General features: G+C 41.9%; 3 protein-coding genes, 1 non-coding gene and 1 pseudogene across 4 annotated transcripts in view; 1 reads left to right on the top strand and 4 right to left on the bottom strand.

Annotated features, from left to right (window-relative positions):
- Positions 1-7,141: 7,141 nt before the first annotated feature.
- On the top strand, positions 7,142-19,080 carry Mocs2 (molybdenum cofactor synthesis 2). Its single transcript, XM_032898866.1, has 6 exons — positions 7,142-7,218; positions 9,850-9,994; positions 13,733-13,860; positions 14,759-14,909; positions 15,661-15,784; positions 18,297-19,080. The coding sequence occupies exons 2-6, from the start codon at positions 9,897-9,899 to the stop codon at positions 18,363-18,365; spliced, it is 570 nt and encodes a 189-aa protein (XP_032754757.1). The 5' UTR covers positions 7,142-7,218; positions 9,850-9,896; the 3' UTR covers positions 18,366-19,080.
- A 7,168-nt stretch (positions 19,081-26,248) lies between these two features.
- On the bottom strand, positions 26,249-113,361 carry Itga2 (integrin subunit alpha 2). The gene is made up of 30 exons (XM_032898865.1): positions 113,143-113,361; positions 85,829-85,946; positions 72,394-72,503; positions 70,278-70,369; positions 65,935-66,049; positions 65,643-65,770; positions 64,526-64,674; positions 62,454-62,604; positions 62,051-62,216; positions 60,228-60,304; positions 57,927-58,065; positions 56,508-56,653; positions 55,564-55,707; positions 53,511-53,714; positions 52,672-52,808; positions 49,905-50,044; positions 47,249-47,400; positions 45,208-45,318; positions 44,509-44,591; positions 43,959-44,100; positions 42,255-42,347; positions 41,735-41,811; positions 41,564-41,647; positions 38,017-38,119; positions 36,626-36,736; positions 34,572-34,676; positions 33,220-33,333; positions 30,067-30,156; positions 27,717-27,833; positions 26,249-26,796 (listed from the first exon to the last, which is right to left on the bottom strand). The coding sequence occupies exons 1-30, from the start codon at positions 113,198-113,200 to the stop codon at positions 26,716-26,718; spliced, it is 3,537 nt and encodes a 1,178-aa protein (XP_032754756.1). The 5' UTR covers positions 113,201-113,361; the 3' UTR covers positions 26,249-26,715.
- On the bottom strand, positions 108,763-108,867 carry LOC116897506. The gene has a single exon (XR_004387526.1). It is a non-coding gene; the product is annotated as a small nucleolar RNA SNORA44 (small nucleolar RNA).
- Positions 113,362-115,889: 2,528 nt separating the features above from the next.
- On the bottom strand, positions 115,890-116,299 carry LOC116896023 (annotated as a pseudogene).
- Positions 116,300-142,481: 26,182 nt separating this feature from the next.
- Itga1 (integrin subunit alpha 1) overlaps positions 142,482-144,179 on the bottom strand; it is a 144,735-nt gene continuing 143,037 nt past the window's right edge. Inside the window, exon 29 of the mRNA XM_032898864.1 lies at positions 142,482-142,546. Coding sequence (XP_032754755.1) covers positions 142,502-142,546 — 45 coding nt within the window. The 3' untranslated portion in view covers positions 142,482-142,501. The remainder of the gene's footprint in view (positions 142,547-144,179) is intronic.

Raw genomic sequence — 144,179 nt, 5'->3', positions numbered from 1 at the left:
AATTTACCCTAGCTTATTTTTTATTGGCTTTTTTAAATTTACATTTCAAATGTTATTCCCTTACCTGGTTTCCCATAAGCCCCCTATCCCATCCCCCTCCCCTTCTTCTTCTATAAGGGTGTTCCCCTCCCTATCCAACCCCTCCCCCAACATTCCCCTACAATGGGAGTCCAACCTTGGCAGGACCAAAGGCTTTTCCTTTCATTGGTGCCCAACAAGGCCATCCTCTGCTACATATCCAGTTGGAGCCATGGGTCAGTCCATGTATAGTCTTTGGGTAGTGGTTTAGTCCCTGGGAGCTCTGGTTGGTTGGCATTGTTTTCTTATGGGGTTGCAAGCCCCTTCAGCTCTTTTAATCCTTTCTCTAATTCCTCCAACAGGGTGAGTGAGGTAACCCAATCACAGAAAAACACACACTGATAAGTGGATATTAGCCCAAAAACTCTAATCACTCAAGATACAATACACAGACCACATGAAGCTCAAGAAGAAGGAAGACCAAAGTGTGGATGCTTCACTCACTCCTCCTTAAAAGAGGGGACAAAAATATTCATAGGAGAGGATATGGAGGCAGAGTTTGGAGCAGCAATTGAAGGAATGGCCATTCAGAGCCTGCCCCACATGTGCCCCATATATATATATACAGTCACCAAGACTAGATAAGATTGATGAAGATTGATGCACTTCTTAAAGTGCATGCTGACAGGAACCGGATATAGATGTCTGAGAGACACAGCCAGAGCATGTCAAATACAGAGGCAAATGCTAGCAGCAAACCACTGAACTTAGAATGGGACCCTCATTTATTTTGTAAGGTTCGAAGTGAGTCTTAACTACTGGAAGAACCCTCAAGTGAGACAGGAGAACAGAGTTCAATACAAACTACAAGAGGTTCATTTTTCTGGCACATCAGGGTCAACCTTCAATCAGCCCTTCATGGTGAGTGACTAGAAGGCGACCCTGCACGGCTATAACAAGCAGCTTTTATACTTTTTAGGGGTACAGGTTACATCAGCAAGGTTACAGTTTAAACTTACTGGCTAAGCATATTGACCTTTGAATCTATTGGCTGGCAAGCATATGGCATGCATTCGACCTCTATCTGGGACCAGAGGGTCAGGTGACTATCAGTCAGTTCATTTTGCAGTTTTTCAAGAATTTTTCTCCTCCCAAGAACTGAGGGTGGAGGATGGAACTTGGCCTAGCCTTGACCCGAGGCAGGAAGCTGGTACTTGGCCTAATCTTGACCTGAGGCAGTGGGTGTTAGGTTGGCCAAAGCCCCTAGGGTCCATCACATGAACCCCATAACCTACCTACTTTCTACGAGGCCAAGCTTCTTAATAGCTCTTACACTTCAGTAAGAACTAGGGTCCTTCAATTTCTTATAACTTCAATGTGTCTCTGTTCTTCCCAAGTAGCTCTTTTGTCTTTTGCCTCTTATTTCATGAGCTATACTCATACCAAAAATAGCATGCGGGACAATGAACTCATCTTCTGTCTGTAACTGTACTGAAAAAGTTATGCCTGTTCACTACTCTTAGCAGCACTGGCCGTTCTCCGGCTGTAACAGCAGAACAGGGGTTGAGGAGACAAGTCACATGACTTGGGAAGGTTCAATCCGTATGGTCTTATGATTTACAGAAATGTCTGCTGACCCCTAACGTACAGGGAAGAGACACGGCCACCTGTGGTCTGAGAGCACAGGCAGGGTGAGGGTAGGATTGGAGAACCTACTGCAGGTATACTGGCCTCACTCTGTGTGTCACAGTTTTTAAAGGGCTATTTCCTTCAGCTGTCATACAATGTGTAGTTGCCCTTAATATCCATGGGGGTGAGGAGCTGGTTCTAGAATCCTCCAAAGCTGCCCAAAGCTGTACAGGCTCAATCTCCTTAAACAAAATAGCACAGTATTTGCAATGATTTATACCAGCCTGTGTCCAAGGCTGACTGTAAAATAGAATGATTGGCTCATAAACAAAGGGATTTTATTGCTCATAGTTCTGGAGGCCAGAAGTCTGAGGTCTAGGTTCTATCAAGGGTCTTTTTCATGCTGTAGACTGACATCTTCTTGCTGTATCTTCACATTAAAGAAGGAGACATCTGGTTCTGTTGGGCTCCTGCTTACAAAGGCACCAACCCCTTTAACAGGTTCCACTCTTGCAGGATTTATCTTCCACACATCTACCTCAAATACCATCATCTTGCTGGGGGCGGGGGCAGGGTTTTAGTGGAACGTATCTTGGGAGGATGCAGGCATGCAGTGCACTGTGCTGTCCCAATGCTCTTTGAGTCCTGAGAGAAACCTGGGCTTCAGATGATATCCAAATGCTAGCCATATTTCAATCTTTGGAGGTTTTAAGGAGAGACATCCAGTGTGTGTTCTTGTCCTGTATTCCAGAATCAGACACTGCTAGACAGAGGCAGAGAGGTGTGCAAAAGGGGAGTTTGGCTTTTTTATGGATCTCTTGGAAGACTAGGACTTGACATGGGCTATTCACCAAGACCTGTACCCACCCCAGAAATGGCTCCCAATCTTCTATTCCTTATCTCCTAAGAGAGTTTGCCTTCTATTTTTGCCTCCTTGCTTTTGGGGTTTTTTTTCCTCAAGTGTCCCTCCCTACTGCTTCTGAAAAGTCAGTGTTAGGAGCTTTCTAGAATCCATACTATGGTCCTTAAAGGAGATTTGGTGTTCATTGGCTAACAACTCTTTGACCAACCTCCCCTCCCTCCCTCCCTCCTTCCTTCCTCCCTCCTCCCTCCCTCCTCCTCCCTCCTCCTCCCTCCCCTTCCTTCCCCTCCCTCCCCTCCCTCCCTCCCCTCCCTCCCCTCCCTCCTCCTCCCTCCTCCCTCCCTCCTCCTCCCTCCCTCCCTCCCTCCTTCCTTCCTCCTCCCTCCCTCCTCCCTCCCTCCCTCCCTCCCTCCTTCCTCCCTCCCTCCTCCTTCCCTCCCTCCCTCCCTCCCTGCCTCCCTCCCCCCCTCCCTCCCTCCCCCCCCCTCCCTCCCCTCCCCCCCCCCTCCCCCCCCTCCCTCCCCCTCCCTCCCTCCCCCCTCCCTCCCTCCCCCCTCCCCCCCTCCCTCCCTCCCTCCCTCCCCTCCCCCCTCCCCTCCCTCCCCCCTCCCCCCTCCCTCCCTTCCTCCCTCCCTCCCTCCCCCTCCCCCCCCCCCCCCCCCCCCCCCCCCCCCCCCCCCCCCCCCCCCCCCCCCCCCCCCCCCCCCCCCCCCCCCCCCCCCCCCCCCCCCCCCCCCCCCCCCCCCCCCCCCCCCCCCCCCCCCCCCCCCCCCCCCCCCCTCCCCCCTCCTCCCCCTCTCTCCCCCCCCCCTCCCTCCCCTCCCCCCCTCCCCCCCCCTTCCCTCCCCTCCTCCCCCCCTCCCCTCTCCCCTCCCCCCTCCCTCCCCCTCCCTTCCTTTCCTCTCCCCCACCCCCTTCTTTCCTTACTCGTGCCTCTTGCACATTTCTATGTGCACATCCTAGATTTCCACACAACATAAAAATTGAGATCTGTCTTTCTGTTCCCACCCTCAACAGGAAGATTGCTTATTGGTTTTCAAAAGTGTTTTTCTGAAAATGATCACAGTGTCTTTAAGGGCTAGCTCCCTACTTTTTGAGGTGAGAGATTTATAATAGATTAATGAGCCACAAAGGGAGTGCGTATCCTTCTTTTGACTTTACTCCTTGACTAAACTAACAAGGACGTGGAATTTATGTGGGGTTTATTCTTTACAAATTACTAAGGAATGAAACAAGAGGTATAGCATAATTTCAAACACTCTCACTTAATCACAAAACTGACTCAGTAATATTTGTATACCTACAGGGTGTGATGTGTAGGGCATTGTGAAGTGTTCATTAATAGCACGCCTTGTACTAGGCATGCTTTTATAACATGCCTTACTAATAAATCTGTCTTTATAAGTCATTTGTGTGAATTGGTGTTTGAAATTTTGGCTCACCCGCTAAAATGCATAATTCCAGGTAGGTTTATGTAAAGCTAGCATTTCAAAACATAATTTCCATGTTATCAGTTTTTTAAATGGCCTCTGAAATACATTAGTATCTAAAAGACATTAACCCAGTGTCTTCTAATCTTATACCAGCCCCTAAACATCTTCAGAAATATTTCCACTGAGTATAAATTCTGTTATACTCAAAAAATTGAATAGCAACTGAGATTTCAAGATTTATTTTCCATATTTTTAACATAGCACATGATAATAGGTCTCTACATTTTCCAATCTGTGAAGCCAAGTGACATTCCAGGAGGGGTCCTTGAAAATGAGCAATAGATACCTAGGGGCTCTTAGATTTAAATTAATAACAAAAAACAGGTCACAGGAAATGTTTGGACAGAAATAGAAATAGGCTGCTGTGCAGTGAGTATATAAGACATTCAAGGTGTTTGGTTTTTGTTTATTTTAAAACCCTGAAGTAGGTAGATAAGTTGCATTTGTTTTAGAAACAGAAAATAATTTTTTTCCACTTGAGGCTCAGTTCAAGTAGAGAGTAAGCTGTTACTCTTGTTTCCTTTCTGTTGTTGTGATAAAACGCCCTGACTGAAAACAACTTAAGGGAGAAAGGGTTTACTTGGCTTGTGGTTCCAGATTACAGAGTCACAGCAGCAGTTAAGCTGACAACTGGTCACTTAACATCCACAGTCAAGAGCAGAAAGAAATGGGTGCACCATGCCACCTGCTTGCTTGCTTCCTCCATACTTACAAAATTCAAGGCTCAGATCAGGGAACAGCACCATGACAAGGATGGGCCTGTTCCCAGTCAAGGCGTTCCCACGGATATGTCTACAGCCTGATCTATATTATTTCTAGGTTGGAGCTCCCTTTCAAGGTAATTCAAGGAGGTGGCAGGTGGACATTTAAACTAACCAGCACAGCAGTAAAGAGCAATAGCAATGGTGGCAAATATTTACACAGACATGAAATGATGTTACCTGTGCATTCAAAATTTGTTAGAAAATCTAATGAACACAGATCCCGACAGAAATTTTTTGGAAAATTTTTTCCAAAGGAAATGAACATTTTTGGAAATCCATTCCTAAGATAAAGTTACCTTTCTGAAATTAATAGATCCTTTAGTGAGGAACCAAAATAGTCTTATATTTCTAGTATCAGTTAAGATTTCTTTTTAAAAAAATCTAGAAATAAGATGGAAATGTCTTTACCTGAATTCATGTCTTTGTTTTTAACTAAATGGCAACTCATATAGTATAGACTGAGAAAATAGTGACAGGATTTTTTTTTATAATAAATTGTAACTTAAGCAAAATAATAATCTTGCTACTAAAGAGGTTAGGCTGATCCTAATGCAATTTCTTACGTTCTATTCTAATTACTCACTCATATAATTAGTGATTTTGTAACTAAAATAACATTAAAATCTTCAGCATAACATGAAAATATCCTGGTATTACTCTGGTTTGCAATTGGAACTTATAGATGGGGCTACATTATTCATTGGGTAATGAAGAAAAAATTGAATAGAAACTCAATGTGTTTGAGGCCAAAAACCTTGAAAGGACTCACTCACCCCATTCATAATTCAAAAAAACATCACGGTCCCTAACAAGATTTGGGAATAGACTGACAAAGATTCTTTTAAACTAAGTCATTAAGTTAAATCCATCAACAGAAAAAACGATGGCAAATGTATGGCATTTTAAAACATTGTTTATTTTAGCTCCTAGAAGAATTTTTAAAAATTCTACCGTTCAGTGCTGTGGATTGTGACTTTACACTAAACCTCAGCCCCAGCCCTAAGAACCTTGTAAAATAAGGAGGCATCATTATGAAAACTATGAAGAAACTTGGTGTTTTTTACTTCAATTCTGGGCAATTTTCAATAGTATTTTCGAAATGAGTGGCACCCTGATGTCATGGTCTCATAATTGGCTTTTTAAGATTTGAATGGAAAAAAAAAAAAGATTTGAATGGAATAAAACTCCATTGAGCTTTGTCTTTTGTCATTGTTAAGATTTTATTTTTTATGTGTGTGGGTGTTTTGCCTGTATGAGTGCCTGAGCACCGCCAACGTGGTTGCTGGGAATTGAACCTGGATCCTCTGGAAGAGCAGCCAGTGCTCTTAACCCTGCCTCATCTCTGAGTCCACTAAACGACGTTTTTAGGAAGAGTTCTTGGGCAATTTTTGAGGTCCCGCCTACTGATCAGGAGCCATAGGCTCTAGCCTCTATGTGCACTGGGTTAAAGACTGCATCACCACATTGAACTATGCATTATTTCTTAGCCTTTGGAAGATACTGCTCATTGCTGTCATTGGATGTGACACCAGAGTAACTGTCGGAGGAGCCCAGAGTAACTGTCACAGTTTCCTTGTTTACCCAACTGGATGTGGACATAAACCTTTACATTAATATTTATCAATCTTATCAAAATCTATGTTGGTGAAAATCATAATCGGGCTTATTACTCCCCTCAGCCCACCCTCCCCCTTCTGTATCTCTGTTTCTTCCTTGAACTGGGTACAGCCATCTTGCCAACTATTTGCCTTCTGGGAATTTATTACGCAACTTTGCGTTCCCATAGCTTGACACAGAACGAGAAATGCCCTTTCCTCCAGTATTTGTTACTACTTTGGCAAATGTATTTGGTACAAGAATCTCTTCTCCTCGGTGAGACTTCCTACAGGTGACTCAGCCCCCCCCTCCCCCGCCACTCTCAAATAAAAGGTATGTTTTTTTTACTAAGATTACAGTTGGAACACAGTTACGGTTAACCTTTGTGAGCCTTCTGCTCAGGACTGAGCACCCAGCGAGGACTACTTAAATCCACGTACCCATGGGACCGCTGAGGTAGAGACTTGTGGCTAGGAAGTCTGGATGGGGTCGCTGGCTCAGAAACTCCTGGGCGCCTAGAGCACTGAAGTGACAGATAAGGTCTCCACGCTGGGATAAGAACCCGAATCCCATACTGGATGGCCGGACCGCATAGGTTAACCCCGGTTAACTCAGCTACTCTGCTGAGTCACAAACGGGTTCGCTACACTGGGATCGAAACTGAGTGAACTTTTGTAGCTGCCGAAGGCGGGGCGGGGCGGAGCGAAATGTACACAAGCGCAGTGACCACACGCCCGGGATTGAGCACCGCCCGGAAGGTGGAGCATCCGGCTGCGCATGCGCCCTGAGTCACCGACTCCATCGGGGTTGGTGAACTGGCTCCCGGCAGTGTAGCGGGATGGTTCCTAGGTGTCAGGTAAGATCTGGTTACACGCGGACAAGCTAGCCTGTGTGCGGCGCTCCACCACAGCCCTGCGCTGCTGGGGCGTCCCTTCCTCTCCACTCCTCCCGGGCTCCGAGCCTTATGCCTGCTGCTCGCTGAATGTCAAGTCCTGTCCCCGGAACTCTGGTGTTCAGGTCATGGCCTGCACGAGCGATTCGCTTCTGGAGGCTCCTAGACATTTTCACCCCCTGCCATTCGGATGATTCGGTTTGACAGACACTTTTTAAAATTAAAACGCTCCTAATTAGGAATTATTGTGAGGAAATGTGCATCACCCATGGATTGACAGGCACTGGATAATTTGCAGCAGCTCTGATAATTGTGGCGAGACTAAGTTGTACTGAGTGACAGGTGAGCCCTTCTGCATGGTTCCCAGGCTGATTACACAGGTTTGGCCTAGAAACTACCTGTTTATCCTGTAATTCAAGCCCATTTGCTTTGCTGCATGGCAAATGTTCTGCGTTATGTAACTTAATCGTAATGTAGGACGGAATCAAAGGTCATTTGACCACCGAGAAATGAAAGCTAGGCTTTTGCTGACTGGGTCATTTAATTTACTTGTGTAATTCACTTCTTGACTCAGACTGCTTCGCAGCTTATAGAAGAATCGATTCTGGGGCAACTTAAGTCAGACTTACCATGTTTTCTAAGGAAATACATTAGGATTTTAATGCTGCCACACAAGCTTATGAGAGGTCAGAACTGAGTTTAAGGCTTTTGTCTCAAATAAAAGTCTGTGGATATACTAAGTGGTGTTTTTGTTGTTGTTGTTGTTTGTTTTGTTTTGTTTTGTTTTGCTTTTGTTATCAAGACAGGGTTTTCTGTGTAGTCCTGGCTATCCTGGACCACACTGAGTAGACCAGGCTGGTCTTGAACTTACAGAGATCTGCCGGCTTCTGCCTCCTGAGTGCTGGGATTAAAAGGCATGTGTCAGCACTACCAGGCAATACTGAAGTTTTATGAGCCATTACATTTGGGAAGGGAGGAGACTTCTCGGTTTGAGTTATTTAGAGTATCCTCTCTCCTTTCAGATCGAAGTGTTGTATTTTGCAAAAAGTGCTGAAATCGCTGGCGTTCGCTCCGAGACCATCTCTGTGCCACAGGAAATCAAGGCATCACAGCTGTGGCAGGAGCTAGAGACTCTCCATCCTGGGTAGTTAACGTTGTAGAATGCATACGATGACTCTCCATCCTGGGTAGTTAACGCTGTAGAATGCATACGATGAACTTGTAGGTGTTTAAAATGAGTAGACTGTGTGTGTGTGACTCTCCATCCTGGGTAGTTAACGTTGTAGAATGCATACGATGAACTTGTAGGTTTTTAAAATGAGTAGACTGTGTGTGTGTGTGTGTGTGTGTGTGTGTGTGTGTGTGTGTGTGTGTGTGTGTTAAAACACAAGAGTACTAGTTCTGATTTTCTGGAAAATTTAAAACTCTTGTATTTAGATATGTAATGTAATTATATTTAATTTACAATTGTTTTTATAATTTCTAAGACAGAAAAATTTAAGTCCTGTCTTTTATAGCCTAAGACGGAAAATTTAAAGATGCTGTTAAAAGTGTATACTGTAAACATTCCTGTCCTTTTCTTTTCTCTAGAATACTCAAAAGTTTCTGAGATTGAAAGACAAATTAAATACAACAAATCCTACATGTGTCTGAGCTTGGGTTTTATGATATTTGAAATTGTCTCACTGACCCTTGAAAACCTGGAATTAAACTTATTATTTCTACCTCGAGCCCTTCTGAGATGAAAAATAGAACAGCTAGAAAATGCCCCAGGAATACCGATAGTGCTGCTTCAGCCTGCAGAGAGAGGTTTCACCCAGAGCTCTGCTCTGTATAGAAGGTGCTACACCAGCAGCTCCCAACCTGTGGGTTGCGACCCCTTTGTGGGTCAAGTGAGCTTTACACAAGGGTCACACATCAGATAGCATAAGAGATGTTTACATTAGGATTCATAACAGCAGCAAAATTACAGTTACGAAGTAACAATGAAATAATTTTATGGCTGGGGGGTCACCATGTTGTATTAAAGGTTCGCAGTGTTAGGAAAGTGTCACATTGTATGCTCAGAAGGAAATACTTCTCCCTGGCTAGGAATCACTCAAGTCAGTGAAAAGTTGGCAAGACCTTTGTGCCACTTCACCTACCTCTAGGCCCACAGCTGGCTTCCTGTGAAAAAGCCATGCTCTGGTTGGAAAGCTTTTGTTTTGTTTTGTTTTGTTTTGTTTTTTTTTCTTCTAAGTTTTAGATATAGGCCTGCAAACTTTTCTGTCCCTTTCTCTTCTTTAGAATACTCAAAGATTTCTGAGGTTAAAAGAAAAGTAAAGTATAATGAACCCCACCCAGTGTGGAGCTTGGGTTTATGGTATCTGAAAAGTCCCCACTGGCCCTACTTTTGGGGCACCCACCCCCTAAACACATGACTCTTCAGCAAAGAGTGACCTAACCTATTTTTGTGATCTAGTATGTCCTTTGAGGGATATGTCCTCTACAGAGTGAGAGTTAGGTCAGTGTCTTTGTGAACGAAGTGTTACTTAATGCCCCTGAGGAGATGTGAGGCGTAGTTCACGGTGGCTAATCAGGCTGCTTCTCCTTCAGGTTGGCTGATGTTAGAAACCAGGTGATATTTGCTGTTCGTCAAGAGTATGTCGAGCTTGGAGATCAACAACTCCTGCTTCAGCCTGGAGACGAAGTCGCCATCATCCCACCAATCAGTGGAGGATAGTGCGTCTGAGCCATTGGGGTATGCGGCGAAGGACCATCCACAGGATACCTTGTGTGTGGTTTGCCGTTACTGTCTCTTTGTGAGTCTGGGTGCCCCGGGCCTTTACGGAGGCAGCAGCAATCGGGATGATTGTACTGATGGGAGGTAGCGATGAGTCTCCCGTCTCCCATGACTCCTAGAGTAAGCGGTTCGATCTGCTCGTGTTGTATTCATTTAACATCGCGTACTGAGATCTTATTATGCATGTGTTTTTGATGGTGGGAAAACAAAATTAGAGAAAGTTTAAACAACCTTGTCTTTGGAGACTGGGGAGGTGGCTCGGTTTGTGAAGTGCTTGCATGAGTAGGAGGGCTTATGTTAGAGACCTAGAACCCCTACAAAGACCAGATGTGGCCACATATTCTTTTAGCCCCAGCCCTGGAAGGCAGAGACGGATGGATCCCTTGGATGCACAGGCCAGTGAACTCCAGATTAGCTGAGAGACTCTGTTTCAAAACGTAAGATGGGGGGTTGGGGATTTAGCCCAGTGGTAGAGCGCTTGCCTAGGAAGCGCAAGGCCCTGGGTTCGGTCCCCAGCTCCGGAATCAAAACATAAGATGGGAAGCAACAGAGGAAGACATCAGGGTTGCCATTTGACCTCCACGAAGATGTGCACAGTGTTCAGGTCCATGAGCACACACACGTATATGCACACACAAACAGAATCTTGCTTTGGCCACATGTGATCACATACGGCCTTCCGTCACAGTGGCAGGACCCGAATTTGAATTCACCTTTGTAACATGATCTTGTTTACTTTTTAACAAGTGCGGTTTGGTTACTTATACCCGATAACAGCTTCCTTGGGTATAAATTGCACAAGCAGGAAGGTCAGCGTCCCGAAAAGACAGTCAGCCATTGTCCAGTACAAAGGAGCAGCTTATCAGCTGTGTTGCCGCGGGGCTCCAGGATCACTGGGTTCATGGAGGAGTGGGATGCACATAAACATTCTTCAGGGTAGTTTGGGAATACCCAGCTTAAAGGAGTCACAACAGCTTGTCTCATTGTCAACTGAAGAATTAATAAACTGCAAACTAAACCATTTTTGATTAAAAACTCCTTAAGCTAGAGATTAAAAAAAGATAGAAAAAAATTCCCTCCGAAGCAACAGTTTGGTCCCATTAAAAACAAGCCGGAGGTGTCTGTCCTCTGCCTCCCTTTCCTAGAAAGCCATGTAGCAGGTGTCAGCATGTTCACACTTAGGGGACTTTCTCAGGCCTGCTGTCTGGGCACACTAGGACTCCCCGTGGAAGACGTGTCTTAGTTTCATGTGGGCATTCCGATCCGCATAATCTCAGGGGTTTCTGAGATGCTAATGTTCAGAGTTAATTCAGAGAGCAGCACACTGCTGTTAAAAGCTCAGGTGCCTGACTGCAGCTGGTCAGAAAGGTGAGGACAATTGCTAAAAGGATCGGGCAGTGCTTGAGTGAGCTTGGCCTGATTACCTTAGCCGGCGTCAGAACCCGCAAGCGTGTTTGAGTATTTACAGTCAGAGGTGCGGGAACTCAGTGTGGTTGGCAGCATGGTTTGGGTTTGGTGTTATCAGAAAAAAGAATTATATGTAAAGCAGTGGTTCTCAACCTCTGGGTTTTGACCCCTTTGTGGGGGTGGGGTCAAACAATCCTTTCACAGGAGTCGCATATCAGATATCCTATTAGATATTTACAATTCATAACAGCAGTAAAATTACAGTTATGAAGTAGCAAAACAATAATTTTATGGTTGGGGGTCACCGCAACATGGGGAGCTGCATTGAAGAGTTAGGAAGGTTGAGAACCACTGGTGTGAAGGGCGTTAGCGTCTCAGGTGGCACGTAGAGCGGGGAGAAATCCTGGGAGCCAGGGAAACAAACACTGGATCACGACTTCATGAATTCTCAGAATTTTGCACGGGTCTCTGACAAGCTCTCTGAGGCTTCTTCCATTTTTTTCTGGTCAGATGAATTTCACAGGATTTCTAATTATACTTCCCATGGCGGTGTAGTGTAAGGTCCTCTTGCCTGGTCAGCCTCAGGCTAGCCTCTCCCCTTTACTCCTGTGCTTACAAGGGCATCATATTCTTTATTGTCCCATAATCTTGAAATTTGCGGCTCCCTTTCATCACCTGCACCCCGTCCCCATTTCTCCGTGTCACCTCTATCGCTCACGTCTCAACTTTGAACGTTACCTCTTTAGAAAGACCTTTGGGCTCTCTTTATCTGCAACAGTCCCCGAGACCTGTCTCAGAAATTTGTCTATTTCCTCAGTGTGGTAGGTTTGTGACTGCTCTTACATTTTTTTTGCATGTAGTGTGTGTGTGTGTGTGTGTGTGTGTGTGTGTGTGTGTGCGTGTGTGTAAGTGGATAAATGTACGTGCACCACAGGGTACATATGAAAGTCAGAGGACAGCTTGTGGGAGTTGATTCTCTCCTTCCACCATGAATGTGGATGAAACCGGGCATGAGACTTGGTCGTTAGCTTTGGTGACAAGGGCCTTTACCTGCTGAGCCATCTTCCTGGACCTGTGGCTCTTCAGTGGTTTACTTCTCCTGTTCAAATAGAAGCACTCTGCAGTCAGGAGCCTGTGTTTTTTCCCCTGCAGACCAGTGCCTAGGGTACTTCTGTCTCTTAGTCATTTGTCTTCCGTTTCTGTGATGAAACACCATGCCCAAAAGCGAGTTAGAAACTAAAGAGTTTATGTCTCTACTTACTAGCCTGGATCACACTCCATCACTGAGGGAATTCAAGGCTAGAACTGAACCAGAAACCATGTTGGACTACTGCTTGCCGGCTTAGTCCTCACGGCTTGTTCATTACGGTTTGCTTCATCTGCTTTCTTATAGCACCCAGGACACTACCATAGGGGTGGCACTCCCCACAGTGAGCTGGGTTCTCCCACCTCAAGCATCAATAAGGAAAACGCCCCAGAGGCTTACCTACAGACCAATCTGGTGGCAGCCTGAGAGTCCCTCTTCCCGGATAACTCTAGCTGTGTCAGATTGACATAAAACTGCCCACCACAGTATAAACAGATAGCATAGCGTAATACTGTTTACTGAATAAGTGAAAAACTCCGAAAGACTTTATACAGTACCCGGAGGAAAGCTGCAAAGTTGTTATCTTTTTGTCCTCCATAACTGACTTGGCTTGAGCTAGGTCGTGAAGGGCTCCTTGTTCCTGTGGAATCATCATCTCTTCTCTTTTCCCATCTCTTGCTTGAACAAAGGAAAGGGCCACTCTGTGTGTGCAGCTGGCTGATATAGTGACTAGTGATATTCTAGATGTGGGGCGGGGTCCCTTACCTAGTGATTAGTGGTGTTCTACATGTATGGCTTGCTTACATAACGATTAATGGTGTTCTAAGCATGGGGCTCCCTTACACAGTGGTTAGTGATGTTCTGGGTGTGGGGCTCAGTTAATGGTTAGGGGTACTCTGGGTGTAGGGCCTTGTTGAGCAGTCATTAGTGATGACATACACCTAGACATAAGTATTGATACCTCAGCTGTACTGTGCTGAGATGAACAGCAAGTACTTGGATATATTGGCAATTGCACGGACACATGCTAGTGAAGAGGCTTATGTGGAACTCCTGTAGATTCATGGGGAGCATAGTAATTATCATTCAAATAAAGTCCTTGTCTTCCCACCTAATACAGCAAAAGTGCACATGGAAACCACGCGTGTGGAGTGTCTCACTCCTGCCACTCTTGCTAAGGGTTGTTGACGTCTTATTCCTAGGAAAGATGTGGATGATGTGCAGGAGAAATCTAAGGACATAATACAGTTCACTGCCAAGAAGCTCTCAGTGGGGGAAGTGTCACAGCTGGTGGTGTCCCCTCTATGTGGTGCAGTGTCTCTCTTCGTAGGTGAGTTTGTGACTTTCCGTGCTTCTACATGTTGGCGCCAACAGTCAACGGATGGGCAATACTGAGTGACAAGCCGAAACTGCCCATGGAGTGGACAGAGACTTCGCAGTTCTGGTTTTAGCTTAGTTACTTTTTGATTAACAAGCCATATTAAATTACAGAGATAATAAAGCGTGATAAGAGTCAATGCTAAGAGAGAAATTTCATATGTTCCAAATGCCGAGATAAAATATGTGTTTATAGATTAAACTGGGGATGTACATGTTTCCCTTTCGGGTATGAGATGCTGCCAATATCAGAGGAATATGGCTGTCTGTCCTGTGATGCTTTTAGGGAGCTTCTAAGTTATTATTAGTTCTGATCATCTTGGAGATAATGCTTGTTTGTTCTTCTTCTTCTTCTTTTTTTTTTTTTTTTTTTTTTTTTTTTTTTTTTTTTTGGAGCTGGGGACCGAACCCAGGGCCTTGCGCTTCCTAGGTAAGCGCTCTACCACTGAGCTAAATCCCCAGCCCCTTGTTTGTTCTTCTAATCAAGTTTTGCTAATAGAAAATTTGTGGGCTGGAGAGATGGCTCAGTGGTTAAGAGCACTGTCTGCTCTTCCAGAGGTCCTGAGTTCAATTCCCAGCAACCACATAGTGGCTCACAACCATCTATAATCAGATCTGGTGCCCTCTTCTGGTCTGCAGGAATACATGCAGGCAGAAAGCTATATGATGTGTACATAATAAATAAATAAATGTTAAAAAAAAAGAAAATTTGTATGTTTTAGACAAATGTACACTACTTCTTTGTAAGTTAGAAATAATTCTTTTTAAAAGAATTATGTAAATTGAGTATTTCTGCTACAGGGAAAATGTTATTTTCATTGCGTGATTTTTTTGTTTGTTTTGTTTTTTAGGGACTACAAGAAATAACTTCGAAGGCAAGAAAGTCATTAGCTTAGAATATGAAGCATATCTACCCATGGCAGAAAATGAAATCAGAAAAATTTGCAATGACATTCGGCAGAAATGGCCAGTGAGGCACATAGCGGTGTTCCATCGGCTTGGGTAGGATCTCTTGATCCTTTGAATGGTGACTATGGTTTTTCTCTGGAGGATAGTGGAGAGGGCATCCAGTATTCACCTTGATTGCGGTTGTAGCTTTGGATGGCCTCGCCACCTCTTGTGCTCTAATGAAACATAACTGTGCCAAGATCTTCAGGTCCCGGCCTGCAGTGCCTGTGGGAATCTCTGCCCAAATCCTTGACCATTGACAGTTGTTCTAGGCCCTTAGCTCAGAGTATGTTGAAAGTTGGCTACAGATCTGAAGCCATTAAAAACAGTTGGTTTCTCAGACCACCAAAAAGTGGCCTTCCAGGATTTTAAAAGAAGCCATCAATTAAGACATCTCTCATTGTTATTAGCTATAATTTTATTACTAACCGCTAATGCTACTGGCTGTTGCCTATCCTGTTGCTTAAGATTCATTGGTATTTATTAGTTTTAATTGTATGTTAAGTGTATGTGGTCACTCTGTAGTCTTTAGAGACCATCCCATACTCTACCTTGTTTGAATCAGAGGTTTATTGAGTTAGAGACTTTTCTTCTTGGTCCCCATTGAAGAGTTTTTATGGAGAGATGCTAATTCCACTGAATATAACTGAGATAAATTATCATTTTCTAGTTAAACTGGATATTTAAGTGCAATACAATTACTATTTACATAGTAATTATAGGTTTTTTTCTAAAATAGTTTTAGTGGTTTCTTTAATGTGTGAGTTAGGAGATAATGGTAATTTTCTCCGCCATCTTGTTAAAGTCTGGTTCCAGTGTCAGAAGCAAGCACAGTTATTGCTGTGTCCTCAGCTCACAGAGCCGCGTCCCTTGAAGCCGTGAGCTACGCCATTGACTCTTTAAAAGCCAAGGTGCCCATATGGAAGAAGGTGAGTGAGGAAATACCTCATTTTGCCACATGGAGATGATTTTATTCTTAGAGAAAAATGGGACTTAAGAGCCTGTTCCGAATTTGACTTCATATGCCTTCCTTACCTATAGAATCTGGTTCTTCTCATCTGTGAAACAGCACATTTATGAAGTGACTGTTGTCCAAGTTTAACCATAGATATTTATATATAAGTATATAAATGTATAAATGTATAAATATATATCCCAGGGAATGCATGGTATAGAGTAGGCCTCCACAAAGGCTGGCAGGTAGAATGTCTAATCCACACTGTTTCTATTCATAAGGTAAGTATCCCTTCAGTTAGGATTCTATTCAACTAGAATCTTTCTTTGGAAAGTAAGAATAATGTTGGCTTCTTAGTCTTTGGAGCATTTGCCTAGTGGTTTTCTTTTCAAGATGGAGACTGCATCTGAGAAAATGCTTAATGGATGGATTAGAAAACAAATAGGTACTGGACAAGGTGTCCCACATCCACATTCCCAGCAATGTGGGAGAAGCACAAGTTTCAGTCTGCCTTAGGCTACGTAGGCCCTATCTCAAAAGTATATATGAAAAACATGGAGAACACATTCTGATGCGTTTTCTGCCTTTTAGTCAGGTCAAACAAGAACAAGTCACTCTGGTTAAATGGACATTTTGCACGGACAGCCTCCCCTCCCCATGGTAGTGCAGCAGCATTGGGCGGACAGTTCTGCACTTGGAAATGTGAACCTATGCATCTGAGTCCAGGATCCCTGAGTTGCCTCAGCAGTGTGGCTGTTCCCAAAGCCGAGAGACTAATGGTAGCTCAAAAGTCAGGAGAAGCACACAGGGCCAGGAAAAAAAAGCAGTGGCTGGCCTCAGTCAGTGGGAAAGATGAGCAACCAGGACCATGGTCTGTGAAATTTAGTGGGTATATTTTCTGAGTAAAACTCGATCCTCTCTGTGGGCTAAAGACTTTAGGAACTACTTTGGAATTGCACGATAGGGTATGTATGTGGAGCTCGTGATTCTGAGAGAATGTGAGGCAGGCCCAGACAAGGGACTTGAGAACACTCCAAACGAGGTTCCAGCCAGATAGCAAAGATTGTTCTCTTTACTGCAGAGGAGAGGACGACAGGAAAGACAGCAGAGGAGGACCAGCCCTGAAGTGAGAGCAGAAAGCCACTCTCACCTTATGCCTCAAGGAATCGTGGATTTTATATTTGCTGTTTTTTCTTTTTAGAGAGGTGGGGAAGTGCAGGTGCTCAGAGGCAGTCAAACAGAGCGGGGAACCAGGACCTTGTCTGGGGACAAAACAAGACACTGGTGACCTACTCTATGAGGTGCAGCACAGACCTTACATACCAAGGAATTAAAATAGCTGCCGTGAGGAAACCGAGAGAGAAATTCAGCAGCTTAGTAGAGAAGGGGCGGGGCAGGAGGAGGGAGAGGAAAGGAGCAGAGATGAGTGTTGGAGGTGGAAACCACAGGAACGCATTTTCGGGCAGTTGAACTCGGGTTTCTCTCACTGTGGGAATGAGATCTGGCCAGTGTGAAGGGGTGATGATTTTCTTCTTCCCGTTCATGGTTGTCTGAGTTCCAGTCTGATTCTTTACCTAACCCACACTTGAAGATCATCTGAAAAAGGACTGGAGGCACTGCACAGAGGTCAGAGAGACTGAGGTGCAGGCCTCTTTAAATACTGCCGTGTCCTCATGTAACTTCACGGCTGATGGAAATACAGTTGTCTTAGGGTTCCTATTCCTGCACAAACATCATAAGCAAGAAGCAAGTTGGGGAGGAAAGGGTTTATTCAGTGTAAACCTCCACATTGCTGTTCATCAAAGGAAGTCAGGACTAGAACTCAAGCAGGCCAACAAGCAGGAGCTGATGCAGAGGCCATGAGGGATGGCCTTGCTCTGCCTTGCTTCAAGCTTGTTCTCCTGTAGAACCCAGGACCATCAGCCCAAGGATGGCACCACCCTCAATGGGCTGAATCCTCCATCCCGGATCACTAGCTGAGAAAATGCCTTACAGCTGGGTCTCATAGGGCCATTTCCACAACTGAGGCTCCTTTCTCCGTGATAACTTCAGCTTGTGTCAAGTCGACACACAGAATCAGCCAGCACGCCAGTCCGCCTTTTCTTTTACTGATGTTCAAGTAGGTGTGTTTGCAAAGAAGAACAGTTTAAGCATTCCATTTTCTCACACACAATTTAATGCATGGTAAACAAAGTTTTATCAAAAGAGATAGATGTGTAGGGGTGGAGGTAGCCCACATGGGATTGCTCATTTTCTGTAGCCGCATCGTGTTGTGACGGCTTCTGCCTCTCATTTCCTAGTGGGCGTAGAGGAGCATGCAATAAGGACCATGCATTTGTGTTCCTGTTCTTGGTGCCGCGTGCAGTGTCCCTTACATTGTTAAGGAGGAGGTGGTACACGTAGATGCGCTATTTACTTATCTGATGTATTCCAAATACTTTCTCATTATCATGCATTTTAATCCCTGCTCTGGTTCTGTCTTTTAGGAAATATATGAAGAATCAACATCATCTTGGAAAAGAAACAAGGAATGCTTCTGGGCAGCTGATGACTAGTCAAGTTTTGGTGCACTGAATCTTAAATTTGGTAAATAATCGTTTAGGTTACACCAATGGAGAGCTAGGGAAGTGCCCGAGTGTGTGGGCTGAGGGGCCGCGTAGGACCTAAAGCTGGGAAGAAATGGCTTGAACCTTCTGTGACTAACTCCTAGTCGTAGCCAGCGCACAACGAGCTGCAGCCTTCCTTTCACCATCAGCTGTCCCAGGAAGACCTCGCTGTCCCAGAGGGTATTGACGCATCGTGATAGGGCATGTGTTAACAAAAAATTGACGGAATCAGAAAGTCATTCTCAGTTGTGACATTACATATTTTACATAACTTAGAAGTGAACCTAAATAAATCATGATTTTAATTAAAAATAGATTCTGTTTCTCTTTTAGTCAGTGATAATACCCAAGGGATTTTACATTACAGACACCTCTCTGACTTCAGAATCCATAATTATACACAGTAAGGCTTTTTTATATCTCATTGGTTGTCAATATTCTCATCACTGTACAGATTAGCATAAAACTGTTCTAAAACTAACTAGCAGCAAGGTGGTTTATGTTAAAATGATGTGTGATGCTTAAAAGTTGGCCCACAACTATTTGAGGACATTGTGTAATTATTTACTAAAGTAGTTTGGATAGTTTTCATAATGTTTATGTAACACTGGCCTGTGTGAAATTATTACTAAACAAATTAAATTTTCTGCAAGATTTTTATACCGAACATCCAGTTTTTGACTGGTGACTCTATCATGGCAGGTTTGGATGTACAAATCCCATGCACTTCGTTCTTCCAGCTTCGTTGACATACAGTTGACAAGTAAAATATCTTTAGGTTCTATGATGTGGTGTCGGGATGCTCACACTGTGGTGTGACCATCACAACTCAGATGACTAACATACCCACCACCTCATACAGGTTCGTTGGGGACACTTAAGATGCATTCTAGGCTCAGAAAGAATTAAAATACTAGCAGGGATGTGGAGATGGCTTAGCAGTTAAGAGCACCGGCTACTCTTCCAGAGGACCCAGGTTCAATTCCCAGCACCCACTTGGCAGCTAAGACTAGTCTATAACTCCAGTTCCAGGGTTTCTGACACCCTCACACAGATATACATGTAGTCAAAACACCAGTGAATATAAAAGAAAAATAAATTTTATATATTATACATAAATAAATCTGGGCAGTGGTGATACACACCTTTAATCCCAGCACTCAGAAGACAGAGGCAGGAGGATCTTTGTGAGTTCAAGGACACCCTGGTCTACAAAGTGAGTTCTAGGACAGCCAGAGCTACACAGAGAAATCTTGTCTCGGGGGGGGGATATATATTATATATATATATATATATATGTATATATATCATACATATATACACATACATACACATATATACACATATACACGTACACACACTCACACATATATACACACACACTCACACATATACATCCAGACATATATATCAGCACATTTGGGTAATTATCATCATAGAATTAGCATTGCTCACAATGAGAATAAAACCTACTTTAAAACACCTAGATTGAAAGGATTTTCCCTTGTTTTGAAAGGTTATTCCTGTTATGTCCAGGAAAAACGCATTTTACCTAATTAACTCCTATGTCCAAGGAACGTTTTCAGAATGCCTATCCTATGACAGAGTCTGAACCCCTCCTCCACCTTTACCCTCGTGGGAAGATTATCTGTCCCCAGTGGGTGTGAGTGACAGGACGATCGTGCACCTTCAGGTATCTCCTGGTTACTTGGCCTCTCTTCTTGCTTCATTCCTAGGGAAGAGGGGAAAAGCTCCATCCACCTTCCTTGGTGATTGGGGGTTGTCCATCTGTCACAGACTTCCTCTAGAACCTTCCTGTCCTCCCCCAGAGCTTTAGTCTCTGTGGGGGATGGGGAGCTGGTGTTGGAGTCACTTGCTCCATTCCTGAAAACACCTTAAGTTAGCAAGCCAGGCCACTGTGCATATCGTTAGGATTTTGCAGCCATGGCATTAGTATGTTGCTTTTCATGTTAACGTGAGGCACTTTCTAATTTTAGTCTATCTCTACTAGAGCTAGGAATGGTAGTGCATGCCTTTAATGCCAGCATTACAGATGATCTCAGAGTTTGAAGCCAGCCAGGGCAACCTGGCGAGTCCCAGAACAACAGGGCTACACAGAGAAACCCCATCTCAAAACAAAATCCAAACAACAAAAGGATTTTCCTATTCAAATGTTCTAAAAATAAAAAGGTCTTTATCGAAGGTAATTATGTTTTTAAAGAACGTAGAGCAGTTAAAAATGGTTTTAAAGAATTGTGCTGTCATTAGGTAGCCTTTATGCAGTGTAGGACCCAGACTACTGGGCTTTTAAGTCTCCAGCTTGAAGATGTAGGATTTGATTTGGGACACGCAGGAAGAAGCAGAATGGAACACCCTTGAAAGTTTGTAGTGCACGGCACTGGAATTCTACAGATAATCCGTTAATCCTTACCGCATCAGGATGGCCGAGTGAACTGGCTGCTGAGAGACTAAGGGGCTGATGTCATCCTGACATGTAGCCATTGCAGCTGGCCATTAAAGCAGGCAGAGGAATAGTTTTAAAAGCCAGCAGCCTCCTGACCAGATTGCTTGCTTCGGACCATGGCTGTGGTTATGAGGTGACTTCCCTCAAGAAACACGGTCATCGTGAGCTCATGTTTGTGCTTCAGTTGCTTTTGAGTGGGTAGAGAATGGTTGGGGTCTTCTCTTGAGGACAGTAGATGTCCAGTCCTTGATGTCACCTCTAGATTTTTACCTTTTGAGTATGATCTGCAGGGTCCCAGTGCGTCTTCAGAGTGTTTTGAGAGAAGTGATTAAGAAGCAGTCCTTTGGATCCTGGTTTTGACCTTTTGAGCATGAATGTCTTGGCTAATAGGATTTCTGGGTGAGTCTGGAATCTGGTTTCTTTACTCCCCCTTCGTGTTCCATGCCTCGTGGACTACAGACATCACCTAATGGCCATGCTGCTCCTACCACTTCCAGCCTCAGGCATCTTTCTAATAAGAACCTTCTCGCAGGTGCTGGGGCCTCAGGACCCATTGTTACCTCGAGATCCAACATAGTACCTTCCTCCACACCTCCATCTGCTCCAGGCTTGCTGCTTTGCAGTATCTGGTGTGGGCAGGCTAACCTGCCTTTTCTAGATTGGTCTTCTGAGATGTACGTACCCTCTTCTCTTTGTTCCAGTCTATGAACGTTATGTCTAAGGAGAGTCTTCACAGACTGCCCTGCATAAAAGTAGACTCCTGTCCATTTCCTCTGTCCCATATTTTGTTACGGTACCTGATTCTACCTGAAGTACTACATCCAGTAGTTTATCACCACCATTGGCCTCAACTGCGTGAGATCAAGGGCTATGTTATCAAACCGCCTAACCAGTGCATGCATTTATAGTATATACTCAAATATTTATCGCATGAGTACTTGTGCTGTAGGTTTCACAGTGTCTCAAATTAAACGCACCCAACATGTAAGTTGTACCACATACAGATGTGAAAATATAAAGTGGTTAAATGTAAGTGGGCAAGCACAGCTAATCTACTGTGTGTTGTAATTAGTTGAATCATCCAACAGAGGGCAGTAGATTCAGGGCTATAAGTGGGACTGACTTAAATCCCATATTGAGTTGAATCTAAAAGTGCAGTTTAGTGTGGCCATTCTTTGAGGCTGGAGTGCACTTTAAGTGTGATCTAATGTTTGATCTTTAATTGCTAGCTTATTTAAAAATTAAATGTTACAATAGGGTTAGGGACAGACTGTTAGAGAAGTGTTTATGGTTTTAAATACTAATATAGAATTAGTAAAAGGAATCATTTACCATTTACATGTGCATAAATATAAAATTATACAGTGACCTGTATGGGACAAGATGATGACTTTGATAAGGTTTTAAAGGCTCGGAGAAGTGGACATGAAGCCCCACCCGGATCAATTGGCCATTTGCAGTTGACACCTATTGGGAAATGGGAATTAACAGAGCCTCATTCAGTGTATCAGCCCCCCTCCGGGGCAGACCCATGCATGGATTCCCTGCTTTTTTCTGCTATTTTAATTGTTTTATTTCATCTATTTTTTTCTTTTCAGGAAGAAAAGCAAAGTTGGATCAGTAGGGAGGCAGGGAGGCTCTGGGAAGAATTGGGTGAGGGGAAAGAATATCTCGAAAATACTTTGTATGCAACTTTTTAAATTTAAAAATTGTATTTCTGTAAAGGAAAAATGAAAACAAACCCCAAAACCAGAAAACTAAAAACAAAACTTTTTTTTTCCATCCAGCATCTTATCTTAAACACAGTTCCAGTTTTTCATTTTGCTTCATTTGCTTTGTTTAGTTTGGGGAGAAGTCCTGGGTTGCTATTTAACACTGAGAGAGGTGCACCACACTCACAGTCTACCTGAACTGTGCCGCAGTCTGCCGTGCATACAGTGATGGCGGTCTGTAAGCATATGTAGCTTTGAATCTTCAGTGTGCTCATTTCAGCGTGTTTAGTTTTTCAAACATTTAGCCCCCCCATTTAATATTCAAGTGTTTTAGTTGTGCTTTGCAAGTTGCAGCCCATCAGATGCTTTAATTTTTTATGAGAATGGAAACTTATGTCTACTGATAGCCCGAGTTGTCTAGAATTGAATGTTGAATGTGTGCTCAAGCAAAAGGAGTCCCTAAGACATACTGAAATGTCTAACATTGCAGTAAAAACCCAAGGAGAGAGCTGTGTACTGTCAAAACAATTTTAATATTTAACAGGGTATGAAAAGGATGATTTACAGTTAAATAAAACGTTTCTGTCTGGTTCTTCTGCTTTTATTTACATCGATTACTACAATTTGATTGTTTTTAAGAAGTCAAATAAATTCACCAAGTTGGTGTACAAGCAAATACATTCATCTTATATACTTTTGGTGGAGAGAAAAAAAATGACAAAACACGTTTAATTAAAACCAGCAAACATTACATCTTACCAAGATTACTCATCACATGAGAAGGAAATAGGACAGTTCCCTCTTTAAAAAATAGACAGTTCTAATACAGTTGTGCAATATATACATTTATGTTTCAGCTTCGTTTGCCAAAACCAAGTACAAACAATACAATCTATATATTTACATGATGACTATGTCTTTATACTTTAAAATTCAAAGTCGTAAATATTGTACTCCCAACTTTCCCTCGTGTTTATCTTTCGCCTCTGGATGTTTACTCTTTCCTGCTGAGGACGATGATGCTGATGTACTTCCTGAAAGGTACATGAAGGGGGTGGCCTAGGAGACTGTGTGTGGAATTGTTCTTTGTGTGCAAGGAGATAAATGAGGGAGCTCAGCTGAGAATCCTGTCTTCTGTTTAGTGAAATCTTAATGAGATTTTCCCATGTCGGGTTCAGCTATGTGTCAGGATAGATACAAAATGACATCATCCTTTATAGTTTAGAATAATCACTTTTGTGTTTGTCATAAATTGACCTTAGATGTCTTTATTCTTCACAGTTAAAAAGGCAAGTTTCACTGTCATATAAAAATAACACTGCTAACGTCTAACGTCCAGTTAGACATCCATAGTTTGCTGCTGAAATGAGTGGTGTGTAATTTTAAGTGAGTTCAGTTTCTTTATTACACTAATTTGTCCTGCTGCTCTTTGTAGAGTTGTGTAGTGGCCATGCAAGAAGCAATTCAGGTTTTTAAGGTCATATTTTGTGATCTACCACTTATGAAATGTATGTTTTACCCTGCCATCTTTGAATCCTGTAGTTCAGTTAAAGCAAAAGTATGGTTGAATGGGCCACATATTTTCCTCTCCAACACCACTGGCCCCCAGTGATTCCTTAAGAACACTCATCTTTGCTTAAAATTCCTGAAAACTACAGGAGTCATTTGGTAAAACCTGGGGACATTTGTTATTGTCAAGATCATGGGAGGAGTCAATAGAAGCCAGGCATGGATCCTTAAAACCTTGTAAAGCACGAGGCAGCCCCTTCCCTCCTAAACTGTCTGTTCAAAATGACAATACTGCTAAGCTCTAAAGCCCAGTGGGTAGGGTGGGAAATGGGTTTCAGGACTGTGTCTAAGTCTTTGTTGTAACCCAGCACACACCGTGCACACATACACAAGTGTGCAATAAATTAACATGCTGTGTGAAATATTCTCTAGCAACCGCATGACTGGTTTCTGCACGCTTTAAAACTTCGTTAGAATGAGCTGTTGAAGGAATCTGGATCATGTAACTAAAAGTACCAATCTCTTTTTGCTGTACCTCCCTGACAGTTACAGCTAATATATTTTTTTTCCTTCTTTATTTGGCTTTACCAAGGCTGAAGTGAGCCACTAAGTGGTTCAAGGAGCTCTGGACTGCCACCCAGGGGCCTGGCACAAGGGCAGTCAAGGCCATCCATCCACACACATGAACAAGTTGGTTTTCCTCTGTCATCCCTAGGTCTTATTCTTAGAGGTTGTAGAGCAGGAAATCCTTAAGGGTGGCCTTTAGGATGGAGTCCGTGCCTAGCCCTAAGCCTGACTTCCTCTTTCCTAAGGAGAACAATGAAGCTCCTAGAGGTTAGGGTCCAGGCCAGAGCCTTTTGTATATAGTGTGTGACAAAGGGAGTTCCACAGCTGTGCCTGAACCCTGCTCTCCCACCCACTCTCTTCTAGAGACTGTATAGTCTCAGCAATAGGAGCAAATGGGAGGAAAAGACCTCCTCCCTGGAGTGCAGTGTTTACATCACAAGGACCAAGAACTTGTCAAAATGCAGGCTGTCTGGCCTTCTGTCACGACAGAGCTTCAGGAGTTAGGGCTGAACAGTTGTGCCCCCCCCCCCAATCAAGCACAGAGGATGCTCCTGCTAAGTTAGTGGTTTCTGCTGCTCTCAAATCCCGAGCCTTTCCAGTTACTTCTTTCTTTTAGTATCGGTAACAAATTCAGGCATGGTTTAATTACTTGTTTAGCAGCAAATGAAAATGGCCCCCTAAAGTTAAGGAGTGTAAAATCACACAGATGCGTGAACTAAACAGAGGACATTCTCATTCCAACACTTGGGGTAGTGTGTCGGGGTTGGTATTCATGCTGTAGGAGATGTGAATGGTGGGGAAAGGAAAGGAGGTAATGGCTGAAGAGAAAGGCAGGCCACGGGCTTTTGTCATAAAGGCAGCAGGAAAGGGGAGTGGCTAGGGAGGCAGCTTGCAAAAGATACACTAGGTCTCTCCTGGATATCTAATCAATTAAAAGAGAATTCTTGTGATTCCTAAAAAGAAAGAACACCCCCCCCCGCCCTTAGGCAAGGATGGCCCACAGCAGACAGTTATACTATAAATTTGCTATAGGTTACAAGTCAATTTTGGTGCCTTGGTTTTTAAACCTACCCCAGCTTAATGTTTGTAGAGGTTTCTTTAGTAGGTGGTATATTTATCTCTGTGTGTGTGTGTGTGTGTGTGTGTGTGTGTGTGTGTGTGTGTGTGTGTGTTTCTCTTGGTTATTCAAGCATTTCAAGCATGTTCATAGTAAGATAGGACTCAGAAGAGGCATAAAAGGGCTGAAAGAAAGCATATGTTCTACCTGCTTTTTAAAAAGAGGCTGCTCAGGGAGACCTCAGACTCTAAGTCCTGTCTCAGCTTCCTGAGTAGTAGCTGATATTACTGTCCTGCAATAGCAGGACTTTATTTTTTAACTTAGTTAATAAATAAGATTACCACTTAAAAATATCCTCTGTGGCATCCTTTGATGAGCAGCATAAATTGAAAAACAATCTATGCTGGTTTTCGCTCTTGTCAACAAACGTTCATATTCATTATAATATTAATATAGTTATGTCTGTAGAAAGTACTCATTTATACATACACATATATACATATAAACATATGATCTACTATATGATTTATGTCAATTGTATATGTATAATATATATGCTATATGGATAATATATAACATATATTATGTATAATATACACACCAGGTACTTTCCACTTTCACTGTTACTGTTAATCAAATTAAAAAGAGCATTCCCATGCACTTTCTCACTCCCAAATCTGAAAAACATTTCAATCTTTTTGAAGGTTTGTCATGCCTAGAAGCATCCCGTCTTCCTGATGAAAGGTAAACACTGGAGTAGCCAGTCTAAAGATAACCTTTTTCCTTCCTATGTGATGCCTTTGGCCTTTCTAACCCTAACCACCACCCACAATTTTGTCATCTCCAACTGACCAGCAGATACTTTAAAATGATCGGGCTAGTTTACCTATTAAATTATTTAAAAGTGGATTTAAAAGAAATCCATTCATTACACCAGCGAACTCTCTCCAGGATGCCGATAGCCCCCACACAGTGGTGCCTGCCGATGGTTTAGCTGTTGAGTTCTGTGGTCTCATCCGTCTCATCTGGATTTTGGCCCATTTTTTTATATTGTCTTTTGAAGAAGCCGAGCTGTAAGATGATGACATAACCTGTTACCAACCTATAACTACAGTTATCTCAATCTGATCATTACATGACAGACCTGTAACTACAGTTACCTCAATCTGATCGCTACATGACAGATGTGTGTATCCACAGGACACTGTGTCCGAGAAATACCAACAATTAAAGGAATGGCATTTCCACCATGACTTGTTCAGCAGGTGCCTTTGACCTGATTTGCTGCCCACTCCCCTGCAGCCCAGCTGAAGTACCTGCAGATTTGGGGGACATGCACAGGTCCTGACAAATGTCTTCACACCCACGTGTTGGTGAACATTATGTCCAAAGAGTTAGGTTTCATTTTGTGTGAAATTGAGTTTCTGTCATTCTGTTTATTTGCAGCTGAACAAGATGTTCAGGGTGCTGGAAAAAACCTTACTGGTTTTCAAAGACTTGAGTAAGAAAGTACATGTGATCTTGTGTCTCTTTTCTCAATGGTAAGACGAACTGTGATGGTGTGTATATGCTTGGCCAAGGGAATGGCACTATTAGAAGGTGTGGCCTTGTTGGAGTAGGTGTGACCTTGAGTAGGTAAGTCACTGTGGGCGTGGGCTTTAAGACCCTCATCCTAGCTCCCTGGAAGTCAGCCTTCCACTCACTAGCAGCCTTCAGATGAAGATGTAGAACTCTCAGCATCTCCTGCACCATGCCTGCCCGGATGCTGCCGTGTTCCCACCTTGATGATAACAGACTGAACCTCTGAACCTGTAAGCCAGCCCCAAATATATGTTGTCCTTTATAAGGACATGCTTTGGTCATGGTATCTGCTCACAGCAGTAAAACCCTAACTAAGACAGATACTATGCCATATTTGGGTTGATATTTTGTAAGGAATTCAGAACAGGAGCTTTTGGGGATGTCACACATTAGTCATGAAGTTTACTTACCTTCCACAAGCCTGCAACCATAGCCAACAGCAAAAGGATTCCAGCAATTATGCTTCCTATGATAACTCCTGTGGGTACTTCTGCTTTCTCGGTGGGTTTCATTATCATGAGGGGAATCTACAAATGAACACATGCTCCAAACTGAGTTGTCCATTCATCAGAGAAGCAAAGTGGCCCAGTGCAACTCAGTAATTTATGAATACGATCCACAACTGTCGGGTGGTAATTGTCCTGATGGCATTCACTCCTCAAGCACCACACAGCACACATTGAGAGACCACCTGAAAACTCAGGTAAGCACATTAGTGTCTTAGGGCTATGCTGAGCTGAACAGATGCTTTGTTTAAAGTAGCCCCCCACGCCCCCAGTTTCTGGTACACATTTCTGTGACCAAAGAAAGCACCCTAGGAATGGGGCAAAGCACAGACCCTTCCAACCCTTCCTCCTCTCACTCGATCACATTGCATCAGCTTTTAAAATACTGATTCCAGTCTCATTCAAGTTTGATATAAGACTCTGGAAAAGTAGAGTGGACATCTCGGGGTTGGCCTTTGTAGTGGCCTCCTTGTCCCTGAGCATACTTATGACTCTATGCCCATGTCCCTTGGTGATCTTTGTGGCAGTGGCATACAGTGGCAGCCCCAGGGACTTGAACAGTGATATTTCACATTCTTTTCCTTAGTTGAGAAAAGGATCTTCACAATATAGTCTTGAGGGATTACAGAGCAAAAGGGGACATTAGTTAATCTATTTACTTGATAGTATGTTAAACTTCAATGACAAAAGAACTGCTTTTTAATGAGCCGTGGAGAAAATAAAGAGCCACCCTCAGGGACTGTGTTTCTCCTTGCTTGTATTTGCAAAGCTTAAATGTTCTGAATGAAATTACTATAAATTCATACAGTTCACTGCTCTGTAGTAGCATGGTCCCAAGGCCATATTTCTGAGCTCACGAATCTAGCTCTTGGTTTTCCCTGTACCCTTGAGCACAATACTTCATGTATCAGATTTCGAAGGAGGCCTGGATATCTTCATATAAGGACGTGCCAATGTATGATTTGGATTCCAAGTATTCCTCAGAAGGTTATCCAAATTATTGTTTGGATTACAGAATAATTTCACAGACACACGTAGAGATCAGCCTCTGGTACTAATTAGCATTGCCCATAGAAAAACCAAGAAAAGAAAAATCTGATTCATCAAAATAAAACTTTGGATTTTCAATGAGTATGTTCAAGGGCTGCTTTTCACGAAAGAAAGGCTTTAGCAGAGTTCACCTATCACTTGAATGCTGCATTTTCCTAAACGGGGCTTTGAAGCAGGTATATTGCTTTTTCTCATCGCTGGGTTCACAGCAGTTCCAGCTTAGAGTCTGCACTTTCTTTGTCTCCATTTCTGGCTTTCCATGCCCAGCCTCTGCAGAGAGGGTGTAGGCTTTTGCCAAGGTTCCCAAACCAGAGGCAGAAAAGCAGCCGCTATTGTGTGGATCATTTTTCCTGGGGCAAGAGTTGGACAGCAGTGTTGTGAACTTAGAGTTCATGGGGCCCTTGGCTTTCTAACCATTCTGTAGGATGGAGAACTGGACAGAGGCCAACTGTCCAGCTGGCCTTGGGGGCAGATTCATGAACTGGCTTCCAGTTCTTAAACAAAAGCCTTGGGAGGAAAATGCTCAGGGCTCTGCCAGCAGATTAGCTGGGTATGGAAATCCTGTTGTATCTAAAAATGGCTCATGCTAACCCGAGGCTCACTGCTAAGGAAGGCTGCCTGTGCCAGCCTATGGAACAGAGGGCCTTTGTCTTCTGTAAAGGGACACTTCTCCATAGTGCCCCCCTTTAAATGAAGGGTACATTTGTAGTCCTCTAGAATGCAAGGCAGCGAATGGACATGTTGCTGTCTGGCTAATGAGGGATACTTTTTGAAAAGTTTTAAACATGCCTTATTTACATATAGTTTACAGTGTTTGGGATCCAATTCAGGATTTTAGTCAAGATAACATAGGGCTTATGATTGAGGTTCTGATGGTTTCTCACAGTATGGGAAGAGGGGGTAATTCTGCTTTAGGCATGAAATATCACCATGGTATCCAAATACAAGAGAGGCCCTCTGATTGTTCCTTTTTGTGGGGATCCTTACTTAGAGAAAGCCACCTTTGCAACATGAGAGGCTGGGAGGAAGGCAAGTGTGTCTGGACTTTCTGAGTGTCAGACACCATTGCCAGATCTCAACCTAAGAAAGCCCAGACCTTGAGCATTGTGTTAAGCGCTTTCTACATGCACGCAGATGAGAAGAATGACTGTCCATGATTCGTATAATAGAATGTCTGTCACAGGGAGGGACGCAGCACACTCACCGTGACAGTATTTTCCTCAATCACGAAGATCTGAGGGTTATGCGTATCGATCTCGGCTGCTGCTGTCAGCTGCACAGTCTGGAAAGTTGACTGGAATACAGAATAACATCATTGTACCCTCGCAGCAATAAGCACAGAAACCTGGCCTGTTTAAGATTATTTAGTTCCTGATGGAAAATCACAAGAAGAAAACCCAGGCCTGAAGACTTAGCCTCCTGCATGCTCGAACTCGCTGCACGGACCCATCAGAAGTTGCTGGGCAGCCTTTGAAATATGCAGCGATTGGAGACTGTCTCTGTGAATTCAACCACCTCTAGGGTGACACCACACCTCCTTACAGTTTCCAAATTTGAAAAGGATTCAAACTGAAGGCTTAAAAGACCTGTTTTTAAATGGAAAAGCTGGTCACCAAGACTTTTTTCTTAAATTAATGAAGCTTCTACATCAAAGAAAACTGCACATAACACTCTTCTATCTAGATCTGATCAAGACACATAAAAAATGGAGAAGCAGCCTTTGAGTTTCCTCTTGGGTGCACATGCATAAACTATCACTCTATCTAAGACCATCCCTGAACTTGACAATACATGTTGGCAGCAGAAACCTTGAACCTTCTGACGTGTTATATCACATTAGGAATGATTCCACATGTCCTAATCTGTGTCTTTATCAGATGGTACTGTCTGTGTGGAAAATGTAGAAGAAGGACATATATGTTTGCTGGTACTATGAGTAAGAATATAAAGTAAGTTTACATGTCACCATCAATGTCTCTACAGACAATGAGTCTGCTCAATGTGAACATGGTTCGTGCAAATGCCTTGCTGTTGGCATTTGCTATACAACACAAATTGTGGGCATCATAATTATGTGAAACAGAATCCAGCACTCGGATTTTAGAGCCACCCATATGCTCTGGCTATTAGGACTCCGTCGTTCTGGTTACTAGGGTACAACATCTTCATGAAGTAATTTGCAGACTATGCACAGGAGCCAGCTAGAGAGAATATATTTCCAAAGAGTGAGCGATTTGTTTCCCTTCTGCTGGCCCAGGCTCTGGTTCTTCTTAATTTTCTCAAGAAGGAAGATTGGGTCATCCGTTACTCTAAGCGCTGATCTTTTAAACATTATTAGAGGTGAGACATTAAGAATATTTACACAAGCTGTGTGTTTGGAGAGATGGCTCAGCGGGGTAGAGTTCTTAGGGCTCTTGCAGAGGACCTCAGCCACATTCCCACCTGCACCTCAAATTCTAGAAAACCCAGTTCTCTTTCCTGACCGCCAAAGGTACCTATATGCATGTATTACCTACATAGAAATTCATGCAAGCAGCACACATAAATTAATATATTTTTGTAAAAGTTTTTATGATGGTAGAGATTTAAATGGAAAGTGGTGGCAGTCATGTTATTGTGCTAGGCTGTATCCCCAGTAGACTGTGTGATGAAATAATTGTACTTCCAAAGCTAATAAGGCTGCCCACACAGAGCTGGCTGGCCTTACACATACCCAATGTCCGACAATGCTAACTAGTAGAAGGCATATTTCGCAGAGTCAGGAGAACAAAGTAGCACACTTGCTAGCATCCACCGAGGTTTTCCATGCTAAAGGCAGCCGGTGCTACTGGGAAGCCTGAGCAGTCAGTATGTGATCAGCGCTAGGCTGACGCGCACTGCATCACAGAAAGGAGTAACAGAAGGTGCCCCGTAGCGAGGCCCACGCTGCAAACGAGACCCGCATCTCAGACGGGATTATCGCCGTCTACTCTGCTGTTAAAATAGACAAAAGTAATGCTTCTCAGAGAGTGGGGAGATGTTCTGGGCTTGACACCCAGTAACTTGGAGCAGTGCTTTCTTTGTTTACCAACTATAACTATTGTGGGAAGGATGAGTTCTCCACTGCTTAAGAACTCGGCTCTGAGGGCGCTTCCACAAAGCCCGATGGTGAAAGTGGAGGTAGCTTCAAGAAAACTCCAGAAAGCCCAAATACTTTTCGCAGAGCTGGAGTGATGAGATTTTGATGTGCAAAAGTCAGTTTTCCTTCCCACTTGGCAAAGTTCGTAATGAAAGTGCTTGTTCTTCAGATCTAAGGAGCCAGGAACCAATTGGTAAGGCTGAGCACTGAGCTGCAGCGGCTGAGGGGGCCGGGTCCAACACCATGTGTCACATCTTAGGACACAGAACTGTCCCAGAGGCTTCAGAGCCAATGCAATTGACAAGCAAACAAAAGAAGAGAAGATTTCCAAAAGGAACCCCAATGCCCCCATCTCCCCAACTCCCCAGTTCTGTAATCTTTCCCTAAACTGTCTATTTTCATATTATATCTTTCCTCAATCTCACTGTGTTATGACTCCAGGACGCAGTTAGGAGGGCACTCTCTAATCAACACAGAGAATGGGGAACATTACTGCTTGTAAAATAGTGAAAATCAAAGGAAGAGAATACTTTAAAAAAGATCCACCAAGAGCCACACAGAGCCCGGGAGATTCAGACTAAGAAATTTGTCAGCAATCGGAGCCGGCATCTGAGGAAGGAGTAGCTAGTCATTCAGGCAGCCAGGATCCGGAGGCTGAGGCCCGCCCCTTCTTATGTTGCCTGTATTTACATTATTCCTGCCAGACTAAACTCCCCAATCTCAAACCCTACTCAATAGTGCTATGGTAGACTCATGCCTGCTGTCCAGAGAAACAACACTAATCGTTTTGGTACTTTCTTTTTTCAATGAGATTGAAGCAGCCTAAGAGCTGCACAGTCTCTAGACTTACTCATCAAATTCAAGCTAAACCAGGAAAGCAGAGTGCCTGCCTGTCTTCACAGAGGGAGAAAGACCTTCCTGCTGGAGTTGTCTTCTGCATGGTTGAAGATCAATAACGCACTTAGCTGAGAACCCAAGGACAGAGACAGGGGCATGCCCATCTTGATTCAACTGTGACTGCAAATATAGAACTGCGGGGATATTGGGAGGGAGACCAAGAAGATGTTGTTTGTGGCAGGGACAGCAAAGGCATCTTCGGCACTATTCATGGAGATGACATGAGTGGAGTGCCAGCTAAGAGACAGACCTCTGGATGAGCTCTCCAGATGATTCTGAGCCAAAGCCAGGAAGGGTGAGCATTAGAAAGGTGTGTGAGCTTACTAGCTGGCTTGTACTTACTGCAGCAAAGGTCCTGTTCCAAACCCTGGTAGTCACATTGATAAAGTACTCCGCTTTCATGTGAAGGTCTTTCAGCCAGCAGGAGACGTTACTGCAGGAAGTGGTTTTGCAGTCCTTTCAGGTGTGAGTCAACAGGAGAGAGGTGAGGGGGGAAGGAGAGAGGGGAGGGGGACGGAGAGAGGGAAGGAAGAGAACAGGTGTTACGAATGCTAAGACTTCAGAAAAAGATAAGCTAAATTACAGTGCTAGGAAGGAGCCCTGGAAACAGACTGTCAGGCTCTGTTACAGGGGTTTGCACACTTCCTAAGGCTTCGACCCTTTAACTCAGTTCCTCATGTTGTGCTGACCCCAAACCATAAAATCATTTTATAACTACTTTGTAACTAACTTGCTTCTACTTGAATCATAATGGAAATATCTGTGTTCTGCAATGGTCTTAGGTTATTCCCATGAAAGGGTCATTCAGGCTCAAAGGGGTCACGACTTACAGGTTGGGAACCACTATTGTATTAGTACTTATAACTCTTTTTAAAGAGGTTTTGGTATTGTGTTTCAGAATGTAAAGAGAATTGACAGGTCACCCTCCACACACACACACACACACACACACACACACACACACACTTCACACCACATATAGGGATGGGGAGAACTTCCTTAGACTTTATTGTTATTTACCCAGTGACTGAGTCTTTGCCAAGAACTATGCTACACTAACTCTTCCCCAGAGATTGGGGAACAGGACAGTAAGCACACGGGAGTTCCGTTTTAAAGGTTAGCAGAGCAAGCATTGGTTCTGCTCTGCTCACTGTCCCCTGACCCTTCTGCACTCTCTGCTTTCTCTAGGCCCCATTTCACCTCCGTGTTACACCACACATGTCCTGTTAATGTTGTTAACTGTCGACCTAAACATGACAACATATTTGCTGCTTCCCAAGTCATACTCGCCATTGAAGCCAAAAGAACACTCACTCTATGGGAGGAGGCAAGGAGGGGAAACTTCAGTTGGGGTGTAATATATGAGAAAGGAATATATTCTCGCCCTTCCTAATGCTGCGGCCCTTTCGTACAGTTCCTCATGCTGTGGTGACCCCAAATCTAAAATTATTTTTTGTTGTTACTTCATAACTGTCATTTTCTTACTGTTATGAATCATAATGTAAATACTTGATATTTCTGATGGTCTTAAGCGACCCCCATGACTGGGTAATTTGACCCCCAAATGGGTTGCAACCCACAGGATGAGAAGGCCTGCTCTAGAGTGTTGGCTACTGGGCTAAAGCAAAAGCCACAATTCCAACAAACACCAGATCACTGAAGGCAAACTTGGTGAAACATTGGCCTCTCCTCACCAATTTTTTCATATGCCGGAAGTTTTCACTCTTGAAAGATATGGGTGAGGCCATGTGTGGTAAGTTTAGTGGATTAATTTCTGCTCTGCAGCTGATGTCGCCAGCCTAGAGAGAAGAACACATCAGAGTTGGAAAGCAAAGTGGTTGTTGTCAGGCTTTTCAGTCTGCCAGGAAATCCTGCTGACATGTGGGGTGAGGGAGGGGCCCTTAGGCTCCTTTCTCAGGGGCCTAGTGGCCAAATCTTTTGTTCTTCTGTGAAGACTCAACTATTGCAGTGAGCTGATGTGGCCTGATAAGGCAGGCCAGTTTCTCACAGCCTATCATGATTTCAATGTGGTTTGTACCTCATAGTTCACACATTAAAAGGGTAGCCCTCCCGACCCCCCAGAGCCTAGCAAAATCATCGTCAAAGATACCAGAGAGTCTTCATCTACAGCTGATGGGAACAGATACAGAGTACCATGAACAAATGTTAAAGAACTCTGGGACTCCTGCTCAGGACACGGAGAAAGGATTGGAGGAATTAGAGGGGTCAGGGACATCACAAGAATATGGTCCACAGAATCAACTGTCAGGGACTCATGGGAGATGCAGAGATCAGAGAGCCTATAGTGGTCTGATCTAGGTCCTCTGCAAATATGTTATAGTTGAGTAGATATGGGAATTCTAATAGTGGGAGCAGAGGCTGTTCCTGACTCTGTCTATTTCTGAGACCCTTCTCTTCCTACTTGTTATGCCATGCTTAATTGACGTCATTGAGAGGTCTGCTCTTTTCTGAGGGGAGGCTGATAGGGAGCATGGATCTGGGGGAGTGTGGAGATGGGAGGTGGAGAGGCAAGGAGGGGAAACTGCAGTTGGGGTGTAATATACGAGAAAGGAATACAAAGAAAACATGGGGTCCCCAAGGTGGTAGTGTGGAGAGACTATGAGACCTTTAAGAGTTGGGTCCAAGTAGAACATCTATAGGCCAATTGATTGGAAGGTTGTCTCCAAAAAAGGAGTGCAGAAATCACTTCAGTTTCCTACTTGGCAATGTATTTCCATTTTCCCCTTTCACTCTTATATCAGCTACCACGAGACACTCACTAGAGCTGAAGTGATGCTGGCACTGTATCTCTGAACCTCGGGAACTAGGGGTTAAATAAATCTCTTTATCTGTAAAGTTTACCTAGCCTAAGGCAGTTTAGTGTAGCAATGCAAAATGAACTAATCCTTTGCTGGTATGACATTAGATCAATTTGTAGTAAAAATAGACAGATGGACAGACAGAAGGTAAAAACATCATGATTTAGTATTCTTGTTTCTTGGAACAGTTTAGGACTTTATTTCCTTTAAGTCTCACTATGCACATTGCAGAAACAACACCACTGTAAGACCAGCTAGGGGCATAGCTAAAGGTGAGCCAATGATAGGAGGTTTGACTATGACAGGCACTATCTCTCAGCCAATGATAGGAGGTTTGACTATGACAGGCACTATCTCTCAGCCAATGATAGGAGGTTTGACTATGACAGGCACTATCTCTCAGCCAATGATAGGAGGTTTGACTATGACAGGCACTATCTCTTAGCCCAGGCTGCATGGAAGAAACCCTGTAGCTTGCAAAGAGAAAGACTAGTGCTTTATATTCAGATTCGGGTTTCATTGTCTTGATGTTTCTCTTTAAAAAGTAATCGGGGTGACTTAAATGAATAACTAGGACTGAGCATTACTGGCTGAAAGTCTGAAAGGCTGAAATTGCAGCTCTCTAGACCTACTATGTGTCCACAGTAGCCTGAGTCTCTCACTTCTCAGTTTTGTCTCCTAGCAGGACGCTGACCAAATCAAATCACCTCCTACCTAAAACAGATTGTAGAACGATTTCAACCACCTCTGACTACTTAAAGCAAGTTGTTGGTTTTCTTAAGACATCTGAAGTTTGATGCCAGTTCGTTGGGATCGGGGTTGCATAGGTGGTCTCTATTGTTTTTTTTTTTTAACTTTCAGGTGCAGACACAATCACCTGTAAGTCTTGGGTCGTTTCTGTCTGTGTGGCCAGTTTGTATTGTCCTTACCTGGTCTGTTTGTATCCCGGTCAGATACAGGAGTGGGTTCTTTTCCTTGGTGTACTGAGGAATGTGGATGGTTACTGATGCCATGCTCACCGGAGCACTTCCCGCTGTTATCTGTGTAGAAAATAACATGAGGCACAAAGGCTGTCAGAAAAACCAGCCATGATGCTATCGGTGCTATCCATGATGAGGGGGATGGAGAATAGCAGTGCGGCTTGGGCAGGGAACTGAACCTCCCTAAAGATCAGTTTTTCACCTGAAGATTGAAGACCATCGACAATTCAGTGGCCACGACACGCTCTCATACTATTTGTTCCCATCGGTGGGAATTAGGTTGGTAGTGTGGAAAACACTCGATACAATGCCTCACGCTTACACACTTAATACTGTTGTTTTTCTTCTACGGTGGATTGATTGGAAATCTTTTAAAGCAATGTGGTGGACTTCCTCACTTTCCGAAACACAAAAATCTGGATAACAAATCAAGATTCTTTTCTCATTCAAGACATGAAACTAGACTTCAGAGCTGAAGATGTTCGGGGACTAGCGGAAATGCAGACAGAATGGTTATTGACTCAGAAAGGCGGGTGGGTTTCTGGTTACATTCCAAAGGTTCTATAGCATCTTTTTCTAAATTAGCTCTTCTTAATTTCTCTCTCTCTCTTTCTTAGTGATATTCTGTGGCCCGGACTGGATTTAAACATACGCAATCTCACCTCAGCTTCCCAAATTCTGGGATTCCAGTGTGTTTCTGTGAATTTCTCTAAATAATGGATCCCAATCTTTAGATTAACAGTTACTTACTTATACTGACAGTTATGTTATATTGGATCCACTCAGAGCATTTTATGTTCTACTTAGCATGACCGTACATAAGTCATATGTATCTGTGCCATATTGAAGAACTTTAAAAACAGGACCAGTCTCTGAGCATGAAGCAGTGTCACAGACACTCCTCCACAATAAGACCGTTCTAGAGATGCCTTGTTGGGTAATCATGAGTTTTTGCTTTGAAAATATATCATTTCCCCTTACCTAGGACACACAACTGAACACAGATCCCTCAACTTATCTGTCATCTACCTCAGAGTCCTCAGAGTCTGACACCCAAGCCAGCAACATCCGCAGCATTGCCTGTGCAGCAGCATCTGTAGCATTGTGTGGGCTCCTCAGAATCTCACTTCCAGGCTTGCTGCAGACCTTCTGAGTCAGACACGCCCTCGGGGGTGAGGCCCAGCCATGCATGCCTGTCAACAAGCTCTCCCGGAGTCACTGCACACCACTCAAGACTGACATCACTGGCGCCTTGTAACCTTGTTTTACTCCTTCCTCAGCCTAGACTCTCTCTTTCTTCCTCTTCCTGGTTTGCCGTCCTTTATGACAAGCTTACCAACCTTGAGAGAGAAGATGAATTCAGGACCAATATCTTCAACACTGTTTATGACAGAAGGAGCATTCTCATCCGAAGAGATTTCGTAAAAGTTTATGTTGGTGGATCTGTTGGGGGACAGCAGTGAAGCCGATTATTTTGGTGTTTCAGTTTCTCTTGAATCATCCTATTGATTTTACTGAAGTGTCTTCTAGCTTGGATTATCCCCCAAAACAGCTCACTTTTACTATAAAACACCAAAGGAGCGTTCCACCTTCACACCAGCGTTTTAAGATTCCACATGAGAGACTATGAGAATCTTTCTGCTTGACTGGTGTCTGAGGGGCTAGAAATCACAGTGCTACCTATCCCCAATATGAATGGTACACACCACACATGCCTCGAGCCCCATAAATGTGTAGAATTATTAATTAGTACTATCATAACACAAAAGTGACTGAATAAAGACTCAACACAAAGGTTTTGAAAAAATATTAAAATTGCTTAAAACTCCTTCCTTTCAAATCATACCCCTTCACTGTCTTTCTGAGGAAAGTCTATGTTTATCAGTAGCCAAGTTTCTAATGTAGGCATAACAGTATCATCTTAGAACTGACTGTTGTGTTAGTCTCCAGGCTGCTGTTACACCGGCTTCTGGGTTGGAAAGGTAGGAACTCCATCTTTGGTGGTTGGATTGGATTTGCGAGCCCAGATTTTTCACTTGTAACTGTAGTGGAAAGAGTGCTACTAGCTCCTGCAGTGTGCATGACTAAATGCCTTTCAAACGGGGCATGACTTGATTTTATTAATCTTTCTCTCATTTTTGACCACAACTCTAATAGTTGGCAGTAAGTTAAGGGTTGATCAAATTTGTTTCCATTGTTGCAGGACCAGTCTTAAAATCCAAAACTTTCATTGTGATTGACCACACAGTTTAGGGTCCCTCACAATGCCTGCAAGCACAGAAATGCCCAGGCCAGAGGATTCCCCAGGAGACTTGCACTGTGTGGAGCGTGAAGCCAGAGTAGGATTCTGAAAAGCACTGTGCATTTCCTTCCATATATTCCCAGGGGACAGCTATAGTTTATCTAAATTATAGAATGTTCCATTCATTTCCTAAAAGAATGGACTAGACATTTTCTGAGACAATGTTTTTTTATCTTCTGGGCACCCCCTTCTCTCCCTCTCTCCCTCCTGCATCTCTTTGACTGCCCCATCCCTCTCCCTTTTTAAAGAATGTTCTTCCAGATTTTCAGAAGGAAAACCTGTCACATAAGAGTTGAATATATGTGGGTATTTGTCAAGGTTTTGTTGCCTATAGGAGGAAATAGTGATGTGTCAGCCTTGTATGGAAAATGGGAAAACGGACTAGGGTTTAAAACAGAAAACCCAGCTATGATATTCTCTTTGCTTTCCAGATGTTTATGTAAGCCCCTAAACAGAGCCAGCCCCTAAATTGATGGATGTGGTCTGTCTTTTTTGTATTTTAAGTCGATCTGACACTTTGCTACTTTATGAAAGTTTTCCGTGCATTCCTTATGGGTTACAGTAGTAGTGATCTAAATTGAAGAGGGTCCTGTTCAAAATAATTCTACTTGTATTTATTATATGCACAGACTATAAAGGAATTTATGCAGTATTACAGTAGCTGCTAAGGGTAGTACTTTCCTCAGAAGTTTATAAAATATTAAAGCCTTTTTTTTTGTTACAATATTGGTTTTGATGGTTACACAAACAGAAGTATAAACAACCAAATATGTAATTAATACTGAAGTGAGTATTGAATTATGCCTCGCCAGAAATGGAATAAATTAGATATGTATATCCTGATATGAAAATCACATAAAGATAAGAAAGAGTGTTTTAGCATTCCCTTTGAGTGAGTAAAATGAGAATGTGTGTGTACGTAGATAACCTTGTAGATGAATGAACTGCTTCTATGAAAGAGTCTAAAATAGCCTTGTTAAGCATTTGTGGGGGCTGTCACCAAGGGCGTAGACAATGCTAATCTCATTTTTCATTTTGAGTCTTACTGTAATGTTTGCATTTTACAAATATACATATGTAATGCTTTTAAAAAAAAAAGAGAGAGAGAAGCTTGTAGGAAATCATTTGGGTGTAGGATCAAATCACTCATTTAAAATTCTCCACCATGAAAATTTTGAATATCTACCTTAACCTTTTAAGCACATACTATAGATTCTAGTACTAGAGTACATTAGAATAAACTTGCAATCACAAACATACATAGCTAAGATGCCAATAAAAGTAAAGTCTTATTTGAATCCTTTATTTCATGCTAACATAGGTGAAAACACGTTCTACCAAACGTGTTTAAGAGAATGCAGAATCGAATACATTGGGAGGAAAAGGTCAAGTGAAATGGTGACTCACACCAAGGTGGCTTTGTTATCAATTGCTTTTTTTTTTTTTTTTTTTTTTTTAGCAACAAGACTTTTTTTTTTTTAAACCATAGCTACTGACACACTTCTGAGGGCTGGATAGCATGGGCCACATTTTGTTCTGACTTATGCCTTTGTGACTCACTTGATACAAATGTGTTGTTTTTACCTTTGCTCCTATGTCTCAAGCTTAGAACAGGATCCACACAGTCCTTTTCAATTTTGTTTTGGGATTTATTGCCTGAGATGTATGCTTCATGCTTTCCTGGGCTGGATGGGCAAGGCACGAGTCAGAGAATGTAGCTGCTCCTAGATTTATTGGGAAATCGGTATTGTGCTTTCTAGGGGTCTTTGGTATACAGGAGGAAGTGGCCTTAGTTCGCAGAGTGAACTTAGATAGGATTTGCCTATAGCACCTATAGGATTTGTATGTTACCCATTTCCCAAGACACCTGCTCCTTGAGACAACTGAAGCTAATTGGTGTCTAGTCGTTACACTTTAACCGCTGTCCTCAGGCTGACCTGTGTTTGGAAGATAAGGAAAAGGAAGAAAGCCCTTCCTCATGGATGGCTGCCTTTGGAAAAATCCCTCATTTCTTCCTGGTTGGAAGAAAACCATCATTCAGTCATGTCTGGGGTTTTCCATTAAGGAGCTAGACGTAGTGCAGTTTCCGTATTAGCTTACTTGGCCCATGACTCCATTTTATATTTGTCACGCTCTTTCAGTGTCTAAGGTATGGTGCTGGGGACTTCCATGCCCAAGAACAGGCATATTGCTTGACATCCAGGATGCATATTATGAACAGGGCAGTGAGAAATGGTGGCAATTGTCAAGGCCCCCAAGAATATGATTCGGTGTGTAAGGATAGAGGAGGTTTTGTTGTTGTTTGTTTGTTTGTTGACAGAGGCATCGCACCACCTTTCGGGGGTGTTGACATGTAACAGGGGACAAAAACACCTTTCCTCTTCAATTCTGGTACTGTAGACCTCAAAGGTCGAAGTGTTCCTAGGCAACAGTTTATCTGCATGTTTCTAATCTAGTTGACTGGTGGGAAATAAACTCCTAATCTAAGACTCAATAGAGGGCTGAAGTCATGAGCTCGATGACTTATGCACCAAGATGCTGTCAGGGGTAAAAAGCCGCCCACCCAAGTAGCAGGCTTCTCCTACCTGGTTAAGTGAAGTTCAGCGTCATACAGGAGAGGAACTATGAGGCTGACCGAATTGTCTGCTTTGTTTGTTTCTTGGCTCTCACTGTTAAAACAAATATTAGACATGACTTGAAGAGAAATCTCATAAAAGCTACTGACCGTGTGAGTTTATGACTAAATTGTGTCTTACCTGAAGGCTTGGAAATTGATGGCCGCCTGATTCTGGAGGTTCTGAAGATTGAAGTCGAAGTTAATGGTAAAAGTCACCTACACACAACAGTAAAATCCATCAGTCCGTGATGCTCTAGGCCAGGGAAGTGTTCTCTAGCAAGATGGACCCGTTCCTGTGGAATTCTGAATTTGTAGACCGGGTCTCCCCACCATGCTTTAGCGTGTTCATGTGAGAACAGAGCTTAACTTCTCCCAGAAACACACACCATGGAGCTACGTTGTCAGAACTGAAACTTACTTACAGTGCTTTGACCAATGTTGGTCAGCATAGCCACACAAAAGAACATTCTATGTTGTTTGTGCACGTGGAAAAAGGTACTTGGAGGAACTGCTACCTTTGCTAACCATTTAAGCCCAGCAACCTCTGTGAGGACACCCTGTCTGGGTATGTAGCTGCTTTGTCATGTCTGTGAAATGAGGTCTGGGGAAGACAGTGCTCTCAGCTGTGGAGGGCATGGGCCGGAGGATGCAAACTGTACCTGCTGTTCACTCTTTAAGGCAGGGTATCCCACGTCACAGGTAACAGATTTCTGTGATGAACCAACCTGGCATGTTACTTCTGTTCCATCGACCTGAACAGGACCAAAGAAATAACAATTAAGTGTGGCATATGTATGTGGAGTGTGCATATATGTGTGCTGTGTATATGTATTGTGTGTATGTGCATATATGTGTGTATGTGTGTATGTGTGTGATGTGTATGTATGTGTATATGTATGTGCATATATATCTGTGGTGTGTATATGTATGGTGTGTGGGAATATGTGTGTGTATGTGCATATATATGTGTGAGATGCATATATGCATATATATGTGAGGTATATGTGTATGTGTGCATGTATATATGTGTATGTGTATGTATGTACGCTGTGTGTGTATATATGTGTGTATGTGTGTGCATACCCACACTTAAAAGTGTACAAGGACATCTTAGCTATTTTATTTAAATAGTTTATTGTTCTCAAAGACTTGAATATCTTATGGTATCCAAGTGGTTAGCATGCATTTGTATTGCCAACTCTAAAGATATACTCAAGAAGCCAAAGGATTGGCAAAGTGTACACTACAATAGAGATCACCTTTTGTAGTTCAGGAGCACAAATACCTCTAATATAATATTCAGAAGCCTTATCTTTAGTAGTACCTTCTCCTTAATATTTTTTAAATGCGTATTTTAGAAGAAGAAAAATACATGTCGGTGTTTGTATTTTATTTATTTATATCTTGTGGGATATTTTTGTTGTTGTTCTTTTTGTCGGTTTGTTTTCTCGAGACAGGGTTTCTCTATGTAGCCCTGACTGTGTCAGAACTCACACTACAGACCAGGCTGGCCTGGACCTCAAAGATCCACTGCTCCTGTCTCCTGAGTGTGGGGATTAAAGTGCCCACCTCCACTGCCCAGTGGCGTTTGAATTATAAAAAAACAGACTTTGCCAGTTTTCCTTTCTTCATTTTGTCTTTAATGTAAGAGGTGCTATGGGAGCAGGCCATTTAAAGACGAGGTCAATATTAAGTTTAGATTTCTAAATCTATAAAAGTTCACATTAACGTGAAATAGGAAGAAACTTTTTTAATAACATTTAATCAACAGTCACTTGGAAAATAGCTTTTTTTTTTTTTTTTTCTTTCTCTTCATGCCATGAGAGCAGAGGGCTTTCGGTAAAGCTTATTACTGGTTTAGTGATCAGGTCAACTTGATAGAATGGGTTCACGCGAACGCGTCATTCTGGCAGCAGCATCTGCAACAGCATCTGCAAATCTAGGGCTAAGCTGAAGGTCTCAGTGTCACTGAGCAAGTGCACATCTGTCTAGCACCAGGACAGGCAGCTTCCTCACACAGATGGCTGGAAAAGCTATGAGCTACTGCGGCCAAGGCCTGGGGTAAAGGAAAAAGTGACCCTCGCTGAATCAGAGCCGCCCTAGATTCTAGATTCAGAGCCAGGCTGAGTTCTCTGGAGGCTTAACTAACTGGAAGCCACGTGGTAGGACTGAGCATGCTCGGGGTCAACGCTGTTTTTTTTTTTTTTTTAATTTTATTTTCCCCTCAGACGACTTTGAGGACTTAGGGTGAGTATCAGAGACAACGATTGTCAGGGAGGAAGGAGGGGAGAAATGCTGTGCTGGCTTGGGAGGCGGGGCGTGAGGGTGTGTGCGTGCCTTGGGGCGGGGTTGTCATCACGTACCGGCATGGAGAAAGAGGCAAAAAACAAGTTCTCAGAAAACTCAGCCAGGACTGCAGTGTTGTACGCGCTTTCCCCTCTGTTTTTCAGTGTGACTGAAAATGTTAACCTCTTGTTTTGGTTACTGACAATAAAGGGCTGATTTCTGTGAAAACAAGAAAGAGAGAAAGATAAAGCCGCTGAGGTTAAAACGGCCCCACTATTCAAAAACTTCACTGATTGAAGAAATTCTTTGCATTTGAGCGAAGATTACTTAACAACGAAAGATTTTCTTCACAGTAACCGGAGCAGGCAAGTAAGCAAATGTTGCTGGATCGCATTCTTTGTAGCTTCTGATTACACTGCAGGAAACTCCGCAAACCCAGGAAGTTACCATTTGTCAGGGCTTTACTCTTAGGGGAGTGGCAGAAACTGGAATTCGGTTTTGCACAGTCTTAACTACATTCAGAGCATTTCTTCTTTAGAAAAGAAATTCAAAGTTTTATTCTGAGTGGAGAGGTGTAGTGTGCCCGCTATCCCTGTATCTTGCACAGAAATGTGAAGTCAAACATACCTAAGGGCTGGTAGCTGTTGGACATCCAGGATCAGGTCAGAGATGCAAATTCCATCACTACCACACTCCTTATAGAAAGGGATCTACAACAAAGGAAAAATGCATCATCCTCTTGGCTGCCCTTAGGTTAAAAACAAAGATTGTATACACTATTAGTCCATGTATATAAAGGCCAAAACTAAGGGAAACTGAACGAAGTTTTAGGAACTCGTACATGGCTACGTAATCATAAAGAAAAGAATACTGGAAAAATACAAAATTCAAGGTAATAGTTTTCTTTAGGGGATTCTAAAGTAAAATTCTCATAAGAGAAAGAAGGAAAGAGAGAGATAGAAGGAGAGGGAGGAGGAGAGGGAGGGGGAGGGGAAGGGAGAGGGAGGGAGAGGGAGGAAGAGAGAGAGAGATGAATAACTTCACAGGCATCTGACTTTTTAAGTGGATGGTGAGCATGAGCAACTTGGCCTGTTTCGTTATTGACTTCTTCAAGAAGCATTTGTTGAGCTCCCCTGGTAACTTGGCACTGCTCTTGGGGCCAGGAAGAGAGTGGAGAAGAAGCGATCTCTGCTTTGTGGAATTGGTATGTCATGAAGCGTGCGCCTCAGTTCATTTAGGCCGCGTCCGTCCTTAACATCTCTAACACCACAGGGACTGTGGAAGCTGTTAGCCAGCCTCCACTTGGGAAGGGCTAGCCACACTCACACTGAAGACTTTGACAGTTTCTGAATAGGCTTCAAGGGCAGGGCTAGTGCCTGGCTTTTCCAAACTGATGTCCACACGCAGATCCAAAGGGTTGACAACATCAGAGGGCTTCTAAATCCAGGAGAGAGATTGATTACTTAGTCATAGTAACTTGTAAATAAAGTCTACAATGTGCTTACAATTAAGAGGACCATCGGTTTCAGAGAGTCATCTCTTTCTGAATGACGAAGACGTCCTCTTTGGTGCCACTTCTGTAGTTAGCCTCAAAACTCAGAAACCTAAGGTGACTCAATTACAGTAAAATCGGAAGCAGCAATTCCTACTGGAATGGTAAATAATCCCATTGTTTACACACAAGCGATTATAAATATTTAGTTTTCATTGTCAACGGATGCCTATATCAGTGCCCATCTTGGGTGGCCTTGCTTCTCATCCCTAGTATCATCATTCCAGTCTTGATTCCACAGAAATCTGTAATTACATCAATAATTTGATCCCCTTCTAAACAAGGTCAGAGAAGAATGAAAGCCAAGTTTCCTCACTGCCTCCTCTTCTCCCTCCCTCCGTTCCTCTTCTACACTTCATCCCCTGTTCCTCTTCTCTCCTTGCCCCTTCTCTTTCCTTGTGTGTGGTGTGTATGTATGTATGTTGTGTTGTGTGTGTGTTGTATATGTTTTGTGTGTGTTGTATATGTTTTGTGTGTGTTGTATGTACACATGTGTATGTATGATGTATATATATATGAGGGGGTGTATGGTGTATATATGTGTGTGTGTATGGTGTATATATATGTGTGTGTGTGTGTGTGTGTGTGTGCGTGTACATGCCCACATGCATGTATACATGTTCCTGTGTGGAGACCAGAGTTCTACCCAGTTTTTATTCGCAGTTGCTAAGGGGGAAGGAGATGTTTCATATAACTTAAAATAACTTTCTGGCTGGAAAGTTTCTCCCAAGAAGCATTTTTCCTACATTAAAGATTTCCAAAGTCTGTGTGAACTCTAGCAATTATGGCCAATATTAGAATAAGCAATCTTTACTACACAGTCTGCAGTCATTCACCATTACAGCAGTTCTCAACCTTTGAGTCACCACCCCTGGGGGTCGCATATCGGATACTTACATTACTATTCATAGTTAGCACGGTTATAGTTATGAAGTAACAATGAAATAATGTCATAGTTGGGGGTCATCACAACATGAGGAAGTGGGTTAAAGGGTCGCAACATTAGGAAGGTTGAGAACCACTGACCTAGTGCAAAGCAATACTAGAAACCACAGTTGAGATTTTTATTCTCAGGAGCTTAAAATGAATATAACTTTTACCTGATGGAAAAGATATCAAAATAAAATTGCAAATGGTAAGTTCACCTTGTTAGTCATTTAAGAAACACTGTCTTTCCCTTAAAATATTGAATTATTCTACTTATTTTCTTTATTTAGTGTGTGTGTGTGTGTGTGTGTGTGTGTGTGTGTGTGTGGTTTGCCTGCACATGTGCATGTGTGTGCTGTATGTGCACATATGTGTGGAGGCCAGAGGAGAAAAATCAGGTCTTCTGCTTCATCATATTCGACATTTTCCCCCTTGAGACAAAGCATCTTGATGATCCTGGAATATGGCTGGCATCGGCAGGGCCAGCCCCAGAAATCATCTTGCCTCACTGTTCAGAGCGCTCAGGTTATAGGCACGCAGATAGCCACCTTTGGCTTTTTACAGAGGTGCTGGAGAGATCCCACTGCTTATGCTGCAGGTGCTCTTACCTGCTCAGCCATCCCTCTAGCTCCAAGCCTTTCGCTTCTTTAACAATCTCTCAGTCCCTTTAGTTGCAATTCCTAGTGAATCATCACGTCACCAACACACATAAAATCAGAATGTGACCTTAAGTATTAGCATAATAGAAATGTGCTTTCTATTCACAGAGTTAAACAAGACATAAGGTCATTAGAAAGACAAACACCTTTTAACATATAACTTCCATTTTAGACACCCTGTATTCATTAGTCTTTTAGAAGAAAAGTGGTGGGAACCCCGAAACCTCACCTGTATACTAATGTGGTACTCAGAACAGTTCTCCACTTCACTTACAACCATAGTCTTCTGCAAGAATCGCTCACTATTTTCTCTAAACATCCCCCTGGAGGTTACTCTGGATGAATATTGGTCAGCATCAAGTGTCATGTTAAACAGGATGGCTGTGGTGAAATCACAAACAAATGTGTCAAGTGTGCTCTTGAAGAAGAAAACAACCTTGTTTTGTTGTATCTGGAGGAAGCCCTTGATATCAAGAAGATGCAAAAACTATCTTTACATTGGTGGTTTATGTACAGAGCAAGACCCTATTTTGTGGGATTTGGTCTAAGTGACTGTGAAAACACACACACACACACACACACACACACACACACACACACACACACACACAAAGCTAGCCAGAGAAACACGTCTTGTAACAATGAAACCCAACAACTATTGGGCTATTGGGCTTGCCCTGGGAAATCTATTGGATAAACTTTAGTAAATTGATCTCATTCCTTTCCATTAGTTTGATCTTCCATAACAGAGCACACAGAGGGAGCACACACAAGGACTATTCGTTATACAGTGAAATTCCAGTTGAACACATCCCCATATGCTACCCACCTCTACAATAAACCTGGACCCTGGATACTCTGATGCTAATTTTGAGATAATGAACTAGATTAAATGAGGCAGAATAGTTGGCCTGGGTTCACTCAGCTTGGACAAGGTCAGAAACAAAACTTAAGTAACTGAAATGAAAGCTCATGTTCTATTTCCATGCCGTTCCAAGGACTAGGTGTTACCGTAAGAATTAAGTGTGATCATCGAAGAGAACATGCACCCTGCCTGACATAGTCTAGATGCTTACGTGGAGAAGAACACGCAACATTGCAGCACAAGGTCTGAGTCAGACATTCTTAGACTGGGCAGCAATTTCACACTTTATGTCCTTGACTTGAGCACTCTCCCAACACTCTTTGGATCTCTGTTTCTTTGGTCGTCAGGACTCATTAATAAAAACTCAGGGGAGTAGAAACGAAAAACTACTATGTGATAAAAAATGCTGACAGTAACTAAAATCCAAATAATCAGACCAGCTGCCTTTAGAAGAATCCATTGGCCACTCCTAAATTCAGAGCTTTCCCTACTGCTTAGAGCAGTGGCCTTGTGGGGAATTACTTTACCAGATTTATTCAGTATTTTAAAGTTGAATATACTTCCTAAGACAATATATCAGTTACTTTTAATGTATCTATTAAAGAAACTAGAATATTTCTGTGCTTTGGTGACTTCACAAGACCAATAAACTTGTGAAACCATGAAGCACTTGGATGGATAGACTAAAGGTAACTGACGAAAAGCACAGGAAGGGGAAACTAACAGTGGTGACTAGGGAGCTGTAAAAAGGATGAAGTTAGAAACAACCCATATTTTTTTCAAATAGCTCGATGAAATAGATGAATAATTTTGTAGATTATCCAGTTTTAAAGATGGAATTTATTTCTTATGCGCTGTCATTGCCAAGCAACGGAGTGAAAAATTATGACCAACTCAACAGTGTGGATCTGAAACACAGCAGGAGAGAGTCGAAGAGAAAGGTTCCCAAGTCTTCACCAGCCAATCCAAGCAATGGAATGCTCTGAAAGTACAGGTTTGTCAGCGTTCGCCAGCACAGTATTGGACGAGCATTCAAAATGTGGAAGATCCACATTCATGCTTTATGGCCAAGATAGCCCGACAGCCAGCCACGTCTGCCAGAGAGTTACCTTTTCCGTCTTTTATGCAGACTAAAATTCTTTAGATGGTCATGGGTTTTGACTTATTTGTGATGGCTAACTCAGGTGTGTACTCCAAGACACACAGGTATCACACAAACGACTGACCTGATTGCTTTCAGCCTTTTAGTTAATTTTCTTGCAATTAAATGAAGTACCACTAGGAACTCAGAGATCGGAAATATAGAGCCAGAATCTTATGGAGGAGAGATTGGACTCCATCGGCCAGGAAGAAGGGGAAATATATAGGTTTTAATGTAGTGCTGCTTGGCTTGCTGTCTGCAGAGGATGCTGGGAGAACAGAGGTGGTTGGCTGGTTGGAAAAGGCTTCCAAGAGGATGCAGCATGTCAGCCAGGTGCCACACAATGATCTGGCCGCTTGGGGGACAGAGGATGACAGTTCCTATGCTTTCTCCCGTCTGATGGGACACACTCAGACTCATACCATAGAAATGGCAAAGCAATGGAGCAGATTGTATATTCTTTTCTGCCTTTCTAACTTTTTCCTCCAGAACAGGAATAACATTCAGTGTTCTACGAAGGACACCTACACAGGAAATGGCTAGACAGTAAGCAACACGTTTACTTTGAACTTTGTGGCATAAGAAATCTCTGTGTGCTAAAGATCTACAGCAGGGATCTGTGGGTACTAGAGACTCAATGGCAGAGCTCATAAGTATACCACAGTGACCACAGTGTTCTACAGTAGAATGCTAGAATCTAGACCTGAGCATGCTCTAAACAACCTCCCATGCGGAATGAACGACTCTTAGATACCGAATGCATGGCATTTAAGCGTGCCCAGGAGAGATCCCTGTGTCTTCTGGTCTGCAAACCAAAACTTCTATCTGAAGCTATTGAGGCAAACCAATCACTGTACAGGCTATTTCAGGTCCACCTACCCACTTGGTGGTTTTGCCCAGGAGGTCTAAACTTTGCTCTGAAGCAGAGTTTGAGGGTTATCTTAGCTTCCTTGTTGAGCAATATGATTTTGTCTGGAGTGAACGAGGCTTCTATGGCCACATCTGCAATGCTTTGTGACCTGAAAGACAAAAGGAAACAGATGCGCATTATTGTCCAGTATACATAGTACACTCTACATAGAGGACCTGGGGTCAGCATTGATGAGTTTTTCTATTTTCTTAGCGTTTGAGAGCAGTGGTTCCTGTTCAAAAGCAAAATATGTCAGCAGGGTGAATAGATTTTGGTTGGTAACTGTGTAGCGCACAGAATGAATCTGTCTGTCCGTCCATATGTCTGTCTGTCCATCTGTCTATCTACCCACCTGTCTTCATAACACTTGAACCTACACAGAATAGAAGCCTGATCTATTCTATGTAGATCTGTGCAGATCATACATTAAGTCCTGACCTCTCTATGCCTTCCCTGCTGGGGTCAGTGTTATTCTCAGTCCTTGAAATGGAGGGAGAGAGAAGGGAGGAAGTTGGAGGTGGCAGAACTGATGAGTATTGCCCTGACCTGTGCCTTGTTATCTCCATGGTTGGCATCACTGATTCATGATGGTGACAAGTAGTATGATGGTAGATTATGGCTGAGGAGTCCATCACAGAGTTTTCTACTCTGGTGTGGCCCTTTGTATACCCAAGCCACAGTCTTATCTGCTCTTTCAACATTGGTGTAAAAGAATACTGATTCCATTTTATTAATGAAAATATCTGAGACAAGGGTACTTGGAGGCTTGCCACGTCACTGGGTGCTTGTCAGTGAGGAAATGGAACCTACAGTCTGAATCCTTCCATTACTAGAATGTGAACTTCACGACAGTGACCCCTGTGTAACCTTCAACTATTCATAAGGCAGCAAGCAAGGATTACTGACTTCACCATTTTGAAAAGCACCATGAATAGACCCAAAGAGCATGTCTTTTTATCCTCTGGCATCACTGGGAAGACAATTTTAGAAGTTACTATGTGTCTGTGATTTCTCTTACTAACCAACCGCGGCATAAGAAGTATTCGAGTTTACAACCTAAAGGGCTTAATTGTAGACCAATCATTTGAGGGACTAAGGAACATTCTGATACAAATGACATTGCACGTTTTGTAAATTTTTTACACATTATTCTCGGAGTTATACAGAAAGAGCAGTTCGGCACTTTGTGACCACAGGACATTAGCTTAGCAGGAGCGGTCATCTCAGCACATTCACTTGCTTCCGTGTGTGTTGGCTTTTCTGAAGGAGGAAATCCACCTTTTAAAACAGAAGCTGGATCAAGTCACTGACTAAACTATATCACAGTACGGTAAATATAGAAGTATGGTGTGTACCGAGGGGCTTACCTGGCTCTCTTAATGTCAGGTCTGTGTTTGCATACATTATTTTAAATAAAGCCACGAAATTAGGTAAAACTCCAAGCATGCCATGCTTGAATCATTAAGTGACTTTTCTAGTTTCTAAATCTTAAAGCTATCCTTGGGTTTTCACATAACAGTATCATTTGTCAAAAAATGAATTTTACTCTTGAAAAGCACAGTTTGGACTTGCACAGAGTAACATCAAACTCAGAAACCATAAAACGTCAATGAATTGTCCTGGTGTGCCTGGACAGTTAACATGTATTTTCAACAGAGAAAGATGAATGCATGAGTATTCCTGACCGGGTAACCCATTCCTTTTTAATTCCAGTATATCACTAGATGATATACCTATGTGTTTCTTATTTGTGTGTATGTTTCTGTTTGCTGTTTGTGTGTGTGTGTGTGTGTGTGTGTGTGTGTGTGTGTGTGTGTGTATGCATGTACATCTGGATGCCAGTGGTCAACCTCGAGTATTATTCTTCAGGTCCCCTGTTGCTTGAGGCATGGTCTTTACTGACCTGGAACTTGACATTTAGTTATGGCTAAATACCTGTAGTGAGCTACAGATATTTTTTCTACCTCACCATGACTGGGACTATATGCATGTGCCACTATGCCTCCACTGTGCCTACGTTTTTGCTTATTTAAGTGGCCTCACTATACAGCTGTGCTTGACCTGGAACACAGTTTGAGGCTGTCCTATGTAAACCAGACTGTCCTCAAACTCACAGATACCAGCCTCCCAAGTTCTCAGATTAAAGACATGAGCTACCTCAGCTGGCAATGTCTGGTTTTTTAACATGGGCTCTGGGGAATGAACTCAAGTCATGCTTGCACAGCAGGCCCTCTAAACAACTGAGCTATCTTTCCAAGCCCTTCATATACCTAGTGTTTAAAGCCTTGAACCATATTACCTTTGAATCTTTTCTGTTCCCTCATCTTTTATGCCTATGGAGGTCAGTGAAGAGGTCAACTAAGCCAAAATAATGGTTCATGACTAAGGATTTTAATGTATACCTTTTAAGCACACAGGAAGCTTTGCTTTGTGTATTATGAGTGTGTTCTCATGAGGTATCCTGACTCTCTTCTCTCTCTCTTTCTCTCTCTCTCTCTCTCTCTCTCTCTCTCTCTCTCTCTCTTTCTCTCTCTCTCTCTCTCTCTCTGTGTGTGTGTGTGTGTGTGTGTGTGTGTTTCCCCCACCTCTCTCAGGAAAACCATGAGTAGCCCCCTTTTATGCAAACCATGATAAATACATTTCCTACAGCCTTATATAATACATTGGGCATGATACAAATTACACAATAAAACAAGTCATTTTCATTTAGTCTGAGTCTTGCACTTACTGACTCACCAGAGTTGAACCACTTGCCCCAAAGCACCAATGGATACATCAGTGATGGAGTCCCCATTTAAATCTCCATAGCCATCCAAGGACCTTCCAAAGAACTGGAGATGGCTCTTAAAGGCGCCATCAGATCCAAGGATTTTCTGAAAGAGCAGAGTTAACATGGAATTGTAGTGCACACAGCTGAATCATAGAATGACTTCCTCATCTTGCCCCTTACATTTGCTCTGGTCACTTTCAGGTTGTCTGGTCCAGGAAATTTCATTGTTTTCTTCTATCACATTTTGTCAGATCACTGTATTATTATTACTATTCTTTTTACTATGATTCTCTCATCAAGGAAACAGCATGGATCTTTAGTTCATAATCACAAAGCAGCACAAAATGGGGAGAAGTCTCTGGGCAGGGAATGAGCTGAGACAAATTCAGGTATCAATTCCTACCCTAACTAGCTTTCCTCAAAGTGAACACAAAATTGCCTATTAGCAAGAGATCCTCCATTATTCTTCAGCCATCTGGTACTCTTCATCCTTGAAATTCAACCTTAGTCGAGCTTTATGTTCTTAGGTTTGATTCTTGACATGCATTATTATCTAGAACACTGCAATTCATTTCTTTTTTCATGTGTCCTCTATTGAAATATAAGGTCAACATAAAGGCAGAAAGTTTGTCTTGTTCTATACAGCATTCTCAGAGCTAGAATAATGTTTGACATACAGTAAAGCTTTACTAAACAGTTTTTGATGGAAAGAATGTGGGTCTAATCTAAGAGGCGTGGCTTGGATGATGCTGTCTAGCTCCAGCATGGATGTACACGATACATCATCACATTGTGCGTGGGTTACCTGGGAATACTTGGTGCGAATGGTACCCTGGTGACCATTGTAGATGTACACAGCTCCAGAGTTCTCATTCTCTACAGGCGAACCAACAATCACATCATTAAAGCCATCCATGTTGATGTCTGAAAGGGCTGCAATTGCTGAACCAAACCGAGCGTTTCCAGTGCCTTCAGGTCCTTCAAGAAACTGGTGCTGATTCAAGACGCCCTGGCAAAGAGGAGAGGAACCGTTAAAGCAGAATTCTCAATGTGCATCATTAAAATTAAAATCAACTATGCTCAGACAAGATTTCAAAATATGGATAGGGTTTTCATCTTAGTATTGATGATTCTCCATGTGTGATGAAAGTTATATATAAAGATTTTATTAATTAAGGTCATAAGATATCTGCTCCTAATCCGAGAATAAAGGAGGTAATAATACTTTTTATTATATCAGAAAACATATAGAAAACGTCCAACACTATCCGTGATTTCTCTCAGTATGAGGATCATCATCTCCTTCCAAATCTTTGACTTAAAATATTTCCGGTGGGAGTCTAATAATGTGCATAAAATTATGGTAGATACAAAACTCAATGAAACTTGATAATCTATATCTTACTTAAAAATTGCTGCACAGTGACATAATAATTATACTGGGGTAGGAGGTGGAAAAAGAAGTCACTAGCATTCCATAACAGGATTCTCTGCAAAGGAAAAGACATTTTCTTAAAAAAAAAAAAAAAAAAAAAGAAAAACATAGCTCAAGTATGAAAATATTTAATGGCTTTGCAAGAAAGCGAAGTTTCTCAACCAGGAAACTAGGTCAGTGTGGATTCTTTCTAGTTTATAGTAATTTTATGAAGATTAAATTTTTACTGAATTAGATAAAGCATTAAGGGAGAATGTTACTGGGCTGGAGAGTTGGCTCCGTGACTAAGAGCACTTTTTGCTCTTGCAGAGGACGTGGGTTCTTTTCTAAGAATCCACAGGGTAACTCATAACCATTACTACCTCCAGTTCTAGGGATCCAACACCCTCTTCTGATCTTCTTGGTCACATCAAATACACATGTGGCAAGCATATAGTCATGCAGACAAAACAGTCATATACACAAGAATAAAACAATCAAAACAAATTTTAAACAGCCATTTTCCTCTCCAACGATTAATGATAGTTCAGACTGTTTTGCAAACAAGTAACACAAAAGAAACTAGAGATAAAAAACTTTCAAGAAGGGACTATATCCTATCTTTGCATGTGCTTATATCTTGTGCATGTAGAATTGCAACTATTTTAACTGCTTGTATTTGAAGGTCAGTTTTTACATTAATATATTTAGTAAGCATCAATCATATAAAATATCCCAACAACTAAATAGAACTTTGCCTGCATTGACTTCTCTTTTTCCTACACCTGTCTGGTTTTCCAGGTCAACCACTGATTTTCATTTGCTTTTGTTCCTGTTCTCATTGAGCTCCAGATTCCTAAGGAAATGAATGTAGAATTTTGTCGACCTATTGGAGAGACCGTGCCTTGTCTTTCCTAGTGAGCTCAGCTTTATGGCAAGGATCTGACATTCCATGAGTTGGATGTGCACTTACATGTGACACTAACGACTGGAATTTTCTGACAAATTAATGTAGAAAGCACTCTAGGTCATCTGGGGGTTGGAGGAGTTGCTGGGACAATTATTTTTACTGTGAAATGAAGAGGTCAGAATGACCATTATCACTTCACAGGATGTGAAATGACATGCTTAGGAAATAACTAATATTTTATGTATGTGCATGCCACACATTTTCCGTGCTTATGACAGCTTTATTTGCATAGGAACATATATCCCAAGATCTCTCATGGAAGATGGCATATACTACATATTAAACTCCACACCTTTTAATGCATTTAAAAAAATGATAACGATGGTGATTCCTCGAATTTGATTAAACATAGGCCACATACTGTGCGTGAAAATTAGCTGTTATTCCGGACTAATAAGTGTCTTTCCAATTTCAGATTAATGTATTTATCAGTACTAGAGTCGTTTAAGCTGTTTTCTTAATATTTATTTTTACCTTTGTGATTGTGAACAGGTAGACTTTCCCCTCTTCTTTCTTGAGGTCGTTCATGTACATGGGAGCACCTACCAAGAGCACATCTGTAATGGTATCTTTATCCACATCCACCGAACACAGCACACTGGCAAAATAGGAGCCAATCTAGAGTAGCAAGGCAAATTAATCTTAGGAGTTATAGAGTCACGTACGTATCCTAGCCCACACAACTCTAGGTATTCCTGACACCAGGGAGCCCGAGCTCACTAGACGAACCCTTCAGAGCTATGCGAGCTGTAATTTAGAGAAAGGCAAGAGGGATAGGGCCAGCTAAGGACAGAAAAATAGCCATGTTACCATGGAAAACAAAACAAAACAAAATGTTGTAACAAGGACACTTTATCAGTGTCGGCAGCAGGTGGAGGGCTCGGGGAGACAAGTATTTCCATAGCATCTTAAAGACAAAAGGAGTTTCTAGGTGGAGAGAACCATGGATGTAAAGCCAGTATTGTGGTCCAGCACAGGTGATGTTAGGAAAGATAAGAGAACTAGGTAGAGATGAAGTCATTAGAAGGGCTGAGGATCTGAATGGCCATCCCTCCAGTAATGTTCAGTGAGTGTTGGTGTAACACCTATTAAGGATTTAAAAATTAGTGAGGGATTTCTTCTGTAGCACTGTCCTTGTTTGTCTCTCAAACTGGATAACCCCTCATTCTTTCTCCTACTAAAAAGAAGGTTAAAATGTGATATGAATGTTAGTTTGTGATCCCCCTACTTCTAGAAAAATCAATGGCAATAGCTAGATCAGACTCAATCCCAGTGAACCTTATACTGTTAGCGTTGAACACAGACATGAGTAGACAGAGATGACTTAAACATGAGGAGCCACGCGGTATACACGTTTCTACCTCACCTGCCCCGGTTATCCATAAAATTAGTTTCACATGCTTAGTCATGATATTTACCTGGTCCCCTCTGTGAGACTGGATCACGGTCACATTGCCATGCTTGTTAACACTGTACAGCACTATCTGGCCAGTATAATTTGCTCGAGGAGCACCGGCAACAAAGTGGACACCATTTTCAGTAGAAATTGCAGCCACAGAGTAACCTAGGAGAGAAGCAGTTCTAGATTGAACATCACTGTCTCAGCCAGAGAGGGCTTTCAAAGGTAGCAGAGATGCTCAAAAGTCTTGATGTTAGATGAGATGACCTGCTCCTGAAATGAATTTTTTTTATAGTTCTGGGTACAATAGATAGGACCTCAACTTAGAAAGCTGTCCCTTGGTCCTGGATTATTCTCTTCAGCTACTTACTTACAAGCCTTGTTAATTGTTCATTTTAATTGTCAACTTGACATAATCTATTACCTGGGAAGAGCGTCTCAGTGAGGGGGTTGTCTAGATTAGGTCGATTACATTAATTGAATAATTAGGGTGGGACACCCTTCCCACTGCGGGTGCCATCATTCCTTAGGCAGGGGCTCCTGAACTGAATAAGAGTAGAGGAAGTGTGCTAAGAGCAAGCACACTTTAATCACATTAAATCATTTCTCTCAGCTCCTGACTGTGTGTATAATGTGAATGGCTACTTCAAGTTCCTGTTGCCTTGATTTCCCCCACCGTGATGGACTGTGACCTGGAGTTGTGAGTCAAATGAACCCTTCCTCCTTAAAGTTGCCTTTGTCTCTGTATTGTATTATAGCAACAGGAAACAAAACAAAGACACTGTCCTTTAACAACCATTTAATGAATGGATGAAATTAAATGGTGTTGCTATTTAATGGAAAGAATACAGGCCCTGGAGTTACAGAGTTCTGGGTTTGAATTCTGGACTTGTCATTTGCTGGGTTGTTGAAGTTGATACACATTATTAAGGTCAATGGCTCTGAAATGGTTTTGGAAGGATTTGTGTAGATAGAATACTAGTAATCCACAGTAGGTACTGAACATCACCGGATGCTCATCACATGAGTAACAACATTAAGAACAAACACCTAAGAACTCCAGAATAATAGATGGCTACTACTTGGGTATTACACTTTAGAAACAACTTTGGTTTTGAAGAAACAACCATGTTCCAGCGATATCCACCTGAACAGAGACTTTCATGTTTGAGAAACATTAGTGTTAAGTAACATCAAAGATCACATGAGCTTAACAGCTCAACAAGAGATTAGTGTGTAAGGCTCAGCTTTCCTTACATATGGGCTGAGGCCTGACTGGCCACGAGGTAACGACTGGATCACAAACGCACTAACGAGAGGACAGTTCATGGTCTGAGCTGAACTGAGAGTTCCAAGAGGGAAAACCAAAACAAAAGCAAAGACAAAAACCAGCCAAACAAACCCTGCGATTTCTGAGCAAACTAATGCTGTGCCTCACCTAAAAATGAACTGTGATTTCTATCCTGCAGAACCTGGTCAAAGGCTTGTTTAGGAAAGATCAAGTGCTCATAAGATGTCTCCTGGACAACAGTTCCACTCCAGTCAAAAGCTCCCACTGCACCTAGCATCAGAATATCCTGAAAAGATTGAAGAAATGAAGGTTAAGACAAATCACTTTTAATTGAAAAGAATTCAGGTGAGTCAAACATTGAAACAAACAAACAAAAAAAAGTGAAGAAAATCTGCATAGTGAAATAAACTAAATATATATCTTGGAATTGTTTTGATTTTGAAGCTTACCATGAGCTGTGGCATTAGTTCTCAACCTATGGGTCATGACCCCTTTTAGGGGTTGAACGACTCTTTCACAGGGGTCACCTAAGATCATTCTGCATATCAGATATTTACAGGACAATTTGTAACAGTAGCGAAGTTTCCATTAAGAAGTAGCAATGAAAATGATTTTTATCATGGAGCCGTCACTGTATTAAAGGGTCTCAGCATTAGGAAGGTTGAGCAATGCTTGAGTTATGCTGTCTGGGAAGAACATGTTATTATTCATTATGTAGAAATCTTTGCAATGGATCATGCATGGTCCAGGATGGATGTGTGCTGAACCTTCGGATGAGTCAGATGAGAGGTTCTCCTCCCACATATTTATAGGAAAGGCTCGTGATGAACATGAGATGCACTAAAGCAACAGAAAGTGCTGACCCCAGAGGAGGGAGGGAGTGCTGCCATTTCCTAGCACGTCCTGGAAGGCGTCCTTCTGACTGGTTGTATTATCAGCTCTCTTCCTCATATATTTGTGGTGTGTGGTGTGGTGCCTAGATGTTCAGGCTTGCACACATAGAGGCCTGAGGACATCAGGTGCTTTTTTCCCCAGTCCTTTCAAACATTCTAGAGTCTACATCCTTTTATCCTATGTGTTAAATCATAGCACAACTACAAAACTCACCTGTAGCTGTGACAGTCAACATAGGGGATAGAAAGTCAGCCTAATTCAGGAATGGGGAGGACCAAGCAGTGCAGGGTCTTCTGTATTGGCTCAAACTCAATCTATATACCAAAGGCTACAAGTCCTTAGGCACACAGGCTTGGTCAGAGTGAAAGATATTATTGTTAAGGTTTTTATTTTTCTTATGTACAAGGAAGCAAGGATATGATGTAGGTTTAAAATAACAAATAGGAAAAAAATCCCATTCTGAGGAAAAAATATAAAAATTTGAGAAGAGTGTAATTAATGTAGGCACAGACTTTGAGCTGAGGATGTAGGATGCAGGATGTAAGATGAAGATGTGGCCTCCAGGGGATGACAGCAAGCTCATGGAATTGTGCAACAGTATTTCTGTAATATTGTATGTTTACCTCTTGCTATGGAAAGGGTTTCTAACTTCTGTCAACATCTCTAAGGGTTGTTGAATCGATAAAGTTAACATCTTTTAGTCTAGATCAGTGGTTCTCAATCTGTGGGTTGAGACCCCTCTAGGGGTTGAATCACTCTTTCGCAGAGGGTCACATATCAGATGGCCTATAGATAAGATATTTACATTACAATTCATAGCAGCAGCAAAAGTATAATTAGGAAATAGCAACAAAAATACGTTGGTGATTAGGGAGGACCACAACAGGAGGAACTATTAGAGAGTTACAGCATTAGGAAGAGTAAGAACCACGGCTCTACACAGAAGCTGAACACTTCTTGATCCTTAGCTCTGCTTAATGCCACCTCTGATTTCAAATTAATCCCTAAAATATTTTCCAGAATCTGGTCTCGTTTTGTCTCTCATCCTCCCATGTCCTGGGGGGAGAGAGAGTTAGAATCCAGACCTAGAGGTCGTTCCTGAGCACACTGGATGGACTGATCCCCTGAGCTATGAGGACTGGGGACCAAAGACACTCACTTCAGATTTTATGAATCCCCTATTTTCTGTCTCTGAAGTGAACGGGATGCTATAATAATGTAGTCTGTGACTCTATGACAGACAAAATGGTTTTGTTTCTCTACAGATGTTTCAGGTAGTTAATTGATTGCCATGGGAATTTTTAGATAGATGATGCCTGGAATTAGTATAGTGTTTTGACATAGGGAACTCGAAGCCTTTATTGCAAATGATATTCTTCTGTTACATAGGAAAAGAAAATTTTAATTATTTTTTTAAACTTAGTGACCAGGGCCAGAAATCTGAATCATTGCTCAGGGGATGGCTGCTCTTCCTTCGTTATGTCTAAGCTATTGTGTCTGCATGTGTGTTCTGGTAAGTGACAGTATTGGCTTCGACTTATCTGATGTACACACATTTTGAGGAGAGTAATCTGCACTGAATCCAACTTGTGCCATTTCCATCTGGAAGTTGTCTCCTCCTTGAACAGTGCCTGTAAAATACCATTTTCCAAAATGATATTATCGTCAGCATTCAAAATTTCAAATATGGACACAGGCCTATACGCACAGGTATTTACACACCCATCCACACCTGCACATATGCACACAAACATTCTTATGTCAATGTGAAATGATGGCCTGGAGGATTCTTAGAGGAGGAAAGCACAAGTCACGGAAGTAGTGTTCAAAGTTGGCTTCGATCCCCACTACATGTTAATTAATTTAATGAAATATTTATGCTGTTCCTGATATGAAATTAGCCTCGTCAATGAGAATATTAGTTAACGTGGAAATTGAGATTAGAACACTGTTTTAAATTCATCATTACTAGCCAAGAAACAATTTGGATTTTGCCTTTAAATATCGGTGCTTCTGATGCACAAATACTTCAGATGCACTGGAGGGGCAAGCAGTTACTTCCCACCATAGACTGGACAGAGGGGAATCTGTGTTAGTCGTTGGAAACCAGGACTCAAGGTTGAAGAGGCTGGAAAGTTGAATTAACTGTACTTAGGTATCTGTCACTGTCTAACACCATAGAACTCTATTGGTAGGGATGTTATTTTCAACATGGTCAGAATGGTCTCAATAATGTTCATAAGAAGAAAGTCAAATTCCTGCATAGATACCGTAATACAACAACAAAATGTACTTCTGTGACATATACTCTTCCTTAGGAGATATAATTCACACAGGCTGCATACAGACGATTTGGAGGGAGAAACGGTGTTATGCTCTTTGAAAGTCTTCAACAACCAGAACTGTCCAAAATAATTTCGAGGAATCCTTAAATTGTGCTGCAACTATTCTTACTCAACAGATTTCAAGCAAATTTTCTAGTACAGATGCCTTAGTAACTTCTAATTATTGCAGGGGGCTTTACATTTTCGGTGATGATTTGAATAACTTAGAAACAGTCCACTTGAGCAATTACATTTGGGGCAGGATAGAAAATTCTGCTGCATCGTCAGAAGATCAAGGTTTGACTTCAGTAGCAGATACCCATGCAAGACTGTTGAATCCAGCTTCTAAGACAGTGCCTGATATACAGGTGAACAATTAAACGCCAGCTTTAGTGCTGAGAGTTACCAGGATTTGGTCTCATGCTACTTTTTTTTTTTTTTTAACCAACTGTGACGAGTGCTCCAGTTCTTAGCGTCTGCTTCAATAACTGTCCTGCCCTGAGGAGGTTCCAAGGCTATGGAAGTACATCACGAGAGCTGCACTAAGGAAAACCTTTCCTCCAGTTGAGCTGCTGGATATTGTCAGTGCATTTTCACCATTTTAAAGGTATATACAGCTACTATAAACAGACTCAAGAACTTCTGTCATTATGTAATTTATAAAGAAAAGACAATGATTGTGGTAGATGGTGCTAAGTTGTCCTCTCCAAAAAAAAAAAAAAAAAAAAAAAAAACTGGAAAAAAAATATCATATCAACCATATACGAGCTTCTTTGCACCTCAGAGATTTCTGGAAAATTAAGGAATATTGATGTGTCCTCTTTTGGGCCAAACACAAACCAAAAGTGGTTGGATTCATAGTTTTCTCCTGCTTGCTGCTCCCTTACACCTCCTCTTATAAGCTGTGTATTCCTGTGCTTTGTCTATCTTTCTGGGTGATACACCTGAGCTGGTTTTTCTGCATGGTCTGTTAATTCATATCCATATGGCAAATATACAAAAATTACAAATTCTCAGAAAAATAGCATTTGAAAGAGAAACTTGCTTTCTTACCTTCAATGCTAAATATGTGTTCCCCTAGAGTGCCAGCTTTCTCCAGAAGAGCCGCTTCATCGGCCACATTGAAAAAGTACCTCTCCGTTGGAGTGCTAGCGATTGCTTTAATTTCTTTGATTAGATTTTTAGTATCAAGAGCATTTCTGTTTAAATATCCAAGAACCTTGAAAAAAGAGAAAGCAGGGGGTCAAAGTCATTCTTGTTCTTCGCAAATTTCACTGTGTCTGTTCATTTCATCATAAACTTTCTGGCAAACATTTCCACAGCCGTTCTTTTAGTTGGTGTGACTGAAAATCAGTGGGAAGCAGAGAGACAGTACAAAATGCAGACTTGGAACACATCAACAAATAGGTATGTGTACCCGGCAACCACTAGACAAATCCAGACAGAAGCCGCTTACCGCTATGCCAAACCTCAGTATCTCGTCATCATTGCATTGCTGGATCACAGTTTGCAGCTTCGACCCATCATGGGATTCCCCATCAGTCACAACTACCATGACTTTTGTAGCACCTGGGCGCCCGCCAGACTCCGGTAAATAAGCAATGTCTCTGTGATAGATACAATTACTCATCGTTAATGGAAGCTAACATGTAAACCTCTGCTTTGAATTAAATATGGGAAGTTAGCATCTTGGAGCACCTCAAACATGAACTATGTTGTATTTCTTTAGGTCAGTATCCTTCTGTGTCAATGCCAGTGTCCCATTTAAGAGCATTCCTCTATTGTAGCTTCCTCAGAGGAATATAAAACATAATTCATGTTCAACAGTAATTCCAATCCATGGTGTGTGTGTGTGTGTGTGTGTGTGTGTGTGTGTGTGTGTGTGTGTCTGTCTGTCTGTCTGTCTGTCTGTCTGTATTTGTGTGTCTTGTATTCTGGGTTGTGCTGGTTAGAATTTGGGTGAGTCCTAATTCCTGTTCATTTGGAAATTAAAGAGGAAAAGTCCAGGGCTTTAACAGGGTAATAAAAGCCAGACAAGCCACACCTAAACAGTGACCATGCCCTATTTTAGAATGCTTGCCAGGACCCCAAGCTTTTTTCCTTGGGTAAAGGTCCCAGCTACATTCTCTGTCGAAGACAGGAGTTCTCCGAGGTTATCTTGATAACATTCTTTTCCTCAGTCTGGGTTACTGGACGCGAAATGGCTCTCCACTTAATGACAGGTGACTCATGTTTATGACATGGTCCAGCCTCAAAAGAGATGGACACAGGAAGGAGGAAGCCAGTCACATCTTCTCTGATGGACAGTCTCCTTTGAGACACGTGAAGAAAACCTTACCAGTTGGTGAAAGCTTCTTACTTCAGTACAGAGAGAGCAAACGAGGGGACAGACAAAACAGGGAAGGGTGAGACAGACAAGGCAAGTGTGATGATAGCCAGATATGTATCTAAGAGGGAATGGGAGGAGGGTTTTGCCCACCTGATGACTGGGTGAATAGACACCAGCATCATAAGCAGTGTGGGAAAGGAATGGGGCTGGTTCAGGACAGACGGAATGTGCTAAGTGAGACGATGCTCTCCCAATAGAGATGCTCAACTTCAGTGAGAGGTGACTGATGACTTCGGGGAGAGAGGTAAGAGATGATATAAAGCAATGGGCAGCCCACACAGGGCTGTCACTCATGGCAAGGGTAGGGACATTATTCCTAACTGAGAGAACGGTGGCGAGGAAAGAGAACTTTGTTCAGTGAAGAAAAGCCAGGACATGGAGCCAGTGAAGAGACCAGAGCTATCGACAAAACATTGGTGGGGATCCGAGATGTTCGGAGGAGCTAAGGACAGTGGGGCTTGAAGGGAGGAGTGCTAGAATAGTTGATATAGAGATAGACGTCCACCTCGAGGCAGAGTTACATGTTCAAGGAAGAAGAGGCTAGAAGGCTTGTAGACACCTTGTTTTAATGGTGTTCGAAAGAACAAAACCAGGAGACAGAAAAGGTTGGGAGCATTTGTAAGGGAGGCACATTTGCGACAGGCAAACATCTAGATAAGTGTCTGGTAAAGCTTACGGAATTGAAAAGTAGAAACTGAGGTAAGAAGGGGGTAGAAGCCATGCAGCTGCAAGTCACACCCCCTGTAGATTGCAGCAGACATGATAATCTCAACACTCAGATTCTTGTGCATTTTATCCCATGAGCTTCATTAATATCATTAATATGTATAAAGTACTATATTAGCTTAATTTGTATGAAGTTAATATGAATGGTGGTAGATTGTCTCACGTACAGTATTTTAACCTAAGATCTTTGCAAAATTGGGCACCTCATGAAAAATCATACAAAACCATTCCATGGCAGTCCCATAACTGTGGTGTGTAACTTTATTTCCTCCGAGTTCTGTCAAAGGGTAAGCTTGTCAGAAGGCTCAGGCTTGTTTCCACCCTTGTTACTCTTGCTTTGCCTTTTCCATTTTTTTCTTGCTTTTGTCCTTCCACATTGTGAAAATCTCTACCTGATAGCAGCAAAGCTTTACCTTGCGAATTGGATAGCCTTGAAGGTGTTTGTGAGGTCCCCACCATACTGGCGCGTCTCGGATGTGGCCTGAACCATATCTTCTTTGTTTTTGTAAGTGGTCAAGTTAAAGACAACTCTTGGGTCGTTGGCATATTGAATTAACGCCACCTTGAAAAGAGCAGACATTTATTACTAGTATTAGCTTATGAACATCTTATATTTAACAATATAATAAGAATTCAAGGTAAGTTTAGATGTGGGCCAATAGCTTAAAGGAACTAATTTCAATTCTGTGCTTGACAAATATTCTTCTTTCCGTGTAATCTTTGTTCAAGGCCATGAGTGTGTAGTAGGCGCATGACTGCCAAGCAAGATAACCTGTGACAGTTTACACTTTGGGTTCAAAAGTACCGATAGATTCTTAAAGCACTTCCTTTGTGTATTTAATGCAAGGGAATCTTAGGCTAAATCTTTGTAACACAAATATTAAAATAGATACAGATAAGTAAGCTACCTAAGTATCAATGGGTAGTACCTTGAAAACAGCTATAGGTAATTGCAGATAGAGGGTGACATCTCATTAGTTGAGAGTAATGTAACAGAGTCCAAGTTGAACTGAGGAGAACCTCATGCACTGCTAAGCACTCTACTCTGTTCGATTGACTCTTGGAGTTCTCCTGTTGTGAGTTCACGCATTGTTGGAGCAAGGATGCTGGATGTATATATGGGACAAGGAACTCCTGACCATTTCAGAAAGAAATTTACTTGAAAGAGCTAACAGAAAGATAAACACCACTGAGCCATCTTTCTATTCCCTTAAAACATATTATTAATAAACTCATGGGTTAAAAAATTAAAATAAGCTTTTTGAAAGAGATGTAAATGCTATACCCTATTTTTGATGCCTCTCTCAAAAATAAAACTGTAAAAATCAATAGCATTGAACAAAGTCATGTTGGTAGAATATTGACCTTAGAAGTATATACTTCAATTAATTTTCCACGTTACCATTAGATTCATTTAAAATGAATAGTTTGACAAATGAAAATTTAAAACTTCATATCTAACATTATTTTCTCCAAAAGCAAGCTGTGAGCTTATTTATGTATTTGTTTGTTTGTTTTTGATGTCCTTACCTGTGTCTTTTTAGGTCCTATATCCAGGCCTTGCACAAACTTTTCCAAAAAATTCTTTACTGCTTCCCAGGGATAAATACTGTTTGATTCATCACAGACAACTACGACATCTACGAGGGAAGGGCAAGCTATACAGGGAGAGATGGAAATAAGAACACACGTTTTTCCAAACGTCAAAATTTCACAGCCACACAAACTTCTGACTCGCAGAGAGGTTGGGTGGGACTTGATGTAACCCCTCCCCTTTTGACTGTAAGGTACTGCTCGGACCTCTTTCACGTTCATGACTTACCTTGAACTGCAGGTGAGAAGCTCATCAACGACTGAAAGTCTGGACTGACATCAGAACAAATTCCAGTTGCGTAATAGTGATTTCCACACTGATGTGCCCACAGAGGACCGCAGGTCTACAGAGAAGGGAGAAAATAGTGTAATAGACACACACAAGGAATGTAACTTTCTACTTCTCCTTTTATGGAATTTAGACAGCACTCTTGACAAAGATTGGCCAAATATATAAATGTGTATGCTCCTGTGTGTGTGTGTGTGTGTGTGTGTGTGTGTGTGTGTGTGAGAGAGAGAGAGAGAGAGAGAGAGAGAGAGAGAGAGAGAGAGAGAGAGAGAGAGAGAGTGTTTGACCTGTATACATTTTTGTGTACTACTTTTGTGCCCAGTGCCCTTGGAGGCCGGAAGAGGAGGTTAGGTGCTGGGAATTGGACCTAGGTCCTCTGGAAGGGCATCTAGTGATCGTCATTGATGAGACATCTCTCCAGCACCCAATTTGCCAACTGTCAAGACTAGCAAGTCAAAATGCATTTGAAAGACTGATGAGATAGCTCAGTGGTTTAAAGTGCTGGCTTCTTTTCCAGCAGACCCAAGTTCAACTCCCATTCCCCACGTTGTAGCTCACAATCTTTTATAATTCCAGTCCTAGGACAGCTGACACCTTCTTTTGGATTCCATGAGCACTGACATACACATTCACGTGGTTGGAAAACAAACTCCCAATAATCTTCTTTAAATGCTTTTGAATGACCATCCTCTGGGAAGACTGAGAGGACAGGAGAGGGCAATAGATGTGCTCTCCACATGATAGGCCTTCAGGAGGAAATCTGGGACCATTGAGGGTAACTGCCGATGGACAGGGAGACCTTGGGGTCCCTCACCACCCTACTAGAAAAGCCTCCCAATGAAAATGAATGCAGTGTAGGCTTCTTGTCTCGCACCGCTCATTTATAAAACAAAGGCAATCGTGTCTTTTTTCTTGTAAGCTTGTTGTGATTATCAACTATTTGAAGATCCATAGACATAAAGTACTCAGAATGAAGTCAGGAGGAGAGCATTGCTGTGTTCATCATCTCGGTTGATTGAGCACCAAGTCTCCTCTTGTTCCTTCCATCAGAACTTTTTTTTTTTAAATATCAATTGCAAATAGTAATTTTTTTATTGGGTATTTTTATTTACATTTCAAATGTTATCCCCTTTCCTGGTTTCCCGTATCCCCTTTCCTGGTTTCCCGTCTGGAACCGACTATCCCTTCCCTCCTCCCCCTTCTTCTATGAGGGTGTTTCCCCACTCAACCACTCATCCTTTCCCTGCCTCCCCACCCTGACATTCTCCTACACTGGGCGGTCCAGCCTTGGTAAGACCAAGGGCTTCTCTTGGTGTCCAACAAGGCTATCCTCTGCTACGTATGCAGCTGGAGACATGGGTCTATCCATATGTACTCTTCATATGGTGGTTTAGTCCCTGGGAGCTCTGGTTGATTGGTATTATTGTTCTTATAGGCTTGCAAACCCCTCCAGCTCCTTCAATCCTTTTTCTAACTCCTCCAATGGGGACCCCGTTCTCAGTTCAATGGTTGGCTGTGAGCATCCACCTCTGTATTTGTCATGCTCTGGCAGAGCCTCTCAGGAGACAGCTATATCAGGCTCCTGTCAGCGTGCACTTCTTGACATCAGCAATAGTGTCTGGATTTGATGACTGTGTGTGGGCTGCATCCCAGGTGGGGCAGGCTCTCAATGGCCATTCCTTCAGTCTCTGCTCCAAACTTTGTCTCCATATCTCCGTCTGTGAATATTTTCATTCAGGACTTTTTAACAGGTACCAAAACCCAACAAGGGTTAGAATCCTCTAAGGACAATCAAGGATCCTCAAAGCATGCCTGAGCCATGAATGGTAAACAAAGAGCACACTTCCTGCATTCGGGGGCAGGCCATTGTATCTCTCTCTATTTGTCCCATGTTTTAAAACCATCTCCCCCTGAGGTCATAAAGGAAAATTTTGAGAAAAACCTATACTTGTAAAGCAATTAACATACTAAACAGCACAACTGAGGTTGTGTACTGCTGTCTTTTAGCCTTGCTAACAGCTATTTCCTTATTTCCACATTTTATTTCTTAAGCTACCAAAGGTGCCTGGTATCTATTTCCTTGTTCAAAGCTTACCTATTCTAGCTCTTAACATCTCCATAAAGACAGCACCAATTCTCTCCTTGTCAGCCCATTTGAATGCTGAGATTTGCTGGTTCAATCATGATTCAAACACATAGGAGACATTAGACCCTCTAATATAATATTAAACTTTCTAGATGAAAAGAAGGAGCTTGAGAGAGAGGGAGAGGAGAGGGAGAGGGAGGAAGGGAGGAAGGAGGAGAGAAGAGAGAGAGAGAGAGAGAGAGAGAGAGAGAGAGAGAGAGAGAGAGAGATTAAGTCCAAGGATGCTACAAGTTACCTGGAGAATTTCACATTACGTAAATCAGTGACCCATGCTTACAACATTGAACTTACGGGGCAGATCAGTTGTTAAAACTGAATAGAGAGGTGTGAACTTATAGGAAGCAATTAGAAAAACAAAAGAAATTTGTTTGACCCATTTTAACTGTCAGTGGCTTAATCCTAGCAGCTGTACTCATATTTCATGCTCAGTGAGCAAGCATGATTTTCCTCCCATTAAAAACGGGACATTTTGCCAATCAGGAAAAAGTCATTGTTGCTTCTGGCTAGTACAAGCACACACACACACACACACACACACACACACACACACACACACACTCGAGATAACAATCATTGATGCCCCTGTCTACACCCTCAGTTCTTTTATCATGGTGGAAAATAACTCATTAAATGTTTGAGAATCGAGGTTCTTTTCACAAGCAATGGAAAAGGGCATTAAGAAGCTGAAGTTACAATATGCCAATTGTCAATGCCAAGACATTCTTGCTTTAAGCCCAGAACTTAAGAAGGTTCAGAAATATGTGAGGAGCACCAGTCTTTTCCACATAATTCTTAAGAGGAGCTCAAGACTCTGACCTTTTGAATGTTTAAAGAAAGTTTGCTCTCTCCCTCCTCCCAGCTCCCTTACAGAGACTACTAATTCTCTCATAGATTTTTTTTTTAAGAGAAAAAGTCTAGAATTAAAGTTTAAAAAATTTAAAAGTACAACTATACTACATAATTCTCAGGATAGTCTTCTGACCTTGGTAACTGCAAAAATAAACAAAAACCCTGAAATCAATCCTGTTATAAAGATTGCAGAATGTCGCTAAGCACAGAGACACCTTTCAATAGTCATTGATGACCTGATATGACAGACACGATGGACAGTACTTAATTTGCTTAGTGGTAATAAGGTTTTCTGAATGCAAATATCTGTGATTCTAAATGGAAATGATATTGGCTATATTTTTCAAAGTCTAGTGTTTTAAACAGGCAAGACTTTAGGTTAACATGTCACTAGCACAGACAAACTAGGCTTTTGAAAACATTTTTTTTTTTTTTTGGTTTGGCAAAGCTGTCAAACCTCCCTAATTCTGTGACCCTTTAATAAAGTTCCTCCCAATCATAAAACTATTTTCGTTGCTACTTCATAACTGTAATTTTGCAACTGTTATGAATTATAAAGTAAATATCTGAGATGCAGGATATCTAATATGTGACCCCTGTGAAAGGGTCAGGATCATTCGACCTTTAAAGGGGTCTCGATCCACAGTTTGAGAACCTCTAAACTAGACTATTTTTATATGAGTCAGAGGAAATTTCAAATATGATTTGTTTTTTTTCCCCTCATATTCTCACTTGGGGGGTGGTGGTGTGTGATTTTTTTTCACTGTGTATACAGTCAAATATTTTCAACAATTTTCTATATTAAATCTAAGCTCAGAAATTCTTTCCTTTAGAAAATTTCCTTTCATAACACATTAGGAAGTAAGTGAGAGATCCAAGGATATATGACACGAGAGACAGTTTCTCGCTTTACATCGGATCAGATTTGCCAGTGCTTGGCTTTGAGCCCTGCCTGTGAAACAGAAGGTTCTCGTACATGATCCTTGAGGAAGTAGAAACAAGCCTTGAGATTTCGATAGTTTCCATACCTACTCAGCACATTTTCCAAGGGCTAAAGACTTCCTCTTACTCCTCCCATTTCATTCAAAAACATTGTATTGTTTTGTTGAACAGTCAAGAAGGCTCTATGCAAACACTGTTGTTTTCCCTTGGATGTTAAAATAGCATGGTTGGTCCAAAGACCAACTTCAGTGATTAAATTTCCAGATTGTATTCGTTAAGAGGGATGGCAAGAAGACACTGACCACAAATTCTCTCCAGAGTGAGGATCTGAGAGGACAACACTCACTAGAAAGCCGCCGGTCCCCGGATTCCTGGTGAGGGTCAAACCCAGGCTCATGTTGGTCTTTATCTCGGTAACATTTGAGATGCTTGCTGAATCTTTTGGAGAGAAAGAAATGTTTTAGAGTGTCAAATAGTTACCGTTTACTGAAGGCTCTAACGAAGCATCCAGGCAGGCTCAAGGTTTTACGTAAGTTGGAGTATAGTATAACATATTCCGGAACAAGCATTACATAATGATGTAAGTTGGAGTATAGTATAGCATATTCCAGAACAAGCATTACATAAGGAAGAGTCGGAGTGTGGAGGCGTCAGCCACTCGCAGCTCACTTCCCTGTGAGGCCCTCAGAGCATTTAAATATGTATTTTTGAAAGAACAATGTCCTGATCAAGAGAAACCCACATGAGGACACAGACATCTCTGTTTGTCACATTTTCTCATGGTTGCCTTTTTTTTTTTTAAATCAGGATTAAAAACAATTACTCTTAATGATCACCATTTGATAGATGATGGCTCAAAGCAATAGGAGTTTTTTTTTTTTTTAAACAGGATCATTCAGGTAAAATAATAAATGAATCTGGCCCTCCCAATTAGGACACCAACTACTACCTATTTCCTCTTCTTTCTTCTTGGTAATGTGATTTATTTTTGTTCTCTAGTCTCAGGCAAGCTGCCACCACCACTTGCATTAATCCTTAGTTGGGTCACTTCCCTGACTCTCCAGGGCAACTGCTATAAGACTTCAGTCCTCCTTGGAAACCTTCAACTGAACCCCCATCCTGTCAGTCTCCTTGAGAAGCTGCACACTGTGCTACACTCTCTCCGTGACCTTGGCTCCTCAGCACTGGTGAGGGTACCTGCTGGAACTCACTCCTCTCTGCTTCCTTTCTGTCTCTGAGAAGGAGACATTCTCTGAAGATTGGCTCTCCCAGGCACCAGTGAAGCATCTCTGGCTAGCTTAATGCTGCATGGCCATTGGCTGATATCCATTCCTTCTTTGCCACCTCTTGACATTCTCTGTCTTTTTCTGGAAAGAGTTCTTAATCTTGCTGCTCAATGGAGCGATCTTCCCACTTCCTGTATTACCTAACTTCTAGAAACGGAGGCTGGATCTCAATCCTTATACTTGTTTCTTCCTAAATTCTTTCTTATTCTTTTTTACCTCTTCATGGTCCCATTGGACTTAGAACTATGTTAGTTACATATGGTTTTGAAGAGTGCAGAAAGAAAAGAATGGAACCGCCATGTTTATGCTCTTATTTTTCTGTAAACATCTTGTTACTAAGGCCGGGACGTGAATTGGCTTAAAATTAAATATGTGTATGAGTCTTCACTCCCACATTTCATTCAAAATATTCTGATCGTTTTGCTGAATATCCAGCTACACATCAACACTGTTATTTTTCCTCTGCTATCTAAGCAGAATAATTGATCCAAAAGCAAACCCCAATGTTTAAATCTCCAGGTTTCCTTTGATAAGAGGAGTGGTGGAAAGACACCAACCACAATTTCTCTCTAGAGAAATGAGGTTCTGAGAAGAAACCCTTGCTAGAAAGCTCCTTCCTACAGTGAATTGAGGTGATACAATAAAAATTGTGGTTTCTTTCCCTGTAGTGCTGAAGATCAAACCAGGCCCTCACATATTCTTGGATCTACCATTCAGCTATATCCCCAGTTGTGATAATAAAAAATTTGAATATCATTCCATAAATGGTGAGTGTTTAGGACCCTGATCACCCACATCCCTTTTGCATAAACTGAAAATTTTTACTTCACACTTCAATCTCTGGAGCATTTACTGTCACTGCCCACATGACTCATTGCATAAGCACCTACTGTGATCCAGGAATGATGTTACACATTTCCCATACACAGATATACAAGGGCACTTCTGCTCTTGCTTTTCTAACATGAGTGTGCCTATGCACATGTGTTTATCCAAACTCATTAAAAATTTGGATATGATCTGGTGTCTAAAGAATTAAATAAACAAAAGCATAAAGCTATCAGCATTTCTTAAGACAAAACTCAGGATCTGTTTTGGTTGTTATTTGGTTGTTTGAGTTTATGACAAATGAGATTTTGCCATTTGTAAAGAGTCCCATTGTTAAGTACAACTCACTTTGAAGATTCAGCCTTTCGCAGGTGGCAGTGGGTACGTCCACAGGGCACTTGTACACGTCTCCCATTCGGTTGTCAGGGAAGCCACTCCATGGCGAACCAACCAGTAGCCTAGAAGCAGGGTGTTCTCATTAGTCACAGCATGGTATGGACAACTTATTAAAGAGAAAACTGGCAAAAGTTGGCAAAAATCACATTTAATGTTAATCTTATATAAATTCACATTTCATATACATTCACTTACAATTTGACTTGTTACCTGCCCTCATAGCTGACCAGGACACTTAATAAATGTCTGTGGTATGGATACTTTACAAAACACCCCTAGATGTCTCACCACATTAGTCAGAGATGCATAACGCATGCCACAGTATGACCCACAGTTCTACTGGTCAGTCACATTAATACAATAAAAGTGACAGGAAAAATTGATTTTACTAATGTATTTTTAAACCCACGTGATACAAACTAACATGTAGTCAGCATAAAAGTTTTTAATAATCTATTTTTAATTTTCCCCTCCAAAGTCTTTAGAGTTCAGTGTATATTTTACATTGAGAACACATATCAATGTGTAAGCAACACTGAGAACTGAAAGGGAGGGCTCGTGTGGGTAGAGACCACTCTATGTGCTGGCATAGTGCTGGAGAAGGACATCATATTCACTGACACCCAAGAGTGACAACTGACATTTTTGGAGTTCTTTTTATGTTTTTAGTGCTGTCATAGGCTATGCCATTTAGGTAGCAGGTGAGTTATCTGGGTGACTTTATGGAGAGGATATTTAGCAGAAATACTGAATACATGCATCTTGCAGATCTCTTTGCTGTGATCCTTAGTGGGTGTCTATCTCAAACACAGGATGAGTCTGGTGTTTATATCCTTCCTCTGGTTAGCTTCATTTCCTTCAAGAGACTTTGCTCCTTCTCCCAACAGAAAGACTCGTTTGATGTTAAGTGTTCATAGGGTAGAGAACAGAAAGAGACTATGTGCTGTTCAATTGTTTTTCTCCTATGCATGTGTGTTCATATGTGTGTAGATGCACGCATGTGTACAAGTGAGTGTGCATATGTGTGCATGTGGAGACCAGCAGATACCCTGAAACACTACTGACCTGTTTTGAGGCAAGGTCTCTTATTGGTGAGGAGCTTCTCAGTAAGGCTACATTGGCTGGCCAGGGAGGCCCTATGAGTCCATCTGTCTCTGCCTCCCTAGCATTGGTAACAAATGGGTCACCATGCCTAGCATTTTTGCATGGGTTCTGGGACTCAACTAAGCTGTTGCCCAACCTTATCAGCTTGACCTTCAGAGGTCATAGTAGGTTATTTATTGTGTAGCACTCAGTTGCTTAGGAAGTACATTTGTTTTACCATTAGTTGAGAAGGTTATCTATGAAATTTTCCATGCGTCTTCTCTGCTAATAATTCGTCATTATCAGTCACACAAGTATTCCTTGCTAATGTAATGTGGTAGATACATAAAAATCTAAGGCAGACTACTGTCTACTAAATGCAACATAACTAAAATCTAAGCCTGTCTACTAAATCCAGCATAACGGTTTAACATACATAACCAATAAAGCAATTGGATGAGAGAGACGAAGGACATGAATTCATCTCTTCTGTGAAACAAATGCTAACATGGTCAAAGGATGGGAAAACAGACATGAAGGATGAAACACAGTTTGTAGATCAACAGCAAAATTATCTTATTAGTTGTGTAAAATTATTCTTGCAGAACATTCTGAATATTTTAATTCAATTAAGTCTTATTAAGGTCACAGCAGAAAGATTTGTGTCCTCTTATAAACAGGTAATTTCACATCATTTATTAAAACGTTACTTGTACTCAACGTTTCAATCACATTTTTGACCAGTCAGAAATCTGTATGATGGGTCTAATGTTGTTATTATGTTCACTTTGATGTTGGGGACTGCTGGGAGCATTTGGCATGCATGTTTGAGCATATCTGGTGTTCCTCATGACCACTCAGAGGGAATGAGGAGTCTCGTTTGAACTGTGAAAACTGTCTCACAATGGTTCAGCCTTCTCCATCTGTAGTATCCTCTAGTAGTCCCTTACAGGGGATCCCCATAGCATTCTGTTAATTTTTGTGTACAGACACATCTTACAGAAGCAGGTAATACAGCTCCTAATTTCCTGACTATCCCTGTCTCATCCCTGCATTTTCCTGGGGTTGAAGAGTCCAACCTTTTGGAGCTCAGCTCTCTAGACCAGAGTCTTTTCTGCTTCCAGACCTTCATACATGTGATGCCACTCCACCCATGGCAGGTTCTACTAATCAGCTACATATCCTGTGATATAATTCTCCTTCCAGAATGTCACATGGTTCTCCAAACTCTAAGGACTAAATCCTCTAGTAGATATGGAGGTTGATGAGAGCCAAAGATTCTGTGCCTGTAGGTTTAAATACTTGAGAAAGAAATACATTGTAACTGTTCTGTCAGCTAGTTCAGATTCACCATCTACATTCTATTGTATATCAAAGTTATATTTCTAAAAAATACAAATAATGTTTTAAATTTAGTCTTTGAAAACTTTACACATGTATACAATGTTTCTTTTAAAAAATATATTTTGATCTTAACCACCTTCCACTCATTCTCAAGCCAATTCCCTTATCCCCCAGCACATTCTCCCATCCTCCCTTTTCAGATAACCTACTGAGTCCAATTAGTGCTACCCATAAGCACATGGGCGTGGGGCCATTCACTAAGGTTTGACAAACCTACCAGCAGCCACACCCCTAAAGAGAATACTTTTCCTTCCCCAGCAGCCATCAGTTACCAGTAGCTCTTGGGCTAGGCATGGGTTGTCAAGTGCCCTATCTCTGTCCACGATGGACTGTGGATTGCCTTGATCTTGTGCAGATCACATGGCCATAGAACACAGCTGTTGAGAGTCGATGTGTGTTCAATAACCATGCAACTCAAGAAGCTATCATTTCCCAGCTAAATTCGCCATCCACTAACCATTACATTCCTTTGCCTCCTCCCCATTCTCCATGGTTTCTTGAGCCTTAGATAGTGAGAAGTTGGTATCGATGACCCATGTAAAAGTCAGCACTCTGTGACTTAGCACTTGACGCTTTGACAAGTTATGAGTCTCTGTCCAAAAGGAAGCTTCTCTGCTCAAGGTTTAAAGCACAAAGAGAAGTTTTCTGTGGAGACTAGGAAGAAAACATCACTCTGCTTAATCTTCCGTGGTAATTTAGAATCACCAGGGAATCACACCTCTGACTGTATCTGCATACGTTATCTCCTAGAAGGTTGGCTTGAGAAAGGAAGACCCATCCTAAATGTGGGCAGCATAGCCCATGGCAAGGGGCTTTGATCCCACAGAAAGGAGAAATCCAGATGACTTCTAGTGGTCATTATTCTCTGCTTCTTGACCATAGAAGAAATGTGACCAGCTGCCTCATGCTCCAGTCCCCCTGTCTTTTTCATTACGGTGTGTTGTCCCCTCCAATTGTGAGCTAGCATGAACCATTATTCCTTCAGATATTCTTGTCAAGGTCACAATGTTGAGAACAGGAACTGCTGTAAATACCTTAAGATAAGGGTTATAGAATGTGTGGCTCTGGACTTCGGCATTCTGGGAACTCCTGTTAATTCTAGTAAATATTATATTTTGGAGTGGGAGTAAGGTTTCCCAAAAGTTATCTTACTTAATCTGCAAAACAAATCTGAGATTGCACTATTGTCATCTTAGAAATGGAAGCACCAAAACAGAGACATGAGCAACTCCCTCCTTATCAAATGTCTGGTCAGGGTCAACTGTGTCCTTTTTGTAGGCATGGTTTTTAATCTTAAGGAAGTTTTCTTTCTTCTTCAATGCAGGGGGCAAAGGAATGTAAGAGTCAGTGGATGAGAAGTTCAGTTGGGAAATGACGACTTCTGAGTTTGCATAGCTGTTGAACACATCAACTTCCAGCAGTTGTGTTCTATCTTCACATGATCTGCACAAGATCAAGGCAGTCAACAGTCCGTCATGGATGGAGAAATGGCACATGAGAACCCATGCCTAGGATAAGACTGGGAAAACCATGTTAAGAGACGGTGTAAGTTCTACAAATTGGATGGAGTAGAAATGGGAAGCAGAGGGCCAGCTCACACTTACTGGGAATAGGTGTGTGACTGTGCTGTATTAAAGGGAGCCAGGATTCAGACACCTGACATAGCCATCCTTACAGATCACACGCACACAGCAATGGGGAACATGCTGTTCTTAATGATTGCCAAGAACAGAGTATGATCAGTAAATACCAGATTTAATCATACAGGTGAGTCTTATTAATTTAGATTTCTACAGTTCCTTGCCAAAGCCTGTGAGAGATAGAATGAGGAATTTAAGTTAAGCATTACTGAAGTAAAGTGTTCTGTTTCTCAAAGACTCCAGAAGCAAGGACACAGCACCAGCTCTCTGCTAATCTCCACGAGAAGAAACAAGAGGTATTTCCTACTTTCTGTTCCACTGGGCACCTTGATTGGCAGCTCTCTCACCTCCTCTCCTCTCTTCTAAGAATTCATAAATAGTTACCCTTGAAATTAGAGAGGACTTAAGATGTCATTGTCATCATTACTACTAGAAAGGTGGCTCTCCTAAGGTAAGCGGACACAAAGGAGAGACATACTCACTCTATGCGTCCACTCAATAAGGAGTACGTAAAAGCACTAAAATGTCAGAGAAAAAAAACTCATAAACTTATTTTCTTCATCTGCTCTTTTAAATACTCAAGATAGGAAAAAACAATGAGACCTCCCATTTGAGGGGCACGTGAGAAACAAGGTAATCCTGGCCCCTAGTTCACGCACACTCCTTCTATAAATATTATAGCATATCAGGTATCCCAGGGAAACTTCTTGACCACTGCCACAGTCTTTACTGATAATGTTTTCCCATTCTGCAGCAGATGCCTCCTCATGCTCATGGACTTTTATGGAATCCTGTTCCTGACAGCTCAGCCTCATGAGAGGAGGCTGTGAAGTCACCAGAGGCCACTCCTAGGGAATCATGACCTTACATTAATCACACAGGAAGTTAAGGAGGCTGTCACCAGTTAAATTTCATGGACATATAGCTGTAACAGGGAGAGGTACACCAGGGCAAATGTTCCAAAGGGAGGAGTTCCATCCACTAGTAGGGATATGACATTGAAACAAGCAGGAGTTCTTTGTATAGATTTCCTTCACTCTCATCAAGAAAAGAAAAATAGTTGTGGGAATAGACACAGGTGCTAATTCTCCAAACTCAGCAAAAGCCAAAGTTATAAACTTCTCCTTCCCTCCAGTGAAACTGGGAATTCTTCCAAGACTATCTTAACTAACACTTACTGTTCAATTATCTTGTGGGAAAATAGTGATTATGCAGACTCCCAAAACGTAACCAATTTGCCCACCTCCAGTGGAACTCGAAGTGCTTTGTTTAGTTAGTAAACACTATTTATGGCGGCGTAGGTCAGACAATTTTAACCCACAATCCAGGAGCTGCTGGAAATATCTGCCTTTGGTCTCTGGGTCCCTAAGCTCTCCAGGTTTTTGTAAAAGAAAAAAAAAAAACAGTAGTTTTTACAGAGATTGAAGATGGACATACAGTTCCAACATATAGTATCATCAAGAAATATTTACTGAGTGCCTTGGGGATAGGCATGTCACACAACTCCAGGAGGCACCATTCTTATGTAAAGCGCGTGCCCTAGCCTTGTACAGTAGACCACCTGGGAGGTTGTGTATGGTGACAAGACCTAATCTAATGTGTTAGTTAGGAGTACTATGACTGTGATACAATACCATGACCAAAAGCAAGCTGAGGAAGAAAGGGTTTATTTGGCTTCCACTTTCACTTTGATGTTCATCACTGGAGGAAATCAGGATGGACAGGAACTCAAGCAGGATAGGAACCTGGAGGCAGGAACTAATGCAGAGACCATGGAAGGATGCTGCTTACCGGCTTGCCCCGAATTGCTTACTCAGCCTGTTTTCTTATAGAACCTAGGACCATCAGCCCAGGGATGGCCCTATATACAGTGGACTGGGGTCCTCTCCCATCAATAACTAATTAGGAAAATGCCCTACAGGCTTGCCTATAGCCTGATCCTAAGGAGACATTTTCTTAATTGAGGATCCCTTCTCTTATGACTCTAGTTTATGTAAACTTGTCATAAAACAAGCCAGTGCACCTACTATGGACCATACTCAATCATAGGTACTAAGGATAAGTGAGTGAAAGAGTTGTCAAAGAAATGTCAGCCTCAAATCTTACATTCTAGGGAGAAGATAGATAACAAATCTAGTAAATGAACCAAATCGATTGGTGATCAGTGGTTTGGAAGGAAGCTGAGTGGAAGAGAGCTAGAGGTGTGAGGTAGAGAGTGGTGGAATCTTTATTTGAATGATTATAGAAGGACACATGCACATGCATGTACACACACATGCATGCATACGGAGACTATGGTGGAAGAGTAGCCTGGGAAAGTAAGGAGCACATAAGTCCAGGGGTTGAGGGAAATGGTAGGGGTTGGAATCAGCCTGGCAAGGGGACCAGACCACATATAGAATTGTGTTCAATTAGAAAATCTCTGGTGTTCCTTTGCTTGTTTTGTTGTTGTTGTTTTTTTTTTCTTTATGTAAGAAAGGCTTCGGGGGGATATTGAGTAGTGAGTAGAGTAATCATAATGTAATATATTTTGGGAACTGTGACAGAATTCATTGAAATGATTGCATTGGAGCCATGGGGAAGTAGGTCAAGTCTTTGGAAGGTCCTTGCAGTCTCCTAGGTAAAAGGAAGTGGAGGTTCATAAAGGCTCAGAGAACTACAGGTGGTGAGCACTCGTCTTATTTAAAGCACTTTGTCAAGGTAGGGCCAGCAGGATTTCCTTAGGTTACCTTTCAAAGAAAAATGAAGCAGAAGAAGGACAAAAGAGGGACAGAGGGACAGGAGGAGGAGGGGATCTAGGGATGACCCCAAGATCAAGGAAAACCCTAAAAGCTGACAAGTTAGGCACAGCAAACATCAGAAAGGATGCTGTCGGCAGAGAAAGATCTTTTTGATAAAGCAGTTCAACAGCTGTGTGTGAGACACCTTGAGTCTGAGGTGTCCTTTAGACCCCAGTGGGGATACCTTAGCTGTGACCAGTCACCTACTCTATGTAGTTTCTATATTAACATTAGAAATGTCAAACTCACACTGTATGGATAAGAGTATCAATCTCATCCTAGGTTATTGACAATACAGGGCTTCTAGCAAGTTCTAAATAGATCCTTGCTTCCTGATAGTGAGTGGGAAAGGTGTTTGTGAAGGAAGGAAGTCACCCATGAAATGTTGCCCCTTAGGGAAAGGGGGAGGCAGACTTCTCCTGTTAGGGTAGAGTATTGCTATGTCAAACATTTTGGCCTAAGTTCAAGCAATGTTATCCTGTCAACCTCCTTATGTGACCACAGACTCTACAGCTTCCAGACTGTTTCCTGAAGTGGTTAGGTGGAAAAGCTCGCAAGGTCTTTCAATGTCACAACATAGTTCACCATGACTGGAAATACTGCTTCACTATTGCTAAAGCATCTTATACCTCTTCTGTTTCCTGGGTAATTAATTTTCTTCCTGGAAGTAAAGGAGCTGATAGACACGAATTATTGCTTCAACTCATCCTCCATGAAGTTTTCCTGAAGTTACAACCAAAAGCCGAGATATTCACCATGAAGCAATGTGGTACTACAGAACCCCACACTTTTAGCATTCTATGGAAACAATATAATTTTAAAGATTACTATATTTCAGACGTCAAATCCCAGCTCTCTCCTGGGTGCTTTGGCAACATTTTTTTAAAATTCAGAGATAAACACTGGAATAGCAATAGCAATAGTACTTGTAGAAGTACACTATGGTTTATAAAGGACTCATATGCACTCATATTGCAGTTGGTCCTTGTCATTGCCTGTGAGGTATTATACCTATTTCTGCTTTTGTATAAAGACACTGGCTCTAAGTGTCAGTGCTGGTTTGGGTAAGATGCACCCTCCACATTTAAACACATGGTCCCCAGTTGGTGGTGCTCTTTGGGGGAAATTTGGGATGTGTGGCTTCATTGGAGAAAGTATGTCACTAGAGACAGGCAGGCTTGGAGAATGGATAGCCTCACCTTACCTCTGGTTTGCTTTCTCATCTCTCTGATTCTGATTGCGATATGACCTCTTAGCTTTCTGCCCCTGTGGCTTGCTGCCATGTTTTCTCATAATGGATTCATTCCCACAGAGAACTATAGCTGGAGCAAATCCTCCATTCTGTAGGTTGCCATGGTCATGGGATTTTACCAGTGTCTTAGTCATGTCTTCTATTCCTGCACAAACATCATGACCAAGAAGCAAGTTGGGGAGGAAAGGGTTTATTCAGCTTACACTTCCACATTGCTGTTCATCACTAAAGAAAGTCAGGACTGGAACTCAAGCAGGTCAGGAAGCAGGGGCTGATGTAGAAGTCATGGAGGGATGTTACTCACTGGCTTGCTTTCCCTGCCTTGCTTAACTTGCTCTCTTATAGAACCCAAGACCACCAGCCCAGGGATGGCACCACCCACAATGGGCTGAGTCCGCCATCCTGGATCACTAGTTGAGAAAATGCCTTACAGCTGGGTCTCATGGAGGCATTTCCTCAACTGGGGGCCTTTTCTCTGTGATAACTTCAGCTTGTGTCAAGTTGACACACAAAACCAGCCAGTACACACAGCGACAGAGCAGTAACCCATTGCAGTGACTCTTTCCTTTCCTTCCAATCCCCTTCTGTCACGCTGGGTTCACTTAGAACTCTTTTAGGCAAGAACTCAATGCTTGCTTATCATAGGGAACCCAACAATATGAACAACTATCTCTTATCTGTGCTACTGGGCACTTTCAACATCTATGTTCTGATGGAGGGAAACGTTTGGGATGGCTGGGTACCAGAAAGGTGTATGTGTAAAAGCTCTTTGCTCTTATAAATTAGCTTTGTGGAGCTAATAATCAATAGTACCATGGAGAAATGTCTGACAGGAGGTTGTGGGAGCATGGAAGATTTCCTAAGATATATTCCAAACTCTAGAACTGCAGGTATCTTCCAAATGTGAGCCAAAAATGTGGTGTGTGTGTGTGTGTGTGTGTGTGTGTGTGTGTGTGTGTGTGTGTGTGTGTGTGTGCCTCACAAACTCATGTCCAGAATGGATGATTGGAAAAGCAAATTAAAGCATAGGAAATTTAACGCAGACACCTTTCCAATTTCTGTTACAAAATTGAATCTCATTTCTATAGAACTTTCTATTTAAATTTCTCCCACAGAGACATTTTTGGAGGACTATCACACTTATAGTAAATAAAGAACTTTATTAAAATTTCTCTTAACTGAAAAATTAAAATAATATGTGCCCATATATAGATGCAGCAGATTTTCTCTCTGAGTCTATATTCATTCATAGTTCTCTCTTTATAAGGAAGTAAAACGAACCAGTCCTTGAAAAAAGAAGAAGATACATTTCCATGACTGGAAATACCCCTCATTCTTAGTCAGTCTTCATCTAACAAGTGATTTCAGTTACAGTGATTTTGAGTCATAGAATGAACTCAGATTGTTCTTGGGGCAAGCCTTCAGATTACACAAAGAAATAGTGCAAATCACAACTAGTTCCAGGAAATGATCTTAAACATGTCTCCGGCCCTTGTAGATTGTTTGTGATAAGGATTGCATCATCCACACTGAACATCCGGTGTGTGAAATTCAGTCTAGATGCAGGCTGGCCCGCCTCTGCTGTGCCGAAGGAAGAGAGACTTTACTCTTAGCCCGAGGGCTGCAGGGCAGCTCTACTTGGAGGTCACCTTGCTTTTGGAATGATACAGCTCATAAGGAGACAACGGAAAGAGCTCAAGAAGTAATAAAGAGATGTCATAAGATCATTAAAATAGAAGTCTAGAGTGTAATAAAAAAACGTAATAAAGAAAACTACTAAAATAGCTGCTTGCTTCATTGAAATCTAGCAGATATGGAAGTAAAACATGCCTATATTCTTGAAAACACAGAACACACAGGACAACTCAAACTGCACTCTAAAAGAACAGTTCTAGAACACTCGGGCTAGGGCCTCGAGTGAGTTAGAAGAAAGGTGCTGAGAGGTGGAGTGCGGTGTAAAACAGATCATAAAATTCAATTAAGCAGAGGGGAAAGGTGGTAACACCTGCTCCAGCATAAGCAGTAAAAGAGCTAAAAGGGTGTATGTGGTGTGTGTGTGTGTGTATGTGGGGTGTGTGTGTGTATGTGGTGTGTGTGTGTGTGTGTATGTGGTGTGTATGTGTGTGTGTGTGTGTGTGTGTGTGTGTGTGTGAGTGTGTGACTGAAGAACAAACACAAACTCAAACTTTATTGAAGGAATTCCTAGCAAAAGTTAACTTGAGTAGTATCAGAAGGAAAGTTAATGTTTCAACAGTTTTCCCACATCTGCTACTTCCATAACGTCTGGGCAATTGTCATAAATCAGAAGTGGAGAAGGGCAGAATGCCAATTGTCAAAACAAACAGCAATTCTGGAGCCCAGGTCTCGCTTTATTTTTCCTCCTTGGTGTGAAGGCCACTGACAGAGGACTTCCTAGCAGTGGCTTGTTGTCTCCTGGGGAGACCACTGACAGGGTCAGGCTAATGACATAGGTCATGAGGAGATCTTCTATCACTGTAGTCCTAGGACTTGGAAAGAAAACTTGTCCCTAACCATTGAGTTAATGGAGGTAGAGGCAGGAAAGCAATAAAAACACGAGCAATGACAGGGCTTGGCACTGAATTAGCCCTCTCTTATCCATGCATTCCTATTCAGCATGTAAATCTTCCTCCTAGATGGTTCTACACTCCAGAGCGCAGTCCCCATGCTCTGGGTTTTCTGCACCTCATGTAGGCACAGAAGCCAGTCCACAGTGGACTAGATAATTTTGTCCGTGGCTTAGTCTCTTCTATTTCTTTTCTTGGTAGGGTTGAGACAGTGGGTGTATTTAGATAGGCTGGCCAACCAGCCCTCTTCTCTTCCTTTCTGCTTTGTACCCTCCTAGGATTCAGCCTCTTAGATAGAAATGGACCCTACCTTTTCCTTTGTGTGGGATAGTATGTCTGTGTAGGCTGATGGTTTTTGATACTGGTTAAAAGGAACGAAAGCATGATCCTTAGCTAAAAGTTACACCTTGCTAGAAAGTCCCATGCTGGTATCCAAGGTACTAACCCAGCCAATTATAGAGCAGAGCCTTGTTTCACAATAGCCATTGTCTCAGGCTTACAAGGAAAGTTATGGGAAGTCTAAGGCAGGATTTAGGTATCTGATTATCTGATATCTCTGGCTTTGACATCATCAGATCAGCTCCAGAGTATCAATATAATCAACTAATACCAATCTTGGTGTACATCACCAACATAATGAACTATATCCTAAGGTCAAAAACAGGCCTGTATCACCTGTATAGCATGCTTTTGTCTCTATGATAATCAAAGAAAAGGTGACCACGGGTAGGGTTTCAGATCCCTCCTGTATGCCTGATAGCTGCAGTAAGTGCCGGGTTTTGTTTGTCTGTTCTCCTCTTTCAGACTGACAAACTATTTCCAGCAGTACTTGTTTTCTGGATATCTTCAGAGTTAAGCTGTTCAAGCTCTACCACAGCCTACCCATCTCTATTACTTTAACCCTAGCTCCCTTTTGCTTCCTCCAAGTGTCTTCTAATTCGAACAATGATAGAAGCATTTTGTTTCCTTGTCAGACAGATACAAAGGCCCCAATGTTGCAACAACATGGACTTAAAATAGTTTTTCTTTTAATTCAGTGTATTAGAGAATTAAACATAAGTTCCCAGCATGAAGGCTATACATAGTAGCTCCCATGTGAGTCACCTGATGTCCATGTCATTGTTTAAAAACATCCAGAAGGCAGGATCAGGACCTAAAGCTCCAGGCTGAGTGGGCAGAGCTTAAGTCTTCGTTCCACAACAGATGTATGGTTCCAAGGGTCTATACACAAAGGGGCGTCAAGTTGGACAGGGTAAGAATTTCTTTCTTCAACATTACTTTCAGAGTCATCTGACTTTCTTGGGTTTCTTTTCTATTACTTTTAAAGGAAACAAATTAGCAATGAACGGATATATATATATATATATATATATATATATATATATATGTGTGTGTGTGTGTGTGTGTGTGTGTGTGTGTGTGTGTGTCTGTGTCTGTGTATCCATCAATATATAAATATATCTATATAAATATGGATATATATATATATATTCCCCAGTTTATCAAAGGTAGTCATTGTTCACCAGAGAATAAAGCTCTGCTTTGTAAATGCAATCCTTTATACTAAAGAACTATTCTGTCACAGAACAGTAAAGTACTGTTTTATGTCAAGTTGATACAAGCTAGAGTTATCTGAAAGAAGGACACCTCAATTGAGAAAAATACCCCTGTTAGATCCAGTCACAGGGCATCTTCTTAATTAGTGATTGATGGGAAAGGGAGGGTCTACTAGCCTACTGTGGATGGTGTCATCCCTGGGCTGATGGTCCTGAGTTCTGTAAGAGAGCAGGCTAAGCAAGCCATCATGAGCAAGTCAGTAAGCAGCACCCCTCCACGGCCTTTGCATCAGCTCCTGCCCCAGGTTCCTGCCCTGCTTAAATTCCTACCCTGATTTCCTTTGATGATGAACTGAGATGCAGAAATAGAAGCTGAAAAAGCCTTTCTTCCCAACTTGCTTTTGGTCATGGTGTTTATCACAGCAAAAGAAACCATAACTAAGACAAGTACTTTATGACAGAACACAGTGCTGAATGAAGACAGCTTTGTATGTTTTCCATGGATATGTCTGAGGACTCTTGCTACCCGGAACACTGAAAGCTGCCTCAGAGCACAGCTGAAGGAGGGTATTTAGGAAGCTGTCCTGCCCTCCAGAAAGGATGCCAAAATAATATCATCTAGATGATTACTTTTAAAGCTCAAGGAAGATTAAAGGTTAAGGAATGAAGGCAATATTCATCTCTTTTAAAACCTACCGTGCTGATCACCAACACTGGTATTGTCATTAGAGTTTTTAGAGAAAATTTTCTATCTGGACTTTCCTCCTACTAAAATGTACCATTAGAGTATTCCATTAATTATCAGTCTACAGTTATCAACTCTCAAAGAAAATGATTTCAAGAAAAGCAAATGAAAGAACCAAAGATCTGAGTGCTCTTTAAGTCCACCCAACACACTTTGGAGAGAGAGGCAAACATGTATTTATGGGTTCTGGGCCAGCCAGAGTTGCACAGTGAGCCTGCCTAAGAGTGATTTTAAAGCACGGTATTAAGAGTAGACTCATTCATTTATTTGGATAAACAAGATTAAAAACACTCCATTTATACAATATTTTGATTGAAACAGTGAGGAGGAGAATAGTCTTACCAGTTGCCTTGTGGGGTCGTAAGCTGCTGCACCGAATAGCCAAACTGTTCACTTGAAGACCCAGAAAATATTTTCGCTCCTGGGAGGCCAACATTATATGCCAGACAACTCAAAAGACCTATTCAAGAATTGAAAACATAGTCCATATTTACAATGTAAGTGCATATTATATTTGTTAAAGATGGTGTTTTAAAATAGACAACCTTGTTTGACCTGATAACTAGTCTCCTTACCAGTGTTGATAAGTAATAATGGGTACTTCATCTAAAGTACTTATGTGTGTCCTGGCACTGGTCTAGTACTCATATGCACAGTTCATTGCTTCAACCTTCCTCAAAGCAGCCCCAGGAGAGAGTCACCAAAGGTACCTTCACTTCACAGAGACTTTTGAGGTTCCAGGTGGGTCTCTTATGTTGAGTTGTAATGGAAGTCTCAGGATTTGATCAAGACACTAGGCTCTTAAGCTTAAATTCTATTTGCAAGGCTCTAAGCTATTCACACACACAGTTTGAGGGGTGCCCTGTTCTTGACATGGTTTCCATTTGAAATCATGCTAAAACCACGGTGAAGAGGAGGGAGGAAAGTCATAACCCAGGAAATCAGTATCATTTTTCCCCCCAGAAGGTGATGCTTTGTAGAATAAAATGTTAAGGGGATGGTGCATTACTTTTTTTTCTTAATTCCAGTGGAAATTGCCAAAACCACTTTTGTCTTGATTTTTCTTCCTTAATGATCAATAAGTAACAATCATGAAAAATAGAACAAAGACCAGAGAAGACAACTGATTGGCTTTTTTGTTTGTTTGTTTGTGGTTTCTGTTAGCAGCATGGAGAAGAGTACGGTTACTCTGTGTACTGACAGCATGAATGCGAGTCCTTTGCTCTATAGAAGCCCGGCTTTGTGGCTTCCATGTGGTTTTACATTTATCTTTGCAGAGCCTGAACTCCTTAAACTTTCCTCAGGGCACCAGTGCCCTGTGCTCTCACAGAGGAGGATTTTACTTCGTGGTGTTTTAGAAGTCTGTTGTTCTAGGCACAGGGCGCCTGGATGAAGTGGCTTGTTTTTAACCACTGGACTTCTGAACTTATGGGAGGAGATTCTCCAGTCTGCTCCCAAGGAAAAGTGAAGTCAGCGATGGAGCTTTGGGAACTTGAAGTAGTCAATGTGCCTTTTCACGTGCCAAAAATACTCTACTGGGCGTTTGCTCACTTGCTCAAAAAAAAAAATGCCTAGCTCATTATTTCTTAGAAATATAAGGTTGCCAGAATGAAAGGGCAAATATTACTTCTGAAATACTCTGTGCATTTGCAAATCTGACCTGTAACTTCTGTCTCTTCATACTCATTACTGTGTTTCCCTTTATTGAAGAAGCACAATGCAAAAGAAAATAATAGCAAATTAAGCAGAGTATCAAACATCAGAATGCTGATATTTCTTTTTAAAAAAAAAAAAAGATGTACTCATTATATATAAGTACACTGCATCTGTCTTCAGACACACCAGAAGAGGACATCAGATCTCATTACAGATGGTTGTGAGCCACCATGTGGTTGCTGGGATTTGAACTCAGGTCCTCTGGAAGAGCAGTCAATGCTCTTGACCACTGAGCCATCTCTCCAGCCTAATGCTGATGTTTCTAACCCATACTTCATCTTCACCCCATGGTTCAGAACTTAGCAAATACTGTTGGAATATTTATCAGTTTTTAAATATACTATTTAAAGTATGAGGAGGCGATGTACTGTCGCTTCAACATATCTAACACTGAAAAGAATGTATATGGATATACAATAATGTAACTCCATCCCACTACTAAATTAAACTTTGGCAAATCATGTATTCAAGTTACCATGTACTTCGAAGTGACAATTTTGACTATAAAAAAAAAAAGAGAAACAAGACAGTCTAGAGTCCCATTCCTCACATTTAAGTTCAATAGTGTTTTAAATATTTCCTCCCAACTTTTTTCTCTCTATAGTTTAAGCCATAGATGGATCCTATTATCCAGTGCCCCACTGGCCATCAGCAGTTGTAGAAGCCAGCTGTGCACCAATATTCATATCCAGGGAAAGTTCAGCAATGACTAAGGCACGGGGACACTCTGAGGTCAGCAAACATTTCCAGGAGAACAATGTTCAAAGTCCCGAGGGATATTCTGTTCCCACAGACGGCAAACTCAATGCCTAGGGATCCACACTCCCTTGTGTTATATGACTGAACCACAGAAATTCCGTGATAGTAATCATGGTTTTGTATTATTTCTTAGGTGGTGCAGGCAAACATACTTTGTGAATCTTAAGCACTCTAATGATTTCTAGCCATCTAAAGGTTTATTTTTAATAAATGTAGTTAAAAGGGCTAGAGAAATGGCTTAGACATTATAAACAGATGCTGTTCTTGCAGAGGACCTGGATTGTTTCCAACACTCACATAGTGTGGCTCACAACCACTTGTAACTCCAGTTCCAGAGGATCTGACATCTTTTTCTGTCTTCTGCAGGGTCAGAACCACCCACCCACACCCACACCCACGTACATGCTTGGGCACACACACTATTAATGATTTTTTAAAATCATCATCAAAACTAAAGTGTCCAAAATGTCCAAAATAAAGGGTTTGAGAATGTAAACTTTAACATGTTAAGAAATGGATTTTGACCCTGCTATTTAAAACAGTAATCCCAAAGACTATACAAGAGAATGGAAATGTTCAGTGAAAAATATATTTTAAAATGTTGAATGAAAAATGTTTTAAAAGTCTACACATTACTAATATAGCAGATAATAGAACTGTGAACTAAGTTGCCTGTCTTCTAAGTCTCCCAGAGCATTTAATGTTTTTTGAAATAAGTAAATAAAAAGGTTAAAGCAAGTCAGTTATTTTTCTTCCTACTCTATACTAGCAAAATGACACACAGGAATAGCCTGGGTTGGGGTCCCCAGCTCCGAAAAAAAAGAACCAAAAAAAAAAAAAAAAAAAAGGAATAGCTTTCATTAACCTTCAGTGTCTCATTCCATCATCACACCCTTGTATATATCTTGGATAAAATGTAAAGGACAAGTCTACTCCACTGGATGACATTAACTCTCCAGCCTGCATATGATCTAAGAATCATATTTGTTCAAATAACTGTCTTGTATTTAAAAGGCAATAGTATAAATGCTTTTCCTATCTTAAAAGCATATGCGATAACTCTTCAATTCTTGGAAATCTATGTGATCTACTGCTCTGTGAAAACCTTGTCACAGCCAGTTGACCTGTGACTTACTCTTGTCACAGCAGCTGTCCACAACACAAAACTGATGGGGGAAGTTGTATCGGAAGAGCTGTGTCACACACTGGAGCTCAGTCTATGCCGTTGCCATTGTCCTGCCTTTTACCTTACCTGTCTACATGCAAATATCTGTGTAAGAGAATGCCTGAGAGGTCAAACGACTCGAGATTTTAGTCACCATAAAGCAATTAGTAGAGGATTAGTGTTGGAGGACACAGTCTCTCTGCGTCTCTTGTTCTTGTATGTGTAGCCTATGGATATATTCGTTTCCTGTGACCACAGCAGAAGATTAATACAAAGCCAGTGGCTTTAGACAACAGAAGTGTGTTCCGTAAAAAATTGACAAGCCAGGGTGTGAGAAGCCTGTGAGCCTTCTCGGGGCTCTGAAGAAGACTCTATTATTTCCTGCCTCTTTTAGCTTTAGGGGACTAGCAGCATTCTTCAACTGTTGCCTTACTGCTCTAATCTCTCATGGTTGCTTAAATGCCTTATTTCTATTGTATCTGGCGCCATTTGCATCTCTCTACCATGCACACTTATGCCTGGGCTTGGGCCCTTCCAAGTGTAAAAAGGAAGCTTTGTTTTAAGAGCTATCAGTTAATTGCATATGCAGAACCTTTCGCCAAATCAAGTAGCACTCGCTAGTTCTGGTGGTTAGGACATTGACACATTTGCTGTTTTCAGAAATGACCTTTAAGTCAATTATGCTTTCTTGCCTGCCTCCCTGTCAAGTCACACCCATGCTTCTTGTAAAAACCTCATATTTCTCAAAAAAGCTCTAACCCATTCTACGCTAACGATAGGCCCCCAAACATCAACTCTTATCAAACCACAGTCCCAGATTTATCATCCCAATCAGATATGAGTGATGTTTCCGTATTGTATCCCAGAACAAGGTTCCTTTTCATCCCTGGGCTTCCAACCTTATCAAACAAGTTATCTACTTCCAAGATAGAATAGCAGGGCAGACACAGGAAAGTCGGTTTCCAAGAGGCAGAAATCAGAATAAAGGATTCACTGGTCTCAAACAGGTTTGACTTTAGAAGGGAAGTTTTCATTAGATGTCAAGTTTGAGAGTAATTCTGTTACTGCTGGTTCTGTCACATGAACTATTGACATTACAGGCCTTGATACCCACAGCGATGTTCTTGGGTCCTGCTCATCCTATTGAAAATGGTAGCATTTCTACTGGCATGATGCCCTTAAAAACCTTGTAAGCCTGTAATACTCATCACAGGGATCTGTGCCAATCGATAAACAATCATTAAGAGGTCTTTCCTGGGTAACATCCTTTCTGTTGGATAAGCCTGACGGGAGAGACGGTTGAGGGCTCATGAATTATATCCTAGTCTGTTTTAACAAAACTATGTCTAGCCAAACACTGGCCTTCTTGCTACATATGCTTTTGTAATGGTGAAATGCATAATACTGCTTTGCTTGGACTGCTTTGTCCAAGTCTGGAATCTCATTTCTCATGGTTCCGAAGGCTGAAAGTCTGACATCGGGGTGCTAGCATGGCTAGGTTATAGCAAGAGCCCTCTTCTAGCTTGCAGATGGCTGAGTTCTTGTTCTTTCTGCTTCACTGCAGAAAGAGAATGAGCTTGATGTCTAGTCTTTGTGTAAGGACACCAGTTCCTTGCATGAGGCCTCCAGTGTTATAACCTAAATACCTCCCACTGGCCACCATACACACACTGCACAACACACACACACACACACACACACACACACACACAATTTCAATACACAAAATGCAGAGGGACACAACCACTCTGAATGTTTTGTTTTGCGATTGGCTTAGGCACAGGAGTCTCTGGATCATCAAGGATGATGATTCTTGGTTCTTTTTCAACTTGCCTCTTCTTTTTACAGTCACTATGGTTAGCCAGAACAAGACATTCAACATTTTCCTCAAGGTACAATATAAAGAGCCTCTTGTCAACTAAGACAACTGTCTCAGGTTTTCTTTTGTGACAAAACAATTGTCTTAGGGTTTCTATTGCTGGGATAACCATAAGCAACTTGGGGAGGAAAGGGTTCATTTTGCTTATATTTCCATGTCATAGTTCACATGTAAAGGTAGTCAGGACAGGAAACTGGAAGCAGAAGGTAAGTGGGGACTTATTTTTGAGGAGTTACTATTCAACTTAATAAAACTGGTCTAGTGAGAATATAACACCTTTGGTCCTTTTTTTTCACAGCGTTGGCTTATAGTGAACTCATTGGTAGATAAATATATCTCCTCAGGACAAAGAATAGGCTTCACAAGTTCATTACCTCTTTCCTGTACACGCAGATGTTCACGTAGCCTTTTCCACTATGAGACTAGTGGTGATGGGTCAAGGGAAGCTGAGGTCAGAACAGCCATGCCACTTGCTAAGCTCTGAGTGGTAACATCTTTTTTCTCTGGCTCAAAAATATTTGTTTGCAGAGAATACATCATGTATTGGGCAATCACTCTATGTTCAAATAAGGGAAATAGCATCAATTGCACGATCAAAAATAAGCATCTAAATATATTATCCAGGCTCAGGAAATGCTGTGGGCTACGCTTAAAAGTGCTGCAGGGAAGCATTAGCTCCCGATGCAAGTACAATAAGAGACTGAAGGGCTGTCCGGAAGTGACTCAAATTGAAAGAGGCAAGCACAGTGGAATTCTAATCCAACATGACCAGCGTCCTCCCAAGATGACTCCTCATACCAGAGCTATCTCTCTCAGTACTCATGTGGGCACATGCACACACACACACACACACACACACACACACACACACACACCACACACATACCATACACATACACAATACACACACACACTATACACATACTCAGATACATAGCAGACACATACCACATGCAAATGTACACCACACACATACCACATACCATGCACAACACATACACACACCACACCATATACACACCACACACAAATACACATATACTCACATATCACACATGCACACATACACATACACATACACACATGCATACTCATACACCACACACACCATACACATACATATAATACACACACACCATATACACACTATACATATACACACAACACACACACTATACACATAATCAGATACATAACAGATACATACCACATGCAAACCCAGCACACACTCACCACATACCATACACAACACACATACACACACACCACACCACACACACACACATCACACATGCACACATATACACATACCATATACATACCACACGTACACATGCACACAAATACATATACATATCACACCACAGCACACACAAGGGAAGGGCCATGACAAGACAAGAGGATGGCCAACTGCAAGAAGCCCATTCACTACAGTTCTTGTTCCCAAAGCATTTAGATTGCTGGCCCCTGAAACTATCAAAAAATGTATTTCTGTTATTTAAACCACTTTGTCTTCAGTGTTTGCTATGCAGTGCTTGCAGATTAGTGAGAGGGAAGTCTAATTCTACCAGAGAATTTCAGTTTATTGCTCTAGGTTTCAAAGGTTCCGTCCATATAGGCACACATATAAATATGAAGAAGATATGCTTTACATGATGCTAATTTTTTTTGTAAAAAAATTCAAAGTGGTATGTGTGTTGTGTGTGTGTGTGTTGTGTGTGTGTGTGTGTGGTATGAGTGATATGTGAGTGTGTGTATGTGTGTGTTGTGAATGTGTATGTGTATGTGGAGTGAGTGGTGTATGAGTGTGTGGTGTGAGTGGCATGTGAATGTGTGTGTGTATATGTGTTGTATGTGAATGTGTATATAGTGTGAGTGGTGTGTGTGTGGTGTGAATGGTGTGTGAATATGTGTTTATAAGTGTGTGTGTGTATGGTATGAGTGGTGTGTGAGTGTATGTGTATGGTGTGAGTGTGTGTGTGTATTTGTGTTATATGTGTGTGAAGGTGTATGTGGTGTGAATGGTGTGTGTGTGAGTGTGTGTGTGGTGTGGTTGGTATGTGAGTGTGTGAGTATGTGTGTGTATGTGTGTTGTGTGTGTGTGAATGTGTATGTGATATGAGTAGTATGTATGTGTGTGTGTGTGTGCGGTGTGAGTGCTGTGCAAGTAAGTGTGTGTGTATGTGTGAATGTGTGGGGGGTAGTGTGAGTGTTGTGTGAGTGTGGTGTGAGTGTTGTGTGAGTGAGTGTGTGTGTGGCATGAGTGATATGTGAGTGTTGTGTATGTGAATGTGTATGTGGAGTGAGTGGTGTGTGAGTGTGTGTGTGTGTGTGTGCGTGTGTGTGTGTAGGGGGTTAGAGGAGTAGTGAGGAAGGAGAAACAGAGAAGAGGAACTGCACGGAGTATTGAGAGTGGCTACATCACTAAAGGCTTTTTGAAGCATCTTCACATTTCAACAATTCGATTTTGAAGGCAAGAACCATCTCAAAAGTCTCTCTGTAATTGTTTTGTGCATCCATTTACTGTGACTTGGTGCCGTCTAGCAACTTGATAGATTTTCTCCATTTTCAAAGGGATGCATGAGGGAGAGTTACATTTGGCAGACTTACTGTCTCCTGACAGTTGAGTTGGAGACGGTGAGACAGTTTTACTGGCCCAAAAGTTGCTGGGAGAAATCCTTGAAAGTCCTTCATCAAAGAGTGTTTTCGACTTCTCCCTGAATGCCTTCTACATGGAAGAGAAACCCCTTCCTGTCTGGTCTCTCTCCTACCTCTCTCCACCTCATGCCATTGGCTGGCCAGGGCCTGTTACCAAACTTGTTCCTTGCAAAGTGTGTTTCACACATCTGCAGGTAGCACATGGTGAGCAGATCAGAATTAAAACGAGCCCTACTTGTTCAGTCGCTGTCCATGGGGAACTGCTCTACAGTCTTTTTAAAAATAATTTTTCATACAACATGTTCTGATCATACTTTCCTCTTCCACATCTCCTCACTTCCAGATCCTCCTACCTAACTCCACACCCTATCTTTCTGTATGGTCGTTTTTATGTTATGTTGTTAAGGTTATGCTGCAATTACATCCCTTCCTTCCCTCTCCTGCAAACCCTCCTATACACCCTCCTGTTCTCTTTCAAGTTCATGGTCTCTATATTTCACTAACTGTTATTGCATGTGCACATGTATATATGTGTATATGGACATATATATGTGTATATAAGTATATAAGAATAAAAGTATAAATATATTATACATAATATATGTATAATATATACACATCCATAACCCTAAAATTATCTTCAGTCTCTATAATGTTACACATACTGTGTGTGTGTGTGTGTGTGTGTGTGAGTGTGTGTGTGAGTGTGAGTGTGTGTGTGGTATGTATATGTATTCTGTGTGTATAGGGTGTGTGCATGTATGTGGTGTGTTATGTGTGTGGTGGATGTGTGTGTGTGTGTGTGTGTGTGTGTGTGTGTGTGTGTGTGTGTGTTTTCAGGACTGACTCTTTGGCCCCGGACAATCAATTGGTGTGCTCTTCTCTGGGAAACTAGCTTTGCTCTCCCAGCTTTCTTCAGTTACCCATAGTTCTCTGTGTCGTGTTGAGGCCTGGTGGGCTTTTCTCCACCCACCTTTGCCTGTCTATTGGCATCATCCTCTTCAAGATCACATTTTGCATGTGGTCTTTCTTGATGATCTGAGCCTTCCTTCGCATACATTTTTAGTAGTCCTCAGTCTTCTCCAATAGCATCTCACAAAGCAATTTACTTCACAGCTGCATACACAGCCATGCTCTACCTCTAGGACAGGGGTTCTCAACCTTTGTGGTGCCACGACTCTTTAAATAGACGCTCATGTTGTGGTGACCTCAGACCTTAAGATTGTTTTTATTGACACTTCATAACCGTAATTTTGCTACTGCCAAGAACAGAATAGTAAGTATCTGTGTTTCCTGGCAGCCTTGGGTGACCACTGTGAAAAGATCATTTGACCTCGAAGGGGTCACAACACACAGGTTGAGAACTGTTGCTCTAGAACCTCTGCTCCCACCCATCTAAAGCTCACATAGCTGAGATCCTGGCTCCCTCACACGTCTGATCTCGATCTGTTCCCTTGCTTTCTGTGAGTTTTGCTCCATAGGGTCTTGTATTCGCTCTCACGGCCTCTCCATTCTTCTCATAAATCAACCTTCCTCCACCACTGTGGTAGTCAGGCTGTAGCGTTCTCTCTGGTGATCCCTACCTCCTGACATGCATGCCTTTAGGTCAAGGTAAGACCATCAGCCTTATACATATGCAGATTAATAGCAAAATAGAAGCAGATGTCATGGCTAATACCTGCCATCAATGCGAGGAGCAGAAAGGCCATTCTACTTCAGGCAGGCCATTAAACGAGACCTATCTCTACCCAACACCATGATTACAGCCATCTACAAAATCTGAAAAGGCCCCAGCGAAGCCATGTCCAGATTTTGGTCCCTCAGAATCTCAGAAAAGTGCATAATATTGTAGCGATTATCATACCATAAAATAATACAAAATCTATTCACAACATATTGTACCATTTCCAGGAAGAATTCTCTGTCTTCTTCATTACATTTTATTTACTTATCCATGATCAATAAAATTTCTGTGTTGTATGCCTAACCCACTGAAGTGTATAATGGAAGGCATACTGTTTTGCAGGGATAGAAGCTTCTAAATTTTGAGGAAGGGAAGTTCTTCAAGGAAACAAAATAATTTTGCTAGAAAAAAAATCTTATAGCTAAAATACTTATTTGGAATGAGAAAGGCAACACTAAGGATCTTTTCAAACACTGATGACAAAAATCAAGATTCCTTAACCAGGTACAGTGATCTTTTTTCTACAGTTTGTGACTGCACATTTTTTATCAGCTCTTCAAATGACAGTTTTATATAATAATTCTTTAAAGGCAACAGCACGATACATGTCATTTTTTAGCGTAGTGAAATTATACCATTTAAGTATATCCCTTCCCTCTGTACATTTCTTTAAAAATGTCATGTAAAGGTCTGGAATTGTTTCTCAATGGCATAAGATTTAGGACATTCCAAGGCATTTTAACTTTTCTTTTATAGGAATTAATCCATAATTCTGGATTATAGAACTTATTCATCGCCTTGTGGTTGATGTTTTTGTTATTGAAATATGTTGGAAGAGACAGTAGTTTAACTTTTTGATATTTAATAAGAAATATCAGACCATGTGAATGCATGGGACAGGGTTTGCATGGGCATCTCTAAAACTGAAGCCCTGTGTGCTTTATACTTAGCCTTCTTTGTTTATAAAAGTAGGGGCCATGCTTAATTTATTAACTACCATATGGCCCCGTACTTAGAGTAGTACTCTATGCGTAGCAATTTCTGAATGAACAAAACCCAATTATTTTTTCTTTCCTCTAAACACTAAATTGATTACATAATAATGGATGGACAAGAAAGACCTGTTTAATTTAAAAAGAAATGACTCAGAGTTCTGGATGGTTCAAAGCAAGGGCTGGGAATGCAGGGCACTCAACTGACTTAGAGACAGATTAGTAGACACATTGATGACTATGTGTTACATACTGCTTTGTACAAATAAAATTTATAAATGCATGCATTAGAAGTATGAACTGCATATTCATGTGTCCATGCAGGTATATATAGCATGTTTTCTATTTAGAATTCTGTAGAACATTGATTCTCAACCTTCCTAATGTTGTGACCCTTTAATACAGTTGCTCTCAATCATAAAATTATTTTGTTGCTACTTCATAACTGTAATTGTGTTACTGTTTTGAATTGTAACATAAATATGTGATATGCAACCCCCAAAGGGATAGTGACCCACAGATTGAGAACCACTGCTATAGAATATCTAATTTTTCTTCTTAGGTAGTTTCAGAAGGACATTGAAAAGAAGACTGTTCACATTTGATGGTGGTAGCATGGTAGAATTATGCCAAAGACAGAAGTTAGTTATATTTTTAATGTGAAAAAAGCCACTAACAGAGCAAATAGTGCACCATGGGATCTAAGAGCTGTGCCTGTGGTATTTGAGCCTTGTGATCAAACTTCTCAGTCTATGGCAACTGCTGCTGTCTCACTGTAAAATAGGTCAGTACGTGAGCCTCCTGTACATCAGATAATGCACGAGAAACTCCTCCACTAAGTGCTTAACATGTGATACACACAGAGGAAAGAAAGCCAGTCTCTTTCTGTCTTCACTCTTGGCATCACTGCACACATCTGAGGCTCGCACACACATCTTGGGAAGTTTCACAGACCATACTACTTAGTTGGACACACCCACTTTCACCACAGACAGAGGAGCATATCCCGAACAAATTCCTAAAAACTGCTGCATCATGAGTAGCCGGATGATATGTGGCTGCATTTTGCTGACACATGGGAAAAGCATACCTTAAAACCTAAGAAAATAGTGTCATTCTCAGGAAGCCACAAGGACAGGAAGTGGGTGATGCAGATTCTGCAATGGAATTAAGCCAACAGACTTCACTTCCAAGGGCAGCTAATCATTACCCAGAATACACATGGCTATGGGAAATGGCCACACACAACCGCAGGAAATCTCGTTTTCAGTTGTATTGTCTTCAGGATGAGAAGGATCACAAAGCAGATAGATGACACCTCCTTCTCACAAAAGCAACCAAGTTAAGTTGCAGTCCGTTGTAAGCGAGCACATGACATGTACGAGTATGCTGTGTAATTCTGGTACAATGCACACAAAAAAGTATATGTTAGAGACCCAAAATGATTCCTCCAACTTCTTATGAATCTAATAGTATAACCTGCTCTTGGTTTTAATGAAGGAAGAAAAATTCAATGGGAGAATGTTACATCCAGTGATCTTAGCATTTGAGAGGGAGAGTCTGCCTCAGCTCTTCCAGCTCCCCAGTGTCTGACACTCCTTTGAAATAGGGTAGCCTGGCACTATTTTAATGTTCCCCTAAATAAATGAATGATAATAAAATGAATGAATAAGTAAGTCAATCAATCAATTAATAATAACAACAGTAATGATAACAGATGCCCGGCTATGGATTTACAACATACAAAATGTTCTCCCCTTTATAATAATAACACTTGATCCTCCTTGTGAACCAACAAAGTAGAAAACGATCTGCTTGGGACTTATTTAAAGCTACCTACAGTGATGGCATGTAACTTTTCACAGCTCGGTTCTGTGTGACCATGAGCAGGAAATGCCTTCTTCTCTTCAGTTGTTTCCCCTCAGGGGACATTTGGTAATGTCTGATATATTTTTGATTGTCATACTGGGGCTGCTCTATCTAGTGGGTGGAGGCCAGGCACACTGCACAGTATCCTGTATTACTCAGTCCACCCCAGCCCCACCCCCAGTCTAGAAGAATTATCAAGCCCCAGATGTCAGCCATGCTGGCGTCTGAACTGTAGTCTAAACAGTGAGTGAGGTCTCACAAGCAATGTTAGGTTGTTTAGGTTTCTGTGGTGAGATATTCTGATACTCGTCCCTTAGGAGGCAGAGCCTCGTCCTCCTTCCCCTGACGTGAAATGACACTTGCTCATGGCTCAGATGAATAGAGGCAATGATGTGGATTCCAAGTTAAAGACAGAGAAGGCCATGAGTTGCTCGCAGCATCTCTTTAAAGTCGCTATTATTTTTAATTGTGGGTATTCGTGTGTCTCTGTGTAGGTATATACCCACCAGTGTGTGTGTCCTTGGAGGTCAGAGGCATCGGGTCTCCTTGGATCTGGAGTTATATGTGGTTGTGAGCCTGTGAGCCACCTTACGTGGTGGCTGGGAGCTGAACTCAGGGCGTCTCTATGAGCAGAAGGTACTCTACACCACCAACCCATGTCTCCCAACTTCCTTCTCAGTATGGTTTCTAGACAAATCACCACACATGAAGTCAGGTTACACAGTAGGTGCCTGGCTGTTGAGACTAATGGATGCCTCATAGGGAGAGAAAGCTGCTTACCCTCTGAGAGCAGCAATTGGGCAGAGCCTTCAGTCAAGACGCCCCTTAAAATCCCAGGTCAAGAAACCATCATAATAAAAGATGGCTAAGCTGCTCAGACCCCGGCTTTGGGTGACTCTGCACAGTAATCGCACACCAGTGCAGCCTACAGACTGTTGATCATAGGAATCGCTGTGCCTTTCCTCCCTGCCCAAGGTTTCTAATCCATGAAAGTGACAAGGATCCTCTTAGAGTGACAGCTGTTGGGACTGTATGTGCCAAAATAGAAGTTTTTTTCAAGGAAACTTTCAGAGGGCAGTCAAAAGGCATCTTGAAAACACATGCAGAACACTGCAGATTGGACGCGCAGGCTTTAGTCTTTTCAAAATCCAGGTGTAAAAATGTGTGTGTGTGTGTGTGTGTGTGTGTGTGTGTGTGAGAGAGAGAGAGAGAGAGAGAGAGAGACAGACAGACAGACAGACAGACAGACAGAGACAGAGACAGAGACAGAGACAGAGACAGACAGACAGAGAGAACTAGATAAACTTTTGAGATTTCTTTTAGGCCCACATCAGAGGGCCCTAGCTCTAAGTTCTTTGACCTGAATCTATAGATATTTTTCACAAAATACACTTCTAAAACTGTAACTTGGCAGTGATTCCTTGTGAGCAGACGAATGGGCCACTTCATCTCTAACAAATTACAAAAGAAGATGAAAAAAATAATGTTGGGGAAGTTGATAAATTTCTACATAGCAGATGGCTATGCTGTTGAAAATGTGACAAGAGCTAACAGACATACACAGAGACACAGAGACACCCCACACACATCTCATACACACATACCACACACACATGTATCACACACACACATACACACCATATACCCACATACAACACCAAATACACACAAACACATAGACATACTATATTGACACACAAACACTCATACAGAAACACATATAGACACACATACATACACACACACCACACACACACACAAACATACAAATACACACTCAAACATGCACACGTACACACTATAAACACATACACACATGCACACACACACACACACATACACACACACACACTCACACCGTCTTTGACAACGTAATGCTGCTTTGGGAAATCATTCAAAAGGAAATAGAAGAAAAAGTTGTGTACAATGACGTTATAGTTAAATTTTATACAGCAAAGGTGAAGGAAATCCCACAGGAAGCAACCTAAATGTCCAACAATGGGACAATTGTTAACCAGGAGAAGGCAGGATACATTGATTCATGCCTGAAGGAAGAGTGCTTAACATAAAGATTTTTTTCCCATAAGTCATAGCATTGACTCTATCAGACTTAGCAGCATTCAATAAAACTCCAACACTGCATCTGGAAGCAGTTCTAAAACAGCAAAGTCAGCTAAAAGCCAAATATATATATATATATATATATATATATATATATATATATATATATATATGTGTGTGTGTGTGTGTGTGTGTGTGTGTGTGTGTGTGTATACATATATACATATATATACATATATATGTATACACACACACACACATATATATATATATATATATATGTTACATATGAAAGAAATAGTGACTAGAATAAGTGTACTTGTCTATGCCAGGAAAGCTGAGGCAGAAAGGAAGCATGTTTCCCTGCTGACCTCAGTTGGGAAAATTGCATGGGGAAACCCAATGTTTTGCTACCGTGTTCCTGTCCTACCACAGAACCTCCTCTACTATTGATTTTGGGGTTCTAAAAATAGCAACTCACCCTCTTCTGTAGTTTCTCTTTCACAGTTTCACATTCCCACAATGAGCCATGATCTAAATAGTAAGTGGGAATTTTTAGAAACAACTTGTAATTCTTGACGTGCATACTAGTCTAAGTAGCCCGATGAGATCTCCTCCTCCATGCTCCCAGGAATATAAGCTATCCCTCTCTCAAGCATATCGAAGCTGCTTGCCTGTTAGCCTCAGTATCTTCTGTGGCCTTGCAGACACTGTGCTCAGGCCATCCTGTCACCAGATGCCACATCACGGTTTGTTAGTCCTATCACAGTCCTATCACACTGCCTATCAGACAGGCATTGAATCAGCATGAAGGGAAAGGTTGAGGCGCTACACGTTTTTGTGGGAGACCACATTCATGCAACTTTATTTTAGAACTTTTACAACAGTTCCTTTTTATTATTAGGCACTGTTCTTAAATTATTATTATTTTCTGTGCCTATTTTCTTCTTCGTTTGCAAGAAGTTACTATTGTCTCAATACGTCATGTAGAGGGTAAAGCAGAACTCTCTTCCTGAGTGTTGGGGATTTCAGGTGCATATCACCATAATGGTGCTTAATTTATAGATAAAACCACCATACACATGTATATATAAGAGAAAACGATATACAAAGGTGTTGTTATATCTGTAGTTTCAGACAGTCCTTAGAGGTATTGAAGTGTAATCCCCGTGGATGACAGAGGACACTTTAAACAAACATCAGGCAAATTTACAAGTAAAAAAAATTGTGAGAAATGGAACATCAATTATATGTGTGAATGAAGTAAAAAAATGAGAAATGAAAGAAAATGGGGATGAAGAAATAGTTTGATTTTATGAGGAAAATAAAAATTATGAAAATAACACTCATTACTGAAATGCACATAAATACGACATGGAAATAGCAAGTGAAATGGAACATTTTTTCTTTGACATAATTTGGCATAATTAAAAATGTTATAACCTCCTGGTGGCACAGATCAAGAACAACAGTGGTAATGAGTAGATACAACAGATCGCACATCAATTAAAAGCTGAGGTGATGAAAATCATTTCCTGCCCACTTAAAATTTTATGTGAACACGTTTATAAATAGGAGTGACTTGTAAATATTGGGGAAATAAATGTACATCTGGTTGAATTTAGCTTTGCAGCTCACAGGTGTTTGGTTCAACCCTGTGACCTGGAAACTTGGTTCATCCAGCAACCTCTCCAGCACTTCTCCAAAAGGGTTCACTACCTAACCTCCCACAAAGATCCTACGTGCGTGTCTGCCAGCGTTTCGTCTCCGACTTCTGTAAGGCATCTTGAATTCTGATGAAGCATCTTTAGCCATACTCTGTAACTTACATTTATACATATATAATTTCCTGTGCAGTATGAGATGGGTGGTTTAAATGAGACTGGCCCCTATAGGTTCATATATCTGAATGCTTTCGTCCTTAGTTGGTGGAACCATTTGGGAAGGATTTGGAGGTGTGGCCTTGTTGCAGGAGGTGTGTCACTGGTGGTGGGCTTTGAGATTTCAAAAGCACATGTTATTCCCTGTGATCTCTCTCGCTCTCTCTACTTTGTGCTTGTGGACGAAGATGTAAGCTCTTAGCTATTGTTCTAGTGCTGTGCCTGCCTACATGTTGCCATGCTCCCTCTCACGATGGTTAGTCATAGACTCACCATCTGAAACCATCATCTCTCAACAAATTCTTTCTTCTATAAGTTGCCTTGGTCATGGAGTTTGGTCACAGCAAAAGAAAAGTAACTAAGACATATGAGAGTTGAAGTCAACAATTAAGATCGGAACAATAGTCTTCGTTATAACGAAGACAACCCTCTGTTTGCTAATAGCCAACTATCTGGACTGCTTGTCAAACGACAGCCAACAAAACCAACGTACTTCAAGAATTTATTGTTTCTTAAAGTCTGACATAATAGAAAGACAAAGATAATAGGGCAAAAAGGTAGGTAAATATTAAACATTCTGAAACTAGTTCTAATATCTAAGCTGTTATTTAAATTTGCACACTAACATGTAAATAGAAACGATTTCCACAGAGCTTCTTATCGTGAATATTAAAAGGAGGTTTGTGGCACAGCTCCACAGTTAAGAACACTTTCTGCTCTTCCTGAGAACTTCAATTCAGTTCCCAGTATATAGAATGGAGCATAACCCTAGTTCCAGGTGATGCAATACTCTATTCTGACCTTCAGAGTGTACACACACACACACACACACACACACACACACACACACACACACACACATTTTAAAAAGTATCTGAGAAAAAATAAGCTAAAATTACACAAACCTTTTATAAAGTTGTGGCATATATGTTCTTGTCCATGTGTGTCTTCATGCACATTTAACAGTAAGAATATGGGAGTTGGAAGACAAAGTTCAGGGGTTGGTTCCCCCATCCCTCATCCCTGCAGAGGTAGGATCTACCTTGTTGTTTCTGTTAATCTCTCTACTCCAAGCTAGCTAGCCTGAGTACTTCTATGACATTCTCTTTCCCACCTACAGTTTCCCAGTAGGAGTGCTTAAAGTTACAGCTGGGGATGGAGCTCAAAATCCTTGTGTAGCATGTGAGCTATTTTGTAAGCTTACAGAATATTTTTTTTTGAGAGATTCAAAACAGAGGAAATGAATTCTAGTTTATGGTGATAGCTCAGTCTTGACATTAAAATCCAAAAGAAGAGTGCATGAAAATCTAATAAAAACCTGATCCTAATCATGAACAAAACTGTAATCCAACAGTCCATCACAAATGTTGACCAGTTTGCTATTACAAACTTTCATCATATCTAAAAGGCAACTCATCTACATTGACATGTAAATGGATTATGGAAGAACATTTTTGTTATCACCGAGATGCAGAAACAGATTTATAAAAATCAAATCATTTGTCAACTTAAATAAATATCTTAGCAAAGTAACAGGGAAAGACACTCTGTTGATGAAAGAATACGTGAGAGGCTGAAATCCGCTCATGAGAAGGAGTCTACTCTTGCCTTTTCTTTTCAGTATTCAACACAATATTTGTTACTTAGTATTAGTTTCTGACTTAGAGACCATGTTTAGCTCAGTATGTCAAGAAAAAGATTATAAAAAATAAAATAAAACAAAAACAAAAACAAAACAAAAATCCAATTGGGCAAATATCCAAACCAAACGAACAAACAAACAAAAAAAACATTTGTTAAAGAAGTAATGCGTATCTGGTATGATAATAAACAACTAAAACTAAAAAGGATTAAAGGGTGTTAGAATAAAGGAATAAGTAAGGAATGATTTTAGTGTATGTGTGTATGCGTCTGTGTGTCTGTGTGTTTGTGTATGTGTATCTGTCTGTGTGAGAATGTGTGAGCATGTGTGTGTGTGCATGCAGAATGAACCAATGTTGATAAGACTGTTGCTTGATTGCTTGTTTTTAAACTTCTATTTCATATCATTCACAAAAATCCACTACAGGAAAATGTAGGCCTACATGAGGATACAAAATAAATATTGTTTAATGGAATGCAGGACAATACCTTTATGAGTTTGTATTAGGGAACCTTCCTTGAAGTTATATTTAAAACAAAATGAAAGCAAATGAGCACAAAATTTGAGTTCCATGACATCCACACCATGAATGTCACCAGTACACAATGCACCACTACACTCATACCAAGAATGACACCAGTACATATCACTGAGAATAAAATCAACCAAGCGGAAGACTGTCTTTAGATCACATGTAACTGGCTGACGACATCTTATACATCAACACCAAGATGGGCAACTCTACCGTGATTCTTATATTCATTTGTGTTTCACAAACAGAATGTCAACAAGGCCAGCGGCAGTATCAGCAGGTTAAGACTCTTGGTGCCAAGTCTGCTAACCTGAGATCCACACTCAGAACGCACATGGTGGAAGGAGGGAACAGACACGCAAAAGTCCTCCTCTGATTCCCACATGTGTGCCCTGGCATCCTCCTCTGCCTCCACTAATGAACAAATGTAAACGTAATTCTTAAAATATTAACAATAAAATCTTGATACACACAAGGAAGGTGGAGGCTTGTCATCTTAAAGCTCACGATCTATCAGAGCGAACAGGGATTGGACACATCACATGACAGCTGCTTGAAGGATGCATGTGAGAGGAGGCACTAAATTACAAGGTGGGTGGGTATGCCTCCTGAGACACAAATACTCCAGTGAAGATGAATTAAATGATTTTCAAAACAGGAGTTGAGAGCTTGAGAACATCTGGACAGCAGGCCATGCAAGACTGAAAGAGACAGACAGACAGATAGACAGGCAGGGAGGCAGGCAGGCAGGAAGGAAAGAAGGAAGGAAGGAAAGAAGGAAGGAAGGAAGGAAGAAATCATAAGGTTATATGACACCTTACAAAACTAATAGTGATGTAAGTCCTCAACCCTTTCCCAAACAATAACAATAAATAACATCACAATGATTCTATTACAGTGTGACCATTTGGGGGGCACACATTAAGTATTGTACTAACAAAGGAATTTAATTACTTTAATTACTATGGTATTTCCATAGGTCCTTTTCAATATCATATTATATTTTCATTAGGACTATATATTCTATTTCTATTCTAAAAGAAAATGATCGCATAAGTCTTGCAATTTCCAGGCTAAGCTTTTCTTTTGCTTTCCTCCCTGCCGGGGAGCTACACTAATAAATACCTAGAAAGCCAAATCGATTAGTGTGAAATGTCTGTGTCATGCACTGAGCCCCCACAGTGAGTTTTAGAAAGGGTTACAAAATCCAAAACAGTCTTCGCTCCATCAAGTATCCAAGAACTGTGGGTTAAAGGACCTGAATGCAATTGGGAAAGAATCAGAATAGAGCTGTCTGGCTGCTCTGGCTAGACTCCAGCTTGAGATCAGTCTGCAAGGCTACATGGTATCCATGGAAATGAGCTCAGGCCTGCACAAAGACAAACAAAGGCCACGTTTCAATGAATGACAGCTGCCAGTGTCCGAGGTGGCCACTGGGGCAGTGGCTTTCCTCATGCTTTTTAACAAACAACGGAATAATCTCAGACGCTGACAATACGGCCTCTAATGTGCTTTCGTTTGCCTCGCTCTGTTTAAGCATTAACCTCATTTTTACACAGAAAGCTTCTGTAGTAAAAAGTGTCCCCCCCCCAATTCATTTTCTCTAATAGAAGCAAATATTGCAGCTGTGGGTCTAGAGCAGGGAGTGATAAGGCCAGGAGTCTGCCTACAGTCCTACAGTTTCTGCTAAATATTTGGGCCATGAAAACTGACCAATCTCCAGGGGAAGCTACAATATATTTATAATGATCAGCCACCATAGCATTCTGGGCACTGAAAAGTCTGGAACAGTCTGCAGTTTAAGGTTGTACAGCATGGTGAACTTAACTCTTCTGTACAGGAACCAGCCGGCATAGACTGAATATACGCCATCCGCAGTAATTACAACTCTAACAATATTAACAACAGGGCAGGGGGGACGGCTCTCTAGATAAAATACCCACTTCATAAGATGAGGATCTTACTCTGGGTTCTCAGCAGCCATGTAAAGAGAGCTGGGCACGGCAGTGAACATCTATAAATCCATCCCTTAGGTGCAAATGGGAAACAGAGACAGGTGGACCGTGGGAGGTTGCTGGCTAGCGAGCCTAGTTGAAACAGTAAGTTCCAGATCCAGGGGAGATGTTGTTCAAAAAATTTAAGGTGGAAAACAATAGCAAAAGACACACAACATAGTCATTGTCCTCCATACATACACCCATGGGTGAGAGCACACATACTTGTCATGTACACACATATACAAAACACACACACACACATAGACAGAGAGAGAGAGAGAGAGAGAGAGAGAGAGAGAGAGAGAGAGAGCACTTTTCCCTATCTTCTTCCTTTCTCCCTCCCCCCTAAGATCCTTTCCATAGACCCTAAAGCTGTTCCCAATCACTCTTGGATTCTGGGTGTCTGAAACCCGCAGATGCCACAACATGATTTTGGAAAAATCATACATGCACCATGTAGAATTAGGAATAGAAAATTTGAGATCTAACTAGCGTTAAGTTATATTTGAGTGTTTCCTTCTTTGCTTAGATCAGTAGTTCTCACCCTGTGGGTCATGACCCCTTTGGCAAACCTCTATGTCTAAACATGTTTACATTACATTCACAACAGTAGCAAAATTACAGTTATGAAGTGCAATGGAAATAATCTTATGGTTGGGGGGGTCACCACAACAAGAGGGACTGTACTAAAGGGTCGCAGGACTAGAGAGGTCGAAAACCACTGGTTTAGATGCTGAAAGGAATGTCTCCTGTCTTACCCTCTCTCTTTTCTTCCTCCTCTTTCTGCCGAGTGTTCCTCCATGACTGCAGGAACTCACTACACTTAGTCCTCACGTCTACCTAGTCACTGCAGAGGCTGAGGGCTGCCATCACCCAAGCAGCCACGCTCATGTGACTTCTACACAGTTATCTCGTTCTCCTTCTCTAAGCACTTCTGTGCTGCTTCACTTTCTACAGACTTCTTGCTGTTTCCCGTTGGCATCACTCCCCGCCTTCTCCCTCCGTACCGCTTGTCTCTCACCTAACCCTCCAAGGTAGTTCCCTAGTTGTGGCTCACGCGAGACCTAGTCTTCGCTCCTTACTTAACTCAGCAACACCACGTGCTTGCTCAGTTGTCTCCAGATGTGATGCCTCCCACGTCTCTGCACATCTCACTCACTGGACTGATCATAAGGCCACTGCACAACACTGTGAACTAACTAGAGGGTCCCCCTGGATGTTGCCAGCTCAACCGCCTCAGATCGATCACCTCTTTCCTACAACTTGTCTCTTCTAGCACTCTTTGTCTCAGTAAATGGCTGCGCGTTGTACTTTATATACCAGAAATCTAAACATCGGCTTGATCTTTTCCCCTAGTGACAAAATGAAGTCTATCCAAAATCCTGTCTCTTCTCCTTCATGGCACTTAAGTTTAAATTGCATGTCTCTCTCGGAGTGGTAAACTAACACTAACCCTGATTCTCTCCTAGGTGTGATGGCATTGCCTTCCAGGCCTATCCCTTGCCACTATGGTGATATGGCAGTGAGCAGTTCTGAGCATATCACTTCCTTGCTAGGCTGCCTTCAGGGCCTTCCCTACCCTTAAGGTAAGACTCTGGGTCTTCCATAAATGAAAAAGCTTAAGGCCAGAAGATCGCTTATCTCTCACCTTTCGTTCTCCATCAACACCGTGAGCTTGAATTTTTGGTCATTGGTCCTCTGTGATGTAGGAATGAAACGTGGGTCCTCCTTAGGTGGAGGCTGTGCTGTACCCCTGGGAACAGTGCATCTAGGGAACATGCTGCATGTCTTATGTTGCAATGATAATGCTTCCATCCAGGTAAAGTGTTAGACCAGACCCTCTGACCTGGACAGTCCTCTGTGGAAGATCTAAGCTCTAATGACTCCTGTCTTCTCTGGAGGCTTCATTTTTTTACTGTCCCTATGATAGTTCCTTCACCAAACTCAACATTGATATCATTCACGAACTGTATGCAAACATGATATTTATTATGCCATAGGAAGACTTTATAATTCTCACTTATATAAAACATAACTACGTTTAAAATTATATAAACATTTTTAGCGAAATCGAGTGGAAGGTTAGTATTTCCTTTTGATAATTTAGAAACTCAAAGACAATTCCAGGCACTAATATTCTCTCCATCTTTCTCCGGTGCTATCTATGGTATAGCTGCTTTTATCTCTCAGCAGCTGGTTGGCATCATGCTTGCAAGATGGCTGCAGCTTCTCTGAACCTGGCGTCTGAATGTGACAAAGTCATACTGTCTGAAAAATGAAGATTCTTTTCCCACAAGCCTCCTAGTAGGTCACACCATGTGCATAGTCTCTTCACACCCCCAGTCTATACACACACACACACACACACACACACAGAGGATGATGGGTTGAAGCCAGTTAAGTATCCTTTAGGGACAAAGAAACTTTCTTTTTTTTCTTTTAACATATAGGAGAACTGAGTGGCAACTGCAGGCACTGTGATGACCTGGGCTGTCAAAGTCTCTCCATTACTGTGGCATGCAATTGGAGATCCAAAGAAACTTTCTTTCTCCATGTTTAGACTCATAGAAATAGACCTCTTTGTACCATGTATCATGCTTTCTCTGACTTGGCATTGTGTCTGTAATATGCCTTTAGCAGAGGAATCTACAGTCACATGTTGGCTTATGACATTTACTAGATGCTGCCAGATTGGCAGAGTTTCTGAGGTTCACCGAAGAGGGGCTGGGATCATTGTCATCTATCCACAAAATCTATTATCTCTGGACTTAATGGCATCTGCTATTCAGAGCCATTTTTTCTCTGTTTGCATAGGAAGACAAGCTATGGTCACAATGACAACTTGAAGAAACAGACAGCAACTCTTCACCTTCGATTTGCAATTAACAGGGAAACATCCCATGGTTCTTCCTCCTTTCTGTTGTCCTGAGTCTGTCAGTACTAAGCTGAGCAGGCTTCGTGGTAAAGACTAAAGCTTATGACATTGGTGGTTATATTTATATGATGCAAATGTATTTTCGGCCTCAGATATTTGCCCATCATCTCTGAAAGTTTTCAGGTTTTGTACCTTGGCATGTATTTTGCTGAGTGTCTAGAATCCCACTGTTAGACGTTCATCTAGAGATAACCAGGCTTCTCCCTCTTAATCTGCCCAGGATGTTAGCACATGAAGAAAGAGAGCACTTATCAGCTTAAAACAAATTTATTGAAACTGATGTGGTCATTGACTGCCTATCTTGACAGTCATTTCATAAGACAGGCAACACTGAAATTTTAATTTAGAGAATGGGAAGAGACAATGATAGTGTTTATGCACTCACTTATAAACCTGAATGAACCTCAGGAATGCATGAAGACTTGTTTTTAAGGATGGAGTCCAGAGACCAAATCCATACATTTCAAACAGTCTCGTGAGTCAGCACAGAGCCCTACTGAGAAAGGTTAGGTGGTACTGATCCTTTATGGAGGAAGAAAGCTAATTCATCAAAGAGTGACCAGAAGCCATTGAGAGGCTGAAGTTAAGAGGAGTCTGGACTGGTTCATAGAATTTAGAGAGAAGCCTATCCTTTCTTTTCGTGCTACAGAATCTAAACCGTTCTACTTTATAATTATGTTTGGGGTCATGTCTTCTAGGATTGGAGAGCTGGTTGACTGCAAAGAAATGAGAGGGAAAAGAAGGCAACATTCCAGTGAAGTTCACGGGAATATAGTCTGGGAAAAGTTTAATATAAACTTTGTCCATTGATCTTAGACATAGGATGGTGTCTATAGGTGTGCTTATAAGGTTTGAAATGTACAGACTGCCTGCATGTATGGAGTGCCTGTGTGTACTTATATGTAGGCTTGAATAGTGTGTGGGGGGAGAGAGGGTTGGTAGGGAAAGCACAGCCAGACGCTAGAGGACTTTTATGACTGTCGAGACATTTGGACTTTACCCTATATTAGTTGTGGTGGGAAACAGCAAGGCTTTGAAGTAAGGGTGTAGGTTGATAAAGCAGGTAAGTGTTTTAGAAAGGTGGCAGTGAGAACAATAAACTCGAGGGACAAGGAACGAAATGGGAAAGCCAGGTTCAAAGTCACAGGTGTTCTGATATAAGAGGAGGGGGGATTGACCTGGGTAGTGGCAGAAGCTGCATACATGGGTAGGAAAAATTGAAACACTTGGGAAACACACTGCCAGCCTTGCTACTAGCATGGTGCGCTGGCTTAAAGGAGAAAACGTGGAAGACAAGTGGTGAATTCACTTTAGGAAACATCAACTCTGGCATATTAATAGAGCACATGGGTGTGGAAATCTGGAGCTTTGAAATCAAGAGGTGAGTGGTGAGAGATACTGCTTTGAGGAAGGAGCCGGACCCAGAAGAACCTTTAGATTCTAAAGCTTAGAATGAAGAGGGAGATCCTGGGCAGAGCTCTGCAAACACTATTTATGACAGGGTGGAAGATGAGCCTCTAAGGGGGAGAGGTGACGCTGAGGAGAGGAGAGAGAGAACACAGGCCAGGGGAGAGGGAGTTTCTAGAGGAAAGCAAAAATCAAAAGGAAAACTTCTTACCCTGAGAGGAACCTACTGAATAGTTTACAGACGAAGGAGACTAGTTCGAGAGGGAGGGCTGACCTCTCAGAGTGCAGTGAAAAATCCACAGAGACAATTCCTTGGCCCGTGAGACCACTGGAGAGTGTGTGATTTCACTGATGCTAAGGTGACAGTTGGTTTCTTCTCTGGATGTGCACTTAACTGACAGATTCCCTAGGTGTCATGTGATCTCTTGTTCTTCCCTCTCAGCCTCCTCATGGACAAGGAAAAGGCATAAGTATGGAATAAAACGGAGTTCTTGTTCCTCTTATCCACTTGTGAGAAGGATCATGAGAAACAAATTTGAATCTAAGTGTTACAATGGGATCCGAGACGAGTTTGCACCTAACGTTGTCTGTCGGTGTGCTGCAAAGAATGGGAGGTGTAGAAACACACATTTGTGCATGTCTTCACATTTTTAACTTCTGTATCTACTTGCATAACAATTGCGCATGCGCGTGGTCTATAAAGAACAATCAGTGTGTCCGTTTAGTGTCAAGTTCAGGATGCTTATACAGGTAGGATAAAAATAAAAGTTTAAAGTACCAGTAACCTGGGAACTTTCAGCTGAATGCCAACCTTACATACCCAAGGCATCGGAAATTATGCTGCCCACCTACCAATCCCCATTGCTCCCTCAAATGGCAAAACTTGATTTATCTGATTTTATTTAGTCAGATGATTAAGAATCAAGAGAAAATGGGTCCCTTGGATATACAAATAACTGAACTAGAGAGAGAGAAATAAATACCTGGGATCGTTTTTACAGATGCCATGTAAATCCTGTCTGCTTGCTGACATTGATTCATACCAATTAACTAACTGCAGAGGAAAACCGGTACCCGTGCCTTTCGGCAACACATTCCACCCCGGTCCTTCTCAGCCGCTCCTCCCAGAACAAGCCTCAACATTTCAGAGATCAGAAGCTGGGGTTGTGCGTCAGTGGCTCCTTTTAATAATACCGTCAATTTGAGAGATGAAAAGCCCAGGTTTGGGTTTCTAGTCCCTCTTAGGAGACTTTCCAGAGCCTGATCCAACTGTCTTAATCCCCATACGGTAGACCCGATGGCCCCTCGGGTCAATTGTATTTCCCTAGGACAGAACGTGTGCAAAGCATGGGGCACAGGTTAGCATCCCAACAACTAACAGTGCCCTGTATGGGCTGGAGAATCGGGAAGGGGGCATTTCCTCTCCTCTCTGACAGACAGAAGGTTCCACGAGGCCAACCTGGACTAGTTTTCCTCAACCTTAAAAAAAGATGACCCTGAATGAGAAGCACGGTTTAGAGAACGCTTTCCCTTTTTGTAAAATAATTGACAACCAGGGACCATTTTGCTGTTTTTTAGCTGTTTAGAGTCCAGATATGATCCCTCCCCCTCTCGGTCTCTCTTTAACTACCTTAAAATCCTCATTTTAGGCATAACCAGACTGTGGATAAAAGGTGGAGAGAAAGTTCTCCTGGGCCCACCTTTCCCACCCTCCTTCCTCACTGAGGGCAAAGGAAGTCAGGTCAGGCAGCTTGGCTCCAGTCTCAGTTAATCCCCTTGTCATGTCTAAGATCAAGAGAGTGGAGAGAACTGGCCTAAGTTTACTTTCTTTGAAGGACAGGCGACATTACAACAATAAGAGGAAGGTAGGAGGGAAGGAAGAGTCCCCTTCTGCCTAGTGTTTAAGAGGTGATTAGCTTTTCTTCCTCCTATGGAAAGAAACACCAGTGCTCCTTCCTGAAATAAGAATAGGGGGGCATTGTGCACGTGGGGCGAAAAATACACATCACAGTTTCCTGCAAAGCTACCCTTCGGGGGGCTGCAAGCTGCAGCCTGGAGCTAGATCCCGGGTTCCTGGTTCAGAGCTAGCTCAGCACCTGCCAGGGATCTGTGGGAAGTTGGGAGGCTGGACGCGCGGTCTGCGGGCCACCCACAAACGCTCTAAACCCGCGGGCGTGAGAACATCTAAACCCATTGTTCTTCGAAAGATGACTTTGAAAGATGCTTTGATCGATCGGGTGAAACACGTCTTAATGCGGACGTGTGTGTGTGTGTGTGTGTGTGTGTGTGTGTGTGTGTGTGTGTGTGTGTGTGTGTGTGTGTGTCGTATCTGTTCAAGCGGCTCCAGGAAGCCTGGATCCCGAGTCCACATGGATGCAGAGCAGATTTCGCCAGCTCCAGAGCAGCGCTCGATCCCTCCCTGCTCTCCTAGGACCACGGAGGGTCCGTCCAACCTCAGACGCGCAGTGGAGTTTACTTACCTTGAGTGAGCAGTAGCAGCTGCAGCAGAAGCGCGCCCCCTGCCTGTCCCGGTCCCATCTCAGGTCTGCGCTGGGGAATCTAAAGTGCTTTTGGGGGTGCGCACAGTACCCTTGGCCCAGGGCTCCCAGAAGCTAGACTTTCCAGAAGCTGTACGGGAGGACTTCTCTCCAGCCTGAATGAGAGCAAGGAAAAGTTGCTTGCAGCTCCTGAGCTAGGAACCGCCCCTGCCCGCCCCTCCAGCTTGGGCAAACTCTGTCCTGCCACGCCCCGCTGAGCCCAACCCCTCCAGGGCTCAGTGCACTGAGCCAAGATCCCTGGACGCCCACACAGCCGCCCTCATCTTACAGACAGTGCGGATGCAACGACAACCTGGTGGCTTTTCGAACCCTGGACCAAATTGTTCTGGCACCCCAGACCCAAAAGCGCAGGATCCACCCACAACCAACATCACTTCGTTCTCTGTCCACAGGAAACTGACTCCTAGGCAGTCCCCAGAGCAGTTGTATCAAGTCAAAGCCCCCGCCAACCCCCCAAAGCTCAGCAGGAGAGCCATGAGACTTAACCTGCAGCTCCTAGGCTGCTAAGTGCGGGCCCTGCTCTGCTTTTCCTGAGTGGGTGGAGAAAGGGACAGAAATAAGCTCAGAATGACCAGGTTCGACACTAAGTCATCAGAAAGAGCTGCTCTCAAGCTATGATTATCCCTGAGGTACTATTTTTGCACCACAGAGGGGTGTGAGAGAGAGGGGAGGGGATCGCTCGTTTCTGAGGTGATGAGGAGTTGGATCACCGAGTTTACTTGATTTATTTCAGGACAGGTGAGAAGAGTCAACAGTCTACAAGGACTGAAGATTAGTGGTTCTCAACTTTTCTAGTGTTGGGACCCTTTAATACGGTTTTCATGTTGTGGTGACCCCTCCAATCAATGGTCTTAAGCTACACCTATGGGGGTCGCGACCCACAGGTCGAGAACATCTCCCCCAGAGCTTGCACCTCACCATTTCCCAATCTTTCGGATTCTGGAAAGACAGCTTTCATCTGAGTCTTTCATTTTCCAATCCAAGAAGTATAACATCCGCTTTTAATCATCTCTAAATCTAATATCCCTAAAAGACTCAACCTCAGATTTCTGCACATTGACGAGGCTAGAATTATTCCAGTGAGTGTTTGAAGCACTCAAAAGGTCTCATAAAATAAAGAATTGCTTGTCTAATTGTTATTACTCGCATCGTTCAAAATCTTTTGGGAGCAGGCCTCTGAGCAGGAAAGGACTCCCCAAGTTCATAGAGATAGCAAGAAATTTCCAGGTGTGGCAGACGTAATCACTCGGGAAAGCCAAACCCTTTAAATCTATTTATAAAATAGTGCATAGAACGGGAACCTCCACTTCTGTGTGTGCGTGTGTGTGTGCATGTGCATACATGCACAAGTTTCTATGTGCTGATATGTGTGCTTGTGCATGTGCATATGTATGTAGGCCAGTTGTTTCCCCACAGCTGTCCACCTTTTGTGTTGAGATGACCTTTTGTGATCCTCACAGGGCAGGATCGTGCCAACCAGGCTAGACTGGATGACCGGCTAGACTCATAGCAGTACCAAGCTGATGTACTCACCTGCCGCTAGAACTTATGATTAATATCCTAGATTCAGCACCCTCAAACCTCACAGCCCCAGGCTGTCTCTCTCACCCACCACTTCACTTCTTTACTTCCACATCCTACCAGACACTTCTGACCTCCTGTGTGCTGAGTGCTTAGTGAGACAGGAGAGCTCTGAAGGGATTACTCAGTAACCCTGACACACAGCTGGGCAGCTCAGACTCCTGGTGGGAAGCCAGCTAGGTTTCAGGAAGATGACTATCTGCCTGTTCCCTTCTGACTCACTAAAATGTGAGCTCTGTTTGAAGCAGACTCTTATTTGGGAAGCAGGGTAGCTCTTCCTAATGTGTTTTGTCTGAGTTGGGGAGGAAGAAAGTGTATCTTTTGGGGGCGTGTTGCTCTTGGAAGAGGATAAATTAGCACCATACTGCTATTGGACACAGGTTAGATAAGGAGCTGTATATTCTTTTGGAGCAGGCAAAATTTTCAGGAAACAAAGAGCAAATTTGTGGATTATAATATTTAACCAGCATGAAGGGGCTGAGAGACAAATAGTTTTGGCAGTCTTACCTAACACATACCTTGCCTGGGTTAGTTAGTTTGGAAACCACATCCCCATCAGGAAATAAGGCAAGAGCTGGACTTTCCCACCGCACCCTCAGGATCCTCTTCTGCCATTCAAATTATTAAGGAACTTTTAAATTACATTTACCATATAAAATATTAAAACAGAGCATTTTCAGATATCTGTATATTAATTTTTAATATCAAAAACTATTACATATTTACAGAAATGCCATGCATTTAAGAAAATTATTTTCCCATTGTAAATCAACCCATGAAAAGAGTAGCATTGTTCCATAGTTTTTATTTTATAGATATTATTCTAATATCTGTTTTAAAAAAGACATGTTAATTCTTGTATCTAGCTCAACATGTGACCCTGTTGTATGTCCTTTGAGTTAAATCATAAGACTTAAGGTGTTGCAACACAGACCTGTCATCTCTAAACCTCTGACAATTTTACATAACCCTCTAAAATGGAATCCAAATTCAACAAACAGTGTTTTCTTTCTTTCTCCTCTGGTTCTTAGTTCTCGTCTTTTTATTAACTCATACACCATCACTTGTTTCCTGGTTTGTTGGAGCGGTTAAACAGAACGCTCGCCCCAGTAATGTCTGCCAATGTGGACAGCCATAAAGATCCCAGCACCGCATTCATCAAAGAATGCTCTTGATGAAGGCAACCACGTTTGCCATTTTCATCCATTCTCCAGCATTTCCGATCAGTCAGTTTACTCCTCTTTATCTTATGCTTGTTCTTCTCGGAACTGGTGTAAGACTCAGGAAATCTCAGTACAGTATGAAGGGTGAGTTCCTTTTGAGTGTAGTCTGAAGTACACCCATCTCTCAGCTGGTTTCCAGCAAAGACCATCCTTTGCTGGTCAGGGGGAGTCCCTTCCACATCCTGGATCTTGCCCTGTCCATACTCTGTAGTGTCAGAGAGTTCAACCTTGGGAGCGATGGTCTTCCCAGCAAAGGGTTTTTATGAAATCTTCATCTTGATCGGGAGGTTCCATTGCAAATGGAGGACTGGGAAAAAGGAAACAGTTTCTTTAAAACTAGTTAAGAAATCTGAACACATATTAAGGACTCTTCCGATTCTACAGCATTAACGTTCAGGGATTTCCCCGTTTCCCTCCACAGAGATAACCATCACTCAACACTTGTCTTATGCAGTAAGAGTAAATAATAACACAGTGGCAAAGCCAACTGATGCCTCAGTATTATTGAGAAAGCAATTTCGCTCTCACTGAGCACTTGAAAGGGTCTTTGGATACTGAGGTAGATAGTGGACAGAAGTGGCTTTCCTAGGTTTTCTCTTCTCTCAAAGCTAGACCAGAATTTTGTTGCATGAGAGAGGGGATCCAGCAGAGGTTCCCCATGTTCCTTTCTGACCTCTTTTCTCTTCTAATGCACCTTGCTTATTTCATATTATACAACCACCATTCTAGAAAGCTCTCTTCTCCTTCTTGGGGCTACCACTAGGACACCTTATCAGCAAACCAATTCTGCACTTCCTGTACTATGAGCCCTTCTGTTGCTTGTAAGATTTCTTATCAAATTACAGTTGTGGTTTGAATGAAAATGGCCCCCATAGGCTCATATAGTTGAGTGAGTAATCACCAGGGAGTGGAAACTGTCTGAGGTTAGGATTAGGAGGCGTTGCCTTGTTGTAGGAAGTGTGTCACTGGGGTGGGCTTTCAGGTTTCAAAAGTCAAGTGTTTCTCTCTGTGTCTGCTGCCTGATAGCTCTCAGCTACTCCTCTAGCGCTATGTCTGCTTGTCTACCTACCATCATGCTCCCCATCATGACAATAATGGACTGAAGTGCTTAATTGTAAACAAGCCCCCAATTAAATGTTTTCTTTCTGGTTGCTGTGCTCCTGGTGTCTCTTCACCCCAATAGCTAAGACAGTAGCTAAGACTACGTACAGTCTTCCTCATAATCTCTCTCTACTTCCTCCTTTCCTGCCTTCTGTCTGCACTGTATACTTACCATTACAATTTTTCTTTGGAGATGTGAGCTTGACTGTTAGAAATCTTTGGATGTGAGGTTGGATCTCCAGCACCCACACGCAAATTGAGCGTGGCAGTGTGAATCTTTAAGCCCAGTGTCTGAAGGTAGAGACAGGCAGATCACAAAGTCTCAGTGGCCAGGCAGACTAGTAAAAATGGTGATCTTCAAATTCAGTGAGGAATCCTTTCTCAAAAATTAAGGTGGAACATAGACTCAAGACAGAAGCAATATGATCATCTTATTAGATTCAGAAAAGACCTTGACAAAAATCCAAATTCCCTAATAATGAAAGTCCAGGAGAATCCAGGAATACAGAGGACATATCTCAACACAGAAAAGGCAATCTATAATAGCCCCACAGCCAAAATCATGCAAAATGAAGAAAAACTCAAGCCTTTTTCACCAAAATCAGGAATATTCTCTCTACTCCTCTTCAACACAGTGCTTGAATTATTGCCTAAAGCAGTCATGGGGGAAAAAGAGATAAAGGGGATATGAATGAGAAAGAAAGAAGTCAAAATACTGTAATTTCTAGGTGATATGATAAAAGATGATGAGGAATCTACCGGAAGTCACATACAGCTGACAAACATACTCAGCAAGGTATCAGGATACAAAATCACTGGCTTTCCTGTCCACAAACGTCACACATACCGAGAAATAAATGTGGGAAGCAATTCCATTCAAATAGTCTCAGGGGAAACAGTCTTGTAATTCATTATGAGAGAAAATGAAAGACTTGTACAATGAAAACTTTAAGACACAGAAGAAAGATACTGAAAATGACACCAGAAGATGGAAAATCCTACCACATTCATGGGTTGGTAGAATTGATATCATAAAATCGACCATCTCACCAAAAGCAATATATAGATTCAACGCAATCCCCATCAGGATTCCAAAGAAATTATTCACAGAAGTTGAAGAAAATGAATATTAATGCAAAAATACAAAAGACTGAGACTCGCCAAAATTTATCCTGAACAATAAATACAGTACTTAAGGTCTCCCTACCCCTGATTGCAAGTTATCACCACACAGCTATTGTAGTAAAAACAACATGAGAATAGTTTAAATAGAGTCACAGTGATTGGTGGAGTAGAATTGAGGGCCCACACACAAGACTTACATCCACCCGATTTTTGACAAAGTGGCCAAAAACACACATTGGAGAAAAGAAAGTTTTTTGGGTTTTTTTTTTGTTTGTTTTTTTTTTTTTTTGAGATTATAATCTCCTCCTGTCTTCTCCTTCTAAACCCTCTCGTAGAACCATTGCTTCTCTCTGCAAATTCATGTCCTCTTCAATAATTGTTATTGTACACACACACACACACACACACACACACACACACACACACACCTTTAAGTCTATATAATGCTTCCTGTAGGTATGTCTCAGGAGTGACCATTTGGCACTAGATAAACAATTGGTGTGCTCTTCTCTGGGGCAAGCCACCTCTCTTATTTCCAGCTCTCATCACTTGCCTAAAGTTCTTTGTGTGGGGTGGAGGGCTGTGGGGTTTTATCGTTCATTTTGAGATGTTTCTTGGGTCACAGTTCTCCAGCTCATGTTTCAGCAATCATGCCGCTGAGATTTTATGGCTGTTGCCTCTGATGCTGGTAGGAGACACAATCTCAGAGCAAACCCCTTGATCCTCTGGCTCTTGAAATCTCTCTGCTCTCCCTTCTGTGCTGTTCTCTGAGACTTAGGTTTGGGAGTGTTTCATAGATGTTACCATTGGGCTATGACTCCACGACTGTGCATTGTGATTGGCCGTGCTTCTCTGTAATGGTCCCCATCTGTGGCAAAGAGAAGTTTCCTTCCTGAAGGGTCAGGGCTATAGTTATCTGAGGGTGGGAGGGCAAATGTTTATAGATTGTTTTTAGGGAGTTATACTGGTTGGAACTGAGTTGAATGCCCCTTCCCTAAGGACTAATCTTCATGGTACCAGAAAATGCCATGCAAGTTTCCAAAAGAGGTGGGGGCACCAACTCTCCTACCCAGCTATGATACCTATAAATTTCATCAATGACCAGCATTGTACACAATAACCCTAAGGCTGAAGTAGTGACATATTCGAGTGCTAACCAACAGCTCTTCAATTGAACTTAAGACTTAGTCAAAAAGAGAAATACCATGCCTGGTACTGTAAATGTTGTTAATTACAGTACCAGTGGAAGTCACGTTATTGAAAGAGAGTCTTCAACCATTAATTTGCAAAAAGATAACTGTAGAGGGTACAAGGCCCTGGTGATCACAGATATGCATTGGGAATCCCAGGAATGTTAAACAGGCAGGGTTGTCTCTCAAGAAAGAGATGTATAACTTGTCCCTCCCCCTTTCCTTCCAGAAGGCTGGGAATGGATGTGATTGATAGCCTGTGCTATCTGTGGGACAAAGGCATACCTGACTCCCTCAAACTCTTGTGCTTATCCTGGACTCTTTCCCCCTAGACCTTTATCTTGAACATTGTTTCCCAGTCGATAGAGCCCATTCTATGGTAAATGTCACAGGTACTTTACAAATGGAGCAGAGGTGTTGGCAGCCTGGTGACCCCTGCTCTATCTGTATGATAAAGCCGCACCTTTCTACCCAGGACTTTATGTTTCAATCATTTTCCCTAGACCCTTATTTTGAAGACTTTTTTAGTCAATGGAACTCACCTTTACGGAAATGGTCCTATGAACCTTGAAAGGAGTTTCCACCCAATCATATTTTGTCATACACACAGGATTTAGTTAATTGTCATCAGGAAACTTTTTTTCCCTAAAACTGCTGTGCTTAAACATGCCTAACATAAACTGTCTGGGGTCATACTCTAGAAGTCTGAACCAACCTTGCTATTTACTGAGTCATGTAAATGGTCATGAGACCATTTCCTTCTAGACTCACAGGGCTCAAACTCTGCTGGCCATGGTGTTTGCAGAGATCCCTTACATATAACAATTTATTTCACTTTTTTTAATAATTATATTTATGCCCTATCCCATCTTCTCTTTGGGTCCTCTCTACCTCATTATCTACCCAACTTCCTTTCTCCCTCCCTCTTCCACCCTTCCCATCTCCCTCAACAAATAAACAAACAAAAATCCAATAAGACAAAAATATAAAACAACACACACACACACACACACACACACACACACATGCACACAAAGCAATATGAGGTTCATTTGTGCTGACCAACTACTTGTAGGCATGGGGCTTTCCCTAGAATGTGATTGCTATGACCGGCTAAAGACATTTATGTGAAGAAAAAGAATTATTCCCTTTCCATGGAGGTATCAGTTGCAAATAACTTCTTGGTTAGGAGTGGGACTTTATGCCTACTTCCACTTCTGTGTTCTGGGACTTGTTTGGCTTGTACCAATGCAGTCAAGTTTTGTGAACACTGTCACAATCTCTGTGAATTCATATGTATATCAGCCCTGCTGTGTTTTCCTACAATCATCCATGACCTCGGGCCCTTATAATCATTCTGACTATTATTCTACATAGGACTCAGATCCTTGAAGGGAGCATATAATAAAGACATAACACTTAGAGCTGAGCTCTCCAAAGTCTCTCACTGCAAAGCCTCTCCACTCTCTGCATCCTTTTCTGCCTGGAGTCTTTGTGATAATTACCAAGAGCTACAAGAAAGATCAGTACTTATATTACGGGTGAGAAAGGACCCTGGGATAGCCACAAAGAAAATCAGCATAAGAGCTCTATAAAAAGTCATAATTAGATCTATCATGGCATCTATCCAGACCACTCTTGGGCCTAGTCCCAAAAGATTCTATATCCCACTACAGAGATACTTGATCACCAATGTTCATTGATGCTCTATTCATAATAGCCAGGGAATCCCAACAACCTAAATGTCCATGAATGGTAAAACAGTAATGAGATGTACTTCATTACAAAATGGAGTATTATTCAGCTGTGGAGAAAAAAAAATCAAATTACAAATTTGCAGGTATCTTAGTTTGGGTTTCACTGCTGTGAACAGATACCATGACCAAGGCAAGTCTTATAAACAACAACATTTAGTTGGGGCTGGCTTACAGGTTCAGAGGTTCAGTTCATTATCATCAAGGTAGGAGCGTGGCAGCATCCAGGCAGGCATTGTGCAGGAGGAGCTGAGAGTTCTACGTCTTCATCCAAAGGAAGTCAGGAACAGACTGAGCATCCTCAGGCCCACCCCCACAGGGACACATCTACTGCATCAAGGTCACACCTTCTAATAGTGCCACTCCCTTGGCTGAGCATATCCAAACCATCACAGCAGGTAAATGGAAGGAGCTGGGAATTGAATTTTCAGCAAAGTAGTCTAGACCCTGAATGACAAATGATTTATGTTCTCTCTCATATGTGTATGCTTGCTTTGAATCTTTAGATATTTATACTTCAATTGGAGTGCCCATGCAAGGCAGGAAACTGTGGGAGAAGGATTTCAGGGAAAAGGAAACAGAATATAGGTGGTATAAAAAGAAAAGGAGGAATAATGAAACTGGAAGCGTTCACTGACATTCAAGATAGGAGGACAGCTAGAGGGGAGAGTACTACATTAAGGATAATTAATGCTAAAAACCTGTGGGAAATGCCACGTGAAAAGCTACTGTAGAAGCTCAGTAAGACACGTACATATACTATGAGGCTTAAATGGAAGTACCCTGGAATGAGGGTACAATGCTTTCTCACACACTGTAAGCTATCAATTAAATACCCGTATTTAGTTGTTCAATGGGACTTCCAAACTTACTACTACTTCCAAACATCACCAGCTATTGCTATTCTTTTGCTTATCTTCTAGAACTTGATGATTATACCATATTGCTGGAAACACCACATATCTGAATCACAGGACATGAAGATATCAAACTAGTATTGACCTGAAGCTTTATCCCTACTGGCTAGCTTTCATAGTTCTGGAAGGTTCTATGCATGTTGCCAGGAGTGGGGAAGAAGTTCATTAGCAGTCTTACTCATCTGTGAATACTGGGAGGTACACTAGTGACTGGCCTGTGAGATATGCCCACCAGCACATTAGTGGCATGGATGTTTTGGGAATGATCAATCATTCTGATTGGATTTGAAGCCTGGTCAACAAGAAACAACACGGATCTGGAGAAAAACAGAAAACAAAAAATCTAAACTGTGGCTTTCAGCCCTCATCATAGAAGAATTTAAAAGATTAAGTTATTTTAAATTCCATATATATGTACTATATTTACATCAGTCCCCCTCCCCCCATTTCCTCCAGTTCTTCTTTCTTGACTCTTGGCTCTCCTAGGTTCTTTTGAGAGAAAGATAGAGATCGAGTCTGGGTTCTACGTTTTATTTCCTTTTTTTTTTTCAGCTATGTGGGAGACCCATAAAATGTGCCTGTGTCCTCTTAAGCTTTCTCATGAGCTGGTTTGAACAGGTTTCTATTCATTATGCTACATTACCAGTGACACAAACTTCACCCTTCTATGAGAAATCTCTAAATATGGTGAATGTATGTCATTAACTTCCCTCATTCATAATCTCTAAGATAGAGCCCGACACTGAATTAATGACCATAAATATTTGTTTATTAATGAACAAATGTGTTTGCTCAACTAATAACTAACGATTTTGATTAATTAAAAAAAAAGAAGCTAATGTCTAAAAGAATAAAGAGCCCTTTTTGGAAATTTCGATCTCAATGCCAGATCAGTTGCTATCCAAGAGGGGAAAAGTTCATTATATTTAAAATTAGCAGCAGCCAAAACATAGCTACTTGAAAGTATATGAAAAGACTCCAGACATAAAGCTGCCTATGACAGCTCGATTGAGGTGAAAAGCATGAACACTGTGTTTTCTGTGTAACTCCTAGGAACTGTGTGAGTTCCCAGCTTCGTCTCGCTGGGCACTCCATTCCCTTCTCTTCCTCCTTTGCTATTCTCTGTCTTCTAACTTTGACTTATAAAAGCCTTTGGTTTTTCATAGCCTTTCTCAGCTCTAAAAAATAGATTGGTAAGATTTATTTTAATTCAGTAAGGTGTCTTTTTCAGTTTAGCTCTCTCCTAAAAACACTTAAGATGATGTTTTTTCCCTTTAAGGCTTGCCTGGAGAATAAACCATCTTTATCTGCTAGGTAGTTTAAATGATAGTTTATTCTGGAGCCAAATCTGACTGACCAGTGCCAGAGAAACATAAGTCTCAGCTATCACCTGGTCAACATGGGAGCAGATTCATGGCAATGGGGGAACAAGGTTATCAGTCAAGGCAATTTTTAAATATATGTGTGAGAACATAAGAGAGGTGGCTCCATGAAGAGGAAGAAATCTCTCCTACAGGCCTAAGACCTGAATGATGACATTCTCAGCTTTGGGATTAGTGGAAGCTAGTGGTCTGTTAAAGTTATATACTACACAAGGTTTGTATTTATTAAGAATATGATGTTAGCTCCTAAACAGATGTGCACAACGATTGGCTACTTGAGGGGCTAAAGCTAGTCCCAGACAAAATAATTAGGCTTTGGATCTATAACAGTTCAACATTTCTATATTGTTATAGTTCTAATCAGTCAGTCAGTCTTGGCAGATACAGCCTTCTCTCAAGGAATTGTCATCCATATGGATGTTTCAAAATTATTTTCAGTTGGTTGAAATACAGGGTTATTCTTTTTAATTACCTAATTATTTTATTTATTTACATCCCAAATGTTGTCCCCTCCCTTCTTCCTTCAGCCCCTCCCCTTTGACTCTGAGAGGGGTCCCCCAACCCCTGCTTCAAGTCTCTACAGGATTAGTTGTATCCTCCCATCAACTGCCTCTAGAACCCTTTCTCACTTAGCTATTTTACCCTTGAACTTTAAGTACACTTCATGAGGGACATTGACCCCTATTTTGTTTGAAGTCATTGTGATTTTACCTTTTAGATTGGAGTCTGTCCTTTTTGATAGAAATGCATTTCAAATGTTTAACATTAAAAAAAATCAAACAGAGCCAATAATTCCTCTAACATTTATCTGATTGAGTGATCAGTGAGATTTGTTAACACATCAAAAGAGCTCTGTGATACTGGGAGAATCTCAAATTCTGGGGAGTCATAATCTCAGTCTTTTTCAAAGATTATTATTATTATTATTATTAATTCACTTTATATCTCAATTGCAGCCTCCCTCCTCTTCTTCCAGTCCTATACTTACATACCTCTTCCCCAATTACCCCTCTTATCCTCAGAGAAGGAGAAGCCCACACTTGTCCTGCCTGCAAGATGTCCAGGGACAAAGATGGAGCAGGGTTCCAGGGAATGGCCAACCAATGACTGCCCTAACCTGACCACTGCATAGGAGAGAGCCGACCTTGACACTATTATGATACTCTGCTGTGCTTGCAGACAGGAGCCTAGCATAACTGTCTCCTGAGAGGCTTCATCTAGCAGTGGATGGAGCCCGAGGCAGAGACCCACATTCTCAGTCTTAGTCACCTTCTAAATCTTTCCTGCTTCTGGTCCCCGCTGTGCCATATGCAAAGGTTGCCGTTCCTCCCCCTAACTTACCCTTTTCTCCAGGTTTCTCCTTTGTAATTTTCTTGTAGGCTGTCTTCTCACCCACACGTTGTTTCCACAGTGATTCACTCGAATTCAGGTAAGGAGTAATGTGGTAATTAATTATTCACGTACGTATTTATTTAGCATCTACCGCGTACAAACTGGTGGGCTAAGTAGTGTAGTCAGAACCAAAATTGGCTGCATTCAATAGCTGCTGGCAATGCCCTTGGAACCTCACTACCAAACCCTACCTTCAGGGAACTGTTGTAGCTGAAATTATTCTGCATGCGAAGCAGTGTGGAAGCTCCATCTCTGTGTTATTCAGTGCAATGGAAGAACATCCAGATACAGTTTCTTTACACTTGTTATGAATCTTTATAAAAATAATCATATGAAAGGTGGCTTGTACTATTGTTGTGTGTGTGTGTGTGTGTGTGAGAGAGAGAGAGAGAGAGAGAGAGAGAGAGAGAGAGAGAGAGAGAGAGAGAGAGAGGAGGTCAGAGAACAACCTCCAGTGTCCCCCATCTTGCTTGAGTTGCTTGAGGTAGGGGCTCTTTGTTAGTGCCCCTCTGTTTTAGACACAAGATTCCCTTGCCTTGTGAACTCTGGGGATTCTCCTTTTTGTCTGCAACCGCCACATATTCTCTTCTCTTTGCTTCCCATCTTTACCTATAAGCACTGGGATTACAGATGCACACATCTGCACCTGGCCTTATGTGCGCTCTGGGGCCTCAAATTCAGCTCCTCAAGCTTTTGTTGCAAATGATTTACCTACTGAATGGCTTACACTGTTTTAATACTCTAGATCTATGTATAAGAAAGGCATACACGCCAGGATAGCTATGAATGTGACCCAACAAGAAATTGTAAACTTATTTTATAAGAGTCTGCCTACCTCCTCTTTTGTAACTTAGTTATCAAGTATGAAATTTGTAGATGACTGTGCTATTTTCCAAGTTAAAAGGTAGAAATGCTTTTATTTAAAGCTTATATTGCAGAAAACCTGGTTATTTTAAGGCCCTTAAAAGTATACGTTTTCATATGAAATGCTGCTATAACACTGTGCATTTCTTATGGTTTATGAAGTATAGATGGGGGTAGTGACTTTCACAATTGATAAATCTGTTTTTGAGTGTAAATGAAACTCCATTCATAAAATGCCCAAATCCTTTGGAATGTCTCCACTTCTGTGTACAGGGCTTTCCTATGCTGAATTGTTTCTATTTTTGGTCTTTTTTTTCCTTTACTATTTTGTGTGTATGTATATGTGGTGGTTTAAATATGTTTAGCCCAGGCATTGGCACCATTAAGAGGTGTGGCCTTGTTGGAGTAAATGTGGTCTTATCAGAAGAAGTGTGTCTCTGTGGGAGTGGGCTCTGTGACTCTCCCCTAGCTGCCTAGAAGACAGCAGTCTTCTGTTTGCCTCTGCAACAAGATGCAGAACTCAGCTTCTCCTGCACCACGCCTGCCTGGATGCTGCCATGCTTCCTGCCTTGATGATAATGGACTGTGCTTCTGAACCTGTAAGCCAGCCCCAGTGAAATGTTGTCCTTTATAAGAGTTGCCTTGGTCATGGTGTCTCTATACAGCAATGGAAACTCTAAGACAGTATGTATGAATTTGCATGTAAGATTGCATGAGCATGTGTATATGTGTTCTGGGTGTGGCAGTGGGTAGTGGAGGTAGAGGACACCTTGAGTGTAGTTTTCAAGCACCTTCCGACTTTTATTTGAGACATGGCCTCTCACTGACCTGGAACTTTTCCACGTAGACCATGGTAGTCACCAGGGATCCAGCTATCCTTTCCTTTCATTTATCACAGGGAATAGGGCATGTGCCATTGCAGGTGGATTTTCATGTGGGTTTGGAGATCTGAACTCAATTTCTCATTCTTCTCTATTAGACTTTGTTGCTTAAAGCCCATGTAGGATTAAAGTGTGGGAATGCTCTGTCCAGATTCATGGTCTGTGCTGGCACCAGATTTCATAATGCTAGCTCTACTCTTACGTCTGGCTTACAATAAAATGGTGCTAAGCTTCCTTTCAGACCAACATTTTAAGGAGGCTTACAGAAGGCTTGCTTATACCTGGATGTGTGCACACAGCCTCGTGAGACTCACCTCTTAACATTTCCGTCCCCAGGTTCACACATATGAAGGCATCTACATACATAACACTTAAAAATTGTTAGAAAATTATGAATGGAAGCACAATTTTCTCTTGATACTTGTCTCTTTGTCTAAGAGCTCAGAATTTTTCTGCCAGATTTATTTGCAATTTGACCCATGTTCTTTTCCATTCTTAACCTCCCCTTTTGTAATGCCTAATTCTACACGATTCATATATGACTAAACGCCAGCTCTGGTACTAACACAGACTCCTGTTTTGAGTATATAATTTTAATAGAGGTTACTGTTTTCTTTAGCATACATTGAGCTATAATAAACACATTATTAAATTGTTCATGCTTAAGTTGCACGGTCTGACTCATTTTGGTATTACATGTTTTGGTATTACATTACTTGAATAAAGTAAATAATATTAAATATTTTAAAAACTCATACGTAACTATGTAATATTGTGGTGGGAGGCATGTGTGTTCAGGTGTATTGGCATGTGTAATATTGGAGGCATTCACAGGAAGCAAGGTAGCTAGAGGGTTCAGACAGTCTGCCACGTCTATGGAGACCAGGATACCTATCTGAGGTGTGAATCACTCCAGGAAGGGCTAAAGTGTGAAATAAAGTGTTAATGTACAAAAATTTTCAAGAAGCAGGACTGGTTTGAGTAAACAAGATATAAGCTCTAAATCATAACGGAGAAAAAAAGAGTCGCCTCACAGAGTAAATATTGCGCAAGGAAAAACAAGCAAATGAAAAGAAATTGGTTACAATGGTAGAGTCATCCAGTGACAGTAACAGTACTGCAGTTTGATCAGGATATGACATATGAGGTAGGTGCTTTCCTCACTCAATCTCATATATTACTAGATCGTGAGTCAGAGGAGGGACTGACTCCAAGTGAGAGGTCACAAGCATAGGCCAGTGATCAGGAGGCAGGAGGAGTAAACAGTGATAGGAGCACTACGTCACAAAGTCTGGCTTGATGATTTGGAGACAAACATAAGGACACTGTTGAAGCCAGTTTGGGCGTGTGGCACATATCCTAACAAGCAGCAGAGACTCGAAAGAGTCTGTCTAGCCCTTAGGGAGTGGCTGAACCACAGAAATCTTGTTCTAATATCACTCTGTACTTTCAGTATGGCTATAGCTGAGATTCCAAGGCTTACCTAAGCCGATGGTTGCATACCCAAGCCTATTGGCTGCAGGGCAGTGGACCTTGTCAGGAACATGAGCTGTATGTACTCCCCACATCAGTCACATAGCCCAAAACAGAGTTCTCCGTGCTAATGAGGTGCCTAGAGGACCCGAGGGTTTAGCCAATAAGCTTTCTTTCCCAGACATTCCTTCCCACAAATGGTATTTAATCTCTGGTGCACCCCAAGAAGTTGGTGTGCATCCATTTTCCACAATGAAGAACCAATAAACAGTTTGGAACCAAGGACTGTCTCTCTCATGGAGAACCACCATGGGGAGCATTGAGAAGGCCTATGCCTACTGAGTTGCAGCCTAAATCTCTGAGCTTCCAGACAACCGAAGTTAAGGACTTTCATCCGTAAGCTAAAATGGAGTTCTCATTTCCTCCAGTCCTGAGCTAAGTCGCTGTCCTCAGCCCTCAGGCTCTTGACTCTTCTCCCAACTCTATGAGAATCAGCCATGCCTGGATGTGCAGGAGTTTGGGAGCATCCAGTCCTGTCATTCTCCAGCCCCACCCCAACCCCCACCCCCACATCTTAGAGTGCATCTTCCCAACCCAGAGCGGTGTCTGGTGTCTCAGAGCTTCCCTAAAACCCAGCACCGGAAAGCGGCAGCACCGGGAGACGCAGTCAAGAGCTTCCGGTGTTTCACCTCCTCAAGGGCCATGCTCATCAGTAGGGCGAATGTAGACCTACAACGCTTGGTTGCATATCGTTTGCCTTTTACGTTTGCTCAGAGTCTATTTTCATGATCATTTTCCAAATTAGGTTTTCCTGATACGCAACTCTTACCATTTTCATCAAAAGCAACAGCACTTCTGTAATATGGCATATTTGGTTGCCAGACTCAAACAAGATGGCGGAGGAAAGATAGGTGATTAGTACCAATGTCAAGCAGTCCAGTCAGTTAATTCTATCTATGTGTTAATGCACGGTGTAGTTTGAACCTAAATGACAGCTTGTTGTTTCTATGCATTTATAAATATAGCTGTGTTTACTATAAATTGTGACTAAAAGAAAATGTGCCTTTTTTTTTGACTAAAAGTAATAATAATCATTAACTCTTATTGCAGTGACAGCTTTAGCAAGCTGGTTGCATTTTGTTTCCATGACACCAGTCACAGAATCCAAAGGAAAAAAATAACTTTTGAGTTGCCCGGAATTATTATAGAATTAAAAGAAAGCCATACCCTAGCAAGTTGGCAGCTCTACTAATCAGAACTTGATCCCTACCCAGATAATGAAGGAGACAGGCAAATCCATTAGTTGTCCTGTGATGCTGACATGTGGAATGCCCATGTACAAGATAAATAAAACTTAAAAATAAACCCTATATATACTGAGCGACCTAATCTGAATGGAGTTGAGGATGGGGTACTGAGAGATCGACTTGACTTGTAGACTGAAGTATCTGTCTGTTACTATTTTAAACTCTCTTTATTCTGGCTTTTCATAATGACTTTATGAGTCAAGCATTCCAAGTTCCACTGTATGAGCAAAGAAGCTCGGTGTGGGAGAGATGGATTCCAACAACAGGTCCAAGCATGAGAGCAACCAATAAAGGGCAGGGCAAGGACTCAGGGCCAAGTCTCCAAGTCCCATTCACTTCCCATTACATTACGGAGCCAAGTTATACTATGGGATTCAAAAATCCTGACTATTGCTTTCAAAACTACTTTATTTGGAAAAACAGCCATGGACAGGCAGTAAGCCCTTATGCAGCACATAGCATCTGAGGGAACTTCTGCCTGGTCAGTAAAAGGCCTGTAGGAGTGTTCAGTCCTAGGCTCGACTCTCTCTAGGACCATATTGTTTCACAGAGAATATAAGGTGAAAAGTCCACAAGTTTTCAAATCTGGAACAAGTCTCTTTTCATCTATTATACACACAAGTATCAAAGATAGGGAAATAAACAAAATATATCTAGGAAAATGAATGAGCAATTGAAAAATACAGGCACAGGATGAGTTTCAAAGACATGATACTAAATGTAAATGGCAGAACCCCAAAAGTCACAAGCTGTGTGTGGCGTATTTTAAGGAGCAGAGCTGAAGACACGGAGCTTGCACTAATTGAGCTGATGATGAGGGAGAAACTGCAAACTTTCAAAGGCGCTAGACTGTGTCACAGGGACGAGCATTTTCTAAACCCGTAGAACTTTGAAATTGAAAAGAATATATTTTGGTATGTAATCTCAGCTTCCAAATTTGAGAAATCCAACTTTAAGGGCAAATATAAATCTTCAGAAAAGAAGGTAAGTCTGGGCTGCGGCAAAGCCATCTGGGTAAGGAGCTGTGGTGGACCTTAGGAGTCAGTTTAAGGAAATAAAACGCCAATATTTTAATGCCACAGCCTCTAGGAAAGGAAAGAAGAGAGACTCATTCTTCATATTTAATCACTTACTTAAAAGGCATTTTCAATCTGTCTAAGCATATTTTCCTGCCTTGAGTAGAAACTGATAAAAGAGAGCGAAAGGTCCTTTTTATCATCCGGGGAAACAATATTGAAACATAAAACAAATGCCTGCCTGGAGAGCTAAGTAACCTCTGGAGGTCTGAAGCCACACCCCCTTCCTGCATTAAGTCTGTCCAAGGATGCCTGGCCGACAGTGCCATCAAAGGCAAGTCAATCAGTGTTTCCTGCGGAGATCTGGCCCTCACTCCCATTTTTGACAATGCCAACTTCAGAAAGAGAGAGCAGCAGAGTGGCACAGTTATACAGACAGGAGAACCCCGTGCAGTGAGTCATAGCCTTTTCTTCTCACTTCCTGCTCCATCCAACCTGTAAGGTATTTCTGGACTCTTGCTGTCACCACTGCACAAAAGGTGGGTTGAGCGCGCTCGAGGCAGGGCTGCATTTCCTCCTGCCACCAGCCTCGAGCTGAGACACACCCACACAGCAAGAGAGACTCCGTAAGCGTAACTAACGAACCCTGAGGCTTTTGCCTAAGATGGCTGAAGCCCCTGGCATAGCACCCTTAGCTCTCCTTTTAACAATAGGATGGTCAACTCTGATGCTATTCTGTATCTATGCGGTCAACGCACTGCTTCTCTTCAGAATGCGATTCTACGCTATAGTATGTAAATGATTTTATTTCACCCATACCCGGTTGAATGATACTACCACAAAGAAGGAAAGGTAGCCGATCAAAATGCATACATAAGATCAAACCTTTACCTCGTATAAATTCAAGCCAGTGCTTTTCAGGCAAACATTAGCCCCATTTTAATAAATTAATTACTTTCACCTCTGGACTGCAGTTTCCCCTTCTTCCTCTCCTTCCCGTCCTTCCTTCCCCCAATCCAGTCCTGTGCTTTTCTTTAGAAAAGGGGAGGTCTCCCATGGATACCAACCAGCCCTGACTTATGAAGTTGCCGTTAGACTACTGAGGATAGATGAGGTTGTCCAGTAGGAGAAAAGTGTCCCAAGGGCAGGCAACAGTGTCAGAGAGTCTCTGCTCCCACATGAAGACCAAGTTACAAAGCTGTACTCTGTGTGGAAGCCCTAGGTCAGTCCCAATCAGGATCCCTGGCTGATAGTTCAGTCTCCATGAGTCCCAACAGATCAAGGTTAGTTGATTCTGTGGGTTTTCTTGTAGTGTCCTTGACCCCTCTGGCTCCTACAATCCTTCCTCCTGTCTCTGCCTACTGTTTTGGTTGTGGGTCTCTGCATCTGTTTTCATCATATGCTGGGTTAATCCTTTTTGATGACAATTATGCTAAGGCTCCTGTCTGCAAGTATAGGATATGGTTAGCCATATCAAAGGTGGGCTCCCCCTCATGGCATGGGTCTCAAGCTAGCCCAGACATTGCTTGGCCACGCCCTCAGTTTCTACTCCATCTTCCCCTCAGTCTGGATGTTCTTCAGCCGAAGAATGAATAAAGACAATGGGATGCATTTTCACAATGGAGTATTACTCAGCTATCAAAAAACAACGACACCATGAAATTTACAGGCAAATGGATAGAACTTGGAAAGGTCATCCTGAGGTAACCCAGACCGAGAAAGACAAACATGTTCTCACTTCTAAGTGGATAGAAGCCATAAAGTACAGGATAACCATGCTACAAACCATGGACCCAAAGAAGCTAATTAACAAGGAGGGTTCAGGGGAGGTGGGGAACTCATGAATGGCACTGAGAAAGGGAAATAGAATAAACATCAGGAGGATGGGGAGAGGGGGATGGGGATGGGTGGGGATGAGAACAGGAGGGATCCAGTCTGGGGAGAACAGGGAGAGTTACTAGGAGAGACAACTGAAAGCAGGTGAGGAAAGGGAGTCTCTGGGACAAGCTAGAAACCTAGAACAATGGAGACTCCCAGGAATGTATAAGGGTGACCCTAGCTAAGACTTCTAGCAATGAGGGATATGGAGCCTGAACCAGCCAGCTCCTGTAACCAGGCAAGACTTCCAATGGAGGGATTGGGACACTAACCCAGCCACAAAACCTTTGACTTCCAATTTGCCTTCAACATTTGTGAAGGTTCTGGGTCCTTCTGCACAAAACGGTTCAGAGTTGGTTAGTCCCACAGTTCTGCTCTAATCCAGTTTTTATTTTCAAGTGTTAATGGGGCCAGTAAGACATTCATGTCCACACAGGCAAGTACCTAAGATTTTTAATGAGACTGGGTTTTACCAAGCAGTCTCAGGGCTACTGAACCCATTTTAAAGTTTACCTTATCTGCTGTCAACAGATCTGCTCCCGTTCTCTTAGAGTTTGCACAACTGATGCTTTGTCCACTATTTCCATTCAAATTACTCGCATCTTCTTATCTGAACCCCAGCTCCTTTAGAAAGTCTATCGCTGAGCTCCGTTTTATAATTATTAATATGGTCAGAGGCACATATGCCATGTGGCTGGCCGCTCTCTATAGGTCTCCCGTCTCATTTCTTCTTTGCTTCTGTCATTGCTTTCTTCTTGTGGCTTCCAGCACAAGGATTCCAATCCTTTGTGGCAACAGTCCTTTCATCATGGCTGCCAATACAGCAACAGTTGGTTTTGCAAGATAAACGGGATTGTGTTTGCTCGTCTCTCAGTGAGATGATCTTCTGTCTTGCACCATTTGCCCTCTTCCTTACTCCACTTCTTGAAGGAGTGGGTGAATGAAGAAGTATTCGAGATGTGGTTTATGGAGAATTCTATAACAGTAGGCATGTATGTGTAAAGTAGTTATTGACACACACAAAGAGAATGGAGGTGACATTTTTCTCATTTCCATTATCTTGGGAAACTGTTTCCTTCTTATTCATACTAAGGAAAGTTTAAATATAATATTTAAACCTTTAAACGAAAAGGCTTGAAGTATGTAGTTCTGATGCTTCCATGTCGGTTGTTTATAAACTACTTATTATGTTTTAAATTCTTCTACCCTAAATGATTTTTCCACTTTGCAAGGGAGAGTGCCTGGACAGGCAAGGTCACTGTGGAAATGTAAGAAACTGGTCTGCCTCTATGTAAGGGCTGGGGGCCTTACAGCTGCAAAAGCATCTCTTGCAGGAGGACCTAATTGAGGACTGCCTGAGAGAACAGAAATTGTCGGTGCAAACAGTGCTAGCTAATCAGAAACTGCTATTTGAAATAGATACTTTCTTGGGACCTATGGGGGCTTAGGTGGAGGGTATTAAAGGAGCTTGCAGCAGCATTTCTCACCTGTGCTGGACTCTGTGTCCTTGAGTCTGCACCGACCTGCCCCCAACCCCCAAAGTCAGGTAGAGTGAGGCAGAGAGTGATCCAGGGCACAGGCAAAAAGTTTGGACTCTGTCTTAATTAGGGTTTTACTACTGTGGACAGACACCGTGACCTAGGCAACTCTTATACAGGACAGCATTTAACTGGGGCTGGCTCACAGGTTCAGAGGTTCAGTCCATTATCATCATGGTGGGAGCATGGCAGCATCTGGGTAGGCATGGTGCAGGGGGAGCTGAGAGTTCTACATCTTCATCTGAAGGCTGCTAGGAGAATATTCATTTCCGGGCATCTAGGACTAGGGTATTCAAACCCATGCCCACAGTGACCTATTTCCTCCAACAAGGTCACACCTCTAAATAGTGTGATTCCCCAGGCCAAGCATAGTCAAACCATGACAGATCCCCAGTATCCACATATAGAGGCCTTGAGCCAGTTAGCCTTGGGTTGTGGAGACAGAAACAAGAAAATTCTTGGAGCTACCTGACCACTTAGTCTTGACAAATTGGTGAACTCTAGATCCATGAAGAGACTGTGCGGTGTCACAAAAAAAAAAAAAAAAAAAGATAAAGAGCTATAGAAGACATCTGAAGTTGACATCTCACCCATGCATATTGTGCATGGACATACCTACATACCCCTACACACACACACACACACACACACACACACCAGAGATCAAATGTTAAAAGTTAAAAACATGCTTATTCTTAAACAATTCAAACATATCTCTAGAAATTATTTCTATGCATCCCCTCTCCAGAGATTTCATACTTCATAATGAGGAAGAAGTAATGCCAAAAAAAAAAAAATCTGAACAGCCCTTTTGTGTTTCCCAGTTTACCCTATTTGTAATCATGCTATGCAGAGAACTCTCTGTAATTTCCTAGAGGACAAAGTCTAGAAAGCTAGACAAATGGGGGTTCTTGAGGGCTGAAGTGCCCAGAGAGGCTTGGAAGCTGTGTAAATCATCTCCCATACCTTGCACTATGAATGCCTTCATCTGTGTCTTGGGTAATGCCCCTTTATAACAAGCCAGAGAAGATGAATGCTTCTCATATAACGTGAACATCTTGAATGCAAGGAGACTGTGGGAATCATATTTCAAAGCTGTTTGTTTAAAAGTACTGGTTAAAAACTGGTGTTGTGACTGGCATCTAATTCAGGGACAGTCTTGGGGGGGTTGCTGATCTGACACTACCTCTAGGTAGATAATGGAGGTCCTGCATTGGATTGAAAGATGTCCAGTTGCGACTACCCCAGAATTGCTTGCCTCTTTGTGGAGACAGATCTTTATATTTCAAGGTCATAGAGATGGTATGTGTTTAATTGTGTTGGAAACATTGTGACTCATTCTATATCCTCAGTGGTCTAATCTTTTATACAGCAAAAGATTTATCATTAAAACATCCCATTAGGAGAAATCATGCAGTCGTATAGATCCTGTGGCTTTGTCTCAAGTTTGCAAGACAATCACATTGCCTCTTGTACAGGAAACATTACAGACGAGCTTAATTTGCCTTTTGTTTCTTCCTTGAAGAGCTCCAAAGTAAAGGCTGCTATGGAGCTTAAAAGAGAAACAAAAAACAAAAAACAGTTGGTACTTTAGAAGAAGCCTCATTCATTTTGGAAAAAAAACTGTATTTAAAAAAAAAAAGACAGTAATCACATTTTTTTTCTTTGAGTCATTAATTTTTATTTAAGACATAAAACAGGATGCTCATTTACCTTGACGTAAATCACACAGCGGATGGATGTACAAGATAAGATGGAATTATACAAAAATATCAAACCTTTGACCTCGGAACATTGTGCAGGATATGGCGTACACAGCGCATTAAAAAAAAACAAACCCCAAAAACCCTTTCACACACTCAGCTGATTCTAATTATACATCTTAAACGACTGTCACTTTGCAGCCAATCCTAGGAATTTCTATGGGAGAGGTTGTGCTTCTTTGCTCTTGAATGTCAACAAAGCGTTTTTGCCTAATCGTTTTCGACTAAGTCTGTGCACTTTCCCTTCTGTCGTCCCTTGGATGAGTCTGAGGTAAGTTAGCAGAATGAGCAATGCGATGCCTTCATTTTGGTGATGCAGAAGTGTGTGCTGGAAATTGCATGGATGCTCCAGGGCAGTGGTTACTAAATGCAATATACTTTAATAACATGGATCGACAGTGCACACTGCATAGTAATAATCAGCACAGCTTCACAGTAGTAGCACACAGCAGACCATCCCTACATACCAGTGTTTCCTAATTCTGCAGCCAAGTCCTGCTGCATCCTGAGTGAGGGCAGCAGCAGGCTTCTCAGATCGAAAGGCTAACTACCAGGATCTCCTTGGTGGAACAGCTCCAGGATGCAGAATCTCCAAACTGTTGTTTCAGTCAATGGTTTTCATGTAAGGCTGAGGTGTGTTAAGCCCAGACACTTAGCCTGGGGTAATTTATAAGTAAGAGTATGCTTTTGCTCTCACAGTGACAAGTACATTTGGAGTGCTGTGGGTGGGACACATGTCGTCTCAGGAACCTTTGGCCATTTTCATGGATTAGGCTATTAGAAATCAGATGGGTAGTTTCGTGTCCTTATCTAACCCCATTTCTTTTGTATTTATAAAAATTTAAGTTATCACGTTACATTGAATCTACATGCAGTGGCTTCTCTCACTGTGGTTGTCTAAGGAGGAAAAGAAGAACAATATTTGCTTCTCCTCTCTCCTCTCTCTTTCTCCTCCCCCCTCTCTTTGTCTCTGTCTCTCTCTTATTCTCTCTGTGTCTCTGTCTCTGTCTCTGTCTCTGTCTCTGTCTCTGTCTCTGTCTCTGTCTCTCTCTCTCTCTCTCTCTCTCTCTCTCTCTCTGTGTCTTAGAATACAGGTACGGGTACAGATAGTATTGCTAGGGGTTATTCGTGAACACAGTGGGTTTTTCATTCTGATGCCTTTGGAAGATTTCTTATAAGATTTTTGCTCCCAGTTTATATGCATAGATCAAACAAATGAAAGACCAGATATGCAGCCTCAAACTGTGGTATAAGAGCCTTTTAACTCCACACTCCTTTCTTTAAGTATGTACCTTAAAACACAAATGCCAAAAGGTAGTTACAGTGCTGAGTGTCCTTGGCCCCTGCTTTACAGCCATGATTCCCATGCTGGGATAAGTAAGGGATTTCTGAGTCGTTGGTCACAAACTATAACATGACACTAGCCTAACCCCCACAAGGGGCATATGGCATGGGACAACCCTGCTGAGGAAACCCCAGATACAAGCATCTCCTAGCCCAGGAGGAGAAGACTAATAGGAATGTCGAGAAGGGCTGCAAACAGACTCCTGCCATCTTCTGCCATCCAAATCCTGTAGGCTGTGCACCCAGGAAAGCAAGGTCTTGTCTCCAGTCTCCAACTTACTACATGGAGTGGGGGGGGGGTTGCAGGATGCAAACAACAATGCAAACGAACAGCGCTGCTCTCAAAACCAGCATTGATAAGTGAGCCTCAGCCTCCCACATCTTCGGTGCAGTGAGATTTCACCAAGAAATGCTTAAGTGTGACTGAGCGGGGGAACTGAGCCTTGGCTGTGTGGACAGTGCAGGCTCTGAACTTGAGCTCAGGTCTTTGTCATGTTGGTTGAACTATTTCCATAGGTTAGGGGTCCTGTACTACCCAGGCCAGCTGTGTTAGGGCCCTAGGGCTGGGACTTGCCTGACTCCACAACCTACTCTGTAGTCTCCTCAGGGTTTGTGGTTAAATTTCTTACTCTGAACTTCTACATTCAAGGTACGGTTTGAATTTGAGGATGAAAGATGCCCGTTGGCAAACTAGATGCAAGGCTGTAGCTTAATGCCATTGCTTTTTCTCCTAAGATTTCAAAGAGAATTTATGTACTTTTTAGGAGTGTTGTACCAGAGTATTTCCGTTTGAGAAATGGCAGCATGGTCAGACTCTGAGGCCTTATGTGGTGCTTGAGCTGAAACCTGGGACCTTGCACGAGCTTGCTGGGTGCTCAGTCACTGGGTTACACCCAGCCTTGCATGTGGCCTTTTGCAATGGGCTCTGGTTTTCCTTTCAGTACAGTTAATGGGCAGTGGTGGATTCTGGATTCCGGGTAGTTGGAGCTGTGGGGATCACTGGAAGTTGAAGCCCAGGGCACTCATTTTGAATTTGTGTCTGCATTTAAAGTCCTCTATGTGTAATTAATTTGTATGTCACAATTTGAAAGCAGCATCAGCTTGAGGAAAATGCTCTTCCTTCAGTTTTTAGAGCTTACCCCTGGGTGAGGATAGGGATTGTAAAATACTTAAGAACAGTAGCTGAAGGCCTAAATCCCCCCTGATTCTTTCATAGAATTATGAGCACAGTGGTCCAAGTGGTTGTAAACCTCTTAAGGAAGGATGTTGCATCTCAGAAGTACATTATACTGCACGATACCACGGCCAACCCTTTGGAGTGTCATTATGGGAAACTGGGTTGGGAAACCCGAATGAGTGATCTGTTCAGTGAAGTTGGCATTCACAGCAAAGGAGCACATGTCTTACTGATGGATACCAATGTAGTCTTCCTGAAACCTTTATTTGAGAAGAGCGATAGAGAGAAGGGTGCCTGGGAGGTCTGGGGAATAAATGAGGAGTGCCCAAAATGCCATTTTGAACATCTTATTTGCCGGAAGCCACTTTATTGGGATGATAACATATTCCTGGTATACAGAACCAGTTTTGGGCCTGGGACATGAGCGGGTTCTGGGTCTGGGTCTTCTTCAGTTTGCTTAACATTGTGCAGAACAGGATAGGAATTTCATATGAAATTGATGGTATGTTTAACAAAGAAGTTGCTATGGAAAAACACATTCCATGGCAACCAATGGCTGTCATTCAATGTGCTAACTATGGAGCTCTGAGTAAACTCAATGCTTTCCATACAGCCTCTAGTGCAAAGCAGCCCTACTCCACGACAAACTATGCTATGTTTTTTCCTTTGGGTACAAATATTTCTGCTTTCCAAAATTGAGCCTAGACTTTGGTTTACTAAAGAAAGAAATAATTGCCTATGAAAATATATGCACACCATATATATATATGTCTATAGATAAAATTATTCTGGCTACCTAAGCATCAAATTTATAAGAATTTCTTTCTACAAGCTCTTTTCAAGTATATTTATGACAAAGAAAATATTTAGGGTCTAAGTTGCCCATGATCTTAGTGCCTGGGAGCCCAGCCTGTCCCTCTGTTATTTGGATTTATTCCCTTCTACTTCCCCAATTTTCTTCCACAGTGCATAGATAATCATTTTGCCATCATATCAAAAGGGGCCCAATTGTTGCTCAGTCAGAGGAATTTTGCCACTGTCCTGCCCAGTCAGGGCACTTTCCAGTCCTACGAGTGTAGAAGGGCACTTGTGACCTGGCCTGCAGTTGAACACCATTTTTGGCCCTGCATCCTAAAGGAGGCTGTGAAGTTGGTCAATTGTTATCCTGGGAGCAATAAAGGTTGTTAAGTTACAAAAGAAAAAGGGAAAACCAAAAATAGAAAGCTAAAACTAATTTAACTAATTTCATCATTGACGTTTAAATCGGACCACAGATGTTAGAAATATTTGTCAAAGAAGGCCTTTCCTCGAGCTGTCTGTCAGGCCTTGGAGTTCGGTGGGGAAGTAGGACATTTTTTGTTGGTTCGTTTGTGATTTGTGCCTCCTGAGTAGCTCTGGCTCTCAAGGAACGGAAACCTCTTTCATTCTTTCAATCCCTTCCTCCTTCAAGTTCATATTACTTTATTCATATTAAAGAACGATCCGTCTTATAAATTAAAGCTAAAATGACTCATCTTCGGCATTCTGACTTCTGGGATCGACTTAGCCGGCACATTCAGCCTAACTTGGAGTCTGGTTATAGCATGTTCTCGCCTGTTTACAGACTCTGAACATTCGCCTGCATGTCTATCCATCAATTATTCTAGCATGTAGAATGTAGTTTATGGCAGGGGTATGCTATAGTATCTCAGACTAGTTAGCGATGTTTGACACATGCTGCTAGGAATTCTGCAAGCCGAATAGGGTCATGTTAGTTTTCTGAAAGCAGCTATGCAGAGAATAATGAAGCTACAAAAGTTAGATATGGGGGTATTTTTTTTCCAAGTTGTTGAGTAATTTATCTGTGTTCCATTTGTTTGGTTCCTCAGAAAAGAAAATGCATGCATGGTTCAGTTCATAGTGGAAGTAACGGTGCTTTAAAAAAAGTTAGAAAAATTTGGTAATTTAGTTTGAGAAGTTCATACAGTCTAAAGTATCAGCCAATTTTCTTATTGTCTTGAAATAACACTGTAGAGCTTAATACATTTCTTAATTATTTTTATGTTCTAGAAGATTCCCATAAAGTTAATCTGGGGCATCTGCTATCATTCTTAAGATCGAAGCCTCTGTGTTTGTAGTTTTTAGTTTATGGAATAACAACTAAACTTAAATATTAATAGAAGTGAGTACTGTATGGAAAGCAAAGGAGATAAACGTTCCTCACTGGGGAAGCTTTGGTGCGCTTTCTTTCTTTCTCTTTTATAAATTCCATCTTTTGGTACTCCTCATTGCTCTGTATTTGAATGGTATGTTTATGTGTGTGCATTCAATTCCACACACATACACGCAGACTCAGTTATGACTCTAGAGAAGCGAGAGGTCTGGCTCCTCATTTACTACTAACCAGGAATGGTCTATCCTAAAACATGGCTTCTGGCCATGCAACTCTTCCTCTCTTAAAAGTTCAAAATGTCTTCTTTTCTCAACAACGTATTTAGTTTAAATATGCCCATTTATAGCTCAGTGTGCAAGTTCAGTGCCTTGTAGTCCCTTACATCAGAGGTGAATCTACATGTATCCAATGGAGTCCTTCCTAAAGGCATGGAGCTAGGAGTAGGGCTGCTGGGCGGGTATGTGATGGAGTTGGGCGCCATGGTAACTGAGCAAGAAACATCTGAGTTCTGTTGGGAAAAGAAGAGCAGGACGAAAGTATGACTTCCAAAGCTGGCGGGAGACAGTGAGAATGGAGAACACATCCTTCTTTGAGCTTCCTGTCCACCTTTCTTCCAGCCAGGGATGACTGTAGGGATGACCATCCATCCCTTAGCCCTTAGGATCTGACATGTAGGGGTGGAGAGCCAAGAGGTTGGTTCAGTCTGTGCCCTAAGATAATCTCTCAGAAATATTTTTTTAAATCAAACCTATAGCACTTAATTTCTCTGTTGGCTTGCTGAGCTTTGAGGAAAATGGAGTCCTGCTCTTTCTGGATATCGGCAGGTCTTACAGTGGGCAATCAAGTGGAGAGGTGGCAGGAGGATCAGCACATTTTACAGCAGTAGTTCACACATGATGATAGCTACATTCACTCATTGTTATTTACCTTAGAAATGGGACAATCTGAAGCCTATGTTACAGCAGAGACCAAGGGCCTTAGGGATCACTTCAGGACCACAGAAGTACATACGGATGAGTTGTATGTCTCTGTTAGTGTAGGTTTTCAAGATATAAATTCTTTAAGTTACCTGATTTTCTATTTAAATATTGAAAATATATCATTTTCAAAAGCAGTGTGCTCTTGGTAAAATATAACATTAGCCTGGGAGATTGCTTTTTCAATAATAACATAAAACGTGATTAGAAAATGTTTTTAAAAATTAAAAATAAACACTCATATTTGAGGGTTTTACATGACCCCTATACCAAAGAGTTGAGAAGCCCCCTACTTATGGAAACATCCTGGAAACCTGAGCATTAAATAACTACTCAGCAAAGGTGACATCAGCTTTACTGGGTCGTCTACGTGTGCTCGCTTTTCATTAGGACACCCTCTGGGCCTCACACACATGGTGTGGCTTTTCACAACTTCTCGCTGTTACACCACACAAACTGCTTCAACTTTATATATATTTATATATTATAAAAGAGTTGTGTGTTTCCCAGCTCAATATAAATTAAGCAGTTTTACTTTCTGTAAAAGTTTAAATTAATAGATTCAGTGCACTCCTTTTTAAATAACAACTCCATTCTGACTCTTCTACACAGAATTTAAACTCAATTGAACAGTTTTCCAATCGCACTGGAAAATATTCTTTCCAACTACGGAACCCAAGTCACTGAGTGTCACCCGTGATTTAATTCTGTTTTTAGTCCATATTGTACATGGGCTCTGCTGAGCCAAGTTTTTCTCATTTGAATGGGGAGAGCTTTTTCGCCCCATCCCTTTGTTGGCACTTACCAATGCCGAGTGTCCACTCTGAAGGTGTAACCAAGGGGAAAGGCTTTATCTATATTGGGCTGAGAGTAACTGCTTCACTGAACACGAAGCTCTTCTTGTGCATCTCTTAAGATACTCTGTGTGGCATGTAAACACATAAACATACTTGTACTGACAATTCTTCTTTAAAACATTTTGTCATTTCACTTACTCAGCAAAAATGAGTAATTATTGAAAAGATTTCCCATTGCTTTCTACACTGTATCTTTGGGTAGCCTTTTCGGGTCACACTTGATCTGTCTCTTTCCAAGTGAGCAATCCCAGATGGATCATGGATTACAAAGAGTTTTGTGACCACGTCTTTGGCCATATTTCTGTATTTCTTCTCACATGATTGAGGCAAACCTGAGGATAGATTGTCGAATAGTTGTTATTGGCTTTGTTTTCTTTCTATGAAACATTTCATTTCTCCATTTTCTTCTTTAGTGGCCTTTTGAAGAATCCAATCTGTTGAGAAAATACAAATCATAACACAATCAATTACTTCGATTTAGGCAATAGATGCTAATCTATTTGAATATAATCTAATTTAATCATGAATTAGGAAATCTAGGTATACACTTAATTCAGAGAACTGATGTATATTTTAAACTGACCAATTAATACTGAATGTAACATAGATGACATCCGTCAAAGTGCCTACTTCATCTTTGGGCTATTTCACTACACTCAGTTAAATATTTCAGTGCTGGGACTATAAACACACGATAGCCACATGCTAGCATGCGCAACCTTTAAAAAGATTTTATTTGTGCGTGCGTGCCTGTGTGTGTGTGTGTGTGTGTGTGTGTGTGTGTGTGTGTGTGTGTGTGTATCTGTGTGGGGAACGTCTATGTGAGAGCTGGTGCGCTCAGAAGACCGAAGTATGGGTACTGGAAACTGAACCAGGGACATAGAAAGCAGATAGTCAGCCATCTTTCTCCACTTTACCAGTCAAACTGGTTTTTGTGTGTTCTGGGCGGGAACTTGGGTCTCCATGCCTGTGAGGCAAGCACCCGTACTAACCTAATGATCTCCGCAGCAGGGGTCTACACGCTTAATGTTTGGGCTCTGGAGGGCTTAGAGGAGCGGGTGATGAAAACTCTGCTCTTCCAAGTGAGGAAGTTAGTCAGGGCTGTGGTCAGGCGGGAAGATGAGGTAAAGGTGGTATGAACAAGTGAATGTGAAAACTGCCATGACTTCGCGTTTTCCTGAATACCAGTCATTTCCTGGTTGGCAACTCCGCATCTACCCTGAGGTGAGAGTACATCAGGGATGCTTCCCCAGAGTGGGAGCTAAGTATTTAAGATCCGCCTTCTTCCGGTTCTTCCCAGCTGTCTGTCAACACGCTCACCTTCCTCTCAAAACCTGCCCCTTTCCAGCCTCCTCTGTTTTTAACTGTTTCTAAAAGTCGATCTTCCAGATGAAACTACTGTGATCTCAACTTTTCCACTCAAATTCTTTAAACATTCATTTTATTAAGGGAAGCTGGGTACTTAGAGACTAGAAGAACGTAATCGGCAGCTCCTGGGAAGTAAACTCAGACAATCTTAGCCAATGTTTGCAAACAAAAAGTAAGTTTGTGACCCCTAGACCTTCTCTGGGGTTTTGCTTTTCCGTTTGATTTCTGTGTTATAAATTCTCCTTTATAGAATTAATCTAGCTCAGTACCCTGTGGCAAGAAGTAGGTGGTCAATGTATAAGGTGGTATAAGTACTGAATAAATAAATGAATATGTATTAATAAAAAATCAAAACATAATGCTACACCAGTCCATGCTACACACGCCTGGGTGCCTGGAACATGGTGGTAACGAGTGTCAGACACACTGTTTCGTTTTATCCTATTTGTACATTTTGATGATAAAAGTGATGGAAATTAGCCACAGCAAGAAATTAACAATAATGGCTAATAAAATAGGATGATTATAACATCTCATTATGATGAAAGTTAGGCAAGTGAATTTTTAAAAATTTCTCAAAGCATCTTTCATATATGCTGCGTTATATTTTGATGTATATTTTGATCCTGGAGCTATCCAAAGAGAAACGACCATGGGTAACTACCATATTCCCCTTCGATAAATTATCCTATATGAGTG

Source organism: Rattus rattus, chromosome 3 (genome assembly GCF_011064425.1).
Source record: "Rattus rattus isolate New Zealand chromosome 3, Rrattus_CSIRO_v1, whole genome shotgun sequence".
NCBI classification, from domain to species: domain Eukaryota; kingdom Metazoa; phylum Chordata; class Mammalia; order Rodentia; family Muridae; genus Rattus; species Rattus rattus.
Note: the sequence above shows the minus strand (reverse complement) of the source record. Positions and strands in the feature narration are given on the sequence as shown.

Excerpts from the sequence above, each read along its gene's own strand:
- Mocs2 (XM_032898866.1), top strand. The coding sequence starts at position 9,897 with ATGTCGAGCTTGGAGATCAACAACTCCTGCTTCAGCCTGGAGACGAAG. Across the intron at positions 9,995-13,732 it reads AGTGCGTCTGAGCCATTGGG|GAAAGATGTGGATGATGTGC; the intron begins GTATGCGGCGAA and ends TCTTATTCCTAG. Across the intron at positions 14,910-15,660 it reads GCGGTGTTCCATCGGCTTGG|TCTGGTTCCAGTGTCAGAAG; the intron begins GTAGGATCTCTT and ends ATCTTGTTAAAG.
- Itga2 (XM_032898865.1), bottom strand. The coding sequence starts at position 113,200 with ATGGGACCGGGACAGGCAGGGGGCGCGCTTCTGCTGCAGCTGCTACTG. Across the intron at positions 44,101-44,508 it reads CAACAGCTACCAGCCCTTAG|AAATCAGCCCTTTATTGTCA; the intron begins GTATGTTTGACT and ends TTGTTTTCACAG. Across the intron at positions 34,677-36,625 it reads CCGGGATACAAACAGACCAG|GCTGGCGACATCAGCTGCAG; the intron begins GTAAGGACAATA and ends TCTTCTCTCTAG.